The sequence below is a fragment of the Camarhynchus parvulus genome, chromosome 5 (genome assembly GCF_901933205.1).
Source record: "Camarhynchus parvulus chromosome 5, STF_HiC, whole genome shotgun sequence".
NCBI classification, from domain to species: Eukaryota; Metazoa; Chordata; class Aves; order Passeriformes; family Thraupidae; genus Camarhynchus; species Camarhynchus parvulus.
Genome location: NC_044575.1, coordinates 27260602 through 27381353, shown reverse-complemented (window position 1 = coordinate 27381353; position 120752 = coordinate 27260602). Strand labels below are relative to the sequence as shown.

The 120752-nt window shown below is 38.8% G+C and overlaps 1 protein-coding gene across 8 annotated transcripts; it reads left to right on the top strand.

The window, feature by feature from the left end:
- Positions 1 to 18745: 18745 nt before the first annotated feature.
- On the top strand, positions 18746 to 107728 carry PCNX1 (pecanex 1). 8 transcript variants are annotated; one of them, XM_030949964.1, is made up of 36 exons: positions 18746 to 19011; positions 26589 to 26797; positions 32679 to 32784; positions 35434 to 35479; positions 36326 to 36415; positions 38058 to 39758; positions 50136 to 50268; positions 54731 to 54915; positions 61988 to 62078; positions 63744 to 63801; positions 65918 to 66135; positions 67215 to 67368; positions 68104 to 68136; positions 69171 to 69342; positions 72852 to 72962; positions 73431 to 73522; positions 74802 to 74911; positions 76563 to 76668; positions 78417 to 78509; positions 79990 to 80140; positions 81731 to 81872; positions 83219 to 83396; positions 83784 to 83892; positions 84490 to 84619; positions 85668 to 85726; positions 86487 to 86702; positions 87093 to 87346; positions 88300 to 88530; positions 89853 to 89953; positions 91154 to 91304; positions 92984 to 93214; positions 93583 to 93857; positions 95497 to 95738; positions 96777 to 97213; positions 98574 to 98714; positions 102122 to 107728. In XM_030949964.1, exons 1-36 carry the CDS (start codon positions 18859 to 18861, stop codon positions 102260 to 102262), a joined length of 7050 nt encoding a protein of 2349 aa, XP_030805824.1. In that variant the 5' UTR covers positions 18746 to 18858; the 3' UTR covers positions 102263 to 107728. The 8 variants fall into 8 exon arrangements, with proteins under 8 accessions (XP_030805824.1, XP_030805816.1, XP_030805817.1 ...); XM_030949956.1 differs by having other exon boundaries at positions 18765 to 19011; positions 50139 to 50268; XM_030949957.1 differs by having other exon boundaries at positions 18765 to 19011; positions 65933 to 66135.
- The last annotated feature ends 13024 nt before the right edge of the window (positions 107729 to 120752 follow it).

The window sequence follows — 120752 nt, the reverse complement described above, 5'->3', positions numbered from 1 at the left end:
ACCCGGGCCGCCACCCGCCGACCCCGGCTCGGTGTCCCGCCACTGGCCTCCGCGCGCTGGGGCCGGAAACCCGGCAGAGTCTCTGTTTTCTGTTCATGACCCGTCCGAACATAAGCACGGGTGTTAGATGGTTTCTGCACGAGGTTATCGCGGGTGTATCCCTGCTGAATGCCTTTGTTAAAAATTAACAGAATTTACTTCTCGCTCTTGCAACCAGCATGTTGCTGCTCGGTCCTGAACATCCAAATGCCTTCTCCTGGCTGCCAGGGTTTTCACAGCTTGTGGAGACACCAGATCTTGTCAATGGAATTTGTTTGCACTTGGTGATATTACTGGGAGATTTTCTTTGCATTTCATTCCTTTTTTTTTTAAATCTTAATTTGAATTCTAGTGGTAAAACTGGAAATGAAAATTCTCTGTTCATGCTTCATCATAACAAAGCCCACTGACGCCAAATGAGAAGCCCAATACCGTGACCACACCTGAAGTCTTCACGCTTATACATAAAATGCAGGGCTTCATTATTCTTTAATATTTAGTAAATGTAATCACACAATTCTTCTCTGCAAGACAGATTTTTAAAAAATTCTCCTTCCCCAAGTGAGGCCTTTGGTTTGGTTTGTGTACAGAGTAGTTCCTACTAATTCCTAACTTTGTGCGTTGTGGTTTTGTCTATTTATCTATCCTTGCATTAGCATTATGCTGTAGCACCTTTATAGGGAGTCCCAGGGTTTAGGCTTTTAATAGAATGATGAAGATCTTACATGTAACATGCTCTGAGTTAATTCAAAATCCTTATCATTGTCTGTAAAATATTTGACTTTACTTAAATTTACTCTGGGAATACATGTCCTCTCAAGTGAACCTTAGTAACAAGTACCACAGAGAACCCTACTGGGAACTACAATTATTCTATTTTCTCTCTTTTCCCCCAAACTTCAGAGCCTTTATTTATCACAGAAGCCAAACAGACATGGTCTAGAAAGAGCTGGTATATTAGTATCCTTATTTTACAAATAGAGACCAAAACATGTCTAGTTGAGGTCAGAACTGACATTTCACTGTGATGCATGCAAGACTTAGGCATGCTCCAGCACAAGTTTTCAATTGAATTTGTCTAAGAACTGAGCTTTAGGTTTTCTCCTCTCTCTCCACTGCCTCTTGTCAGCAAAGGCAGAACTGAGGATGCATCCTCACCACTACTCCTTTGTTACTTAAGGGTGTGTTTTCATAATTAGTGTAAGCTTATCCAATACTACTCTGTTGCTGAAAGGGACTTTCCTGCCCCCTGTCACATGCTTGACCTGTTTTCCTGATTGCAACTGTAGTGACAGTGTGGCTGTGGAGTCATTTTAGCTCATTCATCTATCTGAAAGCCAAGCCTCTGACTAAAAGCAGCTAGTTTTCAATCAGCTTTTTAGGTTGATCTAACTTGTATTAGGACTATACACACAGACATTAAAGCTAGCACAAGGAAGCAGGGCAGGTGAAAGGGACAGCCCCCTGGCTTTTTCAGGAACATCCCATCTTTCAGTTACCTTGCCTTCATCACAAAGACAAGGGGTAACAAATAGCTATATTCATGGTTTTGGAATTCAAATAATAGATTACTGAGAGGGAATGTGAAAGACTGCTGTTGATGCTCCTACTTAAAGTAATTGCAGTTGCACGCAATAATTTTCTGCAGAAAAAAATTTCAGGCAAGAAATTATAATGCTTTACATTAATACAGCATTTTAAATGTTGTAATATAAAAAATGTGAATGAGATATAAGAAAACATAGGCCTCCTGTCTTTCAGCTGTTTGCCACTTATTTTGATCACTGCTATAAAGCACTGATAGGTTTTAAGTAGAAAGCTATATTACTGATGGTGAAGACTATGATAGGAAAAAAATTGCTACTGTAGAGGCTCAGGTTGCCTGCTGTAGTGACCTGCCAAGACAGAACGCCACCATCTTGTGGAATGCCTTGATATCAAAGTACACAGCTTTGCTTCTCAAAAGACACCTTCTTTTTCTTTTCTTATTTCCCATGATGACATGGTTGTTTCTACAGAAGTGCTGTGACTGCTCAGGAAGCCATTTGTGCCTGGAGTGTCCAGGGAAATACTCTGAAGAGCCATTGTAGGATTTTCCCACTCTCATTGACTTCTCTTGGCACCTTTTACCAGCCATGTCAGAGACTGATTTCTGAATTAAAAGATCTGGCCAGATTGGGTAGGCTGTTCTTAACATCAAGGTAAATAGAACAGTCAGTAAATGTTAAATTCATATTCCAGTAACTGGCAAAAGGTAGATGAAAAGAACATTAAAAACTGTCTGCATGCAGCCTTTGAAAGATGACATTTTAGCATTGGCAAGATACAGACAGATATTTGAAATGGTGCATGCCTTTCTGACGAACATACAGCCCAAATACTACATTGAAAGCTTTTTCTTATGCATTTTCTATTAAGACCACATCTGTTCCCATTATCATTCAGCAGATCTGACTAATGGGAATTAGATTCTAGATATAACAGATCTAGTTCCTAAAGTCTGTGTTTGAATACAGACTCTGCTTCTTAAAGTTTGGACATGGATTTTCTATAATGTGTTTCAAAAGAAGAGTCTAACCTGCAAAATGCAGATGATACTCTGAATTTAGTTCAAACTTTCTTCAAACTGAGAACTTTGAACTAAAGCTTTTAATTCAGACTCATTTTTTTCATCTACATTTTAAAAGTACCAACAAATTCTTAGATGGTAAACAAAAAGGCCAGTCTATTCCCAGTCTTTGTTTTAAGAAGTAATGGAAAGTATTCTGCTTATTCAGTATCATTATTAATACAAATTTAGGATTATGACCTCAGCTTTTGTCCTGTGTTTTCTAGAGGCTTGTGCAGACTACCACTGGACTTAGCAGCTCTATAACTTATTAAAACTTGGCAGTCCACAGTTACAAATCTAACTGGATATCATAAATGTTGGCAGTCTAGGCTCCTAGTATCTGTGTTCTGCAAAAGATAAAAACCAGAATAGTATTAAAAAAACAAAATGAAGAGGAATGTGTTGTCATTGCAAGAGTTCTATTATCATTATAGTGCAAAGGTTCCATATTGCTAGAGTTTCATACCTCCCTGATGTTTCTCTTAGGCAGCTCCTCTAGGCACTAACTCTTCCTTCTTCTCACAGTAGCCAACTGACTCTTTTATAACCAATCCACTCTTTTATAACACTCTTCTTACTGGCTGCAGCTGTGGCCTGTTAAAGTCAGGCCTGTTCCCAATCTCTAATAATTGGCTCAGCTGTGTGGTAAATAGGTATGATTCGTGCTTATAGAATTGAAACAGTTATTAAGAGGGATACAGTAATCAATATTTAGAGATAGTAAAACAGTTAAAAAGTTGAAATGCCAAAAGAAAAGCGAGAGGAGGGGCTCTACACCCCCTTTCCTGCAGATGTTCAGGATAGAAGGAAATAGCAAGAGATAATGGTTACCAAAATTAACAAAAGAAGGAGAAAATCTGGTTGAGTCCCAGGAAAATGCTAATTATAAGAGATTTATTGCTTTGATGCTAAAATATAGTAGAATGTTAGTTTTGGCTTACATTATATTGGCTTGGTGAGCATGCGTAACCCAAAGGTGAACAAAAGGACAAAAGAGGAAGAGGAGAGGCCTTCATCAGGACGACCCCCAAAGACTTGTGCGACCACCAAAACGAGTGATGGAGCATGCGCCGTAAAGGTGGAGACGAGGGCGGAGACGGAAGAGTGATGAATCGAAAATGGGAGGAGATGATATCGACACCTGGCTTATAAGGGGTGAATCTTCACTTGGCAAGCTCGTACGTGAGGTGGCCAGGGTCCAAGAGCCCTGCACTCTGTACCCCGCGGTTATCTTTTGCTTATGCGCTATTATCTGAACCAAATTATCCCTTATTTTAATCAAATTATATTGTCAATATATATTCTCAAAATTATTCAATTAAAATTGCTGCTATCTAAAATATTGTTTGGTTTTTTTATGAAGGGATAATTGGGCAAACATAACAGCTGCAACTCCTTAAGGGGTAAGATTACTTTCTATACTACCTCTATTTTCTTATATTGTATCCCCCTACAGGAATGTCCAGAAAAAAAGGAAAGATTGTGGGCACCATCAAACTACATTGCAGTACTAGAAACATACTGCAATTCCAACTATACCTGCAATGACAGCATGTCTCTACCAGCACAGTAAGAAAGTATAAAAGATTAAGGAAATGCCCCTTGGCACATCTTATTGCAGCTCACTCCTTTTACATCCTGTGGTAATTTATATTGCATGTTAAATTAACGCAGCACTCTCATTTGGCTTTTCTACATTTCAGAGGATATACCACAGATCTGTCCCATGACTATATCCCCATATATAGCCATATATACCACTCTGGAGATGAATCGCACTCCAGTAGCCAGATTTGTTTGATCAATTGCTGATAATTTCTACTCAAACAATGTAAGCTTTACTGACGAACAGATATTTCTATCATTAAAAATTGCCTCTCTACATGGCTGTAAAGCTGGACTGGGTTTTTTCCCCCACTTTAGAACAGTACTGCTTTTCCAACATCACTTTAGTGTAGGTTTGTTCTTGACTTGATGAGGGGGAGAGGGGTAAGCCACTGGCAACAGAAGCTTTATGAACTGTACTGTGCTAGCTAGAAGGCAGGCTGCAAATCTGGGTCTTGAGCATCTGAGTCAGTAGAGAGAGAGCTCTACCCTGCTTCATAAAATATATATGCTAATCTCCCAGATGGCTAAATGTTCTTTCTCCATAAAACAGATGACCTGAAAAAATAAAAGATAAAAACACTGGAGAGTGGGAAGTCTGGGCCAAAATCTGGAAGCTTGCAGTAGATTTTACAGACAGACTTGGATTTTAAATTTAGTTTGGATCTGGTCTCATAACAAAATAGAGCAATGGCTATTATTATAGGTCACAGCATAATTTCACATGCAACATGAATCATTCATACATCTGCATCCCTCTAAGAAAAATATAACAAAGGAACACTTTCAAGTGAGATTTCTGTCTGCACTAGAAGATATATGCCTAACAGAAATAATGGTTAACTTTGGCTTAGTAATGATTAACATTTGCACACTGTGTGTTACCTCAAACCAAGCCACACACACAGCTCTTGTTTGATTAGTCATAGACTGAGTTGCTGCTTCTGTAAGGAATATCAGAACCATGCTGCCACACTGGCAACACTGTGCCACAGTTTCGCAAATATGTGAAACAAATATTTAACTTATTTGCAGAACTATGATTAGCGCAATGCAAATGCTCTCACCAGAGTTCAGGAGAGATACTATAGAAAACTTTTCAGGTTTCTGAAATCTTTATAGGTGCTGATAGCCTTGATCTTTGTTTTCATGTTTCACGTGAAAAATAAAGCAGCAGCAGACTACCCTGCGGTGTCATGGCCAGCATATGGTGCAGCACTCACTCAGAGCACTCTGTACTGCCTCCAGCACCTTGTCTCCCATTCAAGGCCTTCTGCCCATGCAATGACCAAGTCTCCTTGTTTGTGAGGGCAAATGAGATTTTGTTTGGAAATAACAAAACCAAGAAGGAAAACAAGGTATTTTGTTTAGGTTTTAAGTTTGTTAAACAAAGCCTTTGGGACAGTTTTCAGATCACCAGAGCCACCCTTGAATAGCTTCAGAAAGACAACACAAAAAATGAAGCATCTGAATTCAAACCATACACATGCAAGCTTCATTTCTAAACATACAGAAACAAAACATTCATTATATAACAGCATTCATATGCAAATCATAGCCTCATACCCAAATCATCACTCTGCTAAACATGCCATTATAAAGTTATGGACATAGAATAGATAACCTTTTAATTTGGAGTAGCATATCCTTTTGTTGATTGAGGCTGATGTCTCTTTCCCCCTAATTTGTATTTACTGAGTTAACTTACTATTCAGAATAATAAACCTCAATCTAAAATAAGACCAACTAGGTCAGTGCAGTAGTAATTATCATAGAATTATATAATGGCTTGGTTTGGAAGAGACCTTAAAGATACTCATGTTTCAAACCCCTGCCTTTTTCCAACCCCCCTGTCCCCTGTCCCAAGGGTGGGGACATCTTTCACTGGACCAGATGAATCGTGGCCCCATCCAACCTGGTGCTGAACACTTCCAGGGATGGAGCAGCCACAGCTTTCCTGAGCAACCTGTTCCAGTGTCTTACTACCCTCACCTTCCTAGGAAATTCCTACTAAAGAATTTCTTCTTAATATCTAATCTAGACATACCCTTTGTCACTTTAAAGCCATCACCCCTTGTCCTATCACTATTTGCCTTTGTCAATTGACCCTCTACAGCTCTCCTGGAGGGCCCTTTATATACTAGAAGGCTGCAATAATTTCCACCCCCAGCCTTCTCTCAGTCGTCGTTGTAATTGGTTTTTGACACATTGTCATGAGATAACAGGTGACATTTGCCTGCTGTCTCCTTTTATTTACAAACCCAGTTTAAATCCTTAGCATAATTAGTTAGAGGAACCTCTTTTAAAAAGTGGATGACTACTGGAAAATTTTCTGTCTTGATTTCCCCTTACAGTGTCTACTCTCTGCCTGGTGACTAAGCTCAGATATGATGCTGTATCCATTCTATATTTCATAAGGCAACTAGAAAGAGATTTCCTCATACTTACATGAAAATAGACCTAAGTCTGTTTTGATCTTTTAGTTAAGTGTGGGCAGAGAGACACATCATGTTTTTATTGTGATGCTATCTCTCAGTACTGGCAGCCCCTGATCCACAGATACGCAGAGACATGCACTGTGCTGGGATTTCATCTTACAGGCTTGAAGCCAAGTCAAGAACTCTGCCTTTACAATCCAGAATTAACTTGTGTTATTTCTTAACATTATTGTCTTTCTGACATTGGTGGTCTTAATTAGTGGGCTTGGTCATGCATCAAGGCACTGTACAGTTCACTGTACAGCTGAAGCTTTTGTAGGACAAGGGAAACGTGATTCATGGAGTGAGCCTAGACAGTTCAGTCCCGGCCTACAGACTGGTCAGTGTCATTGAGTCTAATTGGTACCTGAGCAGTTTCCAAAATATAACATAAACATAACTACCTTATGAAGGATACATGCCTTCTTCTTTCTCGTGGTGTCGGTATTTCCCCTTCTAATTATGCTCCTAAAAGAGCCGGTAAAAATAAGATTGGTTAGCCTATGAATGACAGATTTTTTGCACGTATCTCTTGCTTGACCATAAGTCTTCTTGCTCCGCTGCCGGTAGGACCTAAAATTCTGCCCGGCGCGGTGGCGGTGAAGCGCCCGGAGCCCTGCGGGGGGCGCCGGGAGCCCGCGGTGCCGCCCGCCGCCCCGCAGCGCCTCCGGCCGCTCCGCGCTCAAAACCAGAGGGATTCTCGGCCGGTCTATTTATGGCCCTGCTGGAGCCTTGCGCTGTTTCCTCAGCGCTCAGAGCTCATTGTTTTTGTTCACTTAGATGAACCAATTGTAGTCTTCATAGGACGCATTTGTTTTCCAGTTCCTCAAACCATTATTACCTTTTTCCTGTTCCTCTTGAGAAAACGGATTTTGACATCCTGCCAGGCTGCATTACTGAATTCCCTTGCCTGTTTCAGGGTGAAATCATGATAAAGGCAAGCGCTTTTACTGAAAGGGAAAAAAAATTGCAGAAAAAAATGTGGAAGAAAACCTTACTGTGGGAAAAAAGCAAGTTGCATAATAGTGAAGAAATGCAGTAGTGTGAGTCATCCCGCTCATGAGCACTTCATCTGGTGAAGTTAGCACTATCCAGGAGGGAATTTGCCAGGCCCTGCTTACATCCCACAACCAGGAAGCCTTGCCAGAGGTACAGCACTGAAAATAGAACTGTCATGCCCTAGCATATATGAGAAGTCATATCACAGTTGTCTTCAGTAGAAGCATCAACTCTCCTTACCTTCATTTTATTACAAATAACATCACCAGGCCCATCTAGGTCCACGAGGTAGTCTGGCAGACTTAGGTCCACAGGCTCCCCTAAACACCCATTTTGTCCTTGGAAGACCCCTTTTTATGGTCCATGCTTCATACTACTCTTATTATATTTTCTCCAGCTTCACCCTCAAACAAGGCCTTTTATGCTCAGAAACGGGTTCAGTTCTCAGAACTGATTTCAGTTCTTCTCTGTTCTCCAGTTTATCCCTTTTAACCTTCTGTGGATTTTAGGGCCGCCATTACAAATCCTAAGAGTGATGTAAGAGTGAGAGGAAAGAAAGAAACATGCATTTTAGATGTAACCTTGTTTCCCTTTCTTAAAAACTCTGCAGAAGGTAAGGCAGGTCAACTTGACTTTTGAATAGTCTTAATTCAATTGTAACTGTACATGCACATCTAGGACTTCTGTCTTTTTCCTCAGCTCTGCTACTGATGGATTCAGAGAATGTGACAGGTGTTCAGGTTTGTACACTCAAAGACTGACTAATTCTCAGCTCACTTCTATCCATTCTATTGTATAGAGAGTGTTAGAAAGAAAGATGGGTCACACACACAATGGCCATTGCTATCTCATTGGTGGGGAAAAGATGAGGTGTTACTATAAAAGACAAGGTTTCAGTAATGAAATCTCTCCTTTTCGTAAGACTACACAAGGCCACACATGCAGAGTGTGCAGCCACTTCCTACTGAATTTCTTTGAAGGTCATTGTAGCTAATTGGATTTGATGGATTTTCTGGAGACATCAGTCCTCTTCCTTCGAAACATTTCTAGCCTGGAGCTGATATTCATCCATCACTCCATTAAACACAGTCCCTCATAATTTCTCTGTTGTATTTATGAGCAAATCTGACCATTTAATCACTTGTCTCAAAATTTGTGATATGATGAGGTACACAGAACCAGGAGATGAAATTAGATAGTGAGAATAGCATCTGACAGAAGCTCCTACCAGGCCTGCCAGCCACACAGAAGTATTTTTGAGAAAGTATGTGTTGTTTAGATCAGTTCTAAGAAGTAAGGCAGAAGGGAGGCCAGTGAAAAGCTGGATAATTATAAGTTCTGAACTCTTTACTTTTAAGATTCAGATCCTAGGCACTTTCTGTATTAAAAGAAAAGCAGAGATAGGTACACTTTTCCTGATGTCAGTAGAAGTAATAGTTATGAATAAAGAGGCTTTTCAATCTAGAACTTTCAAAATTACACTTGAAGCTTTGACTTTAAAAAATTCTAACATGTTTTGCTTGTTTTCCATCACATGTCATTTAAAGATTTACAAGAAAGTATTTAGTTGCATTGCTTACAATCTAACTGTGAAAAAATTCAAAATGTAGTCCAAGGGCCAAATTACTTTATCTACCTGTACTTAATTCTCTTGTTACCACAGTGAAACTGTTTTCCCTATGATTTATGTAATGCTCAATAGTGAATTAAATCTTTGGAACACTTGTTCTACTGCAAAATATATTATTGTGGTTAAAATATTTTTTGTAACAAAACTTCCTCTTTTCATGTCACAGCACATGCTGAAACAATGGCAAAAAGATAAATTACTGCAAAACTAATTTTAGCTGCTGTAAATTTTGTAATGGGTTGTATTAGGGATGCTTTAACAGGATCCCTAATTTCTATAACATTCAGAACACTGTACATAACAGCTATAGGCATATGGATTACAGATTTCTGACACAACCTTCATTGACATTTCTGGTTCTGTAAGCAGCACAAAACAGAGTATAAGTCTCTCCAAAAGGGCTGCTTACTCCACCCTTCCTTTGTTTCAAAGCGGTTTCTGGGGGTTTTTTTTGCCTTTAGAGTTATTTTTAATGTTAGATCATTTCCATTGCTTATCTCCAGAAAAGTGTTTCCAGACCGTTTTGCAGTCACCACTGTTCTGGAAAGGCCTATGAAAAACTGAAGGTTATATGCTTCCCTGGCAGATGTGGTCAGAAATATGCAGAAATATATAGATCTTTCCATGCTGCACATCAATAAAGAATGCACCAAGACTAGTGCTATTAATATGGACAGTGTTCTGGAGCGAAGAACACAGCAGCTGCACAAGGCACCCATGCAAGCGGTGTTGGGAAATACAAGCATCTCTGGATGCCTGAGAATTCCTAAGGATCTGCCATAAGGGATTTACAGGCTGTTCCATGATGGGTGAATTCTCTCATTTCTAAGGAAAAGATCAGGAAGAAATTCTTCAAAGGCTTGCACCTTCTCAGAGAGCATCCTGTGGGTTTTTCCAGAGAAGGGATGGACAAACGAGCAATGTTTGTAGAACACCCTGGCTGAGAGCTGGAATTCACCTACCCATATGTGTTCCCGAGCTTGTATCAGGAGCAGATAATGACCAGCACAGAAATGGTGAAGTTCACAGGTCATTATCTGCTCCTGATACGAGTTAGGGAACACTCATGGGATTAATAGGTATAGGGGAAAGAATATCCTTAGTTTTGTCCCACTGCCTTGTCTCTGAACCAAGAAAAACTCACTTGTCTACCACTGACTCTGCAGAAGCTGTGACAGTTTGTGCAGATGTCATGTTCATGTAAAACCTAACTCTGTTTAATGGATCAGGAGCTCTACGTGCTGGATTTGCCTATGATTTACATCATGACCCAGAGCAGATTATTTGTAACAGTTTTAACATCTGTACAAAGCAATTAAGGATCCCTTCTTTGCAGGTTGCTTTCATCCAGATTAAAAAATATATCCAACATGCATTAGTATCAGTGCCACTTAGCAGACAACTTTGAATTGCAAAGAGTTCATCTATTTCTAAGTCCACTTTTCTTGGCTGCACACAGCTCTCTAATCAATCTGGTGCTACCGTGATACTGCTCATGATGTGTATCATCAGGCTGTACTTGTGTGGCAAAGAATTCTGATGTCAGGCCTCATGGACATAAGGATAAATATAAAAAGAGAAACCCAATCTGATGAGAGAAGAGGCTGAAGACTATCAGGTCATGCAGCTGAAAGAAGATTTGCATGAAAAATGACGCTGTCTGAGAACCTGTGGTGTATCTACACCCGTGCATGAGCACACGGGCCCATAGATGCCGGTACATGTGCTCTTTGTTCACAGGGATTGCCTTATTGGGTTACAGCAGAGAGCTGGCTGAAGACAGAGCCTCTAAGGAGGGACAAGTCAAATGTGTGCAGGTGTTTCTCTATAGCTGTGGGTTTCTGTTGCACTAAGAGCTTCCTCCCACATCAGTTTAACATGGAAAGCTGTTTCTGGAGGTCGGCCAAAACCAGTTACCCATTGAATGGCTGTAACAAATATATTCAGCCAGCACAAGAAGGAGAAGAGCTTTGTTGTTGCTGTTTCCTTGATGAATACTTGTGCCATCTCCAACTGGCTGCCAAAGGCCCTTTCTTTAGAGGCCATATGTCCTCTCTAAGATAAAGTTCTCATCACACCTCCTTCAGGCTTCCATCATTCTGCTGTACTTATGCTTGAATTCATTTAGTTCATGAAGCAATGCAACTGTAGGATGATGGCTTTCTTCAGCTTGTGCTCAAAGAAAACATGGCCTAGGGAAGAAGAAACAATTGTCTAGGACAGCAAATATTACTCACTGGTTAGCTCATATGGATTTTCTTTCTAAATAGCTCTTTAAAGGGTTGCTGAAACACAAGTTATTTTAGTTCTGCCATAAAGTGGGAGTGTTTTGGGGCACCCCCTTCCCCCCCCAATCCCGATTAATAATTTTCACATTCTGAAATCTGTCAACTATTCCTCCAGGCAGTGCCAATTCAAGCAAATACAAAAAGAGTATTCACAACACCTCAGGGCATGATTTAATCTGTTCTACACTAAGCAGGTCTGACCTGCTCAGAATTTTTCTGGAAGACCTCCAGAGAACAGAAAGAAGAGTACAGGAATGGGCAGATCTTGTGAGGCAGCTGAGATTTTTTGCCAATATAAATCATGCAACATCTCTGGGAATTTAAACCTTGGTTGTTTAAAAAATAGCACCGCTTCTTCCGTGATCAACCTGTATTGGCACTGAAGCCCTGTATGACTAGAGATGCTACCTTCCAAAAGGGATTTAAAACTGAGATTCTGCAGTTCTTTTCTCAAATTCAGGTTGTTAACTATGGCCACATTCCATCTCAAGGCAATGAATTACATACTGTTTCCAATAGTTTTGAATGTCAAAATTATTCTTCACACCTCCTACTAAAGCACACAGTCACTGCCATGTTCCACTTCAGACAAGGCTGTATTCAGTGAGGAGTCTTACATACACACTTAGCAAAGGAGTTGAAATCAGACAGAAATAAGAAGTTACTTTTCTAATTATTCAAAATGAACTTAAAATCCAAGAAAGTTCTAGGGAAACTGCTAAGACTTGCAGGACCTCTCAACTAATTTTCCCAAGCAAATCCTTGTAAGAAATGTAATTACATGAAATTGTGACTTATTATGACTTCCACACTCTCACCTAGCAGTGCCACTAGTTATTCCACAGATTTCCATAGCTCCCTGTTGACAAGCCAGGTGTCTTAACACTATTCTCTAAATTCTGCCCACATTTCCTCCTCAGAGTTCCGAATTTTTGCCTCTTTTTAGTACCCTGAAATTGATAGGCATTTAACATATGTTGTAATTCTGCCTCTGGCAGTGTACTTTAAACCAGAACTGTTTCCTAGGCAGGGACTGACCAATACAAAAGGCTGAACTTAGAAAAATGGCTAAGACGAGCCATAACAGAGAGAAAATCCTTCAAAACTGGGGAGATGCTCTTGGGGGCTCATTATCATACTATGGAAGATTTGTATTTCAGACAGAGAGTTTTAACTGCAAAGATCTTAAATTGCAATTTATCCCAGTGACATCATGAATCATTGTTTGGTAGAAATCTCTTACAGTGAGGCACCACTCTGCTGTACTTTAAAGAATGTGGTATAAATGCTGCTAAAATACTGTCAGCTGAGTGTTTGGATATTCTAATTTTAGCCTTGTTTATTATGTTTCATCTCCATGGCATTTTTAGGCAATTCATGTACCAGCAATGCTAGCAAATTCTTCTTTTTCAGAGAGGTCAGTAGGACATTGATGATACTTCTCGTTGTGATTTCTGTATGGACACATTCACACAATTAGGTCCTTTAATGTAAAAGTCCATGATGCCCTTACAATTTTCTTGTAAGAAGCACTAACAGAGCTATTTTTAGGAGGAAAATCCATATTAAAACTCCACTCTTTCTCCAGCAATGGAACTATTAAGCCATTCTGATTGATTTTTCAACCAAGAAGCTGGTTGAAACAAGAAGTTAGGATAGGGAAACTGTGGCCTACGTAGCTGTTAAAAGTGTGGAGCAGAAAGATGCATAAATACAAATTCTAACATTAAATAAAAGGAATGGAATTGAAGATAATATTGTTTGAGTGGCAACTTACAGAAAGCTGATATCAACATGTTGATTAGAATTTGTTTTTATTAGCTGTCACAGGATTTCTTTGTCTGGATCTATTTTAAACAGTTTTCCCCTTTCAGCACTCCCTGATAATAAGAAACTTAAGTAAGTGCTCTTATTCGGAAAGACTCTTGCTTTGGTCTTATTTCGTCTTGAGAAAACCAGAGGGCTCAGACAGTGTACAAACAGAGCTTACACCCGCAAAAGGTGCAGGAGGCAGCTGACATAAACTGCAAGGGCAGGATTAGTAGGACTGTAGACTCCACAGTTTAGCTGTCTGCAGATGAGTAATTAGTATCCTCCACACAGCAGCACCAGTATCTCCTCCTCAGTAGCACTGTGAGGTAATATGAAGAGTTGCATTAGTCATACTGATAACTTTCAAAAAAAATTAAAACAAAAACCCCAAACCAAACCTAAACCTTTTTTCCCCTTTCTTCTATTGTGATGATAAGAATGATGTCCTCCCACAGTGAGAGGGTATAGTTTGGCCTTTCCTAGAAGATGCTGGGAAGGGTGTAGCCTGAAAGCACAGGTGGATCTGAGAGTGTGATTGGTGGTGTGGCTCTCTGCAATAAAGGTGGGTGTGGAGAGTAACCTGATATATAGCTGGGGCTGTTGTATGGGATGTTTGTGGTAAGTCTACTGGCACAGTATGGAGAGGATATCTCCTACTATGGGATCTTCCTGCTAGTAAATCCCTTTCTGGTCTGTACTAAAACAGAATAGGCATATTTTTTGTGTTATTTCTAAAAGTTGTATTCTAGTTGGGAGTCAGGGTAATATATAGGACTAGGTTTTGTGAAGTAATTTCACAGAATTCCATTAAAGTGTAAGGCTGAATCTGGTGTGACTTCTAGAAATGGGGTCTCTGAGAGGATCTGGTTTATGCTTAGAACTTTGTTTAAAACCTGTGCAAATAGTAGTCAGGCTGCCATCAGCTGCTGATATTGTGGCAACATGTTGAGTCCTGTAGTTGCTACAAACCACCCTACTGTAATTAAAAGTTAACCTAGAACAACTTCCTGATAGGCTTTATAAGAAAACTAGCTATTTTACAGTGAAGCTAGGCAAGCAAATATTATTGTAGAATGACTTTCTGCTTTCTCTTACCCTTTGGAAATAAGTTTGCTTCTTAACTCTCATAAAAGATCAGAGACTAAAACACATCACTGCTGTTTATGGCAATGTTTCAAATTCAGCTAAAACATTTTCTAACTTTGTTGCAATTATAGAGAATGGTAGGGGAAAAAAAGTGAAGACATAAAATTACCCAAAGGTTTAATGCCTTAGTAGCAAGTATTCAATTTACTACTGTTTCTTCAGAAACGCAAAAAGTAGGTGCACTTTTCTCCTAGCCTAATCAATTATATACAAAATTGACTTCTGTCTTTTTCTTGTTGGTTTTTTGTTTTGTTTTGGTTTGCATTTTTTGAGCCAAAGTTGTTGCTTTGGATACTGTATGCAATTCACATAGAGTAGTCTATGTCAGCAGGATGCAAAAATTGGGGTTGAAATGCTGGTGCCTCATTACAGATCCTAAGTCAAGAATCAATACGATGACATATATAAAAGTTGGTAGTGAGCCACCAAGGCCTAGCTTGTCAGTCTTCACCTGAGAATAAATACTTTATCCAGCACAGAGACAAGTGCTAGCCCTTAGGTCTATAAAGAGAGTAAATTGGTGCTTTTCTCATTTTCTGCTGACTATGTTATTAGCTGTTCACAGATTGGTATCTTACAGTGATGATTTACTGTAACAAAAATTTCCAAGTCATAAGCATTTTTTCCTGGACACTGATAAGTTTTGTCCAATTTTGGCAAAATATTCTTTTTAATTTTCTGTTTCACTTCTTGTCCTAATTATAAGTTATATTCTCATAAAACAGTAATTCTCTTGATAATTAATTAAAAAATTATAACTTTGGGTATCCCATGAAAGATGTCTGGAGGGAAAGTGTAGAACCTTATTCCCCTGAATGAGAAGATGAGAGATTAATGTACTTCTAATGGTGCAAAGCATGCCGCAATATTATTCTTAGAAATAGCAATGTGTTGAAGCATTTTTGTGACAAGTTTCAGTGTTTTATTACTGTTTTGGATAACTTCCTCTTCTTGCAATAGCATGCATTGGTTGGTCTCCAATCACTTGATTTAATGCCCACTCTCTGTTTTTTCTAGAGCAAACTATTTTTCCTGTACCCATCCTGAAGAGAAACTTTAAGGCTAAAGTAGAGTGCAGATGATTAGCTCCTTATTCGTTGGCATGCACAGATTGAATCTACTGCTTTTACTTTCTATCTAGGTGTTGATTGTTTGCTTCCCCATGAAAGCTAATAATTTCTTTTTTCTTGCTTTGTGAATAATGCCTACAACTGGATTTGTTATCAATTTAACCTTTGGGCATGGATGGCTTTAAAAATATTATTTCCCCCTCCTTGTGTCCTTATAATTTCAGCTTGTCTGTATTTATATAGCTAAACAATGAAATCTCAATTATCCTCTCAAACGTGTGATAATCTCTTCCTTATTTTACTGGTTGCAGACAAGATTTTCCCATGATAACATGCATTTGAACATAGGTTATGCTGTTTTGGATCAGGGTTGAGGCCACAATTTTACTTGTATTTGAGATATATATATATATATATGTATGTATTCATTATGTTTTGTTTCCTCTGTTTATTTTTTGCTTTTAACTTCCACACCCCTGTGCCCCTCCCTCCCCCCACCATCCAATACCCCCCAAGATTTTATGACACCATGGCTGGCCCAATGGTCCAACAGCTTCTGGTGGGGCTGGGGAAACAGCTGGAAACTTCCACAGGATTCTGCCTCTTACACAGGGGCACTGTTTAATATGAATTGTTACTAGGATGCTGAGGCATCTAGTAATCTGTCTAGATTTAAAAGGCTCCTAAACAGGAGCATAACGGTTTCTAAAGCATTTACTGTAGCCTTCAGACATGTTATTAATGAATGTTATCCCTCTTTCCTCCCTTTGTGAAGGTGAACAGCTTTTATGTAACATTGATACAACAGCTGCTGAAAGAACTAACACTTCATAATCCTGATCATCACAGTATCAAAGGATATGTATGGATAACACAATCTAACAAGTACATCTTTTAACAACTGTATTTATAATTTTAGTTTTTAAATGGTATTTTGGCAAATATTGCAGTTGAAACAGTTTTATTTTTTCTGAGCGTACTATAACTGGTGAGGCTTGTCTTACTTGGCTTTAATGCAAAAGGATAAAGGGAATCCCCCCTCTTCATCCATGATAATCCTCTGTAGTTTTTCACTGCTGGTTTTTTCCCTTCCTCCATCTTTATCTCTTTTAATATCTCAATCCTGTTTGACAGAGTGAAAAAACGCTCTTTTGTAAAATACTGCTCCCAGTTTTGTATTTGGAAATGCACTATCCTAAAAGGTTTATTATTTCATACTGGGGAGAAAGCCATTGTGTTTGAGTCTTTGTTTCCATCCCTTCTCCCTACTTTCTCACTGAGGAAACAAAAAATAGATCAAATACATTTGCTTTGAGTCAGTAACTTCTGTCTTCTGGTTTTCCAAGAATAGCCAAATGCTGCCATTGGCTCACTAACTGTCAGGGAGACAGTGGAGACTGAGGAATTAATGCAGCCTCTTGAAAATAACAGCCCAAATGCATGCTCATCATGAGTCACGGCTGAGTGCTTGGGTTATTTCATTCCTGCAGTTTTTCTGCAGTAGAGAGCCAGAGTCACAGAATGGGTCAGGCTGGAAGAGACCCTCATAGTGGGTCATCTGGTCCAACCTCTCTGCTCAATTAGGGACTTCCTAAACACGTGGCAGAGGATTGCATCCAAACATATCTTGAATATTGCCTATCAGGGAGACTCTGCAACCTCTCTGGACAACATGTTCCAGTGTGTGGTGACCTGCACAGTCAAGAAGCTCTTCCTCATGTTCTACTGGAACTTCCTGTGCATTGCTGCTTGTTGCTTCTTGTCCTATTGCTTGACACCTCAGAGAGAAGCCTGGTTCTTTTCTCTGACACTCTCCCTTCACTACTTATGGACAATGATGAAGTCCCCTCTCAGTCATATCTTCTTGAGGCTGAACAGGCCCAGTTGCCTCAGCATTTCCTTGAGAGATGGTCCAGTCCCCCCGTCATCCTTGGTGTCCATAGCATTTGTAGGAAGAGGACCCTTCTTGTCCCTTCTTGAGAGCACTGTCTGAACTCCTTCCCTAATCTGTCCCTTTCTAATTAACATGTGACTTTTGGGATGTGCGTGTTTCAGGGGAAAGCTTGAAAAGCCAGCACTTGATGAAAACTGATGACCTATAAAAACAGGTGAATGTGGAAGTCAAAATTTAAATCTGTGAGAGATCCGTGATGCCCCCATGGTCTGCTGTGTTGTTTTCTCTCTGTAAACTCCAATGGTTGTGGCTTTTCAGGTGTTGCAACCTACAACAAATCCTGTGGTGAGGACAGACATGCCAGGGGCTTGGTGACATGTATTGAGAGTAAAGGGGGGTGGGGGCAGCTCAAGAAATGGTGAGGTTATCTTGCTGTAGGTTTGGAGCCTTAAATGTGTATGCTGGACAAATGTCTTCCTGCCCTGCTGCAAGGAGAAGATGCAGCACTTTGCTAGGAGTCAGGCCCCGGGAGAGGGAAGAAAGGAGTTTTGAAGGGGAAAGGACCTTGGACCAGGCTCCTTAGAGGTGAGCCTGGAGATGGTGTGCTTGAGTCAGGGGCAGTGTCGTAGCCCAGCTGAAGTGCCTTTTGTACTTCACCAATGCCTGCAGCATGTAGGTGTAGGTTGGGCATCAGGAAGAAACAGTTTCTTCACAGAAAGGGCAATTAGACATTGGAACGGGATGCCCAGGGCGGTGGTGGAGCCACCATGCCTGGAGGCCTTCAAGGAAAGACGGGATGCGATAGTGCCACGGTGTGGTCGATACAGTGCTATTTGGTCATAGCTTGGACTCTATGATCTCGGAGTGTTTTCTAACCCAAGTGAAGAATCCCTTTCCGAGGGCCGCCTCCCACGTCCCACAGCACCCTCAGTAGGCAGGAGCCCCGCAGGCCGCCGGGGGCGGGGCCTAGGCGCGGGGCCGAGCCGGGCCGCCAGGGGGCGCTGCGCGGGCCGTGGCGGGCAGCGGGGGCGAGGCTGCGGGCAGGCACGCGCAGGCGCAGCGCTGCCCCCCCGGCGGCGGCGGCGCGCGTCCCCTGCCGCAAGGGCCGCCGGTCCGTCGGCGGCGCGGGGGCGGGCGGGCGGCCCGGGCCCGGACATAAGATGGCGGCGGCGTTGCTGGGGCGGCGGCGGCGGCGGTTGCGGCTGTCGCGGAGCGCGGGCGGTGCGCGGCTCTGCCCGGGCTCGCAGGGCGGATAGAGCGGGGCCGGCGCGGCGGAGCGGGGCCGTCATGGGCTCCCAGGTGCTGCAGATCCTGCGCCAGGGCGTGTGGGCGGCGCTGAGCGGCGGCTGGTACCAGGACCCGCACCAGGGCGCGGGGGTCAACGCGCTGCACCTCTACCTGTGGCTCTTCCTGCTCGGCTTCCCCTTCACCCTGTACATGGTGAGCGCAGCCCCGGCCTCTACCGGGGCTCGGCCGGCCCTGGCGGGGCCCGGAGTGGGGGGAGGGCCGGGAGGGGCCGCCGCGCGCGCGCCCCCTGCCCGCGGCGCGGCCCCGGGAACGGCCCCGGGCCCCTGCGGCCGGGCCCCTGCGCTGGGAGCGGGCCGGACCCCGCCAGCGGGGCTGCGGCGTTTCGGGAGCATCGACCCCTTCCTGGGAATCTGTGGGTGGGCGCTGTCGGGGCGCGGCGGGGCTATAGGCGCTGGCGCTTTGCCTTCGTCTTTCTGTTTACTTTCTTTCAAAATTGGAAATACCTCTGGCAGCTTCCGCTGCTGATGTCCTGGTAGGTCGGTAAAAAGCAGCTTCTACAGGAACTGTCAAGATTTAGCCAGTGTTTCTGGTTGGCAGCAGTTTCAGTTTCTGACTTTTGAGTCTGGTGGGGGGATGTGGTTCCATAACCTAAAAGTTTTTTTTGGCTGTAGTGTGGTGTGTTGGCTGGCAATGTATCTGGATTGTGTGTTATCAACAAGAAGTTCGTCTGGCTTTTTTGTTTGTGTCCAGATTTCAGTGTACTTGGTTTGTGAGAATTCCTGTCCTATATATCTTTGTAACTGGCACTTCAGTCAAAGCTGTTAAAATACTAACCTTTAAACCTAGAAACTTTCTTGACATTTGGACTTGAGAGCACATAGAGAAGCGGTGTGATCAGATACAAGAACAAGGGGCGGTTTCCTGTTGGCCAGTAGTTTTTTCCCTGTGAGAGCTGTGTTTAACTTATGAAATGCTAGTAGTTTACTTTGGATTTTTCAATAGAAGAGTGTGACCATATGTGTGTTTTGACCAGTTTTGTGCATATGAGGTAGAACATCATTTGCAAGATTGCCAGATGCTGTACAACCTAAAGTAGATGCTGCCTTGTGAAAATGTAGTTAGTGAATGAAATGTTGGAGATAAAATCATATGCAAGTGCAGTTGCAGAAATTGAGAGCTCTGAGGTCAGACATTTGCTTTGTTTAAAAGCAATTTGTAAGGTTGCAGTATGAGACACTTCATACTAAGAAAGAGCTAGTGTGGAAAAGGAGGTTACAACTTTATGGTTTTTAATTCATATTGAAGTGTCTTGAAAAAGGCAGCTCTAACGCTTTTTGTTTGAAAACTTCTGGGCTGCTGGCAGGGAAACTAAAGGCTGAGACAAATTGCATTTAAAATTGAAATTGCATGAGAACAGCTAGATAAAACTTTTAACTAAGCAGATACTTTGTATGAGAACTATGAATCTGTATCTCTTGAAAGTTCTACAAAATATGGGAAGGGGAGACACCTTTTGGTTTCGAATATAGCTTTACAATTTTTTTAAATAAATTGACAAATGCAAAATCTGGGCCAGCATTTGACTCTCCTGCTGCTTTTAGAGCAGTAGGTAAGCTTCAGTTACCCACAGAATGGGGTAAACTTCAGTGTTGCTTAAACAAGTTTTCCTGTGTAAAGGGAAAAGACAGCAGCAAGCTGCTTTGGGTTTTGTTGAGGTCAGAGAAATTCTCTTGCTTCATAGCTGTGGACAAGTTAAAGATGCAACAAGTGCCAACTTCCCTGAGAATAAGTAGGGAGATTAGTCACAAGTTAAAGGAGATTGAATCATATTTGGCCGTTTTCCCTCTTTCCACCCTCTACAGTTTAAGTGTTGTCTAGACATAAACTAAACAGGCAGAACTGTGTTGGTCACCTTAGCTCCTTAGCATCTCGTAAGCTCTTTTTCAGAATAAAAAGCAATAAGTGTTGCATTGCTGTAGGATATACATAAATAAGCAGAACTTGCTTTAAAAGTCTTAGGTAATTGTAATCTGAATTCTGAGCATGGCTCACTGGTGTGTAGGAGGGAGTTTCTAAGCTAGCTTCAAGTGACTTGTTGCTGGCAGACAACCATGTGTGTTTAAAAAATCAAGGTATATAGAAAGACTGCTGATAGGTTTTCTATTACTTACAAAACTTCCCCATGTAAAGAATTACAAGATCATAGCATTACTTTTATATATTGGATCAGCAATAACTGTAGTTATTTCCAAGTTGTTTGTAGCAACAAAGACAAAATAAAGAAGTATCCCCTAAGAACTTTGCTTGTAGCTGGCTTTCAACGCATTTAACAGTAGGCTAATCACTTCCCCCCCCCAAATGTTATTTAGCCTCCAGCAGGAATAAAATGCACTAGGATATAGGAATTTGGGGGTACTTACTGCTCTAAGACTTGGTTTAGTGCATCCAACATTGCTTTTTTTTTTTTGTGCATTTGTTTTGTTGCTCTGGTATTTTCAGAATGGAATCTGGTAATGATTGTGGTCAGAAAGTAATGCCATAAATCTTTGTGTTCCTTTGTATGTGTATGCCCGTGCTGTTAGGGTTGATGGATTTAATGTGTGGTACAAACCTACTTAAAAAAACTAACATTAGAATTCAATAACCAGCCTTTCTTCCTTGGTCCCTCATCTGCCTTCTGAGCTTAAGCATGTGCAAGTGAGTGTTGTACCCTGTACAATATATACCTAAATGTACCTATTTTGCCGATCTGGATACTTTTTCTTGTGTATACAGTTAAACTGTTCTTGTTGGAAGTGTGGCAAAATAAATATGTAGATAATGAAGCAACTGGGGTCTAGAGTGAGATATGCCTGCTCTAGGGAAGCAGCTTGAATCTGTGTTCTTGCATTCGTGGCTTGGCAGTACATATAACAAAAATTCTGCTTTCTAGACTAGAGTAAGTGTATCCTGTTTGTGTACTTGTATTCAGTAGCAGACTCAACTGTGCTTGTTGATGCGCCTTTCTATTGTACGAGCTGATCCCTGCTTTTGCTCTAATGCAAAGCTGAAATTGGGAGAAGAAAATGTGCTTTCTATATGGGGAAGCTGTCCAATCACTTTGTAAAATCTAGTGGTAGAGTTGAAAAAATACCCTGAATGCAGAGGCCGATGTGATGCATCACTGTTGCAGGGGGGAGGGGAAAGAGAGGAGGCTGCCAAAGCACTTCCCCTAGTCGGAATGCTGTTTCAGCCCCACCACGTGCGCATGAGGGGGTGAAGTCTTGGCTCTGGCACTTGTGGAATTTTGCCAGTGACTGAAGAGGAGCCAGGACTGTACCTTGCTTGGGGTAATGGGCTCCCATGTACCTACAGAACTTGTCTGTCAAAGTCGAGCTCGTTTAGTCAACAGTTCACTTAATTTCCTGACTTGTGTACATAGTTATAGAAGTAGGTCATATAAATGTAGCTTCATATGGAAATTTTTTCCACTGAAGTTGTTGAAATATGTCCTGTTTCTTAAACTAAGATGTTAAATAATTGAAATTCAATTTGTGATAGCAATTCCTGATATGCCATATTGTTCTAAGACACTTGCAGTCTCTTGGCTGCTCAAGTTTCAGTAGTATTCTTTGAGGTTTTGGTCAAAAACTAGATAATTTGTGACTGAACTTTCTTCCAGATAATGGCAGTTCTAAGGGCTCTGTCCATAAAAAACAATTAAGGACTAAACTATGTCTGTTGTTTCCTGATTCTTCCTCTTTTCCAGTAAAACTGTTTCTATAAAATACTGGGTTCAAAATACTTGTACTTTTAAGTCTTTTTACTAGATGACTTACTTCTTAATGCTTAGGTAATAACACCTTTATGTAGAGATCTGTAATCTGGTTTGATTTTGGAGACTTAGCTGTTAAAAACACTCATAGTAATGCATTTATTTTTTGAAAATAATCTGGAATTTTTGTTACATCTGTGGGGCCTAGCTAAAGCTAGGTAATCAGATTAGGTAGGACCCATACAGTGTTAGTTTCTTCATGAGGATGTTGTACAGCCTGTAATCAATGAAGTTTCCTCTGGTTCCTGGCACATATGTGCTGGAAACATTAAGATACAGGGACTTTTCTGTAGTTTGAATGGAAATATTTTAGTGCTGGAACTGGTGGTGGGAGGTTTTCTGTTTTGACCATTGGAATCTAGGAGTGCTTAAACCTTTTTTTACCTACTCTTGTAGAAAAGGTCTGTTGTGATACAAGTGAGCTAATTTAAGAGCCAGGAGGTTTCAGAAGAGATAGTCCTCCTTGACTATGCTTTCCTGTATCTTACTTTTGTCCACATGTATATCTTGCATTTGTTAAGTTCACTTGAAAGATTTAAATTTGGAAAGTAACTTGTGGGAAAGGTGGTAGAAAATCAGTGTCCTTCCCTCTGCTCCCCATATTTGAGAGAACTACTTAGTTTCCCTTTAAGACTGAGAAATAATTTAGGGGTAGGAGTTTATCTAATAGTTGGGTTTATTCAGTCATTAGATAACTGAAGTTTTCAACAGAACATAATTAAAAGCACACAGTTTTTATATGGTTCTGTGTAGCTCTTTATATTGTACAAGAGCTTCTGTTGTGATGACTGCTGTGGAGTATGTGTTCTTTTGGTGCTAATGCAAGTGAGTAGAGATGCGCAGTAAAAATGGGTGTTCTCTGAAATACTGTTGCAGTTGTAGCCTTGTGGCCAACTGGTGTCAAGTAACAACTCTGGCCTGAGGGGTTTAGTGTGCTGGGCTCAAGTAAAATGCTTTAGTACTTGAAATTATTTTGATTTTCAGATGTCATCTAGTGGGAAATTTGTGTGACTTAGATTTGTATTCCAGTCTTGAAGGTGGTATCACATGGGATGCTGGTGAGAAATGTCTCTCCTCAAATGTGGTAAAATGCTGAGCACAGTTGGAAATGGTAATCTCACTTTAACTTGCTTTGTTTTGTGGGGAGAAGACCCCAAATTTATGTTGAATGCTTCTAAGTTTGGCTTAGAAAAACAGAAGTTGCAAGTGGTTTAGCTTAAACTGCAGTAAATTTCCTCTTGAGGCTGTGCTCTTGACAAGTTGCTGGTACCATGGGTGGCAGTGCTGCACCACAGCATGATACTTGATGTCAAGTGTGTTCATATGGCAGACTAAGCTAGCTAAAATGCCTTCTATTCCCAGAATATATACCCTATTCTGAGATGAAGACCTACTACAAATATAAAGAAGGAAAGGTAGTCAGTTACCTTAGCTTTTTAAACATTTTTCTGCAATCCTGTGAAAACAGGATGTGAGGAAAAAGTTTGAATTCCCTGTTAGATTTGCTGTAAGTTACATGAGGTGTTTTGCCTTTTTTTTTGCTTGTTCTTAAAGCTTTCCTTTGAAAAACCGGAAGTGTAGATTTTGCAAGATAAAGTGGATATACTGTGACCTCACTGCTGACAGAGTAGAGGGGAGAAATTGATGAGCTCTCTAGACAGAAAAGTAGAGGCATGTCTTTTATGGAGTAACTCTAGCTTTTGTTATCTAGTGTTAGTCTGGCTCTTCTGGTAATGCCTCCTGAGCACTGGGCATTATAGAGGAGGCGAAAGTTGAAGCTGTGTGTGATGGGGTAGCAGACTGCCTAGCAGGTACAGGAAGTTCATGCATTTTCCCAAAGTTAACAGGCTGGCCCTTGCCTGCAGGGAACCAACTCTGAAGTTTTTGGAAGTGGAGGCTCCTCATTTCTTGAGGAAACCATTCTAGCATGGCTTCAGGGGTTATAGGGATGCCATATCATTGTGGATCCTGTTTGCTTATTGATGCTGGTTTTAAGTAGCTTGGTTTCCTCTTTCTCCTCCTTAGCTGGTGCCTGGTGAGTGAATCTCTGTTCATCATGATGATGTTCAGCTCAGCATACAAAATGAAACTTGGCAAACTTCAGCTTAGTTTGCCTGGCCTACTTCAAATGTTATATTCAGTGTTGACTTAACTTGTTTTGGAGGAAAAGGTAGGTCTTAATGATGTTTGTCAGACTTGACTTGTTTTGGAGGAATACCTTGCTAGGTTACAAAGAGTCCATCATGGTGATCAAAGTTCCGGGGGCGTCTTGAAGAGTCAGAATGGGAAAATGAGTAGAGAAAAGGAAAAGAAGGCCTCTCTATTCAGCACATATGACCAGGTTGAGTCCTTTAAAATTGTTTGGCTGACTACTGTGGTTAAGTTATACTACTTAAAATCCTTCTAGGATTCAGGCAATAGTTTTAGGTAGGAGATTGTTACATTGCATAACGTTACACTATGTTGTCAGCCAGTCAATTTTGAATAGCTGAAAATGTTTCTCTGCACTGCTTAGAGAGGCATTGCTGTCTTCTACTCTGAGCATTGTTTTGACTATGCAAGATGTTCCTGGGAGTTTATCAATGATGACTCTTCTCTTCCCATGGTCTCTCTAGGGAGATACAAAAATAAGCTGGAATTGTCCTTCAGCCGTGAGGTCTGAAAAGACAGCTCATTTGTTCTATTAATTTACTACATTAATGTTCAAGCTGGATATCAGATGTTTAATTCTGATTGTCATATGTCTGTGTGTATTTTTATATTTTGGAGGAATATCTCCAACTACACTGAACAGGGTAAAGGATAGTGGTGCAGTGAAATGCTTCACAGCCTAAACTTTTGTTGATTTGTAAAGGAAATGGTCAATTTTTGCATGAATACTGAGACTTAATATCTCATTTTGTTTAATCACTGCCTAGGGAAAAGGCAAAATTTAAAAACACAAATAAAGCATGTTTTAGAAGGATGAAGTGAAATCTGAAGTTTAACCAGTACTTCGAACACTTCTCCTAAATAGCTGTCAGGCTGGACTTTGTCAATACCTATTGCTGAAGTGATTGATTTATAAAAGCCTTATTTACCTGTGCAAGAGCTGCATGCATTCCACTCTTAACTTTGAGTGGAATTTTAAATGTTGCATTCAGGACTGAGGGGTTTTTTTAATGTGGCGTCTGGCCGCCTTTCATACAGATGAAAAATTTTTTTCAGAACGTGTGTTGGCTACCTTTCCATGGGCGTGCAATGATCTAGCAGAAATCGTTGCTGCCTGTGGTCTTGCAGGTTGGGTTCTGCTGTGCAGTGTATGAGTCACACATGTGAGCAACCTCTTTATGTATGCAGGTAGGAAACAGTTTGGCTTTTGTGACTGATCAGTGTCTTGTCATGCAGCAGTAGCTGTTGGAAGCTGACAAGTGAAGTCAAAACACCAATGTTTTGTATCTAAGCAGGTTTTCTCCCTTCCAGCCATGCTGTCAAATGTGCATCAAGTTCTTCTGAAATGGACTTGATGCTGTGTACTAGCCCTGAAATAAGATCTCACCCCATGCTTTGTTGGTTTTTTATGTGCTTAAAATCTTCCCTTTTTTTTCTACTCATAACATCATAACAATTAAAAATATTTGTCTCACACATGCTAGCTCTAAATTTCCTAGTCTAGGTCTTCCATTGCAAAAGCATAGAAGGAGAGAGTGAGAGTTGAACTTGGTTCTCAAGCTTCAGTCAAACAAGTTTATTTAGTACAATGCTGTGGTGATTTAGTATCTTTGGTAGTGCAACAGTTTCTTTCTTCTGTGTTGCTAGACTTTTAACATTTTTCACATGAAGAGTGGCTATAGGTGGTGTAACTTTCAGAATTATCATATTTTCTCCATGAAACAAACAGTTAAAATCTAGGGAGTGTTCTTATGGATATGTGACCTTGTGCTCATTAACTTTTTCTTGCTCTTTTTTTTGAAAGGCTCTTCCTTCTTCCATGATGATAGTAGCTGTCTACTGCCCAGTGATAGCAGCTCTCTTTATAGTTTTGAAGATGGTGAATTACCGTTTGCACAGGGCACTGGATGAGGGAGAAATTGTGGAGAGGAATGCCAGTGAGCATATGGACAGAGGTGCAAAAACAGAACAAAGCAGTGTTTCAGCCAAGAGGAAAGACAGCAATGGGCCCAGGTAAGTTGTCTGCTGAATTTTGCGTACTGCTTCAAATGACTAACAGTCCTGTCTTCTTCAGCTGTGTAACTGGAATTGTGATTGAGATTAAACACTAGGGAATATAGATACAGACCTCTGTAGTTCTGAAAGATGGTTTTAAATCTGGTCTTGAAAAGTAGATTTATTTATGTGCTAGGTTTGAAATTATGCATTCACAATAATTTCCTAGTTCCTCCCCAAAGGAGTTCAAGAGCAGTATTGAACATGCTGGAAACAATAGCATGGGAAATGTGAGCTGATTAGGTCACTAAATGTTTAATGACCATAATTAGTACAAGGAATCGAATTTCAGTAGTAGATGTAGTATTAAAAATCTAGCTGTCAAAGACCACATACTGCATGCTAATTCTTTCCTCGCCAGGGGTGTCTGATTGGGTTGCAATTTTAGTGTTGCAAAACCAGGAGTTGGATACAATGCTTGACTTCAGTCATGGTCTTTTCGAGGAGAGTGCTGTCCTGTGAATTTGGAAATCTTGGAATTGTTGTGCTCAGTAATGATGATAATGATTCTGAACTACTGTCAATAGGAGGTGATTCCTTTCCAGACATCTCCTTTGTAGCCATCGTAAAACAATGCCAGAGGTTTTCCTCCTCTAACCAGACTATTTGGAGAAAGAAGAGTAAAAGATGACTCATCAACAAGGCCAGCTTAACCAGTTTGATCAGACCGTGGATGTTATAAGCTCGAATATCAAAGCCTCTGCCTGCTTTAGATAATTTGAGACCATCTTAAAAGTTAAACTGCATGAAATAAATCAACCTTGAATTGTTAGCTTTTAGAGATGGCCTTTCTGTTGTCTCTGAGTTTCCGGTACTAGTAGCCATGAGTAGTTTTGAAAGTGAGATGATTTGTATGCTGTCCTGACTCTTAAAAGATTGTGTGTCTTACTAAGGAAATGTGGTTGAAAGAAGCCTCTTGAGTGTGTTTATTGTGATGCTTTTAAAGAAAGGAAGTGTTCAACTGCTGCTCTTTAAAATGATAAGCCTAGAAGTAAAAGGACATTGCCGTCTATATATGGGGTAGCTCCTCATGGTCCTAGGTCCTTGTGTGTCTTCTCTCAGCTCAGGTATTGTTGGCAAAAATGATGTCTTAGATTCCTCTAAAGCTGATATACAGTAACTTCTTGTATCAATCTTTTATAAACCTGACCTTTTTTCCATGATGTGTTTGGCAACTGAAGCTGCTGATATTAATTGTGACTCTGTTTAGATCACCCTATACCTTACCAACACTATACTGAGGTATTTTGGCAGGCTGCTTCCCTAATTGTATTTTCATGCTTACTCTGCTTAATAAAATTCATGGAAGTAAACTAGTGGTCTGTTCTTCCTCATGCAACCTTGGTGATGCATGTTTTAGGTGTGACCTTTAGGCGTTTTGTCTGAGTTGTTTTTGGTGGGGTTTTTCTTTTTGTTTGGTGTTTTTGCTATGTAGCTTTTGCTTCCAAAACAGGGCCCCAAAGCTGGTAAGGGATTTCTGCTAGTGTTGTGAAGTACTTGCGGTTGTTTCAGTTCTGTTTTGTCTAGGGAGCAGTTGACATGGGACGAGATACTACATTATAAGCATTGTGAGCTCAGAAGTAGAGGTTAGTTTAATGCTGTGTGTCCTGCTTGCCAACTAAAGTTTCATTAACTTTTATATGATCCTTGTTCCCACTTTCAGGTCTCTTAACTAGAACTGGGAACAAGGTCAATGCAGAAATTACGGAGTTACTTTTTGGTAAGTGGGATGTACAGTATACACTAATCTTTGCCTGGAAGCTTACAAGAACTCTGGGGTAGCATTCAAACCAGTAGATGGGATGTAGAATGAGTGTTTAATATTGAGCTGTAACCTCCTTAGTAAGTTAAACTGGAACACTATTAAAAACCCAAACTGATCTGGGAGGAGAATGTGTGTGTAGGGTTTTCTGATTTTTAAACTCTGCTCCCCTAATACAAGGTGGATATAGGGGAGATCTCTGCAGATATACTATCTAAAATATTTGCATAATCAGAATATTAGTTTTGATAGCTTAGGCTACAGCATGTGATACTGAATAAATATGCATATAGTATAGTTTGCAAAGCCATCCTTGAGTTTTTACCCTGCCACATATACAGTCATGGAGAGAACTTTAGATACAAATCTTAGTATATTTATTTGCAGGATTAAGCAGTGGTTGTGTTCAGGATTCTGTTTAGCTTCTAAGAACTGCTGTTCTTTTATTCTGAAGATGTTTATCGTCCAAGTGGTGCTTTCAGGTATCTAACAAATTATAGGCTGTCATTTGTGGGCTTGCTCGAACTGCTCATTTATCTTCAGTTAATTGTGGTTTGTGGATGGGGGTTTCTTTCCATGAAACTTTGGCATGTTTAAGCAAAGAACAACTTACCATTCCTTTAGAAATGCCTTGTTTATTTTTTTGCTTTCCTCTTTCTAAAGCTGAAATTCTTCAGTTAATGTTTTTGAAAGAAAGTCTTAATTTAGAGAAAGGAATGTGAGTTGCTGTTTTCATATTTCAGGTGTTAGTATAGTAATGTTTATGTGAGGTTTCATGAAAGCAAGTGGGGAGGATACAGGCTCCTGGTCTCATAGAAATTTAGAAGCAGTGCAAGCATGATCTTTGTTGGGTATCAGTGGACCCACATAAATAATTTAAAGCACTTAAGTCAATCTTCTTTTGGATATATGAATATAGCTTCTTGTCAGTGGCTGTTGTGGTTCAAAGTATCATAAAGTCTTCATCTGGTGACACTGCTGTTCCTGATCTCCATCAGCACCTGTAATAATGATGCTACATAAATTTCACATGTACTTCTACCAAGTAAAGCTAGTAGCTGGAGAATGTTGCATCTTTGAAATATTTACAGTCTACTTAAATAGGAGCAAATAAAATTTGAAAAAGGTGATCTCTCTCAAAGACTATCGCCTTTGCTATTTATTCTCCTTGCAGTTTTCTGTGGCTGGCAGACATGTTCTTGAGTTTGGAGTTAGTTTTTATTTTTGACTATCATTAGTGACTCAGGCTTGGAAGAAAATTTCTCTTAATACTTGAATCTGTTGTGATCTAGCATTTGCAGTACATGCCGTGGTTCTTATGTATTTTGACAGCAGCCTCCTGACTAGTTACCCTACTCTTTTATTGGACATTAAGGACAGACGATGATTTTCCAAAGAAGATAATAAAACTCTTTCTCTGCTTTGTCCAGAAATCAAATAAACTTATTTCCGATTACCCCTTGAAGTTCTGGTCTGAATGTCAGATTTCTGTAGTCAATCAGCCTAAGTCAGATTTTAAACTTGAATTAATGCAGACTTATGGCCTCTTCATGCTTTTGGTTAGTCTCTGACATGCTGATGAGATATACCTGCAGACAGTAATTTTCCTTCAGAGTTACTAGTAATTAGAAACAGTAGTTTTAATTTGCTTTATGTCATCTTTGAGTGCCTCTTCCACAGCAGTTTCTATTACTGGCTGTAATTTTTTCCATCTTCTTGATTTGTGTTGTAACTTCATGCAGTTATTTTGTTTGCAAACCGTAATGTGTAACACTTGCCTAAGGAATGAAGACAGCAAATTTCTGTGAGAAACAGATGGTAGAATTTCATATCAGGAAGTCCTGGCCGCAGCACTAGTGTCAAGTAGCTCCTAAAGAACTATGGATGTTGCAAAAATCCGGGTACTTAGGCATACAGTGGTCAGTCCTAGAAATCTGTTTCCTGCTTCTTCCTGCAAACTTTATTTGTTGATGTTTGTTACTAGCTTTTGTTCATTCATTTGTGTGTGCTATCACAGAATATAGGAGCTGTGAGTAGAGTGGTGGTGATGGATTTTGTTGTTGCTTATGCTGGTATCTGATGGTTCAGTTTTAGACAAAATTGCTGCCTTCTTTGGCTACATGGTTCTATGCATGAAAGCTTATTTGCAATTACTTACTTTTGTACTTCATAGGACGTACTTTAATCACATGCAGTGTTTCTCAATGAATTATTCAAACAGAAAAGGAATTTCATCTTTTTGTGAAAGGCATTCTTTATTATATCTTCAGTTGACATTGTAATGTGTGCTGAACTTAAACATTGTGAGAATTTTTCAGTTTAGTTTTTAAATTCATGTTATGTCCTTATGTATTCTTAAAATGCTTACAGAAGGAATGCTTTGGCTGAAGCTGGGTGCTGATTCTTTTAAAATTCATTTTCCTTACCTGCCTTAGCAGTAGGTCAGAGAGGGCTCTGTAAACAGCCATCTCCAAGAGTATGCCTGTCTCTTTGTTTAGCTGTAACAAAATGGTGGCTTCTCACTTCTTTTTTTAATTTGCTGGAGTTGGACCATAGTTCTTCTGCTAGCTAATGGCTGGTTGTCTTTTAAGTTAACTTATTTTTACTGAAGGAATATATATATTCCTAACTTCAAACTGTCCTTTTTTTTGTCACCTCTGATGTAGGAAGAATCATGTGCTGCTTTATTATTTAGAGTGATTCCAGAGGTTGTGCCTTTACACCTCTCCAAGATGACAACAGCTTAACATGTCATGCTGCAGGATGAATGTGGCAGGTCTTTTAGTGTGCAGACAGTTTGTTTACAATATCCTTGATTGATGTCCATGTATTTCAGAAACTGTTGGAATCACAGAATATGCTGAGATGAAAGAGACCCCATCAGGATCATCGATTCCAATTCCTGGCCCTGTGCAGGCCACCCTATTAAGTGTTCTTATTGTGTAAGACTTTTCTGTGAGACTAGTTGTCTATTAAGTAAGCCTTGCAGTGTTTCTGTCCATTTCTGTTCCCTTCTTCAGAGGGCCTTTGTCTTTAGTGTATTTGGTCTGACCGGATGAGCATTGTACATGAGTACTTTAAGCAAAATGCTGAAATTTGATTGTTGAGAAGCTGTTGTTCATACCTGGGAAGAAGCAGAGAGGATCAGAGTCAAATTACCCTGCAGATACTTCTGTTTAGGAGTCTCCTGGATCAAGGTGCTTGAAGAGAACTGTAATGGGATAGGAAAAAGTGTGCTTCAGCTGCTTCCTCTTTGCAATTAACAATCAGTGCCGGGTTGGATCCTTGTGTTCTAGTTCTCAACGGACTTCAGACCCCATTGTCCTAATGGATGAATCCAACTTGCTTTTTTCATAAAATATTTGCCTTTGGCAAGCTGAATTCTGTGAAATTACAATTTGATGGTGTTACTCTAGGAAATACTTTCAAACAAATAGTTATTAAACCTGAAAGGGTGAGATCACTAGGATGCAATGATATATATGTTGTACCTCAAGATATTTCTTGGTAGGAGCTGTAAAGTATCTGAAGGGAAGTTATTTTTGAGTAGAAAGATGTGGTTTGCATCCCTGGGAGAAATACTATGGCCCTGTATGTCTCTGCATGTTTAAAAGCTTTCACATGGGGCTTTAGCCATCCTTACTTTTGCTCCCAGATTCAGTCTAAGGAAAGGACCAGGAGTCCTTTCCATGTTTAGAGTTCTATGTAGTATGTTCTTCTAGTGGTGAATTTCTGGGTGTTATGGTTGAACAGCTGATCCAAAAGTAATGTGCACATAAAGACAGAACTTAAAATGTCAGCATTTTGGAATGCCTTATAGGGCCTAAGTCTTCACAGTTTGTGTTGGCTGGTGACAGTGGACTTGGGGAAGCAGTTTCTTTGACAGTGTGTAGAGTGCTCTGGCTCAGACTGAACTTCCTGTGTCAAACAGCCAGTGTTCCTCCGAGATATTGGGATATATTTGAGCCCCTGATTTTTGAGAAGGGAAAATTTGTTTTGAATATGCGCTCAACATAGACAAAATTTTGTTTAACTGGTGGGATAATGTCTTGATTTTTTTTTTAATGTTTCTCTCAGTGACCCTGGTGGAGGGATTGAGATGTCAGAGTTCATACGAGAAGCAACTCCCCCTGTTGGCTGTAGTTCACGCAATTCTTACGCTGGGATAGATCCAAACAACCAGGTAAGAATTAAAGCTACTACAGTTGTTGCTTTAGTGTTGTTGGCTTTGCAGTCCGTAGATAACCTCTTCCTGTTATTTTGCGGGGTTTTTGGGTAATTTATTAAAAAAATTTTGAAAAAATTTCTTTTCTGTATGTAACTGCACTATTAGGAAGGCATTGCATTCTCCCAGCAACGTAGCTTTCAACCCATCTTGTACTTAAATTAGGAATGGCTGGATTTTGAAAGGGAACCTACTGTCACATCAGTAAGTATTCCCTTTTCCTCAGTTAGCTTTCTTCTGATTTAAGAAATCAAAACGGCTGAGAGTATGGTGAGCTAAGTACTAAGAACCCACTGTAGTGGGATTCCCTTGTCCCTTTGGGTAGCTCAAGCTGTATCTTCATGCTGATGTTTTAACTTTGTCTTCCTCCCTTACTTTTGTTTGTTCTGCCATTTAAAGCTTAATCTATAAATTTAAATGCTGTATTTGAGGAAGCTTTTGTTAAGTTATCTTAGAATATTTCCACTGCTGATTATCTCTTGCAGTTGTGAATGGCTTTCTGCAGGTTATTGTTCCTGATAGGTCAGATTTTGGGGTCAAAAAAGTTAGTTTGCTAAAGCATAAAGAAAGATAAACTGCTAGAAATGGAAAGACTAAAACTGTTTAATTTTTGGATGTCCTCTGCAAAATCTTCACTTCCTTGATTGTTCAGCAGGGTTGGGAAGAAAGCAATAAATAGGGAGTCCTGCCAGATGGAAGTGCTGAAGAACATGGCTTTATTACATTTTCATGTAACTTCATTATGCTCTAGTTGCCTTGAATTTCACTGGGGAAGTTACTCTGTTTCCGTATTATGTCTACTAGGTTTGTGTTCAAATTCCATAGTGTTTGATGTGCTGTTCCTTCTGTTTGGCTTGTGACATTTAGCTGGTTGTGGCTAGTTTTGATCAACCCTTCATGACGACAAGTAGATGAACTGGTCATGCTGTACAGTTATGTTGATAATGAACAATGCAGCATCATGGTAAAGACACAGAACCTGTCTTCAAATGACATGGAAGTCCTTGGCATGGTATTGCAATATCATGTTCTTCTAATTAGCTCTCTGAGCAAGCAGTAGATAACAAAGTGCAGTGATATGCTAATGCCGGTGTTTTATCTGAATCATGCTCAGTTATGCAGCATAGATACTCTTAAGAGATTTTCCTTCAAGAGAGAAGGCATTTGCTGATGCAAAGGAATAGGAAGTGATGGTCCATGTAGGAAGATAGAAACATGATGCCCAGACTAGTTATTTGACTGGTCTTTGGAAAAAATATGTTCCAAACATAAGAGTTTTAATATTAAAGCATGTGAAGAAGGTCAAGCTACTGTGAAAGAAAGTATAGTGTTTAGAATGTATTTGTTCTAAGAAAATTAGTATTCATTGGTCCTCTGTGATTGAATGTGCAGCATCAAAAGGGAACATGAGCAGTAAGCATCTGAGTTCTGTTCCGTTTTTCTGTGTGAAATAGCTTTCCTGTGATGATGCATTTGTATTCAGTGACAGCCTTCATCAAAGCATATTATTGAATGGAAAACTGTTGAAACATGACAAAATGAGTAACTAAAAGTGTGTGTGACAATGTTGTGAAGCAAATGTATTAAAAAAGCTCTTAGCTGCTTTTTCAGATTATACATAAAGCCATTGCTCTTCTGTGCTATGGCTGAATAGGATCTGCACGCATCTTCAGGTTACCTGAAATTGCTGTGCTTACAGAAAATAACAAGTAGAATTTTGCTCTTTCCCCCAGAGTAATTTTAACTAGGCATTTTTGGAAAACAGCATCCCAGCAAGTATACATCTGTCAATCAAATGGCCATCATATTTATGTATTATAGGTTCAGATTTTGCCTTTGAGTGCTCTTCCTCTTATTTTATTTCTGAGTGATTTAATTATCTGACACCTGCATTGTTGTATGCTATTTATAGTTGAGAGGTTGTATTGAAAATGTTATTGAAGGTAAGACCAAATTCTCTTTAGCATTTCTGCAAAGTAATCTCCAATGGATTGTAGGATATATTTAGAAAGGTAGATTGCAAACCTAAACGGTGAATTTTTTTTGTATGAGCAGGTGCCATGCCTGCTGATTAGCCATTGAATGTGAAATTAACTGGAAAAATATGTATCTTTTCACATGGGAGCAATTTTTGGATTTAGCTTGGTGTTTATTGTGAACAGATAAGTTTTATACGGAGATGGATAAGTTTTATACTAAGATTGTGTTTTCTTTAAGCATTTTAGACAACCAGAATCATGGCATTAAATGTTAAGTTTTACAACTGCAATTATTACTGTAGCACTGCACTTGTACTTTATTGCCATATTATGTCAGGAGAATTCCTAGATTAGAAACTTTTTAAAATCGGCATAGTAAAGTCTCCATGAACACTGGCTTTTGAATGGAATAGTGCTGTGATGTAGTTGGGTGCTTAATTATATGACTTTTCATCTCTTTGTAGTGGAAACATAGTCAGAATTTTACAGCACTGTGCTGCTGGATGCTTTTGTGGCTTTAAAAACCTCTCCTAGGTGTATAGGCAAATGCATGTGTTGGACTAATAGGAAATAACAGTTGTTTATTTCCTGAAAGTGTACAGCTTTTTACATAATTTGCTGTTTCTAGGTTGGATCTGGGTTATCTCGTCTGGGAACAGCAGCAACCATCAAAGGTGAGATTTTTAGCTAGTTAAATTACCTTGTAGAAGCACTTCAAATCACTGTTGTTTACTGTGTTGTTTCCAAATACTGTCTGCCTTAGTCATCTTGACTTCTTTTGAGTGAAATATAGCATTTACTAGTTGGGGGAAGTCTTCTTTGGACATGCAAATGATATGACCAAAACATAAGGAGAGAATAATCTGGGGCCCATAGTCTACTTCCCATGTAATGACAGCTTTTCCATTTGCCTATAAAATGCAGAGCTAAAGGGTTAGTTGGGGTAGACTTCTCTCTACTATTTTGAGTTCAGTGAAACCAATTACCCTTCTGGTATTGCATATCAATGACTTGATTACTTCTTGTTGTTTGACATTTAGCTGAAGTAATTTCCAGCCCTCGTGAACTCCTCTAAGATGAAAAGATAACAATTTTGCATATGATGAGTATTTTCTTGTAAATTTATCCAGACAATAAATAATAGGGCGAAAAAAAATTGAATGCGAATGTTTGTCACCTTGATTTTGTTTTTCTCCTTGCTTTTCTGACCATTAGAAGTATTTTCTTAGTCTACCCCTCCTTTTTTTATGGACAACTGTGCAAAAAGAAATATTCCAACAGATGCACCTCGAAGGGAAAAAAACCCAATCTTGATTGCCATTGAGTTCTGTGGAAGATAATAGAAATAGAGTAGACAGTACTCATATCTAAAAGAAATCTTGTGTTATTCTAATTGTGTAACTACTGTTACTTACCTATAGATGAAGAAATACAAGCAACAGTCTTTCATGACAATTGAGAATGTAGGTGTATGTGTTAATACTTTGAGCATTAGTACTCTTTTTTCTCAAAACTTGCAGGTGATACTGACACTGCCAAGACCTCTGACGATATCAGTTTGAGTCTTGGCCAGAGTTCTAGCCTATGTAAAGAAGGGAGTGAAGAACAAGGTAAAATTTCTTCTTCTCCATATTTAAACATGGTATTTTGTTACCAAAGTCCCTTTGCTTAATATGCTAAATAAATTCATGCAGTTTACTGATACCCTTTCTCAGAGTCTATCTTGAAGTTCCCTGTTTCCTTTCTTAATTACTCAAGCTTCTGAGAAGCGTAATTTGAATGCTTATAACTTTATTCTTTGACTGTGTGTTCCTTGTTCTGACATCTTCCAGCAGGTAATAAATATTTACTGTCATCTTACTGCTGAAAGATAGCTAACTTAGATTTCTTTAGACAGTATCTCTTAGACTACAGGTACCCTGTGGTTAATGGACTTCATTGTAGATTAATTTGCTTTCCTTATGAGTACAGACAAATGAAATTGTGGCAGGCTTTTCTGAAGTAAATAACCTCATACAGAGCTCTGTGTTCTTAGACCTGTAGGCCACTTCCAAGATCCAAGTTATCAGAGCTTGGTTAATTTAAAATTATTTTTTTCTACTATGTAAGGAACCTGTTAGCTTGTGTTCTGAGACAAAGCAATTTTTTGTTTAGCTTCATTGTCCGGAAAAGACCTGCTCAGACTGACAGAGCATAAAACCAAAGGGAAATCTTTGTTTGCTGATTTTGCTGGTGATTAGGAGGAAGTTAGCTGAGAATACCACCTTCCATTTTTGCCAGTCTATTCACTAGTGGGTGATTAGAAGCATTAGATGGATGATTCAGTCATTACGTGTGTGATTCAATGCAAAAAGTGTGTTTGGAATGGAGCATCACAGGTGGCCATGCTGTTGTAATAGGCATCAGGGTTCTGCGACTTTCAGCTGAGTAATGTAACTGTGAAGTCTCTTGAGTTGCATGCATTCAGATATATTCTGCAGGAATTTAACAACTGTAGAAACTTAACTTGGCCTCCAGATCTGCTATTTTTAGTGACAGTAGCAAAAGGGAAAGTAGCCTGACTTAGTACTGCCTGCAGAGGGACAGTTTTACGGGAGACTGCTTGTGATGGGTAACAGGAATGATTGTTTTAACCAAGAACTAACAGTAAATCTTCATGATTTGCTTTAATAGCAAAAGCACCTTTTTTTTTGTAGAGGTAGTAAAACTCAGTGACTTCATAGGGAGTTTCATTATAGTACAAAAAGACCTGTGACAGTGATTACATCCTTGCTAACTGAACTTACTCAGTATCTGGTAGGAAAGGTGATTTTTGCTGGGTTTTTGATGACTTCAGAGTTAATAGGGTTTACTGTGTTTTCATTAATAACTTTAAATGTATAATACATGTAGGAACCGAAAAGAAAGGCAGGGTACTCTTTTATAATTAAGAAACTTTGGGATATATAAAAATACTACGTCTGAGACACATAAGCAATAGAGGAAGTTGGGAACTTGTCAGAATTGCCTTGTCTTATCAGTTGCTAGGGATAAGCTGGTATTGATGGTTTCTTTTTTTATTAAAAAAAGGCCTGTCAGATTTGCCCAAATGTTATAAAATATTTTTAAATGGTAATGTGACAAATTCATAGTACTTGCAGTTGGATTTTTCAGTTCATTTACTTTGTCTGATATAAACAAACAGTTTCAAAGGAAGTTGTATGACTTACATGAACATTCTACATGACTGTTTTTAAATATGTACTCAAACAGATTTGGCAACTGATCGGAAGCTTTTTCGTCTGGTGTCGAACGACTCATTTGTCTCCATCCAACCTTCATTGTCCTCTGGACAGGATTTGCCAAGGGACAGCGGTGACAAAGTGTGCCTCTCGAACAACCAGCTTGTGGACCAGTCTAAAAACAGTGCATGTGACACAGAAGTAGCTTCGCTGATAACTCTGCATTCTCACTCCTATAGGAAGGATCATAGACCTCGAGGTGTACCAAGGACTTCTAGCTCTGCTGTTGCTTTTCCAGATGCTTCACTAAATGACTTCCCCCTCTATCAGCAAAAACGAGGACTAGATCCTGTCAGTGAGTTAGAAGCTTCCAAACCCCCTTCTGGATCCCGAGAGTCTTTGGGTGGGAACTCTTGCATTTCAGGAGTTTTTCAATTAGATGACATTCTGAAAAGTAGCAGCCCTCAACCATTGACTAAGAGTGGGAAGAGCAAATCCTTGAAAGCAGACAAAAGTATGGACAGTCTGAGAAGCCTGAGTACTAGAAGCAGTGGTTCAACAGAAAGCTACTGCAGCGGGACTGATCGTGACACCAACAGTACCATCAGTAGCTATAAAAGTGAACATACTAGCTCAACACATATAGAAAGTGTATTGTCAGAGCACGAGGAGGAGTCTCCTAGAGAAGAGGAGAAGGATGGTAAGAAAAAAGACTGTGGTGTCGACTCAGAGGATGACAGTAGTTCTACTACTGACAAAAGGACTAGTAGCGAAAGGACTGCTGTGGAAGTGAGTCCTCTGGGTGGTGTTCAAGAGGTAAAGGGTTCTAATGCATCTGATGAGATGCACAACCAGAAAGGTCTTGGTGCCTCTGCTTCAGAAGAGGCCAATAAGAACCCACATGCCAATGAATTGACTACACAAGCTGACAGGCCGCATGGGAAGGCTGCTGAACAAAGAGATGAGCAGAGTGAGAAACTAGCTGTGTTAGTAGATTCAAGAGCTGCTAAAGAAACTAGTGGAAAACAAAAAGAAGGAGATGTCCGACCAAAATCTTCTAGTTTGATACATCGAACAGCCTCTACCCACAAGTCGAGCCGGAGAAGGACAGGAAAAAAGCGGGCTAGTAGTTTTGATTCAAGTCGGCACAGGGAATATGTTTCCTTCCGAGGTGTATCTGGTACTAAACCTCACAGTGCTGTGTTTTGTCACGATGAGGACTCCAGTGATCAAAGTGACTTGAGCAGGACATCAAGCATGCAGTCAGCTCACCAGTTCAGCAGTGATAGCTCTTCCAGCACCACCTCCCATTCATGCCAGTCTCCTGATGGAAAATACAATGCTTTAAAGACCAAATACGTTTCTAAAGACCGTGGGGGTACAGACTCTGAAAATGCTCACAAAACCCACGTAAGCTCTGAAGGAATTAGCAAAAAAAGATCTACACGACGGACTTCTAGCACAAACAGTGCCAAGAATCGTGCCAGAGTGTTAAGCCTGGACAGTGGTACTGTAGCTTGTTTAAATGACCCAAATAGTTTAATGACACCAGGTAACATAAAACAGTTAACCACTTCAAAATCTGATTTGGAAGCCAAAGAAGGAGAGGTGCTAGATGAGCTATCTCTGTTGGGAAGGGCTTCACACTTAGAGTCAGTCACTCGTTCTAGGAATAGCTTACCAAGCCAGGCTACATTTCCTGAAGGGGAAGAGCAAGAATCAGCAAGTGGAGGTAAGTAAATGACCTACCAGAAGTACCTTGTCATATTTTGTTAATGAGTCTGGTATCTATGACTTAAATTAAAAGTATACTTAAGCATCTTCCCTGTTTCTCCACTCTTGCCCAGTAAAACTGAAAAAGTGTTTCCTTCGCAATATCTTGAAAGATCTACTGAAATGGATGTTGAACTCAAACAGGTTTTACAAAATCTCTAACTAGATGTCTTAGGGGTTTGTTATCATCAGTCCTCATTAATTAGAGCTGTATCTTAAAGCTATTATTTGTGATCAAATCAAACCTGCTCCATTATACTGAGTAATACAAACGACTGCAGCCTCTCTGGCATGGCTTGAGGTGATGTCAAAAAATAAAACCAATCCCCAACTCTTACCATGCTGCCTTTAATTGTGGATTCTCAATGGTCTGGTTACTAAGTTGAATTCTCCTAGGGATTTAATTTTTGCTTAGCCTTGCCGTTGCTGGCTAGACAGTCTTGTTTACTTTGGGTTTTTGGGGTTTTTTTTTTGTCTTGATTATGTGAACACAATAACCTTCCAGTGCTGGAGAGGAATGTAGTTTCCTCTTATTTTCCCTAACTATTGTTTTGTTTGGTGTAATGTGAACAATAAACTACCCGGAGTAGCTGTTATTAATACAGATTAGTAGTGGCATTTGAAGCAAAATTTGGAACTCTTAATATTTTTTTGTTTATTGTGTATTATAATGTTTGTTTCTTTTCTTGGTTAACTATATTTACTGCCTTAACTTGGAAGGCTTTTTGTGTCAAGGTAGATAAGTGTCTTTAAAATACATTTTCAGGACAGTATAAGGTTGCTAATTAACTCAGTCTGATTTCTGGAATTTTTAAAGGCCAATACATACCAGATAATCTGGATCTTTACGTCTAGATGGACAAACCCTTCATAAAATTGTATTTTAGATCAAGACAGGTATTTTTAACAAACTGTGGCAAATTTCACTGTTCCTATTATGTAGACTGCCTAAACAAAATATAGTGATTCATCTTAAAAAGGTTTCCAGCCCACAGTGAGATAGGATGTATGACCAATAGTGAGGTTTTCTTTTGGTTTTGTTTGGAGTTTTTCGTGGAGTTGTTTTTGTGGTGTGTCCCACAGTATTAACAAAACAGCTATAAAAATCAGTACAATTAATTTCTGGGGAGTATAAGAAAGCATGCCACACTGAAGTTCAGCTGTGTATTGATTATTGCTGAATTTTGACTGGTTTACAATTAGTTCAGACCTATTTATATGCCTTCACTTTACTGATGTATGCAGATTTGTTTTTTCGTTTTTTTTTAACTTTCTCTGTTCTAGTAACAGATTTTTGCAGTAGCTTTAATAAAAGAGTCAAGATTAACAAGGCCTTAGGAAGAATATGTGTTAAGTGTTTAGCTTCTAGGGTTAGTACTAGAAGAGTAAAGTGGCAGCTCTCCATGTCTACTGAGAGTAATATGACTAATAAAAGGTCTCCCTTATGTATTTACCGTTTTGACTCTATGCTTTCCTTAGCACAAGATTTTATTTCATTCTGTTTTGTGTTGTTACTGCTTAAAGCTATTAAGATTCTCCCTTTATGTGCAAAGGAGGATTAACATAGCTTATGTTTTAGAACATGTCAGACTTTGCATGTGCTTACTACTTGTCAGTAGGCTGAAAGAATTAATGGAAGACAGATGCTGAATATTGTGAAATACTTAAATTGCTCTTTTGAAAAAGTTTGTCTTCCCCACCATTTCATTGAGTGAAATTTCAAAGCAATCTTAAAGGTACAAATCTGTAGCAGCTTAAGCTGGAAAGGCTTGCTGTCATTCTTGCTGACCTGATCCATTTCCGCTTTAAGATTTTACATGATGGTCATTTGAAGTTGTTAGTATTTTTAATAAATGGCAAATATCCAAGCTGTACTTTTCAATGGATTGCAGGCTGTCTTTAAGAAGCAATCTGGAATTGAGTTCTCTGCATCTGCTGACATGATATGGTTAATAACACTAGCTGTATATTGTTTATTCCTACCAAGAGAAAAGGAAGTATTTGCTTTATGATTGTAAGAAATGAATGTCATTCTGCCCCCCCCCCTTTTTTTATTAAAGCAGAACAAAATTATGCCTTAATTTTTTTTTAGCACTGCATAAACATTTATTCAGTCTTGTCTAGCACCAAGGCAGTAATTACATTGCATTTATTTGTTCATGATCAATCTAATTCTTTCATAGTGTCCTTCTTTACTGGTTTTTCTCTTGTGTGGGTTTGTTGGGTAGTTTTCCCCACAATTTATAGCTTATATTACAAGTTTTGTAACATCTGTATCTTTAATTGTGGATTTCTTCTTTAGGCTTACCCACGACTAATATTAATGAGGGAAAATGTTTTAACTGTTTAGAATTGAAGTGCTTTATAGCCAGTATTTCTTACTACTGAGATGTATTCATCTTTTGGGAGGTTTTTAAAGACATACATGTGTAATATAAATACATGTCATGTGTATATGTGTATAGAATTTTTTTTGAGAAAATTAAGAAATTATTTTATGTACTTGTTGCAAATGAATTACAGAATCAACTTGGTTTTGATTTTCATAAGATCAGGGAATATTGGCTGGGTGTGATTTTTAGAAGTAGTCTGCTCCAACCTCTTGCTGAAGGATTATTTTATTATTTTGTATAAATATTTTTAAATGTCTGTGACTACCTATGATAACTTTCTGAAACAAATAATTAACAGATGCACACAGGATAACTAAAAGAGTAATATTAATACCACCACCTTTTTTCCAGTCAGCAGCTTTCAGTTCCTGTTTTTCAAATATTATTTAAATCAGTAAATATGACTTCATTTTATCCTTCAATCTTCAGAGACTAGAACTACGTTCTTGTTCATGTAACTGCTAAAATGTGTATCTAAATGGATATGGTCTTTAATCTCCTACTAAGCAGGATGTTGTACAAACTTGTGCATGTTTCACTTGTGCAGATACAACTTAGTACTTTCATTTCTGTATTATTATGCCAGGAAGTGGTGAATGACTCACTTGCTGTGAGATAGTATGTGCATTTGAATAGAAATTACAGGCAATTTAAATGCAGAGAAACAGCATCTGAAAATTCTGAAATTAAGTGTGTGTGGTGGATATATAATAAAAAAATTGAAGATGTCTTACGGTAGTTATCCTTGTTCAGCTATTCAGACTCCAAAAGTAGCTAGTGAGTTGATGAGTCATGGGTTAGTTGCAGTTGCTCCACTGTATGGTGATATTCTGGAAATACCGTCTTTGCACTGTCCTGTGCCTGGTTTCTGTCACATGTGTGCTGTTTCTGGATTGCTGTTTGTAACCATTTAAAGAACCACCATAATGCTGTATGTAACACAGTGATGCTTTGTAAAACTTGAGCTGGCCTGAAAAGTCGAGTGTTCTCTCCAGTTCTATATTAATTGTAAAAGATGTGCTCTTTAAGTTGCTGCTCTGTTTTACAGCTTGCTGCAATTTAAGGTTAAGTTCTTGAGATACATACCCTTTTGTAGATAAAACTACATGTAGTGTGACGCATTTTTCCTTCTGTACATTGCATAGCAATATTGAAGTAACAGCTCATACTGTTTTCTGTCTTTTGAGGTCTGCAGTACATCTCTACAGGCAGACAAAGTAGGGCTTTGGGAATTTGGGTTAGTCTTGTGTTTCATATGACACATGGAAACCTGTTCACCTCTTCAGTCTGTATTTGTACATATATACTTAGCGTGTCTGCCTGCAATTATTACAGTGCAGTTCTCTGTTACTCAGCCAGCTGCTGGCAACATATTACTTTTCCCTTCTATTTTGATGTTGCACATGTTCTATGTCATTGACTTGCCTGTTTTGCAGAGCTGTTCCATGCTTCTGATGGCTTTAGTTTCTGCTACATTTCCTGCAGATAGAATGAATGAATATAATTACAGAAGATGGGGCTTCTCATCTTGTTTTCTGTGCATCTGCCAGTTCATGCTCAAACTACTAAACCAAACAGTTCTGCATGAGAAGCTGGAGTTTAGAAATGGTAGAAACTGAAAAATGTGTAAAGTTCCTGTGGTCAGGCTGTGTGTATGTTGGCTGTCTCTATTCGTGCATTCAGCAGAAGCATGCTGTAACTGGACCCAGGTAAGCAGATCAGCAGTAGAAAGGGCTCTCATCTTATAAGCATTTTACTGTACTATCACAGCTTTTGTGTGTGAGTTTTACAGAATTCCCTCTGATGCTGGATATCTTGTCATCTCAGTAGAGGTCAGATTGCTACCTTTAAACACTTAAAGATGTAGTCAGTGTTAAAAATTATATTTGAGGCTACTGTAGAATTTTGCAGTTTTTGAACTTACCAATGAAATAACACTTGGAATGCATCTTGCATCTATTAATTGTTAACCACTTCATAGTAAAGCAGAATTTCAGTACGTTTTGTGGAGACTCAATCCTGTGTTTTTTCCCCTATGGATAATACAGAGGCTTTTGTTAGATGACTTTTGCTTGATTTGGGAAGAGTGGTTCCATTTTGTTGACATGTGTTTTTCATGTATTTGCTAAGTATTCATCTCAAACAAGAGTTGAATAGGAATTTTTGGTATTAGATAAAAATGAAGCTGCATCTTCATGCTGGCTTGTAGAGAGGTACCTGGGTTTATTGGTATGCATATATAAGCAAGAAAGTTCTAAAAGCTCTGTCAGCTGTGATGGAATTGCTCACGTTGCTGTAAAATGTAGCTGTGAGATAAAACTCATTCATTTATTGAAGTTGGCCACTAATTAATGTTTGGGGTTTTAAGGCTGTGTAATGCAAACATTACTTTCTTTTGTGTACAATATGCTAACATCGTATACCACATATGCTGGTAACACTGTGTTTTGAAGATTTACAGCATCTTTTCCTTTAGGTGAATAAATCTAAACACAAAGTCAGAACTAACTTTATTAAAGATTAATGTCAATTATGAACATTTGTCTGCTACATGAATATAATACTAGGTATTGATACCCAATACCTGGGATATAGGGTCTGCATTGGGCAGGGGGTCAGATGGGGTTTAGCTTTAGTTCTTTGACCCGAAGTACATCAGCATTATATTCAAGAGGTCTGTGTGAGTAGCCTAATGTTTTTGAAAGTGGAATAATTCAAGTAGGATAATTAAGACCCTTAGTTTTCTCTTTGGCCTTAGTATAAAAATTTTACTGTCAAGCTGGTCTGTAAAAAGTTTTGGTTCAGAATTCAAACCAGATGGTTTTATTGTCCCGGTTTGTTCCCTCCTTGATAGGGTTTTGCTTTTCAGGTTGTTGTAGTGACTGTTTTGACATAATTGTAAATATTTCTTCAGGCTAGTTTCAGACTTTTTTTTATAAATGAAACCACAAAATTGAAGTCGTAGGCTTTACCTTCTTTCCTGAATTGTGTGTTGTTTTTTTTCTGCACTATTTTCTCGCAAAAGTTTGTAACTTGGAGATATCATGCTATTCTTCATTGTTTCTCCTTTGCTGCACACATCTCTGTTCTTCAGAAATAGTCATTAGTGATGTTTTTCATTAAATATCCACAGTAAGTTACAGTACTCTGAGTCAATATTTTTATTTTTTTATCAGAGAAGTAGAAGTAACCCCTTCAGCTGTAAGTTTTATTAAGGTGCATAATAACATGGTGATTAACAACTGCATACTGAAGATATGGACTGAACAGACTGCTGCTTTCTACTTGGGTATCTTCCAAGTATGTTTTTAATGTAGTGTTAGGTCATGTGAAAATAAACTATAAATGTCTCAACCATGAGGAGAACAGTAGTGCTAACCCATAAATGCATGTGAAGTACATCTTAGCTTTCGAACACAAATGAGATATAGATACTCAGTAGAGAAGAACAGCATTTCAGCTGTTTGTTTTGGCAAAATACATTCTGTCTTTGAAGAATTTCATTGCTTACTTGCAGTTGCAAATTTCATTGCTTATGTGAGTACATGAGCCATAAACTATTCATTCCAGCTCTTGCTGAGAACATGTAGGCTTAGTAATTAGTGGCTGAAAGTAGATGTGTTTCCCATTTGATAGGATGAGAAAGGGCATGTCCAAGCATCACTCAGGTTCCTTGCATACCTTTAACCATGCTTAACCTGACTAATGTTCAAAACCATCTAGGCTTTAAGTGATGGGGGAGGTGTGTTGTGTTTTTTAGCTGTGGGATTTTTTTTCCTTTTTTTCCTGAGAAGAGTGAGGGAGACTTTCTGCTGTGGTAGTTTTTTTCCTTGCTTGCTTTCTAGTTAGAATTATTGCAATTTTTATTCCAAGAACTTTATGGTTTTCCACATGGATACTTACTTCACCCTTGTATTACTTCACCACATCTTTCCAGGAATCTTCTTATGAAAAATTTTTCTGTATTTCAGAATTTATCTAAGGCACTGGGTTTAGCGTTTTTTTTGTAGAAAAATGAAATGGTCTTATTGATGCAATAAAATTCTGTCGATTCTGCTTTTTCATGTTGTGCTACTTAAGCTTCTCTCTTATAAATTTTGGTTAAAAGCAAGATGTTGCAAATGTTTTGGCTTACTTTTATGTAAATGTTCCTGTTTAAAGGAAAATATTTGTACTTTGTTTCTTAAAGCTAGGTGTCATACTACAGTTGCATGGTTGTAGAGTAAAACTGTGAGTCTTCAGGTTCTGTTTAAAACTTAGTAAAACTACAGAAGTGAGCATAAAAAGGTTAAATATAAAGCATCTTTCCAAGTGTCTGATGACAAAATGATATCCTCATGATGTTTTAAGCCTGTAGCTGTTTCCAGTCAGAAATGTTAAACAAGTTAATTTTAATGCAACTGCATGCAAACACATTCATTAGCAGATACAAGTGTCATTATTTCTTCTTTGAAAAGAGTTGTATTATATTTGGAAATAGGCATGTGAGGGGTTACATTTGCTACAAGGTTGTCACTAGGTCTCCACTTCTTATTTTATTGATCTCTGGGGTGTAGGTTTATATTTTTAATTTGTGCACCTTGAACTTCAAACATGATTTTTGTGTTCTTGAGGGTAGATAGTGCTGGGGACTCATATCCAAATGACAGCATGCAGAGATGTTCATTGAATTCAAGCATTCAATGCTTGAATTTCTTGATATTAAGTGCAGTGATTCAGCATAGAAGCATAGAATAAAAAAACATAGAATAAAACAACATAGAGCACCTTTTAACAAACATTCTGTAAGCTGGAAACCTTGTCTTCCTCTACTGATGAAACTGAAGTAAGGATGAACTTTAGAGGTATTACCTGTATTGTCTCTTCCTGTTACATCTAGATTTTGTACATGACTGGTTGTTGGATCTTTAATTTCTGGAGTCTAGGCTAAGTTGTAAGCAGTATTGGAGAAGTGTATGTGAGATCATAAATATTAAAGCTTAATTATACTGAAATGTGATAGAACTGCTCTCAGATCATGGTAGAAGGTAAGATAGGAACTTTGTCTTACTTCCTACTGGTGAACTCACAAGCAGTTGCCCTGCTCCTTCTCATTAAAGGCAAGTAGAAACACTAATAATACAAATTAACATAAAGAGCTTTCCATACTGGTATGTGTACATTTTAAATTGTATGTCTTCTGTGAAATTATATTAAAAACAACAAGTCACTGAAAAGTTTTGGGAAAGACTGAGCAAACCCAAGGGGCTAATACAATAAACTAAACCACACCACAGCCCCTCTTGTTTTCCTTTTCAACCAAAAGCAAACTTTGAGCAATTTAGCTTTCCACACTTTATGCTAATCCTCTCTTCTCAGCTAGCCTTTTTTTAAACTCCTTTGGTCATGTTTTCTACATGCCACTTCTTACAGTGTTGTGTAATGTTAGCAGACTTGGAGCTTGTTGGTCTGAGCAGCCCTGCAGTCTTTTCAAAAGAACTTGCAGGCTTGTGTAGTGACCCTGAATGGCACTACCTGCATTCAGGAAGAATGTGTATAAAAGATGCATTGAACAAAAGTTTCAAGATGATAAATCAAGAATCTCGTGGGAAAACAGATAGAAAGCTACACCAAAATCTACTTGGACTTTTAAAACTTAAAATGAAATAATAAATGGTTAGAAAATGCCAAAGCTGTTTGCCTCTACAGCTTTGAATTGAATCCCCAACTATGTATTAGGTTTTTTTATTTTCTTTTTTTCTTATCTTCAAGCATGTTTATATAGCTAGTTTCCTCACAGGACACTGCCTCTGTTAGTTCTTGAGACTTGCTTTAGTATTAAATTGGAACTATATAGGGAGGACCTATTGTGTTTTCATAGTCCTTGTTTCAGTTATTGCAGAACAGGACAGGTATCTGTCAGTGTTAAGTAGGCTGCCTTAAAGAATTACACTTGAATGCTGCTTTTGCTAAGTAGTTACAAGTAGCAATTAAGATACAATGCTGATGTTGACCATCTTAATGGTAATTCAGATATTTACATTTCAGTTAAGACTGCTCACTGTTCCTTTATTTTGTGATGCTTAACTGTGGTCTGATTACCAGAATTGCTTTTGCATCTGAACTCAGTGGAAGCTATGTTGTAAATATGAATTTTTATATGTTGATGTGTATCCTAGAAAAAAATGAGCTTTATAAATTGTAATACAAAATTAATGGGCGGTTTTGACCTTGTGTGTCAGGGATCAGTCTGTCTTATTTAGTGTGGTTCACTTTATACTTCAAGTGTGAGAGCTGCAAAGAAATGCTTAAAGAAATTAGGCAGTGTATTAAAATAAAGCAGAAGATTAAACCACACAAGGAACTTCTTGCTGAAATACGCTGAAAAGGTAGTATAATCTATTGATGCTTAGAATTGTAAAAACACTTGTGGAGGAATGAGGAGAGAATGAACAAACCCCTGTTTTTTCTGAAAGTACAGGAAGGACTGAATTAGCGTTGCCCTTAACATCTATAGGTTTGGTAATGAAATCCTTGTAGCTTGAATGTTGGTGTTAAAGTAAATCTCTTTATGTAGCTTATTTTGTTTTAAAGCAAGATATAAATTGAAGTTTTAGACAGAGAATTAAATTGGTAACCTGAGGTTCATGTGTGAATTAAACTCTTGTTTCAGCCTTTATTGCTTGAGCTATGGCAGTAGCACACAACAGTAGTAGGTTGCTATAGGTTGTTGTTCCCTGTAGACCAGCATTAGAGTCTTTGCTGCTAAGTGTTGAAAGCTTAATGGCAGAAGTGTTGTAACTTGAAGTGGGCTGAAGTGCATATGGGCTGCTCTGCCTGTAGTATTCCTGCCATTACTCTCTGTGGGTTTTTTGGTTTTTTTTTTGTAAGGGGGAGAGGGGGTGTTTGTTTTTTCTTTGTTGGACACAATTCTTGGTTTTCTCAGTCTAGTAACAGGCTTCTTGGCCACCAAGTTGTGACTTCCCTGTCAAGACTGTGATTTTCCTCTTGCACTGACATCATGTCAATTTTTTTTTCTCCTCCACTTGCCTGCCAAACCCTATTTTTTTTCTGTGGCCCATTCATTTGAGCTCTTTAGTGCTCTGCATTCAAATTGACTAGGAGCTTCCTTGGCTTAGGAGGAAGACTTCTCAGATTGTAGACACACCATGAAGCAGTCCAAATCTGAAATTGTTTAGATTGTAGAGGTTAAGGAGCACAGGTGTTTTTTGGGGGATAACGTGTGGATAAATATTTTAATCCCTTGAGTACATAGAAACTGTTTTTTATGATGTTGCTTTATAAATTTGAACCAAACCTTTTGTTTGGGAACCTGAAATAACAAAACCATCAGTCCTGAAAAATAAGTTACTGTCTTACTTATTCTCAACCTCCTGCCTCTGTAAATTCTATTGTAATGAGTCTAGAAGGAGCAACTTGTATCCCTTGATGCTTATGAGAAAGAAAAGCTACTCTTGTTTTGTCTCCTGAAAGAGTTGTGATGAGGTTAACTTTAACTCTGCCTATTTGGCAGAAGTTAAAAAATTGAGAAGATTATGGTGAGAAGTGGTAGACAACTTTGCTAGGTAGTTCTTCAGGCTTCTCCTTAATGATCTGTTCAGTGAGACAGAGGGGGAGATCAGGCGTCTCTTCCTGCCATGCGTAAACTGAAAAGATCTGGGATATCCAACCTCTTTTGCAGCCTAGCTATTTGGATCTGGGGTTAAAAAAACATAAGCTGTATATTCAAGAACACTCCCCCAGTCACCCCGGTTTTTGCTAATAACTGTGTTGTGATCCTGTCTCGAGGCAGCTTGTTTGAATAGTTAGGACATAAGCTACTTGTGTTGTTGTGAGTCAAGTTCGTTAACTTGGGGAGGGTCAGAGGGAAGAAAGGAGTCTTAAGTTACTGTTGACGTAACTAGGATGGGTTCGTATTTGACCTAAAGTCTGTCTTGATGCAGCAGCACAAGCCAGCGAGGAGACTGTCACATTTCGCCGTGAACGCAGCACATTTAGGCGTCAGGCAGTACGACGCCGGCACAATGCAGGGAGTAACCCTACCCCTCCTACATTGCTCATCGGATCACCCCTCAGGTAGGGTATCTAAATGTTCCACCATATTTAGCATGCATGCAGCAGACCACTTCCCCACACCCACCAGTGTTGCCAGAAAAGCACTTTTTACTTCCTTCCCCACCATAACCTCCTTGAGCTGTCACTGCATGTCACTGTGGGCTTGTTGAATTGTGCATGTATATGTGGCACTATTTTAAAAATGGTCAGGATAGTCAGTCTCTAACATGTTATAGCTGTTTTCAGATTGATATAAAAATTAACTAATGCTAACAAACTTAGCCTCAGTGGTTCTAATCAAAAAACTTTTGAAACTTTTAGAAAACCTTTACTTTCAATCAAGAAGAAACCCAAGAAAATAGTATCAGCACTCCCCATTTTGGTTTTCATCTCTTGAATAATGTAGGCATTAGGGACTAATGCAATCTACATTTGTAGATTGTGAGAGATAAGCAAAATGACACCCCTTTTATAAAGAACTAAATACATACTCCAAAAGAGACTCCAAATCTAAAATACAGGTAAACCTTTGTGAAGATCTTGCATCTTTTTACAGCAAAAGAGGAATATTGAAGTGAACAAATGCTCAGTATTGCTTAGTATGAAATCTAATTGTGTGGCACTTTGCATGCCTTGGCAATGTTTAAAATGTACTGTGTACATATGTCTGAGGAGTCCCCCAGCCTTTACTGGCCCCTATGTTTACAAGGCTGAGCCTAGTGATTTGTTACATACAACAGCTGTTTGATCAATCAGCCTGAACAGTAGAAACAGCAGCCACAATAAGTTTTTACACATGTGTTTTAAGTCTTCCAATTTCTTGGTTTTTTATGGAATTGGAGAATTTGGTGAGGAGAATGTGGCCTATAGAAGAAGGAACAGTATCCTATAAGTATTGAAGTAATTCTTCCTTCAGTTACATGATAAATATGTAGGAGTAATTGTATATTTTATATATTCTTAATGATCTTCCTTCGTATGCTAAACTGTTTGGGGAATATTTATGTAATTTTTTGAACTAGGAAAACCTGTAGAAACGGAACAAATAAAAAGAAAATACCTTACAATAGAGGATGGCAGAGGAATTGTGCCATCTTTGTCACACCACTAAAACATTCGAGGACTACTTTTGCAAATTTTTCTCGGGCAGGGGGAGTGTAAGAATGGTTCCTAGAAATCTAACAGATGAAGGATTGATTTCTGTCATATCAAGGACTGAAACTAGTTAGGTGTGGTTTTAGTGGCTAGTGCACTATGAAGTAGTAATCATGTAATTTTAGATTTTCCTTTGTTAGGCTTTTGGTCTTGCTTGAATGTAGGGTGTTCAACTTCAAGCTAGAGATTTACTTTATAGTGAAGGATGATAAAACTTTGTCTTCTTTCAGATGGCTTTTGCTTTATCTGGTTGCGTTCACTTGCCTCTGAGTTTGTTTTTTTTTTTTTGTAAAGGAGGGCAGTTCAGCTTTGTGTATTGAAGCATAAGAGGCTGTGCAGACTAATGAAAGCTCCTTAACTGTGTATTAATTAGAAAACAGTGTTTTCTTTCTTGTAGGTATAGAGTAAGGAAAAGACTCTGTTTTAAACTGTGGTTGACAGTGGCCTTATTTCCACGTGCTAGTGCAGTCATTAAGGTTCCCATGGCTTAAGCTTGACTTCAGTGAGAGACTATGAAGTAACTTTGTGAATCATGAATTTCATGTTGTGAAGTGGGAGTGTCTCTTTAATCAGACAAGATGTCCAAGGGTAAAAAAGCAGATTAAACATTCTAGCCTTGTATTTCCTCTAAGCATCTTCATTATCTAAATTTGTTCTATTTTAAGTTAAAAGCCACCCAGAACTGTTCACTGTACTTTCTCTAACATAATGGCATACATTATCAAAAATGCTTTATAATATCAACATAGTCAGAACTGAATACTTATTGAGGGTAATTTATTCAAAGTACTTTTCATGATGCTAAATGACTGTCCCTTGGAGTGGAGTTAAATTGCTAACCAAACACCAAAGTGCTTTTATATTTGTTTGACACAAATTCCATTTGAGCTGTCAACGGTGGAATGTATCTGGAAAAAAATATGTATTAATGTTCTAATTCCTAGGTGAACAGTCTAAAAATACCCTTTCCTTTACATGAGTAGCTTAATTTTAGTGTAAATTCTGTGTTACTAGAAAGAGGAAACCCTTAAGAAATATTTAATTAAATCATGCCTAAGGAGCAAATGTGAAGAAATATAGAGACATTTTAAGGCAGTTACCACTGAGAAGTCTTCAAAATATCGCAGCAATTGTACTGACATCACACCTGTGTGCTGTTGGTGAGCTGCCCCAGTCTAGTTTCTGATATTGCTAATCCATGACTTCAGATATTAAACTTATAAGAGTATTAAATTTACTAATCTTTAGTTGCCCTGATGTTATGTGTTTCTTATTCTTGCCAGCAAAACTTTAATCTTCTAACTCTAATCATAAAATTGGATGTTGGGGGAATGTTCCCTAGGACCTGTTGAGTTAAACCTGATTTCTTTTTTAATTTGCTGTGCATGATTGCAATTACTTTTCACTTCCTCTGTGAAATAATTAGTAAAAGAGACAATGGCATTATGTATGTGCGTCTTTGGCAATGGTAGACAAGTTAAACCTGGTCTAGTAAATTCTGTTGGTTGGATGCTAAGTTAGACACAAGATTATTTTGCCTGGTAACCTAAAAAAACAAACCCAAAATGCACCATAAAACACCATCCACCCCTGCTTTTGTCCTGTCTAAATGTCAATAGTGTTTTGGGCACTTCAAAAATAAATGTTCATTGGTGTGCCATGTAGTCAATGGTGTATGCATGTGTGTAAGTGACTATATGAAGCAGAATTTTACTCTTGTAATAATCAGGAGAGAATAAGCCAGAGTTTTTTTGCAATTGGTTGACATTGATACTTTGGTGGGATTTTTTAATTGTGACAGATGTGGATAACTATTCACAGGGCAGCTGTGTACATATCTCTTGAGATGTACCTGCTGTTTATGGGAAAGCAGTATTGTTTTGCACTGGTTTGGTTTTGCTTAAGGAAGGCAGTGAAAGTTGGCACATCCGTGAACTTCCTTAGGGCTTCTGTTGCTGCACAGCTCACTGAAAGCTTTGTGTACTGCAGCAAAACACTGAATTTAAATTTCAGATTAAAATGTTAGAACACAGTAAATAATGAGTTGCAGTTCTTTTCTTCCTGAGCTGTGTGCATGTCTGCATTATTTTGCATGAGCTTTTCTTAACACCTATTCTTACATCCATGTTTTGTTTTCCAGTGATGCTCTAACAAAAGAACTGAAAAGTAGATGATGTAGAAAATACTGTTAAAAGCAAGTACATCAGATATAACCCTTCAACTCTTAGTAAGATCTTGTTTTTTTAGTTGCCTCATTTGCCAACTCCAGTGGCATGCTGTAAATAGTGCTAAAACCAACAGGTGATACATACTGTTTTTCAAAAAGAGAGTGTTTAAGCTATTTTCCAGTCTTTAAAATACAAAATCTAAGATAATGTGTCAGCTAATGTAACTTCTTTAAATCCACAAAATGAAGGATAATAAAACCAGTGCTCTTGCAAAGATGGTGTGATGTCAACTGTAAACATAATGTAGTCTGACACTGTCATACCCGATATTAAACAAGCTATTAAAACAATCTAGCTTTTGTTAATAGTTTTATAAAGTTAATTTTGCAATTGAAGTCTGTGAAGAGAATTAACATTTTTAAACATTGTCTTCTCATTGCTATGAGAAATGTACAAATTTCTCTGAAAGCCAGGTTGACTTTTAAAACCTTTGTTTTGGTGAGTAATAAAGCTTTTGCTGTAACTTCAAAATAACTTCAAAATCAACTTTAGTTTTGCCAATTAATAACTTTATATAGAGAGTCTTAATATGTTCAAAATAATTCTGAATCCAGATGTATTACTTCAGTTATTTACAAGATCTGTGTTATCCTGTGGCTATTAACAAAGCTTAAAGATGTTTTCTAGTTAGTATGAATTAATAAGAAAGGTAATATGACTAAGAAAAAAGCCCTAAACAGCTATCAGGTCACACTTGAATAAGCAAAAAATGATTGCGAGAAGACTGGAATAGTAAGTAGTAAATATAGGTGATACCTCAGGTTAATCTGTAGTTAAACTAACTGGCAGTAATTTGCTTTTTCACCCACAAATTAAGACGCAAAGAATATACCTGTTGGGTGACTTGGGGAGATCTTAGAAAGCAATACTACTTCTAAGAAGTTAACAGGAGCACTATCTCTAGATTACTGCCTCAACTAGGGCCTAAATACTCTGTTACATAGAATGTAGGAGTTACTTTAACCCTAACTGTTGACTACTTAATGCTACTATTTAAAAAACAGTTTTCCTCTTTAAACTGGAAAATCTTGTTTTGCTTCACTTCTGGCTCGTTTGCACTTCTTCCTGGTAATGTGTCCCCAATGCGTGTTTTCTCGTAGCCTTCAAGATGGTCAGCAAGGCCAGCAGTGCTCCTCCCAGGTCAGAGTGCAGTCCTGCCCCCCTTCCCAGGCAGCTGTGCCCGGCGCTAGCGCCTCCTTGCTGGTGAGAAATGGGAGTGTCCACTTAGAAGCATCACATGCCGCTGCATCTGCTGTAGGCGGTAGCAGTTTGCACGATGAACTTGGTATGCAGGCCTTATGTAACCTTGGTGACATGGAAGTGTTAATACAGCAGATTTATTGGTAATAATGCACTGAAAATCGGCTAATCTGAGCGTTGTTTCTGAATCTTGTAGGCGTGTTTCTAGGAAGAACTAAGAGCTATTTTGCTATATTGAGCTATATTGCTCAATCACTTTTCCAGGCAGTTTCTCTAACAAATGTGTGATGGGAAATAAGGAGTCATAGATACTAGTAATGATGGTGTTGAGAGCTTTCTTGATTTGAACAATGTAACGCAAGTAATAAATCTTTCCTATGGTCCTGCAGGCAGTTGAACAGAGATGGAGACTTTGGGGATCTTCTGGTTCCTGAAAAAAACTAACTTGTTATGGCTCCTAAGAATTCTTGATCTTACCTTTTTTAGATAAGTTGTTTAGCTGCTGTTCAAAGGAAAGAAATACTTATGTAAATGAATGCTTTGTTTTGAATGTACACCTTCATTTAGGAGCTTGGTACTGCAAGTAAATCTGGACTCTTCTTATATCAAATGTCATCATTTTATGGAGCTTTATAGTGTCTTCTTAGTTCTTCATGGTCCATTTTAAGTGGTATTCTTGATTATTGACTTCTTAATTAACTTCTATGCAGCTAATAAAATTGCTATGAAGAAGTTAAGGCAGTCTTAATAAATGACTGATCTGCCACATAGTGCAGGGGCTGGTTTGGAAAAGTTCCTGGCAGGGATCTTTGCAGCTATCTATACATGGCCTGAATTACTTATGACTTCATCATTAATACGTAACTCTTCCCTGAATTATTAAAATGGGCATCTTGAGCACTGACAATGGATAGTGATGGAATTTTGAGCAGCTGTCATCTCTAATACCCTAAAAGTACAGGTTTGATCAGAACACTGACCAAACATGTGTTTCAGACCTTTGTGTAATCCAGGACTAAAAGATAAGTAAGTTGTCTCTTACCCCACTAGAGGGGAAGACTCCATGAATTGAGAGTCTATGGTAACCCTTTAAATGTGAGTTTGACTGAGTCTTCATTCTTCTGCATCATCTAGTGCATTATAAGGAAAAATGGAATATAAGCAAAACTGGAAGCCACCTTTACCTACTCTGAGATGTTTTATAAGACTTAACTACAAATGTAATAAATACACTTGATCTAGTTATCTAATAATTTTTGTTGAAGATTCTGCTGCTTTACTGTTTTTTAGATAGAATTGTTATTGTTTCAATCTCAGTGCTTGTCTCTCAACTATGAAAGCTTGTTACGTGAAACCCATTTTTTAATTTAATTTGGACTCCTATTTCATATTTGAAATATAACTCTGAAATTGTTATACTGGTTATCTGTCCAAGTGTAATGTTGAGGTATATTCTTGAGGCCACCATTATTTCAAGGATTTGGTTCATCTTACCCAAAAAAACACCGTTGGGTTCTGTAGAATTTGTCATTTAATATGCAATCTAGGTCTGGGTTATTTAGGAGATTGTATTATTTGCTCTTTCAGAAATCAAAGTAGATCATATATAAAATTCAGCATTGCATTCAGACTCTCTAAAAAGGCATATTCATTGTATTTTTTTGTGCATTGGAGTCTTCAGAAATTAATGAGATTCAATTCTTCTGAAACTTTACCTGTACTGTGCTTTTATGGGACATCACATTCTCTTTGGGAGGCACAAAACTTCTGGGATCTGCTAGATAGGAATCTGATGTATAACAGGGATTTTTTCCTGTTTTGAGACTCTGAGCATCTAGTTTAGAATCCTTTGAGAGAAAGGAGCTATTATAGGCAGGATCTTGTGTTATTTTGGGAAAATCAAATTTTCTAGTTTGTGTAGCAGGTTTTGTGGAACTGGTGCTATCTTTTGTTAAGAATAAAATAGTTGGCAAAATGGTGCAAGCTTTCGTGTGTGTGATCCCTTTATCAGTCTTGACAAGAAAGTATCTTTCCTTATAAGTGGTATGTGGTTAGTTTGTTTGGGGGCTTTTGTTGGATTGTTTGTTTTTTTTAACCCTCAGTCAGGGATGAAGTAACACTATTTTTGTCTTTCCATTGAGTCTAAGGCTCTTGGTTTTGCTATGTTATCCCAAAATACCTTACAGTGAAAGATGACTCTGTAGTTTGTCTATGGTTTGGGTTGGGAGAAGGTTGTAGTTTGATTTTCCCATGATCAGCATCAGAATAAAAATTAAAGCGATGAAGGAGCTGTGACCAGTTCTTTGTTGCTGTGGAAATAATTGTGACTGTCCAGGGCAAAAAAAACATAGTGCCTGGGGAAACACATGGAAACAAAACCTGGTTTACTCCAACTGGAAATATCTGTGACAAACATACATGGGGTTATATATCTCTGTACAGTGTATAGAATAGTTTATTTTCTTAATTCAAATCCTCTTGGAAAGGCAAACAGGGCACGTATTCATTTACTGTAAAAGCCCTCACGTATAGGGCTCATATTTTCCTTTACCAGTGCACTATCTGCTTCTACATTTTTTCTGTTTGTGTTGATGTCAAGCTGCAGCACTTAACAAGACACACAATTTTTGGTTTTGTTTACTTTAAAGTTTCTTGTCTGTTAATTTGATTCTGGTGGCTTATTTTACCAAGGCAGAGCCTCACTGTATTATACCTGACCCACACCCAGTCTGGTGATGATACAGTTATCTTTAACTGGGCACTGCCCTGGGAGTAAGGCAAGAGATGCTTTGAGGGATTGTCTTCAGTCTTCCAGGTTCAAAGTAAGAAGATTTTTATCAGTTATACTGTTGGAAACTTGAGGGGGAAAGGAACTTGAAAGGATGGAAGAGGATCTTGGTGTGGAGTGCTAAACATGAAGTAAATCATAGAAGGAATGCAGGATGGAAAGAAAAGGTGGCATACTAAATGCCATGATTATAGGCAGGATTAATATAATACAAATCTCAAAAGCAACAAAACATGTGAACATGTGCCATGACTGAAGTGAGTGACAGTTTTCAGAGCAGAGTGTGGCAGTACTGATTCTTTTTGTTCTGATAGCTGATTGTGTAGACAGGTAGATGGGATTTTTCAGCCCTTGCAGTGAAGATTGATTAAATTAAAATCAGATTTTGTCAAGTAGTTAAGAATCCAAGTACTGAGTTAGTAGAACAGATGCCCAGTGTCTGAAGTTGGGGTGAGATAACAGACTCTTGTCCTTGGCCAGATGTTTTTTTTAAATTGCTTTTGTGCTTAAAGAGGACTGCTCATCTAGAGCTTTACAAGACAATTATGGCGGTATGGTGGATCTCTGGTTGTATTGTTTATACAACAAGCAATAATCTTTCAGATGTAAATATTTTAATTTATGAAGGCAGTTGAATGGTTTTGAACATCAAAACTTCTATGTAAAGATAGACATATACACTGGTTACTTATTAGATTGAAACCAATTTAGAAGCAGTCACTCAGTACCTTCTGATAATTCAGTAGATCCATTTATTTGGGATGGATGTGGGAGCATGTTCAAAGGTCCATATGGAAAATACATATTCACTTCCCATTATTCCTATGGAAAATATTCATGTTGTAGTCTGGAATTTGGGGTAATAGGTAAGTTGCTCTTTTGACAAACTTCATATAGGAACAAAAAATGACCTACTTTGAAGTGTTCTAACTGAAAACATGTACGCCTTCATACCATAGCTAACGGTACAATTTTGACCTTTGGAAATAAAGCTCCTAGCAGTCTACCAAGAAGTCAAATTCTGATGACTTTGCTTTTGCTAACTAGGATTTTAAAAATACTGGCTGAAGCAGTAGACAAATATATCTTGATCTAATGATGATGTAATTTCATCATGTCAGTAAGCATTTGCATGTGACCTAGGCTGAGCAGTTTGAAAGTTTTGGATGTAAAACTGGGAAGCACACTGGAGATAACTTAGCTGAGGAAACCATCAGAGCAACATTTTAGTTATATCCTGAGCCACTTAAGTCTTCCAGGTTTTGTCTGTGTAAGCTCATCAGCCTGTTGCTGTTGTCTGTTGATGCCGTTAACTGTGGGAATATGAGTTTATACAGTGTGAACTGTTACATGGTTGTCTCTGGATGTGGTGATGAGATATTTTGGTCTTTTGGAACAAGGAAACTTGCTTCAAAGGACACACATTTATCTTCTCTCCATGTCAGAATGAAGATGTATTTTGGATTTGTGTGCTTGAGTATCACAATGTCTTGGTTTGTTATTGTAACCTGGTCAAAATAGAATATTTTTGGGTGACTTTAATTTGTTAAGAACTTACAGGTCTCTTTTTTTTGTGTGTTTGTGTGCAGAGAAGTTAGACATTTATGTTGAGCGGGCAGACATGCTACTGATCATATTTCTTGATTTGCAACATTATCTTTGGAGCTTCCCATTTGTTCACAGCTTGATAAAACCACAGGCTTTCGAGAGAGAAAATATGTTCTTAAGCTTATTCAATGTGGTGCTGTTCCAAGTATCCCATGGAGAATGCTGTGAGAGACAGGAATGGGAAAGAGTCACTAGAGTAAATAAAAATGCTAGCTCTGTCCATATGTATTGAATCTTGAGTATTGAAATTCTTCATTAGAATTTATGTACTGTGAGGAAGCTGTTCTTGTCTCAGAGAGTTTGAAAATTAAGGATTTTGGAGCCTATTTTATTATCTCTAGTCAGACTTTGGAGTTTGTGTCACCAACAGCAATGAACAGTCCCTGTCAAATTTTCTACTGAGATGAGTTGAGGCTTTTCTGAAAAATCTTTTTATTTAAACCAACCAACCAAAAAACCCCAACAGAATGACAACAACAAAACCAAAGTAAATCAAAAACAGCAAAAGAAAAAGAAAAAAAGGGGGCAGAAAAATTTTTGTATTAATGAGAAGCTGTGCTGTGCTTGCCAGGGAGCTAACTTTCAATGGAAACCTCTTTAAATAGGTGGATGAATTGCAAGCATGACATATCCTGAGTCCATTTTGTAGTTTGTGTATAAGCAATAGGAATTAAGTGTTCTGTTTGTTTGCAACCTCTGTTAATCTGTTTTGTTATATCCCACTGCAGCAGTGCAGTACTTACAACAGCAATATAAATGCTGCAAATTTTGGTAGATTCACAGATAAGTTGGGTGACAGGGAACTGTAGATGTGAAAAAGTGTAATGGTTCAGTAAACTTCTGCTGAAATAAATATCTGATGTGTTTTCCTCAGTCCAAGGGAAGGAGAAATTGTATGTCCAAGTAGTATATTCTAACTTCTGTGACTAGAATTTCATTAAGTTAAGAATTAAAAAGTTTAATTTCCTGGATCTCTATTCAGTAATGCAAAACCATGAAGAATTTAACCCAAACTTCCTTTTTTTTAAGGGCTGCTTGCCCCGATTTTTCTATAATAATTAATGCACATTTTTGTCCTGAATAGAGCCTGAAATGTATTTGTATTGTCCAGTATCTCCATGTTTGCTCCTGAAACTCTTTTACTGACACAGTTAATAAATATACCTTTGTAACCAAAGGTTTTTATTAGTTGTGGGAAGCTTCCCCATGTTATCTAGTTAAAATTTTAAGCTTCAGTATTAACTGTGTATTACACACTGCATTGAAAGCCAAAAGATAATCAGCTAAAGCACTTCATTAAAATCTTATCCAATGAGGAAAAAGCCCTAACAAGTGAGCTTTGTACTTAGGCCTGTGGCAGATGTAATTCAATATCGGGAGAGAGCTGTTGTGCATGCTGTTTGTGCCTCCTGAGCTATGTAGAGGACTGTCTTGTCACAATGGTGGCTCTGAGCACAGCTGTGGTATTTCCCTGGTTGAAGTGCTCCTGAGGGTAGAAAGCTTTATGAAGATATTTGCAATATACCAGTTCTTTTTCTTTGTTTCACTGGTTTTAAGCATCTAGTTTGAGGGATTTAACCTGCTAAGATTCAAATTCTGAATCAAATGTAAATATCTGTGGGTCTGATAGAAGCTGCTGCAGGATTATATTGTGTTAAAAAAACGTTCAAAATCCACGGTATTAGCAGGTTGTGCTCTCACAGAAATGGAAAAGATTGGAAGTTCTGATTTTGTTAGGTATTTCTGGGGACTTCTTGGTATCTTGTATCAGCAGAAGGAAAAGCTGCAAGACATACAGCTGAAACGTGTATACAGTTTTTCTTCACATGCTCCCAAGTGGGATTTTTTCCTTTTGTTTATATAAGCTAATATTGGAATATTGCATGTTTTGCATCATGACTTAAGGGTTTTAAGCTAGAAGAGGTGGAAAAATTGGCAGATATTTCATACGAGACCAGTTTCAAAATCAGGTTCCCTGCACTCAGAGCTGAAATATATTGAACCTGGCCTTCAGGGAAAATTACAATGCTTATCTCTCTGATCAGGCCTGTGTTGGGAGGTGGGTGCTGTGAAAACATATTTGAGTAAGGTAATTTATCATTTGAGTTACAATCTTTGGCTACTTTTTAAAATTATGTATTTGAGAAGTGCAAATGGTTTACCTAAGAAGTTAGTTTGCAATCCTTTGTTCTTACACTGGCTTGTAGAATAAATCCCTTCTGTACATTCCTTTTAAGTTTCCTGAGTTATGAAGCATCTCTGGCCACTTCTTTGAGTCTCTGTGTTTCTTTTCAAATAGACATGAGTGTTTCAAAAGAATTTTATTCGGATACTTGTGTTATTGCTGCTGTAGCTAAATGTTCTTAGATGCTGATAGTGAATGATTTACTGATGGTTCATTTGGGGGTGGCAAAGGACTGAAGTTGGTCACGGCAAATTTTTCATGTGGTTAGTCTCTAAGAGGAAAAAGAGGCTTACACTGTCCTTCTGTTGTGTTAATGATGGCATCTTGTTAATACAAACTCTTTAATTCAGTACTGCAGTTACAATATATATGTTATGTAAAATGGTACAAAAGACAGCTGTGTAGCTAATGTCTGCCGTGGTGACATATTCATGAGTAATCACGTTTTGTATTTTGACACTGATGTAAATTCAGATGTCTGAATTGATCTCTATACTAAGTTAATGAATAGAAGCTGCTGCCAGTGGGATGAAACATGAGGAAATTTTGACCTGCTTTTGACCTTTTCTTTAATAGGTAAGTTCAGTTCTACGCTCTACGAGACAGGGGGCTGCGACATGTCACTTGTGAACTTTGAGCCAGCTGCAAGAAGAGCATCCAACATCTGGTGTGTGTGAAGGCCAGTCAAGAGTGATGATTCTTGTCTTACTGCGATTCAATATTTTATTTTCATTTTAAAAGGTTATTTAGTATGGACTACAAAAAATCAATTCAATCTATTAAGCATATACTTTTACTTTTGTGACTCAAGTGATTTTTACTACAAGATAACATTACCTTAAATATTTATCTCAGAAAATGAGTACTACTATTAGCTTAAGCAGTACACTTCCAAACTGAGAACTTGACAAATGCATTTTTTGTTGGCTTATAGAACTCTTTGTTAGAGAATTTAACCCATTTTTGAGAAAGTTAGGTGGCTGTTGACCATAATGGCTATTGAACTTCTAGTTGTGAAGCCATTGTAAACTGATAAATTTATTCTCAAGTTCATGGATGGCATCAAACAGTAAATGGAAGTGTTAACATGCCTGAGATTAAAATTTGACTTGCAGCTGAAATAGCCAGCTACATACTGGAAAGTTCATCTGCTGTTGGAAAGATGCCCTTTCTTTCTCTGAAGGGATAGGAGGCAGAGGAAAGAAAAGCAACCCAAAACCTCCTGTGGCTTCCCACCTGCCCCCAGTCCACTTCACTATGTAGAATTGCTCTGAAGCTATTGCACCATGCTGAATGCTGTAATTCCTACCCACATGTAGGTGGAATAGCTCTTGGAATTATGGAGTAATGAATATAAAACATCCCATCTTCAAATCTTTCTTGTGACAGTATGCAAGTGCCTTTTGTAGAATTGAACTTTGACAAAAAGTTCTGGATTCCTTCCACAAAGCTGCCAATCCTTGCCTCTACTGCTTGCATGTTCCAGATGCAATGGCTTTGCTGATAGCTGCTGTTGTGAAGTTGAATGTGCTAATGGAAGGAACAAACTGGCCACTTCAGATAATCAGATCTCGGCTGTAGAGAATACTTGAGTTTGAGTGAAGTAAAGTTGATAACAAAGAATGTTTTTATCTTAAGGCAAGGAACTGAAGGAAAGTTGCATAAATTTGATACAAGTCTTACAACCATGTGATTTACATGGAAAACAAACATCCAAAAGCTATCCAAAATTGGGGAAAAAAGCAGTGGTTGGATATGGACTCTCATACAGTAAGAGAAATTTCTCTTCATCTCTAATGAATGGAAATTGCAAAGTAATTTTGCTCTTCTTACCAGAGGTTTAAGTTTTTAAAAAGCAGTTTAAGTAGCTCACTTTACTTGTGCTAAGTATGTGCTATTTTTGGCCGTCTTGGGATCTTGATAAAAACAGTATAGAATTATGCGAAACTGCATGTGAACACCTAGAGGCCTCTGAACTTCTTTAGAGATGTGATTGATGTATCTTTACAAATCCGTAACTAACAGCTTATAAAATTTCTGTTTTTCAAGAATAATGGCTATCACTGTAGTTTTTTTAAGATGATGTAGGGACTGGGTGTTGAGAATATGTAAATGTACGATTAAAGAATCTCCTGGCTTACTACAGCTGTGGAATGTACCACAATACGTGAGATTAAGTGGCTACTTGCATTTATAGTAAGTGACTGAAGGAAAAAGATATTTAGATAAAATTCACAAGGTATCAAAATCAATTTGGGACACTAGAAAATTAGAGTGACCTGATGAAATAAAATGTAGTTTATAATCTGAAGTATTTTCCCTGTTCTTATAGTGACACGGACTCTCACGTATCGAGTTCTACCTCAGTTCGCTTTTATCCACATGATCTAGTAAGTTTTTCTTACTTATTTTTAAAGCATGCAAAGAATCAGAAGACTATCCAACTTTATAGCACTGATTAATCTTTCTGTGTGGTACTTCACTGTTCTTAAGAAAGAATTTTGTCTGAATTAATGAAGAGAAAGTTTTTAGTATTGTAGTGCCTTCATATATACATAGAAATTAATCTTCCTGCATAGCACTTTTAACCTTAGTTGGTTTCCTCTGATCTAAAAATTAGTGATTTAAAAACACTCATAGAAATTGTTCTGAGATACTTTGTAAAAGTTTCCAAAGATGTGTACAATTTAGACAGTTTTCTTTCTGTGCGTTACTGAGGTTAGCAGGCAGCAGAAAGACTAAATATAGTATTTTGACCAAAAGAAACTTCACTTGAGTAATTTCCCTGAAAGGAATTTAGAAATCTGTCATTGGAGTCTGCTGTACAAAATATAAATTTGTATGTGAGAAGTGGCTGGCAAAACAAGGCAGAAGTTTACACTGTTTCATACTGCAAATAGCTTTATAATTCCTTAGTTTTATGATTTGGAAGCTTTTGCACTATTGTCAAATCCAGCCATACCTGTGCTCTTAATTCTGGTCATATATTATGTTCTGAAAACAGTGCAAATGGGCATGATTCTTAAGCTGGCAAGCCAAAGAGAAGTCTGTTGAAGTACCTAATATATAATCAAGAGGGAAAATGAAATACAGTCTCTTGCAGAGGAGCAAGAGACCTCCATTTGCCTGACCATGCTTTTGATCAAGAACGTGCTTTTTAAACTTGGTGTCTGCTAGAGGAACTTGCTTTGCTTTTCACAGTCCCCCTCAAACATGTAGCCTTTAGAAAGGCTAAGAGGCTGCATTACCTCTTCTCTGCTTTTGATTTGCCATTGTAGTCCCATTGGAGGGAATGGTTCTGTTTTAAGGAAATTTGTGACTGTAAAAGCTCAGCCCATGCACCTAAATGGAAATTTCCACTGAAATTTATTATTAGTGCCATGAATGTTATGCTGATTCTACCTTTTAAGAAATGAAGCTTTTAAAAAATTGTCAAAAAAGGATCTGTTTTCTGACACAGCTTGCCTTAAATAGTATGGTTTGTGTTTTTAAATGCCTTTAGAAAGGGAGTGTTCCTGCTTGTTTTTTCATTAGTATTTTTCTAGGAAGGAGAAGCTGGCTAAGCATAGTTAAGTACACTGATGATTTAAGTAGTGATGACAAAAATTTTATAAATCAAGACAATGAATGTTAAACTTAGATGATTGTAGGGAAAAAGCCCCTCTAAACACTAAACCTGTAGTTTTGACACTTGAAGGTGGCATGAGTATTGAAGTTTTACTCTTTGCCTTATGCATTGTGAAGCTTTTTCATTAAAGAACATTTTAACAATTATAATGCCTAAGAATAAAGGGCAGTACATCAAGATGTTTCTTGGCCTGTTAGAAACTGAGTTAGACTATATAATATGTACTATAGTGTCTTAGCATTGAGTACTCTCCTTTAGTATCTTTCATGGTTGTTAGTATTACTGTGATTTTCATGAGAACTCTAAACAAACTACAAAATAAGTAATAATCAGTCGTAAATAGTACTTGACTGTTTAGGACAGAGCTTTTTCTTTGGTTCATTTCTGAGTGTATTCTGGATTCAATGAGTTTGAGTTTGACTACTGGTGCATGAGTATGTTGCTTTGTCATGCAGAAAGAACCATTCAGCATGGATTTACATGCAGATTAGCTGACTATAAGAAATGTGTTGTAATTTATTTAAATTAATAATTGGATTCTTTTAGTAGTGTATGTTGTCCATGTATCAGTTTACATGTCTTCAAATTTGAAGTTTTCAGAGTAAATGGGATAATGTGCTTGGAAGATGCGTTCATTTGAAATAAGGCATATGCTGAAATGCCAAAGAGTTGTTTTATGCAAACTGTTATTGCTACTAGTCCTATTCATGTGCTGTGATAAGGACAGAAAAAGTAAGTAGAAGCCTGTGACAGTGCTTAACATGTAATTCCTCAAAAATGAGACTAAAGAGTTCTAGCAATATTCTTCAATGCAATTTTCAGTATATGTACAGTGATTTGATATAAGGGAGTTTTTGTTAATACTAACTTTCTTTTAGCTTTCTCTTCCTCAGATCAGGTTGAACAGGCTGCTAACAATGGATACAGATCTGTTGGAGCAGCAAGATATTGACCTGAGCCCTGACCTTCAGGACCACATGCAGCCTCAAGAGGAAGCAGCTCAAAAAGTCAAGCAGTACTATCGCTTTTGGATCCTGCCTAAACTTTGGATTAGCATCAATTTTGATAGATTAACTCTTCTGGCTTTATTTGATAGGTGAGATCCTTGTATGTTGCCAGACCTCAGAAAGCAAAGATGAAAACAGTTACTAAACTGTAATATAGATAAAACTGTCCTTAAAGAATTATACTTATTTACTGTACTCCGAAAAATTAAAGAATAATATTGAATGTAGTTTTTCTAAAATAATGGAGGCTACTTTCATTTTCTTCTGTAGCAATCAAAGAAGAAAAAAGGAAAGCAACCCCCACTTTGCCTGCGTGGGGCAATAATGTATTTGAATGATCAAATAGAAAGATTCATTGCCAATCTTTAAAGCTAGAGTATAGCCTTCTCCAAAAATTAAAGGGTCTACAACCTGGCACACACTTAGTCTTTTGGTAAACAGAAAGAATTTGCGTGCTGTTCCAGAGCATTTTTTCCAAGAGTCATTTAATACTGTGACTTCTTGTCACTGTACATTTACCTAGAAGAATAAAATGAAGGTGGTCCTCCAGTTACCAGCTTTTGGAATATGTTGAGTATTTATATTTTGGTAATGAATCTCCTTGAAATAAACAGGATAGTAGTGATTCTGTCCGGGGAGGAATACTCATAACTCTGTTCCGAAAGACTAGCAATATCATAGGGAATTATCTGTATTCCGCTTGGCATATCTTACTCAAGCAAGAGTATTTTTAGTTTCATCGTTAGAAAATCATGAATGACAGATTATATACACAGGTAAGTTATCATACTTGTGTTTTTTCTTAGGCTTATTATCATCTTGGATGGGCTTTGAGTATAGATTTACATTACAGACCGTGCTTCTGGTGGAACATTTGATTAATTTCTAAAATTATCTTCTGAAGTTATCTTCTGCTGTTTAAAGTAAAATTCCATAAGATACTAAGATAATGACTGCTTTCAGCTGTCATTGAAATCCTGGTAGCTCCTAGCTTTGCTAAAGGACAGTGTGCTAGTAGACTATGGAAGTTCAAATTTATTCTTAACTACTTTGCTACCAGTATCATAACTCCTGTTATTTTTGACTGTGACTGCTCCTTTGCAGATTTTTCTAGACATAGTTAGCTTTAAATTCCTTTTTTTCTTTTTTTTCTCTCCCTTTAAAACAGGAATCGTGAGATCCTTGAAAACGTATTAGCTGTCATCCTAGCTATTCTAGTTGCATTTCTGGGCTCTGTACTTCTTATAGAGGGCTTTTTCAAGGATATTTGGGTCTTCCAGTTTTGCCTGGTAATAGCCAGTTGCCAGTACTCACTGTTGAAGGTACTTGAATTTCTCTTTACTTTCTGCAAGCAATAGATATAAATCCATTTGGGTGTTGCAGGTTAGTTAGGGCTTTAAGGAAAAATGTGCATGCTTATAATTTAGAAAGTAATGAGTAAACTTGGCCTCATGGGAAGTTTGATAGATGGTAATGCAAGGTCACGTCACTAGAATAGTTCCACATATGCTTGTTAAACAATCCTTTATTTATTGTTCTCATGCATTCTTTGGTGCATGAAGAGGAGCACATTCTTACATGTTGAACTACAAACTGAACTTGAAGTTTTATTGGTTTGGGTTTTAATTTTCTGTAGTCTCTACGCCTCAGAACATTCATAGGAGGCAATTATATCTAAACATATTTTTAATCAGATAATTAGTTTTTGTTAGACTGATAATGGTTTACTGTAATCTAAGAATGATTATTTTTTGATTTAACTATTAGGATGGAAGTTAGATTTAAAATTAAAGTTCCTAATGCTGTTGAAAAACAGAAGTTCTGAAAATAAGAGACTTGGGGATTTTTTTAGAATTTTGTTTATAGACATCTACTCTTTAAGTAGATTGAATGGTTTAAAACATTGTGCTATTTAAAGGCTGTGATGTGGCTTGACAATGTACAATTGTACAATTAATTGTAGATGTTGTTAAAAGAACTTCAACCAAGAGGATGTGTGTAGGTGAACACACTTATCTGTAGTTTGGGTAACTTTCCTCTTTCTCTTTTGGTTTCAGAGCGTTCAGCCAGATTCTTCTTCCCCCCGACATGTAAGTCATGGGCATGTGCCACTGTACTAACCCTGCAGATGCAGAACTTCCACAGAGAATTGATCATTTAGGTTTGATTTTTCTAGCATTTCTCCTATGTTCCTTCTTACAAGGCGTAAAAGTCTTGTAGTTGTCATAGTGTGTGAGAAGGGACCTGCCTTACTCTTTGTATTTAGCAAATCACCTCCTCCTTCCTGAGCCTAGCTTATGCTAGGGGGCCATGTCATAATAAGGTTTTTGAAGAGTCTTTATTATTCTAGCAATTATACTGAGAAGTATTCTTAATGTTGTAATTTGCTCTGCTGGTATGATCTGACACAGCTTTGATGTTCTGTTTTAGTGGTGTAGATCATTCAGTTGTCCTAGTGTGCACACTGCTTTATTTTTTCACTCTAATGTTCACTAGAGCATTGCAAACTCAGCTTATTAATGTTTGAGCATGGAAATGTTAACGTTCTAGTATTGAACAATATGTTTATATTCTGTTGTGCATCTGCTGGATTGCCAAGAGAGAGCATTACCTCTGTGTCCTAGATAAGGTGTTTAAGAGCATTATTCCTCTGCAGCAAGTCATTAATTTTGTGTAAGAAGTTGTATTTTGATAAACACCAATAGAGATTCTTTCCCCCCGTGCAGCAGAAGCAGTATCTAAGTAATAAGTTTAATCCCTTTTTCCTTAAAATTGATTTATTCTCAGTTGCTTACAAAGCCTAGTCAGAGCTTCTCTAGCATTTAGTACTGCAAGCAACATAGTATAAAATATAGCTGAGACTAAGGGTATATATAGCTTAGTCTAACTTAATGTAACTGTTGTGTCTTTGTTATATCAAAGCCACAAAAAGCACAGACTGGCATTGTTGCAAGGCAATGCTTTAAGGATTTTATGAAGAAAACTTTAGGATGCGGTGAAGTCACAGTCTATTAGTTGATGACCAGTGATTAATTTTGATTCTGAAGGTATCTGTAGCAGAAAAGTTACTTTATCCACTATTAATGAACAAATGTTGGTGTTTTTGTGGTTTCTTTTTAAACAGGGTCACAATCGTATCATAGCCTATAGTAGGCCTGTATATTTCTGTTTGTGTTGTGGTCTGATTTGGCTGTTGGATTATGGCAGCAGAAACATATCTACAACAAGGTTCAGGTTGTATGGAATGGCTTTCACCAACCCATTGCTGCTGCTGTCAGCCAGGGACTTAGTTATAGGTGAGTGGCTTTTTCATGGATTTGAATTGTTTATTTTACAACAGTAGAACTTTAGGGGAACGTTTTCCCCTTCTGTAGCTTTGCTGTAACAAATGGCAGAGATGCCCTCCACTAAAGTTGTTCATTATCTAATATCTTAGCCCTTATCCTTGAACTTGCTTATCTAACTTGAACCTGCATACACTGCCCTTTGCTAGGACCTAGCTGCTCGGTAGTTAAAAAAATATTTTGATTTGTACTCTTTCACACTCTCTGGAGGGGCTTGTGGCAAATGAATAGGAGTTCTCTTAAGTCAGGTTATTTGTATTTAGCAATTGGGCAGAACAATACAGACACAATTTTTAAAAACATTATATACAGGTAAAGTCTTATTTAATGTGCTTCTTCTTGGAACAGGCCTATCAGCAATACCAAAAATACAATTTTTGAGCTGCATTTCCATTTTGAGGTAATCTCATTGTTTTCTGAGCAGCACAGTGCATTCAGAATACTGATAACATTTAACTCCGTTACCCTCCTAAACCTAATGCAGAAAACAGACAATGTAAACCCCAAAACAAGAACCCTTTCCCCTGTTATGAAAATAATAACAGCCCTGTAGTCTCAAGCAGAGCCCATAGAAATGAGAGAGAGACATAAACATTTGAAGACCATCTTATCATGGGAACTTTGCTCCACTAAAGCAATGCACAAACTTATTTGGGTGATCTTCTGTGGATCCCTGCTTCAGGTGGAGTAAGAAAATCTGTAAGAACTAATCTAAACTGAATGCAGTTGCTTTTCAGTTATATCAAAATACCTGTTTGTGAAAGACTACAACAGTTAAATGTTACGTCTGCATGCCCCCAGACAGTCTTCTGTCCAAGAAAAATGAAAACTTGGTCTCAGTGTGGGTTTTTAAAATTTTTAATTTATTAATAAGAATTACTGACTCAAGCATTTTGGGTATTAGTTTTATTACTTGATTTTAGAAACATCCTGTATTTTATGCCTCATACTGCTTCCCCCTTCAGTTTTCTCTGCCAATAACTCTGGGTTTAAACGCCCAGAGGGAAAATGTCTAAGCTGCATATTTATGAACACAAATTGTCCAGACATTTTCAAAGGTGCTTTTTGAGCAAATTCTTTGGTTCCCTTCATGTACTGGCATACTTGATTCTGTATCAGTAATAAAAAAAGAAGATATAGAAGATACTTTCATGATACAAAACTAGCTTCATTTCTCTTGATAATGCTCGATCAGTTTTGGAAGTATTTTCTTCCCTTTTCTGCCATGTGGAGTCATTGCCATAGTGTACACCCATATCCCCATATGGTAATACATAAATATACATGGAGGTGGTGTGTCCTCCTGTGAAAGTGAGCTACTTTTTAAAAGTACTGAAGAGTGAGTCTTACCAGTTTTAAAAGATATGGTGGCATTTTCACCAGGCCATGTCCATCTTGGCATTAGCTTTTAAAACTTCTTAGTTCAGGAGTTCTAAGTGTGTTTTGATCCTTATATTTTACTGTTCTTCTGGGGTGTCTTGTAGCATCATATGTGGTTTATATTTCTTAGCAGTTCTTCCAATTAAAAATCAGATTACTAGAACAGCTTATTCTACTTTAAAAAAAAACCAAAACCAGAATAACAAAACAACTCCCTCAACAATAAAATACCCAAACCAAAACCTCAAAAACCAACATGGTAAAACACCCAACAAAAAAAACCACCCCACTAACCTGCACTGCACATCCCACCCACGCCCCACATCGTACACCTGCCCTTGGAGCAGCTCTTATGTTGCTGAAGCACTGTTTCACAATGCTTTGTGTGTGCTGCAGACTGGGTTGGCTGCTAGCAAACATACTTTGTTAGGTAAAAATCTCAGCTGCCTTTTTTCCTGTTTCCAGGCAAAGCTACTGGAAGAAACATGTACAGCGCGAGGTGAACTTTGTATTTAGATAATATAAGTCTTGTCTCCTTGCCAACAGACAAGTGAGGACTAGTATAAATGCTTTCTTTTGTGTCCCACATATTGCACTTGATCAATTGCTCTAAATCTACTCCACATTTATAATAATTATTTTATCTTTTCACCTAGTTGGTCACTGTTAGAAAACAAGGATGTTACATATTGTAAAAGCATCATAAATACTGGCTTTTTGTTGGACTAGTCTTTAAAAATTGCGTATTCCCAGATCTGTGTAGTAATTTTGTTTCCAATGGGCCCAAGGTAGTTTGACTTACAGACTTTTGGGAAACAACTTTTTAACCTGTCAGTGACAGAACACTGTATTTTCCCTCTATGTTGGCTTTCTTGAGTAATGATTTGAAATAGAGATTTGACTTGAGAAGTCTAATAAAGTATTTTCTTCAGGTATTGAAGAGCTGGTCTGTAGTTGTATATTTCCTAATTAGTGTCAGTAAAAATACAGGATTCAGTGTTTTTCACCAGCTTGCAACCTGCATGTTTTGAATTATATTGTTGTTTAGCATTGCTATGGAGTAGGGAAAAAATCAGATTCTCATTATCTATCTCACTGTAGATATTTCTCATGTGATGTCCTTCAGTGTCCAACTATTCTGTGCATTTAAAATTAGAAAATTAAATTTGAGACTTGTGGTGCTTTACAAGATACTTTAAAGTCTGTTTCTTCTTTTGGTCACTGAAGCTACAAGTCAATAAGATCATAGAAAAACCTCCCTTAACTGCCAGATTGTGTCTGTTAGGGTTATTTTTGTTATTGTTCCTTCTATCTTTAAGAACTTAGAACTTAAAACTTTTAATTTGCTGTTGCATGTGAATTAGATCTGAACTACTATATCTGAACATGCGTAGAAGATTATTTCTGCATCTTCTATTCTTTAGAATGGAAAAAAATATATGTACAGGTGGAGGCATAAGCCTTTTCTGTATTGAAATTAGGTGGCATTAATTTATCTTTGTGTTCTGAAATCCTGTAATTTGCAGGTGTTTTCATGATTCCTACAGTTGTCTGTTCTTGTTAAAAAACCCAAACAAATAGAAAACTCAGTCATTTAGGATTAGAATGTTCAGAAGTGGTGTGGGAAAATGAGTTGAATTGTCAGATACTATTAGTAGCAGAAAGCCTGGAGGTGGGGTGCTTAGCCTCCTTTATGTCAGAGTGGCTGCAACTCCAGACAGGCAGTTAGGCTCGGATAAGTCTCACTTACAATGAGTGAAAACTTACAAGTCTCATCTGTAAACACTCCTGGCTGATGTTTGCTAAATAAAAATGGAAAGCCTGAATTGGCTTGTGTCCATGTCTACAGCAATTAAAAGGAAAGTACTATTGATTTGTATGACCTCTGTATTTAGTCAGTTCTGAGCCATTGAAGTGGGACTTTACATAATGTATATTTTCCTTAGAAATTTATAATAGAAATATTTCAGTGATGTTGAGTTAAAATGGGGTGTGTGACACCATAGAATTTGAACTGAAAAATATCTTACCATGCTGGTTTTTTTGTATTCACCACTTTTTCACCTTTTGTTTTTTTGTAGTGTTTACACTGTGTTTCCCTATAGTATTCTTCATTGGTCTCCTGCCTCAGGTGAATACATTTGTGATGTATCTCTGTGAACAGCTGGACATTCATGTCTTTGGTGGCAATGGTGAGTGTTGTGTTTTTTCAGTGGCAAAAGTATGAGATGTGGAGCAGCCAAGATCAGTATGTTAGTTTAAAAATTTAGTAGTTACACTGTTTTTATTCCTACCCTCTAAACATAGAATACTTTGATTGTGTTTTTAAAAAGCCTGAAAGTCTTCTGATTGATTATTGAGAAATAGAATTACTGTTCTAGTAAGTCTGTCACTTCTTCCTCAATTGGTTTCTATTGCAGTTAACTATTCCCATGGTAAAGCTGTTCAATAACTAAGGAGGTTTAAAAAGCCACATAAAATGCTCTCAATAAAAATTACTTGTAGGGGAAAATACAAGTAGCAGCTCTGGTTTGAATTGTCTTTTTTTTCCATCAGAGGAAATTAGGGGGCTGATGAAGTAAACAAACTGAAGTATTTTGTATTCTAACTTCAGACCGTAATAATGTTTTTTCTTTTCTTTTCATTTGTATGATACTCAGCTACCACAAGCCTGCTTGCAGCACTTTACAGTTTTATCTGTAGTATTGTGGCAGTAGCATTGTTGTATGGACTGTGCTATGGTGCCCTGAAGGTGAGAAAAAATTTATGCACAGTAAATCTATTTTGGGGTTTGCTCTCTGCTTCCTTCTGTATTAAGTATCTAAAGTATGCAACTACTTAACTAGAAATACTGGTTTGATTTACTAGGGTTTTATTCTTGCTCAGCTGTGAAGTCAGTAGAGGAGATGCAATGCAGGAACAAAGCAGATTTTTTGCTTTTAAAAGGTGTGTGATTTGTGCCTGCTCTGATGGGCTTTTTTTATTGAAAACACATGACATTTACCATCATTTCCATTCTACATCAATTCTTGAAAATATCACGCAAGTGACTTGTTTCTAGCAGAGTCTGCATATAGTTGTATGTTAACCTCTCAAAGTGGCACGTGTATTTTTTTTTCCTGGTGCTGCAGAAGTGAAATAATTGTGTTTTCTAATTAATATTTATTTGAGAAGAAACCAAGAAATAGTTTTTAGTGTCAGAGTGAAGCTATTTGCCTATCTGAAGGGGAGAGTTAAAGAGTTAGCTGGCCAAGGAACACACATACACGCCCCCATACCCACCCTGTTTTCCTTGCTTGAAATGTTGTTTGAAAACAGTAGGAGTGTGATGCTGGTTCTGTTTATTAATTTCAGGTGTTTGTCAATAACCAGACATGCTCAGTTTACAATGAATTGTAACGTGTGTGGGTCCTACTCAGAGTTGGGTGGCTTTTCCACTTTATCATAGAGAGTAGAAAGTTCCTAGAGGGGTTACTCCCATGATACTCTCACCTGCAGGACATCGTTAGCTTTCTGTGAATTTGTGCACTTGTCTCATTAGCCTTTGGTAAACACATCCATTTAAGACAAACAAGCTTTAGCAAGGAATAACTCTTTCATCTTTGTAGATCTGGTGCAGATCAGGAAAACACAAATAAAGCTGCTGTTTAATCTGCATTCAGCACATTAGGAAAAATAAATCTTGAGTCAAATATATGTAACGTTCAAAATTTAGAAGTGACTAAATACAGCTCTTAATAGCCTGTGGTCTCAAGGAATGCAGAAAATGCTTCATAAGGGTTATGAGAAATAATGACTATTTAATGATTAAGATGGTGTAGATTTGAGGGATGTACACTGTGCTAGAGGTTCTGATCTATAGTTAGACATAGGTAAAGATGGAACAATATTTTTGTACAAAAAGCCCTGGCTTATTTTTGTGGAGTTGTAGTTAATTTCTCCATTCTCTGTGATACACATAATTCTTGTGTGTCAGGCAAAGTGGTGTGTATTTTGTCTCCTTTTTATTAACATTTTGTTTCTGTCTCCAGGATTCCTGGGATGGGCAGCATATTCCCGTTCTCTTCTCCATATTTTGTGGTTTGTTAGTGGCAATATCGTATCATCTCAGCAGACAAAGCAGTGACCCTTCTGTACTTTTGTAAGTGACTCAGTTTGTATCTCTTCCCCAATAAGGAAGTAAGTTGCAAGGAAAAACTTCAAATCATGTTATTATTCAGTAGTGTTTGAACTTGTACTCGCCAGCACGAGTCAAAAATAGTATATCCTTGGTTCAATGGTTAGAAAATCTCAGAGTTTGCATCTAGTTCCTTCTCTAGCAATGACCTTTTTTGTGACTTCTGCTAAATCACTTACATGCCAAAATCTGATTTATTTGCCTGCTGATGTTCTCCAAAATGTCGGTCAGGTGCCATCTTTTTGCTGCTGGGTTTGTTGGGAATAACACATATGCCCTTTTCGTGTTTAAAGAGGTGCTCCAGGCACTGGTTTAAGCTGAAGTCCACAGGGGGACTTCTTGAATACTTTCACTTCATTTGTTGATGTTTTCTTATATTGAATGTGTGCTCCATGCACTTGTTCAAATAATTATGCTAAATTATAAGGATACATTTCTGTGATGAGTATTCCCATATAGGATAAGGAAACAGGTATTCATGTTATTCTGTGCTGGAGTAGAGATCTGATGCTGAGGGTGTTTGATTCAGTTAATAATGATATATGTAAAACAAAATAGTTCCAGTAGGAGAAACACCCCCCCAGAACAGCCAATGAAAAAGCTCAGCCACATACCTAGGTGAGGCAGAGCTTGAACTTGGATTTAAATGTAGCTGTAATGTTGGGTGAATTTGATAAATATTGGCTTGGGGTAGATAGTGAAGGACCTCCTCTGTGAAAAACAAAACTAATGATTCATGAATGTTTACACCAGAGGAAATTTCTTATCTGTGGGTTGACTACTAAACCTTGTCCAATTACTCTTAGTTCAGTTGATATGAGGTTCTTTTCCCTGGATACTTGTTCTTTTGTTCCTTCCAAAAACTAAAGCCTGGATGGTCATGTTTGACTGTGGTACAGTTAAGCATTGTAATACATTGCAATATGTAATTTCCTTTGAAGATCTACGGCTCATTCTGTAGTGATTTTCCTGTCCATAAAATGAAATAATATTTCTGCACTAAGTAGGATGTTGTAAAAAAAATCACACTGAGAGGTTGTGAGACAGCTTGTTAAGACTAGTAACATTGCACGTGGGCTTCTAAAAGCTTAGGTGTAAGGTTTTGGAGCTTCAGTATCAGCAAGGCATGCTAAGAATTTAGAAGTTTGATCAGCGTGGCTAATTCATTAATTAAACAGGCTAGAATAGGTTTCTTTTGTTGTTGCTGTTGAATTAAACCAAAGAATTCATGGTTTTTAAATGGCATTGCCAAATAGGCTACTTCCAAATTTTGCACATTTCTGTTCAGTTATTCATGAGTTGAAGTTTTGTTTCATGAGTGCTAAATTTCACTTAAAATTGTTTTTGTTCAATTAATCCTGTGTTGCTAGTAGAGAAACTGCAGTTTGAACATCTGGCTGCTGCTCTTTAATAGTCACTGTTCTGTACAGCAGAGAACTGATTCTTTTATAAAGTTGACATATGTGTAAATTAGCTCAACTATGTGAAAGCACTGATGTGCCAAAATTAATTTTTTGTGGTCAATGTGTAATAGAAATTCTGACTTTGTTATTATTATAAAACCACACAGAACAATACATGCTTTTCAGTGGGATTTTTTTGTCATTCTTTTAAGCTCTTTAGTGCAATCAAAATTTTTTCCTAATTCTGAAGACAAAAACCCTGAAGATCCTCTGTCTGAAGTAAAAGATCCTTTACCTGAGAAGCTTAGAAATTCTGTGGTAAGTAGGCTTTTTTATTATCTTTTGAATTCCATTTAAGCATTTACTTTGTGTTGGTTTATATAGCGTCCGTCCAGATCTTGCTTAGATCACACTTGTCACCTAGCAAGGTACTAATTGGAATGGATATCACAGCATTTCAGTCTGCAGCTGGACTCATGTGCTACCCCCAGGAGTGTAATGCTGATATTGCAATTTTAAGTTATTTAAAAGCAGAGGGAGTTGGAATTCCCTGGTGTGGATTCAGTGAAGTATCACTGAGGATCATCTTTTATCACATGGATAATAATAGATGATGCTTGCTTTTGTGTAGAAGTTAGTGGGAAAGAGTTAATGGTGGCAAAACTATATTAACTCAGTGTTTCTAATAATTGTGAGGAAGAGCTTTGTGCTTGCTGCTCCAGAAGTAGAAATTAAAAATTGAAAGTATTTTGGGGCTTTTTGTGGTTTGTTTGGGTGGTCTAAGTTGTTTTGTTGTTTACTTTCTTTGGAAGCAGATGTAACCTTTCCATTTACTTTAAAAACTGCTTTGAATTTTTAGTGCAAATGCACTCTAAATATTTATGGAAGTAGTAATATTTAAACATTATTCTTTTTGACACAATGTAGCAATAAGTAAGAGACTTAAGAAGCTTACTATGTTTAACTTGTACCAAAGAAAGTTGAGTATGCATTTAGCTTTGTGTAGGGCTGAGCTTTAGGCTGAGCTCTATAGCTGGGTTTTTCATAATACAGCAGTTAGAAGCATGATGAGGTGCAGTGTGTGGAAACTGCAAATAAATATTTAGAGCAGAGAAACTGCAATTCTTTTAACTTTTGGCAGGAAGGAGTTACCATAGGAGCTGCAAGCTCCTCTTTAGCTCTCGAACTGTGGTGTTAGTCTCCAAGGAGGCAGAGGAGCTGAGGATTTTGATAGTCTTTCTTACTGTGGTTTTTAAAATCAGGACAACTGATTTTAAAAAAAGCAAGTTGTAGCCCGAGAAGTTAAGGCTTTGCAGCAATAATTGCTGTGTGTAATTATTTGTCCAATTTTGGAGTAGATAATCCTTTAATGATTTTCTTGGCTGTAAATATTGATGCTGTTTTTACAGAGTGGGAACAAGCTACACTTGGGGCCCTAAGTACGCATTGCCCCCTTGTGGCTGCGGCTGGCATTACTGGTCTTGAGGCGGGACTTGCCCGTTAGCAATGGCTTGTTTTCATTGTTTGGGAGTAATGGAAAATTCAGACTCGTTCCTCGGGGTCATTCCAAAGCTATCCTGTACCCTTCTACAAAGAAGGCAGAAAAGGGTTAAAGAGCCCGGTTGTTTGGTAACTTGGCCTCAGCAGCACTCTTCCAGGGCTCTTAACTGCCCTGTAGTCTAAGCACTTCTTAGATCATAAAGAGGAAATTTGATTGTCCCTTCCAGTGCTTTCATCAGGGGACCCTTGCACCACCTCACAGTCCAGGATTAGAGAAAATATTTGATATATTGATTTGTCCTGCCCCACCATGAGTCTTTCATTTAGCTGAACTGATGCTCTTAGCTGTAAGATTTGTCTTGTGAAATTTCACATAACTTCAGTGGAAGTAGTTAACACTAGCATAATTTTAAAAATCTTTAATCAGTTTCAGTGTTACTGCATTTGTGTATTAAGAAGGTATTGAAATGTTGCACTCTATCTTGAGGATAGTTTCTAACTTTAATGATTCTAACAGGTCAGTCAAAGCTGGTATTTTCTAAAATTATTTTATTTTGACTCCACAGAGTGAACGATTGCAGTCTGACCTGATAGTGTGTATAGTGATTGGTGTCCTCTATTTTGCAATTCATGTCAGTACAGTATTTACAGTTTTACAGGTAAGATGTTACCTCGTGTCTTCAATTTGCCTTCTGTATGTGGTGTGATATAAAGTGTATTCTGGTCGTTCACTGAGTCTTCTGTGTAATTTTAGCTGGTATTTAAACATATAGCATAATAAGTACGTGACTGACTGAAGGTCTTCACTTTTATGTGCTCAAAAGATCATCTTCCTTAGCCCTTTCCTAGTTTCTTCCTATGTTTTAGATTTTTATTATAGCCTCTGATACAAAACACCCTCTTATGAGTCATCAATCTCAAATAGTGTCAGAATTGTTTTGAAATAAGGAAAAATGAAACTTTAAAACAGTGTTTAAAATGTTTTGTGCTCAAAGTCTGAGAGGCTGAACCTTGACTCAGCAGTTCCATGCTGGCATGGCTCTTTGTAGACTGTAGTGTAGGGCAGTATGCCTTTATTGGAATGATTATTTATAGGACTTTAAAGATCATTTGAGTTTAAAGTTTTTGACTTGTCATTGTAGCTAGTGCTTGGATACTTTTAATGTTTATCTGTGGCTCTTGATGATAATGGCATGGGACTAGATCCTGTGCTTCAGTTTAAGTAAAGCGTTTCCCTCAAGAGCTGCAGTTACTGAGTTTCTTATTTTGGTATTCCTATTATTGCCTAGCTGATGAATAGCCTTATGTAAGGCAAATGAAAATTTCTGGCATGTATTTTAGAGTACATGCTGCCGAAAGTAAGAAACTAATTTTTAAAAGCATATGCATTTAGGTAATTTCACGTCTTCATGGTGAAGTGCATTACTTAAGCACATGTACTTGTGCTTTCTGAGGAAAATATCCCTTCTATTATTGCATGGCTGGATTTCAGCACTCCACCTGAATGTTGCTTTCCCCCGTGTTTGAGAGACTGGGCTGTATGCTCTTCACCAGTTGTATATTTCAGTAGGCTTGGGCTTCACAGAATTCACAAAGAGCTTATGACAAGATAATGCAATCCTAGTTTTGCAATTATCTAGACTTATGTAGAAATTTAGAGAAATTTTTAATGTGTAGAAAGCATTGTTGTGAAATCCAACCATCATCCCTTGTTAATTTTACAGTATTTTGTGACTTCTGTGGAAGGGATTGGTCTTGTGGGGGGCTTCTTACCTTCTCAAGTGAATGTGAAACTAATGATTTGCTTGTACCTCCTTTTATCTAGCAGATGGAAATGTAAATTGGGTTCAGCCTTTAGAGAATAATACCTTTATAAAATGCATATGGGTCAGAAGCAATGGACTGTGAAAAAAGATTGGTGTACTATTTTTACTTGAAAGTACATTTCAGCTTAGTGAAAAATTGTTAGATATGAAGGTTTTTTTTCTCACAGGGTTTCTTGTTTTATCTTAAAGTTGGTAGTATAGTTTCTCATGAAGAGATGCATTAGTATTGCAGGAGCATCTGCTCATGCTGGAAAATACACTAGCAATGTTTTTCATAAAAGACAGATCTTAATTTCTTCAATTTTTTTTTTAGCCTATTTTAAGTTATGTTCTCTATGCATTGGTGGGTACGGTGGGCTTTGTGACCCATTATGTTCTGCCTCAACTCCGAAAGCAGCTTCCTTGGCATTGCTTTTCTCACCCGCTGCTGAAAACCAAGGAATACCATCAGTTTGAAGTCCGGAGTAAGTATTGTCTGTAACACTTCCTTCAACTTGCTGTAGCTGCTGACCAACTTGTGTTACCTATTGATTTACTTCATCTCTTTACTCTTCTCACCACTGGAATTTCATTACATTTGGTCTATAAATGTATTTGTTTCTCAGTTCCTCATGCTTTGATTCCATGACATTTTATCTATCTCTTAACTGATGATGGTAATATGAGTGTTAACATTATCTCAGAGCAGTTCCATTAAAACATAGTCTTCAAAATCGTGAGTGGCGAAGTTTGTTCTTGTGATTGCCTCAATAATTTTTCATAAAGATTGAGTGTGTTTCACTATGTATTTCCTCAACATATTAAGTTTTCAGATGTTTTAGAGGATTAGCTGAGGTGGGTGCTGGTGGAGACTTCATCCTGGCACTTATTTGGTTTTTAATAGTATTGTTAACATGTTTAACAACAGAAAATAGTGAGTGGTCAACTGATAGATGAAGACACCAAGGGACCAGTCTTACAACTTGATCTGCATAGATATGTGCTTGCAGCTTAACATGTTAGCATTAGGCTAAAGCCTGTGTTCTCATGGAATTTTTCCCCAGAGATGCAAAAAAGATGAGGTTACACTGCTTATTAGTTTTCCAGAATGGATAAATGTTGTGGTTGATTGTGGGGATTTCACTATTGGAATGTTTTTATTGTTAACAGCAGACTTAAGAAACTCCTGTCTAAACTGCCTTGGACAAAACTGAAACTATTTTGGTTTTTCTTTTCAAATAATTGTCAAAACAAGAGAGCATTCTGCTCCTGAAAGGAGCAGAGAATTATCAGAATTGATTCACAAACTTTCTACCTTTGTAGCAGCCATTCAGTGTGGTCTTTTCATTGATGTCTAACTTGTGGGATTTTTTTTCCCAGTGATTGCATGTAAAGATGGATAAATATGAATAGTAATTGTAGTATGATGTCAGACTTTTATCTGGAAGAAGTGAAAAGTGCAACTAAATGCATTAAGTCTTTAATCTCTAAAACTAGAAAAGCTACAGTTGTTGCCCTTTATGTAGGCATCAATGTTTACCACAACTTCTGACATTAAATCTTCTAGCCTATATTGTAGAACAATTTTTTTATCTTAATTTGCAGTCATTTGAAACACACCTTACAATTCTTGTAGAAGTTTAAAAGTAGTTGCTCAAGTGACAGACATTTGTGTTGGCAGGTTACATAGGCTCTTCTGTAGAGCTGTAAATCAGGAATCCTTCAAATGGAATAGGGTTGAAAAACATCCTTTTGTGTGAGATAAAAGGCATAATTTCAAACAGCTTCATCAATAGCAATGTTGAAATTATTGAAGAGGTGGAACCCAGTTTGTTTCCTTCTGCGTACAGTAAGCAAGTAGCTTGCCAACTGTTCTGTTGTTGTGTGAACCGTGCAAAAATTCTACTGCAGCTGCTGACAGGAACTTCTCTTTATTTTGCTTAAATAAACTACCAAGGTCCATTGTAAGAAAACAGTTATTCCAAGTTGATTAAATGAAGAGTCTTTATTTTATAACCAGGTGTTTTTGATTTGACAGTGCCATCTGATTTTTTCTTTTTAATATATCTTGACAGATGCTGCGCATGTTATGTGGTTTGAGAAACTTCACATTTGGCTCCTTTTTGTAGAGAAGAATGTTATCTATCCACTGATAGTCCTCAATGAGCTTAGTAGCAGCGCTAAGAATATTGCTAGTCCAAAGAAACTGGATACTGAGTAAGTAGAAAAGGCTATTAAGTAATCTTGAGTATGTCTGCTGTGGTGGGAAATTAAATAGTGACTTCTGGCATCAATGGGAAGACAGAACACCGTAATGGTATTGTCTTAAGAGTAAGGCAAGGAATAAATAAAGCTTTTCTTTATTTGAAAGCCTGTATAAAGCTGACTTAAACTGATTGGAGTATTACACTGTTAAACAGGACACTCCTGCAAAGATAAATCATTCAACTCCTAGCATATACTGTGAAGATGGCAGGTTGTGGAATTACCTAGTACTGTGATAAGTTTGCTTGTTGAGCTACAGAGTCTATAATATGATTATCCAGATGGCAAGTTCAAGATAGTGTTGATACGTTCTGGTAGTTTATCAAGTGTAAATTTCAGACTTGCTCTCTGAGTTGGTGTGCCAGTGTGCTGCCCCTCTGCACCTTTCTTCACTCATCAAGGAATTCCCCAGGCTTCCTAGCCCCTAAGTATAATCCATATCCAGATGGAATTGCACACTGCTTCTTAAATTGAATCTTAGTTATAATCCCTTGAGCAGTGTATCTGACTGTCTTAGCAAATGATAGCTCAATAATAAGCCCTGCATTTTTTGCCTCCAAGAAACAGTAACCAGGTGTCTTTTTTGGATTTGAAATTCTATTCTTAGTAATAAAAGAGTATAAATAGTGAAACTAATCAGAAAATATTTTGGGAGGCAAGTTGTTAGATTCATTTTGTGGGGTGGTGTGTGTCTTTTTTGGCTTTCTTAATTTTAATCCTTGCATCTAGTAAGTTCTTGCTTTGAGCTCATTATCATAGTCACTATGGGACCTTTGGGAGGAACATTGCCATTATGTTCTTTAACTTCTTTTTTTAATAACCCTTTGATATGTCAGTTGCTATGTCTGAAAAAATTGCTGTTCCCTCTGTAGAAATTAGAGCAGTATAGTCATGCAGGAAATGATAATCCAATGTTCATTAACATCCTCTTGATGATTAATCTAGCATTTTAGTATTCATAACCTAAATTAAAGACCAGGTTTTTCTTCAGACCACAAGGATATTTCATCTCCTAATATTTTTTCTTTTTTAGTGGCATGCTTAGAAATAATCTTGAACATTGATTGGCTTGAGAGTACTGATGAAAAGATTTAGATAGTAACCTTTTTTTTTTAGATAAAATCAGATGTTATCTTTAAAAAACCAGCAAATTATTAACGCCCTTTGCCCACAATTCCAAAAGCAAACCCAAATCAAAGTTTGAAGAGATTGATATTACATAACAGCATAGCTTAAGTGATCTTTAAACCCCTTTCAGATAACAGGTAATAACTGTTTTTTGTGACTTCCTTACACAGGTTGGGTGCTTTAATGATCACAATAGCTGGCTTGAAGTTACTGCGTTCATCATTCAGTAGCCCAACGTGCCAGTATGTCACTGTTATTTTCACAGTGCTCTTCTTTACTTTTGATTACAAAAGTTTTACTGAGACCATGCTGCTAGATCTCTTCTTCATGTCCATACTCTTCAGCAAGGTAACTTTTCACTCTGTTTTGAGGTGTTTCAGTTCATCCAAAGGGGAAAACAGATGGATAGTCCTATCTGATAGGTATTCTTGCAGATTCTCAGTCTTTTGTACTGTAATAGATATGCTGTAAGGCAGCTAAGACTTCTTTTTCCCAAAGCATTTCTGTTGGCTTGAGAAACCATATGTAAGTTTCTAAACATCGCCTGAGTTTGTATGTAGAACTAGGAAGTGCATCTTATGTTACTTTTATAACGACATCCTTTTTCAAAGTCTCAAAGCTTCTGGTAGATCAGTAAGAACTCTAGGATGACCAGTAAATTCCTCAGGATGCAAGGCATGTTGATTGTTAGTGAAAATACTGAATTGTTTTTCTCTTTTTTTTTCCCCCCTGTAGCTTTGGGAACTCTTTTATAAATTGAGATTTGTATATACCTACATTGCTCCCTGGCAGATCACATGGGGGTCTGCCTTCCACGCTTTTGCCCAGCCCTTTGCTGTGCCACGTATCCTTTGAAAATGCAAACCTTCTTCTGAAGTTGTCTATTTATAATTCTGAGTACTGCATTGTAATGGATTCTGTGTTATGGGGTAAAACTGATGAAAGAGCAGGTTTGTCTAGTGAGTATTTACAAAGAAGCTGTGCACACTTTCTGCCTTGTTACAATGCTGTGAATTATATGGTAATGGTAGGAATAGCATCCTGATGTAAAAAAACACATGGGCCAGAAGTAATTCTGAAAATCACATTACTTCCTTTTGATAGTCATTCGCTTTTACAGGAGTCATTATGGTTTTAGTCCTTGAGTTTTGCATTTTAAACTTCTGTAAGCTGGTTTGAATGGCATGTTGAGTTAGTATTTTCAACTGAATTTTTGGGAATGACTGTCATGTCTAGTGCCAGATTTCCATCTGTTTCTGTTTTTAAAAACAAAAAGGATCCCCTTAGTGCTGGAAATGCTGCAAACGTCTTTGCTGCATAGAAATTCATAGAGATCTTGTTTTGCTCTTCATTAGTGTTGCTGTCTGTATTGAACACAATCACAGAAGCTAAAAAAAAAAGTAGTTGTTGCCTTGCTTTCCTTAATTCTCTTATCCTACAGATTCTGCCATGTTGTTTGTCCAAGCAGTTGTGTCAGCTTTCTTCTCTACTCCACTGAATCCTTTTCTGGGAAGTGCAATATTCATCACTTCATATGCCAGGCCTGTCAAATTCTGGGAAAGAGACTACAAGTAGGTGAAACAATAAAGTTTTAAATAATTTGTTTTTAATGGACTAGGTATGTCTTAAATGTTGGTTTGGGGCATTTTTGGTTGTTTTTTTTTTTTTTTAACTTGTGAATTTCTGTTATTGTTTTTCCCCAGAGAAAACTAGTGTAAAGCACTGAAAGTTTTCACTTAACTTGTTTCTGAAATACTGTAGCAGCTGTTTTTTACACTAGGATCATTTGCTTCAGCTGCTTAAGTAATGTCTACATAGTGGTATGCCATCCTGATATTTTAAACATTAAATTTATGGTATTGTGAAGTGCAATTTTAATCAAAAAGTGAGTTTATGTATAAAAAGTTTTGGGGGACCAGTTCATAGGTGTATTTTAGCTGTGTTATTGTTCTTCTCACAGCAAAACTGGCTGAACTTAATACAAAAATATTTCAAAGTAATTGGTTTTTTTTGTTCAAGGTGGGATCAGTAGTAAAAGAATCTTCAGGTCAGATTATGTTTCGTTTTGTTTTATTTCTCTTACGCTATCAGCAATAGACAACTTAATCAGACCAATAAAATATTATATAAACAGAATAGGGCAAGTTGAACGGATATTTCTGGTATTTCCCTTCTAACATTAGAACAGTTTAAATGCAATGTTCCAAATCTTAGATTAGATCATTATAGTTGTAATTTCAGATAATGAAAGAACTGTCTAAAAATTAATCTTTCACTAAAGTCTACTGAAATGTTAGCTGGGCTGATTTAATTGTCTTAATTTATTCTCACATCTAAAACTTTGATACCTAAGAAAATGTATGCACTTTTATCTAAAGTGCAAGATTATTCTATTGCTGTTTACTGTGGACAAACTTTATTAGGCATTATAATGCTATCATACACAAAAATACTTTTGCATATGAGAAGAGCAGAAAATATGCATCTAAAATTATTTTAAAATAACTTTTTGAAACTATTTGATTTGGAATATTGAACACTATATTATTAGTTTCTTTGCCTAGACATTGTTGCAGTAATGTATTTTGCATTAAGTATGTTTTATTTTATTCTTTTCAGCACAAAACGTGTGGATCATTCAAATACTAGACTGGCTTCGCAGCTGGATCGGAATCCGGGTAGCTCTCCTAGATGGATTTTGATAGCTGGTTTGGAGTTTTTGGGGGGTTGGTTTTTTTTGGGGGGGAGTGGCATTTGGGAAGTGGGTTGGTGGGTTTCTTTTTTTTTTAGAGGTGAGTTTTCTTCTAGTTCCTTTTTTTTCCAAATGTAAATGGCTTTTTATTGGATTTTTATAGGATTCATGATCACTTTGCCCTCTGATCTTGTCCAACCATGTCCAACAGCTGTCGCTCTGTCTACTGTTAGTTTTTCTTCTGTCATCTCTCTTGCTTTATTCTTTAGGCTGTCCCATAAGTTTTTTGATTTCACTCTTAGGTTTGTGTTTACCTTTTTATTTATAATTGTAGCAGGCATTAAACTGTTTTGCTTTTTATTCTTCAGTAATTTTAAAAGTACCAAGTATTGTTTGAGGGTGTCTCATTGTCATGGTAATGAGTACAACAGACATCACTGAGATATGTCTGTGCTCCATTTGCTTTTGCACTTTATTATCTTGAATAGGTTGATGGGAGATGCATGAATGGAACTGAAGGAATAATTTGGGAAATGGAGGAGTGACTAAGAAAAAATTTGGTTCAAAATACAAATGTCATTTGGGATTCATTTGGAGTAGTTGTCTCTTAAAAAGGGGAAAGTGAGGGATAGAATATGACCTTGAAACCATATTGTGGTTAAGAATAAGATAGGATTCAATGTGAAGTAAATCAAGCTTGCTGTTTTTCTGCAGTTTCAGATAACCTAAATCCAATCTTCCTGCAGGTTCAGATGATAACAACCTGAATTCTATCTTCTATGAGCATTTAACCCGTTCCCTTCAGCACAGCTTATGTGGAGACTTGTTGTTGGGCCGCTGGGGAAACTACAGTACTGGGGACTGCTTCATCCTAGCCTCTGACTACCTCAATGCACTAGTACACCTTATAGAGATAGGAAATGGCTTAGTCACCTTCCAGCTGAGGGGGCTTGAATTCAGAGGTGAGTGTATTAGATGTCCTTAGCTGTCTGCACTATAAAAAGTAGGCTTCTGCTTTAGAAACTGAAGTTATTTTCAGTTCTATCCCGTTAATAAATTGCTTTGAAAATGGCCTGCAGGGCCTCTTGATGCTCCTGTCACTTGACGCTAAGTCCCTCTTTCCATTTTAATGCAACATGGCTATTTGTTAGTGAAACCTAACTAAAATGGGATCCCAGAGTGATAAATTAAGCTATCTAAATCCTTTGTGTTTGTTGGTGGATAGTTCACTTAGTGTTAAAAGAATTTAATTGGAAATAGGTTGAATTTTCAAGTCTTCCAAACACAAGTTCACATTAAAGCAATCATGTAAAGCATTCAACTCTTTCTTCTTTCCTCTGTTTTCTCCTAAGGAACTTACTGTCAGCAACGAGAAGTAGAGGCCATCACTGAAGGTGTAGAGGAAGATGAAGGTTTTTGTTGCTGTGAACCAGGCCACCTTCCTCACATGCTCTCCTTTAATGCAGCCTTTGGGCAGCGTTGGCTGGCTTGGGAAGTGCTTGTAACAAAGTATGTTCTGGAGGGTTACAGCATCACTGACAACAGCGCAGCTTCCATGCTCCAAGTCTTTGATCTCCGGAAAATTCTCACCACCTACTATGTGAAGGTGTGGTTTGGCTCAGTGCAGCCCGTGGTGAGGGCTGGCTGGGCTACATTTGGGAACTGCTCAATGTCTTGAACCCATAATGTCTGTCTCGTGAGGATCATGGGATGAGGTGATAATTACAGATGTATGAACACCACCTGCAAAGGAGGACACTTTCTTGTACTCATGGTGACTCAGTAGTCTGGCACATGAGCAAGACAATGACCCTGTATTCCAGATCAGAGAGAGGCCACCTCCTAGGTGAAGCTGGAATAGGAACTTTAAAACTGTTACCCAAATAAAATAGCTCTGTTGTAAAAGAAAAGTTGGTTAGTTTGTTTCTTTAGAGAAAGCCAAGCTGCTTTGGTCTTCATAAGCTGTCCAAACCTATCTTTGGTTCTTAAAAAAAAGAAACAAGCCCTCTCTTCCAATTCTAAGATGACTGTAACCTCAGATCCTTTTAGGTAATCACTAATAAAGATCTTTCATAACCTACTCTTTCTGAGAGATGAAAATTTTCAGGTTAATGTATTTCCAAGATACTTACTCACACATGCACACAAGTTGTTCCCTAGCACAGGGGTCTTGAATTGTTTAGTGTTTTAGCTTTTTAAAAAAATTCAGAATTCTTTAGAAATTCTGTATCTAAGCCTCTGTGTTAACTAAATAAAATTTTCTATGTATTTGTTTTCTGCAAAACTTACAGTGAGGATCCTATCCCATACTTTTTTTCCTTTCCTTATTCCTTCAGCGTCAGCTTCAAAAATCCTGACAGTCTTTGAAAAATACTCCTATACACCACCTGTATTATGTTTTCTATGCAAATCTGTTGTACCTGTGAGCAATATCAATGCTACCATGTATCACTTCTGTTCATTTTCTCCAAAAAATTTCAAATAAGTTGAAACATTGAGATGGACGGGGTTTTTTTAGATTGCAGTATTGACTCATATTTTTAACTGCTACTGTTTCAGGGAATCATCTATTATGTCACAACCTCCCCCAAGCTAGAGGAATGGTTAGCTAACGAGACAATGCAGGAGGGCCTGCGGCTGTGCACAGACCGCAATTACGTGGATGTAGACCCAACATTTAACCCCAATATTGATGAGGATTATGACCACCGTCTGGCAGGGATCTCACGAGAGAGCTTCTGTATGATATATTTGAACTGGATAGAATATTGCTGTTCTCGAAGAGAAAAGGTAAGGATGTTGTCACTTTTTTCCTGTTGGTTTGACTTACAGATGGGTTTCATGCTGATTTTTAAAAGTATGTATAATTAAAGTATTTTGATTGAAATTATTTTGATCTTCCAGTTCTGAGATGTGAATTTAATAGATTCTGTAAGTAGTGTACCGTTTAACCAGTTCATTAATGAATTTTATTTGCCAGCTCAAATCAACCAGTTGAATCTTAGACATTTATCTACATGCAGAGTGGTATGTCTGCAGAATTGATGTTTCATACTTAGATATCAGTGCTCACAAATCAACCCCAACTTAAACAAAAAAAACTCCAAAACAAAAATCCCTAAAACCCAAGATACCTATTTCCAGCTTAGACTTCTTCTTTCTCAGAGATCCCATAATACCATTTCCTTGGACCACTGGAATTGTTGGCTTGTGTAAACAATCATCCTACATTGAATCTTCTTTCCACAATCCTTCCACCTTTTAAGTAGGAGTGTTAGTATGTTTGTAGAAAAATGCCTTGACTTTTTACTGTTTACAAAATAACTGTGTCAAATTAGCTTTGCCTTTGACATAAGCAGAAATTGATTGAGATTAAAGGGACAGGAATATAATTAGAATTTACATGTTTAATGAGGGACCCAAGACTTAAGGGTTCAGTTTTGCTTTGGAGGTAAAAGATCACTTAAAACCTGTTTTAACGGGGGTAACACTTGGTGTCCTGTGGTCAAAGGACAAACAACAGCCAAAGAAAATTATTTCCCTCCAAGAAATGAATATGAAATATTTTGTATATGTATTGAAAATCAGGTTTAATCACTTTGATTGAATGATGCCATTTGCTAGGGCATTATATACCGTGTCTATACTACCGGCCTTGAACTGAGGGCAAGTCTCGCCTAACCCCTTGACTAAACCTGTAGTCTGTTGGGTGAAGTTGTCAGGTAAATCAGGCTTAAATACTCATAACAGTGATAATCCTCTGTATTCACAGAAAATATTTTTGTCTAAACCCTATAATTTAGCTAATCAGCAGTTTGCCTACAAGATACACACCATGAGGAATGTAGCATGCATCTCTTTAGCTTACAATTTCTTATTTCAAATAATCATATATGTGTGTTCACCTTTACAAGTCTTCTTAAATACTTGTAAAACTCTTTGCTCAGACTTTAAATCAGAATTGTTTTTTAAGAGTGACTGCTGTGGTACATACATACACTTGAGAACTGCTATGTTTGGGTCTTTTTTACTTCTTCTGGCAGAATCTTCCTTTTCAGTGGCCATTTCTTTTTTCCATTCACCTAACTTATTTTTTCTTTTGTTATTACAAGCCACTGGATTCAAGTAAAGACTCACCCCTAGTGACACTGTGTTATGGACTGTGTGTTCTGGGGCGGAGAGCATTGGGAACAGCTTCTCATCATATGTCTAGGTAATAAAATGTTGTTGCTGTAAGTTTCCTGTCCTCAAAATCCCTGAGTTCTTGGATTAGGTTTTAGATTAGTATCTTTTCATAGAAGAAATACATAATTAATGCCATCTTGCCTTAAACTGGGCAAATGTGCTATGTAACTTCATTACAGCAACCACTGAAATGTAACTATAGAAGAGCAAATTTGGCAGGACTTGCAGCTAAGCGTATTGTTTTATTGAACTAATTCAAGATGGGACTTCTGGTATGGGTAAAAACTGGCTATAACCAATTTAGAACTGTCTGAGATCTAAAAGTATACTCCATTTCCTGTATCAACTAGATGCCCTATATGGAAGTTGGGGGGAAAAGAGGAAAGTGTCTTGAAATGAAAAACTGATATGTCTTGGTAGATGTTAGATGAGACCATTGTGGTAAATACCACAGTTTAGGCAACTGTGGCAAGCAATTGTGTTTTGTACAAATCTTCAGCTCAAATCTGTTGTCATATGGCAACTTTCTTGCAGACTGACAGCCTCAATTTTAGAAAGCAAATGTAAAATACAGCTATAAGGTTCGGGAAATCACAAGGTGATGGCTTAAAAAGAAACATAATTGGATGTAGAAGCTATTGGTCAGGTGGATGCTGACTATAAAACCTGTTCTACTTCAGTTTCAGGGCAGCTGTTGATTAATTCCTCTAAGTACCAGCCAATTGCTTCCTGAAGGTTGTGTATATATGGATTTGCAAGATTCATCAAAGCATATATGATTCTTCACTCTTAAGTTAGCTTAGTAATTGAAAACAGTTTCTTCAAAGCATGAAAAGCGAACAACATTTTTCTTTTGTAATAAAGCATGGACAACTGAACTTGGATATCCTCTTTAATTGGCCTGTTGTGTTATATACCCTGGAAAGTTTTGCCATTAAAATTTTCAGAATTAAATCAGGCACTCTTCATGATATTTGTTTGCTTTAGTCCATGTAAATAGTCTGTTGCATGTATAGTTTGTTCATTACCTGTTCAGTGCAGGTAGGCGTCCAATGTACCAAATTTTTTTACACACACATCTTTTCCCTGTCTTATTCTGTGGCTTACCTTGGTAGAGAAGAATTGTGTGCCTTTCTGTACAGCTCAGTAGTTTCTTTTCAGTGATGATAACTGTGGATATGTACTTCTGTTAATATTTGGGTTGTTTTCATTTTTTCCCCCTCAACAGTAACCTGGAATCCTTCTTGTATGGCCTGCATGCCCTATTTAAGGGTGACTTCCGTATATCTTCAATTAGAGATGAATGGATCTTTGCTGACATGGAATTACTGAGGAAAGTAGTGGTACCTGGAATACGGATGTCACTGAAGCTACACCAAGTGAGAGATTACGCAGAAAGATGTGTCCAGTTTTTTATTTTTGTGCATTTTTTCTTTTAAAAATTAGTGGCTGGGAGAAAGAAAAAAGAGGATGAGAATAAAAGGATTGTGATAGAAATTGACTACTGAAAACGAGGGACTATTATGTCTTGTCCTTTGATTTATTACAGCTTTTTTGGAAGGTGATACAGAGGAAAAGGGAATGCTATTTATGCTCAGAGCTTGAAAATTACATTAACTGTAGATCAGAGAACATGTCAAGCCCTGTTTCATACCTATCTAGAGATTTCCCTTATGAACAGGTTCTCTGATATTTTCCCCTCTTCCTTCCCTACACATAGGTAATTGGTTTAAAAGGTTATGCGTTCAAAGCTGCATAGTCCTCTCCTCCAGTGGGAGTTGTTTTTCTTGTTCTTTTAAGTTTGAAGTGTTGTAATCACAGGTTTCAGGTGAGAATGAGAAGGTTGCTTTTCCATAAGCTGAAATTAGAGTTTGTCTTTGTAGTGAAGTGTGGGTGAAGATTCTCAAATTCTGTCCAGTGCATGTATTAACTCAGCAAGTACAAGAGAACATATATTTAGTGATAAGCACTCTGTAAGGGGGAGAGAAGTGTTGGTACTCAGGAAGAATAGATTGCTTGAAAATCATAATAAGTAAACAAATCTTAGTTGCAGTTTAAAAATTAATGATAAAGGTTTCTTTTTTTGCCTTCATTGCCATCTGGAATCTCCAAAAACTAGCAGTGATTGAATTAACTTATTCATGTAACACCAGCTTTCTGAATCTAGGAGAACGTGTGTAATAGGAGTACATACAGCAAAGCAGAATAATTACCAAATGATTGTTGAAACTAGCAGTAGTACCACTTCAACAACTCTCTAAGTGTTCTCAGAGGGTTGCTGTGCAAAATGGGTTTGATTGAAGTCAAAGAATGAAGAGAGAGAAAAGCAGGTCAAAATAACAGTGAAAAAATAAATTATTCTGTTAATCTGTGAAAGATTATTTAATTCACTTGCAGTGCATCAACATACCCAGGCTTCAGTCAGTGTGGAAATTTAGCTATTAACCATAATCCTTTTTTAGTCAGAAAGTAATGTTACTCAATACTGAAATGAACTTGCAGGTTTTGTGTTTTGTTTGTGTGGTGTTTTGCAGTTTTTTATTGGCAGTAATGTAAGTTGTCTTGATGCTGAAGAAGTTTGTCATCAAGTACTAATGTGAACTTTTTAATAGTAAATATTGTTTTTCTTCTTATTGCTATTTTCATATAGTACAGTCTTGGTGAATAATCAGTGCTTTACTTAAGAGCATTTTACAGTTGGAGGCTTACGAATAAGAAGAGAAGCTAAAACTAAAAAGCTTCTCCCAACAGTATAAATACATATAAATCTAGTGTAAAATTCATCTAGAAATTTACTTGAATCAGTGATAGGCAGGTCCTTCCCATCATTTTGGTTTTAAGTTGAAAAAGAAGTAAATACAAACAAACAGAACCAATCTGTTGTAAAAGAAGTCATCTTTAACAGTGTTCTTAAGTAGGTATTTGATGTTGATGATGGCTAACTTTGTGTTATGCTCTGGTCATTTGAAAAGTTGGAGGTGTGAAATGTTCTGTTTTTATATGTAGTTATATCTGAAATGTTAATCATAGCTCAATTAACATGTATTATTGGAAACAGGATCACTTCACTTCTCCAGATGAATATGATGATCCTTCTGTCCTTTATGAAGCTATAACAACTCATGAAGAAAATCTAGTTATAGCACATGAAGGGGACCCTGCTTGGCGAAGTGCAGTTCTTTCCAATTCTCCGTCCCTTCTTGCTCTGCGCCACGTGATGGATGATGGCACCAATGAATATAAAATCATTATGCTCAATAAGCGCTATCTCAGTTTCAGGGTCATTAAGGTAAGCTTTGTGTACGTTTCACAGTGTGACAGCAAGTTGGGGTGTATTTTAGTAACTATACCAAACTGCTGCCTCAACTGAAATCTTTACTGTTTTATTATTAATAGGGCTGGTTCTTCTCATATAGTGCAAGTATTGTATCAGAAAATCAGTTCCTTCTCACTTATTTCTTATCCCATCCTTAAATTTGTTTGTGCTCACTGTTGCAGCCTGTGCCCCTAAATGCAGCCTGTAAAAGACCTGTATGTGCTGGCAGTTCTGCAGTGCAATACTGCATGTGCTCAGGAAGGCTTTGGTATAACACAGCAGTCACCACATACTCTCATTGCTTCACTTTCTGACACAGCTTCTCTTCTTGGCTTTTGCAGGTCAATAAGGAGTGTGTACGTGGCCTGTGGGCAGGACAACAGCAGGAGCTTGTCTTCCTGCGTAATCGTAATCCAGAAAGAGGAAGTATCCAAAATGCTAAACAAGCTCTGAGGAACATGATCAACTCTTCTTGTGACCAGCCAATTGGATACCCAATCTATGTCTCACCTTTGACTACTTCCTATTCAGATAGTCATGAACAGCTAAAGGACATTCTTGGGGGAGCCATCAGCTTAGGAAACATCAGAAACTTCATAGTGTCTACATGGCACAGGTAAGCCATGTAGAATGGGGTTCTCGTTAGTGTGTGTTCATGCTCTCATGCCATTAACTAGTCTTGCACAGGCCCAACACAGCATAATTTATAATATTCAATCACATTAAAATAAATAAACCTTGACTCTTATTTTAGGCACATTATTAACATATGGCAACTGCTTTGGTACAGGATTAATCTCCAAGGCTGAGTAATATACCACAAACTATGTAAATGAGAGCTCAGAGGAAAGAAGACAAAGTCTAGATGCAGGAACTGCAATTTCAGATCTAGTGTTAGATTTGATAATGAGAGACAATGCAACTTCTGTACTGTGTTTTTTCAGTATGATGGCTTTTGCAGTCTCTAATACCATCTTTACAGAATCAGGACTGTTTGGTAGGGTCCCTGTCTGGCAGATATTTAGTATGAGAGTGCCTATATTAATGTTTTAGAGCATTCTCATCCATAGTTATGCAAGCTTTAGCTGTTGTTCAAAATCTCACAAGTGCTTATATGTTATATGATGCTGTATGTTAGTGCCAGAAGAAGTAACTGGAATGATATAATTGTTTCCCCACATGACCCCTGGGTAATCCAGTACAAACTCTTGCTGTGCTGTGTTTTATAGGCCATGAGAACTTTTACTGCCCTTCTGGCCCTCTATGACTGTGGCTCCAAAAGCAACAGTGGCAGCTATGTGCCATTCAGAATTGTGCATCCCAGTTCTTAGTAGTTCCAGGAGCTTGTGCTGTGGTCTGAACAGTCCTGTAGCTGTTCTGATGGTTGTATTTATCTTAGACATGTACAGCATATCAGAACAGAACATGCTGCTTCACCCAGAGTGCCAAAAATGCCACATTTACTGCAGTCTGTGATATTTGTCTCCTATTGCCGTCAGCTTGTCCAGCTTGGTAGAATAACAGGTGAAAGCATGACACACGACAGTATTTGAATCCAAGGTTTATGCTTCAGGATTCTGTGTCCCGGGACAAAAAAATTGGAAAGGAGTGCTCAGTGTACTTGAGTGTGGCAGAAAAGAAAAATGAAAGTAGGAATTGAAGGGAGGAGGAAATATGCTGTGGTGTTTGTATCCTTTTGAAGCTTATTAGTGTAAACGATGTGGTGAAAAAACTGTGTGGTTATGTATGCTGGAAAATGGTGGCTGACCTACTGTCCAAGTGTTCAGTATGTGCTTCAAACAATTGTGAGTGCTTTACTGAAGATAACAGACAGCAAGTACATTAAAGATCCAGGAAACATTTTCCTTGCTAGTCTGTGTAGACAAAGATTTTGCAGTGTAGCAGTTATACATGACTAGTGTGTTAAGTTGCATAAGTTTTACTAAATTGTTCCAAAATAACCAGGATGTACTATGAGCATTTGAGTTGGAATTTTATCACTTTATTGGATTTCAGAGGTGGAATAATTTTTAAAAAGCTAATGTTATTGAATAGCTGTCGTGAAAAAAATTGCAATCTCTTAGAAAGCAGTGTTTATATTTGCAAAGCATATTCTCAGAAAATAAAGTCAGGTTTTAACTGATTTTAGGAAGTGCTGTGGATTGTGCTGATCCTTTTGCATGTCATGAAGCATTTCTTAGAATACTAATGATTAGGAGGTGTGCATTAATGTATCACTTGCATTTTGTTTCCAGACTAAGGAAAGGCTGTGGAGCTGGCTGCAATAGTGGTGGAAATATTGAAGATTCAGATGCTGGAGGTGGAGCTTCTTGCACAAGTAACAATGCAACTATCAATGAGTCACAGAGCAGCATGTCACAAGGAGGAGGGAATGCAACTACAGGGCAGGGACCTGGAGCAGTACAGCACCCTCCTGTGGCAGCTCATCCCACAGCTTTTCCTGCAGCTCATCCACCAACTCATCCCTCCACTCTGGGTAAAGTTGAAACAAAGAGACAACTTCATACAAATTCGGTCCTATAGCTAGAACAGGCCTTTCAGCTCTTTGGCCTAAGTTAAAAGAAAAAGCAAACTAAAGTGATGTGATTTTATGTTGTGCTAAGAGCTGCTGGATTCATCTCAAACTACAATACTGTTTTATGCAATACAAGGTTCCTAAACAGATCTGATAAATAGGGGTATAGTTGTGCTGACAAGTAGATTAAATAACTTTTTAAAACAGGTTTCTACAGACTGGATATTTCACTTCTGATGTTTCCAAATGCTGAACTCATCATTTTTGGGAATGTTTATATTTCTTATTTATACAGTGAAACAAATTCTCTTATTTGCACAGTATTCTAACTGAATCTATCCAAGGGTCCATAGTGATCTGTAGTTAAGGAGGTGACAAACACTAAAGCTGAGAAAGTCTTTCAAACATTGCCTTTACTCACAAAGAAAATACAGATGTGTGGAGTTGTATGAACATAATTAGGTCTCCCAGCTGAGGAGAGTTATCTGCAAATATTTAGTATAGGAGAAACAATTACACCAATGCTCATGAACTGCAATTTGTTTTTAGCTTCAAGTGTATTAAATTTGAACTTGTTTTAAAATAGCTTTTGTTCTAATGAATTTTCTGACCCAAGCTTTGAATGTGTAATCAAGGATATTATTTTAAAACATGGGCATCTGTACCTCTCTTATTGCCTCAAGTATGGCCAACTGAAGTGCTAATATTAAGTAAGAAATTGTTCGTGCAGAAAGTGCAAGACTGAAGCATTTTTCAAGATACTTGTCTGATAGGGATTGTGAATTGAACAGAATATGAAATTCTGAGATAAGCTGAATGGAATGTATTGAAATGTTCTGCTATGTGAGATGCAGCAGAGATCTTCTGCAATACATCTGTTTCAGATGATGTTAGACCAATCAGTTTTGTGTATCTGTGCACTAAAACATTTGTGTTGGCAATCTATTGTGTGTGGGAGGCTTTATCAAACTTTCCTGATTGTGTATCCTTTACTTTTAGGCACCAGTCACAGCTCCCACTCTGTGCAGTCCAGCCTTGTCAGACATTCCCCTGCCCGTGCCTCAGTCGCTAGCCATTCATCCTACTGCTACGGCAGCCGTCATTCATCTCTTCGCACATCCACAGCGGGCTTTGTGCCTTGCCGGCGCTCTTCCACCAGTCAGATATCCCTTCGCAACCTCCCCTCATCCATCCAGTCCCGCCTGTCTATGGTCAACCAAATGGAACCTACTGGCCAGACTGGGGTCAGCATGCAGCATGGACTGCCCTCTTCTAGCAGCTCCAGCCAAAGCATCCCAGCCTGTAAACAGCATGCCCTTGTGGGCTTTCTAGGGACAGAAGGAGGGAGTAATGCAGCTGAAACTCAGTCAGGTGGCAGTGCAAGCCCTGCAAACCAAATGCAAGCCAAAAAGGATGACGTTATTTACAGAATCCAGGTGAATAGTCTAGAAGAACAAGTTAACTTATGTTTCCACATGCTTTTATTAGTTGCTCCTTTGTATGTTGTTGAAATTGCTACTTACAAATACATGTTGTAGAACATCTGGTATACAGTTTCTGTGCAGTTATGTTTGGAGAATTAATGTAAAGAAAAGGTTTTCTGGACAAGCAGCCTTCCTGTATGTTCCTTGTTTACATTTTTTTTTTTTTTTCTTTGTAGTGCAGCTCTGAGAATGTCAGTGGAACTCAGTTCCACTTCATATTTAGTTTACCTTTTATGCATTACAGCATGTAAAGCTAAACAGCTTCATTTGCAGGATAGAAAGTTTTTTTTTAAAGCCAAGTAGATTTTCTGCAAAACTATGTGTAAAATACTTGCTTTCACTTTCATATGTATTTATTCTTTGGTTATATCCACTTCAGGGTTTACTGAGCAGCAAACAATTCACTATTGACTAAGTTAATCATGGCAGCCTGACTTGTTTTGTAAAAATCCAGGATTATTTATTCTTGCTTTCTTAGCTCTTATTAGCCCCACATACATGTCTTTGGCACTATACTAGTGGGAAACATCAAGAAGTCTATTTAAAGCTTAGATCATAATAAACATGATTTCATTGCTGATACCACCTCAGTTTAAGTAATCCTTAGTAAATTGCGTCATAGTGGGCAAAGTTAAATTAATTTTTCAGATCTGTGCTTAATAGCTTTTGTTTGCAGGCAAGGGCCCTTTTATGAAGCTGCTTACTAATCCTCTGTGTGAGGAGGATAAAGTGGCTATGTGCCCTTGGATAGTGGACATTATGAAGTTCTCTCTGTCCTTACATAGGAAGAATTTTTCAGGAGTTTTCTCCTGCTTGCCCTGTGGAAAGGCCAGTTTACTTCAAAACATGGGGTGGGTCTCAACTAACCATGCTAGTAGATAAATACTTCTTCTACCTAACAATGAATTCCCCAAGTTTCTTAAGATATTCTGTAAGAAGTAATGAGCCTATTGTAACAGCTCATCATCACTTAACTTTTCCCTGCTACTAGACTGTGTGCTGCCAATGCTTTTGTTGTGCCAGCTCCCCAGTCCTGCCATGAGCTAGTATAACTGAAAGAGGTGGGGAATGGAACCAGAGCTGTTGCTTCAGTGAACTGGCATATTCACCATATTCAGTGGTGTCTGAAACCACAGCATCATTTCCAAATTCAGTGCTGTTTGGGCTTGGAGAGCCTGGAGCTCAAGTTTCCAACCTTGAAATTGGTCAGAAATCAATTTCAGTGGGTTAAAGTCAATTATCTGGAATTATGCAAAAGGTTTCTTTTAAATTTTGGCTGAACTAACAGTCGAAACTCAATTCCTACTTATAGTTAATGGATCCCAGTCAAGTACTGGAAGGGATCAACGTGTCAAAAAGGAAAGAGCTGCAGTGGCCAGATGAGGTGATACGGCTAAAAGCTGGAAGAAACAGCTGGAAAGACTGGAGTCCTCAGGAAGGCATGGAAGGCCATGTAAGTTTTGCTTGGAAGTTGGCAAGCTAACCTTAAAAAAGGCAGTGACTTGATTCTGTGGCAGTCTGCCTATATGTCAATGAAAAGATTGATGTAGTAGATAAATTAGATCAGCAGCTGTCCTCAAAGTCACTATTACTGGAAGAGCAGGTCTAGAATCCTAATTTGAGGCAGAGAACTATTTCTGCAAATCTGTGCAGAAGATAGGATGATGTTTCAAATGTTGTAAGCCACCACTCCTTCCTTGCCTTCTTTCAGTTTGTCATGATCTTTCAGGCATTCCTCTCATTCATCCAACATTCATTTTCTTTTCTTTAAACTGTCAATCCCTGAACAAATTTACTAACAAGTCCTTAATTGAAAGATAAACAGTATTTGATTTTAAATTATTCTGATCAAAATAGAGCCAAATGAGATAGTCTTTAGATGTCGCTTTATTATATAATAGATACTTTATGGTAGGTGTTTACTTTCCTTTAAGAAGATAAGCTGTACTAACTAAAACTTGTGAAATCCCATGACTTGAAATTTTGTCTCTCTTTTCTGTATGGATGTTACATCTGCAGTTTACAAAAATAGACTGCTTTGGCTAGAAAACTTATCTCCCAATTTAGGCTCCTTTTATGAGCAGAAAAACCCAGTGTGGTCTTTGAAACCTTTTGATTTTTACTGAGATGTACTTTTTTTTTTAAGAACTTGATGTCTGTAGAGATGCTCCAGTATTCTCTTGGTGATAGAGGGAAGAGTCACTGACATAGGCTACAATTGTTTTTCAATACAACTGTATTTTCATTTGCAATAGATCTGTTTTGAAGAAATTTCTTTGCTTACCTCAGTTGGAGGCATTATTTATAAATTGTTTTTAGGGATAGATTTTGCCATTTGAAAGTCCACGTAACTGTGGATGTATGTGCAAACTTCAGGTAAGAAATGGAGCTATGCCAGTAACACAGTGTGCACTGCATCTACCTGGCCATTGTATCTACATGAAGAAAAGGCCCTGGAAACACAATTATTCATGGAAGCAATCTACCAGATTTGACAATCCAATCTTAGGACAGTAGAGTTACATTGTAGGTAACACCTGTTAGTAGAATGCTGTTGCAAATGTTCTCAGTTATCTTGGGTTTAGACATACTGATGCAGATCAAGAATGTGGTAAAGATGGTGAATGTAAAGGATTATATTGAAACATGTCCTCTTGCCTGGTGTTGCTGGGCAATTTTTTTTCTGGAGTTTGTGAGTGTGTTTTGTGAAGTGCAGCATGCTGCATGTACATGTACAATGATGCTGTAGAAAGATTAAAACGAGGATTTAAAGGTTAGAGTAAGCTGTTGTTCTGAATGCTTCTCATCTATTTTTGGTACAGCATATAGACAGGTTTTTTTAGAAGACCATCTTTTAACCCAACAAGAAAGGGAGGAAAGCACCAGATTATCCTGTGTGTGATTAGGAGGAAAGGATTTAACTTGATGACACTGCCTGCTTCAGCTGCCTGTGGTTAAACATACTAGTATCAGTAAAGCTCTTAGGACAATCTTCCTTTTCTCATCCTGTGGCTGTGGTCCTTTCTTCAAATAGACAGAAATTATTCTTACCTGCTGAGTTGCTGCTCATTAAGCAGTTTACCTTATGTCTGCTCTCAGTATGAAGTTCAGCACTCGGTAGTTTAAAACTTTGCTGCTACATAGAAAAAGCATTTTTCCTAATTTAGTCTACCTTGCTAAGTATGCAGTGCAATGTATGGTTAAGGAAGAAAGACATTATAAGGTTTCTTCAAAGAAATTACATTTAGCAGTCCTCTTTGGAATGTAGCTATTTTTTCTGGTTTTGAGAGGGTATGCCCAGCATTATCTTTCTATGATGCATGATACTGGGGTGTAGAAGAACCCTTTTCCTCCAAGAGATTCTTACCACATCTTGACTACCTAGTGACAGCATTTTGCATGTACCAAATAAATGCCAGTGATTATAGAAAAGATGGTAAAACTGAGTGTGGCAATATGGCAGTGATGAGTTTTAATCTGTGTACAACTTTTTGCAGATACACAGCTTTTAAGGAGCCATGATATTGATGCGTGTAGCAATCTCAAAGGCACCAGAGTTAACTTGGGCAACAAGAATGTAGTACTTGGGACTTCATTGGAGAACTTCTTATTGTGTCTGGGGACAGGATATTCCTGTTCTCATTCCATACAGCAGCATAAAAATTATAGGGACACTCTTTGAAGGCAGACTTGAATAGACACTTAAATATCACACTGTTACTTCAGAGGAACTAAAGATGCTGTGTTTCCCTGGCTGAACTGCTCTCCCTATACCTATGCAGCATAGATCTCATGCAATGGACAAAGCTAAATATCCTTCACCCAGTGTTAAGAGAAATTGCCAGCTATGTATAATAAAGATTAAGTGAGTCTCTTGGATTTGATTTTGGAAGACTGTGGTTTTCTGTCACTTTTCCCCTTTTATATCTTTAGGACTCTTGAAAACTTTACTGCTGTGGAATTTGTAAAAATTAGTTTTACTTGCTTTTTGACTTACTTTGTCTTGAATTAAGGGTTCTTTTCCCACAATTGGGAAATTTGAGATAATTCTGTTTCTATGAAGCTGATGGTACTTTTACCCATGCTAATGGAGCATCCTTATGGTTCCTTTGGGGCACCCAGAAGTTAAGAGTGTGTTTTTAAGGAGGCAGATAAATAGAGACATACAAGGTATGAAAAAGGGACCTTCAGGCAGTCAGTATCAGGGAAGATCCTTGGAAGTAGCAGATCAAAGTACTTGAGTTCTGTAGATCCAAGGAAGTATGATACAATAATTTGTAGCACTGTTTCTGAACCCGTTCTTTGTAATATTTTTAATTTAAAATTATCTTTGAATAGCTTGGTTTAGAAGATCAACCTTGAATTCACAGTGCATAGGTAACAACATCATGGCAAGAGCTTTAACTTGCAAGAGACATAGTTTACACCTGACTCCCGGTGAGCTGCAGTTCTGTGCTGCACAGCACTGAGCTGTTTTAAGATTATTACAAACTGAGCATCAAAATATCCCAAATCTCTGTGTGCCCTTTTTATAGTTGCTACTCCCTTTGGATGAACTGTTTGGTTTTGATTTGGGTCAAGTTGTTCCTACTCAAATCTAAATCAGACTGGCTGCTGTCATGGTTGTAAAAGATCTAACTGTGATTTTAAGAAGCAGATCTTCAGCAAGACTTCAATGTGCAGCTTATCTGTGGGTATGCTGTCATTGAAAATGTGCAGCTAAGTCATATAGCACCTGTATTTTTGCTGCTTTGGCCCTGTAAGGGCCTTCAGTTATCATAAGCCACAACTTTGATAAGACAGCTCTCCCTGTGGAGCTTACAGTTTATTATACTTTGATTTTTTTTTTTTTCCTCCCAGGTGATTCACCGCTGGGTGCCTTGCAGCAGAGATCCAAGTAGTCGGTCACATATAGATAAAACCATCCTGCTGGTTCAAATTGAAGATAAATATGTTGCTGTTGTTGAAACTGGAGTCCTTGAACTTGGGGCTGAAGTGTAAATCTCTTTGAGACTGAAACTTCCCCTTCTCCAATGATTCAGAAGAGAGAGGGGTCCAGAAGAAGCAGCTCCCAGGACACGAAACTTTGGTCCGGTTGTAGGAAAGGACTTGAAACACAGATTTGTCTAAGTCCCTTCCCCCAAATAAACAAGTGTAAGAAATTTTTTTAAGTTGTTAGCTGCTGAAGAAACACTTGCATGAAGGATAGTTTTGTTGAGACATATCTTTTGTTTATAAATTTTGTTATGCATTGCATAATGCTTTAAATCAACAAACTTTTCAGTTCTAAGATCAGAGCACCTCATATTTTTCTAATTGTTTTGCCAAAAATTGCCGTGTCTTGTCACAGAGTGTGTGGAATTCATCCACCTTATTTTAATGAAATTGACTACAAACCTTCAGTTTGGTGAAACAGTGTAAGGGTTTCAGGTGTGGCAAGAAGAGACTGAACAGATGTATAGATTCTTATTCCTTATGAGCTAAACATTAATGAGAACTGCACTAATTTTTTTACAGCAATGCACTAAAAACAACCCTGAGATTGCTGAGAACATTTATTTATATATATAAATATAAGTATATAAAAATACCATTATTTAAATTGCCTTTGGGATTAATCCCCTCCCTCTCCATATACATGTTGATGGTAAGGGCTGTGCCATGGGTTTGGTTCTATGTTCTGTATTTCGTACAAGTGCATTTGCTGCATCCTCTTCACAATAAATGGTAAAATAACAAATGTGTAGAAAAGCACCTGAGTATCCCTGTGCTACATCAGACTTTATTGTGGTGGCAGTGGTACCTCAAGCCTGTACAACACATCTAGCTTTTAAGAGGGCCCCAATATGACTTTCCATCTGTCTTCCCTTCACTAGCCATGGCTACTTTGCTTCTTTACACCCAGAGCTGGCTGTGTTGTTGGCTCTTTTCTGGCAAACACAGTGGTTTTATTTTGTAGTGGGAGGTGCAGGTCCATGATTACTTCACAGATGCTTGAAGGGTTTTTTTTTATTCTATCCAACTTAAAAAGAAAAACAGTAACAACTTCCCAAACAAAACGAAAAAGGAACCCAACAAAACTTGACTTCTGCTTTCAATGATCTTTTATAGAAGGCACAGCCCTAAACTTGTATCACTTTTACCACCTTGCCTTTTCTTTCCCTTTAGTCTTCATTCTTTTCTATGACTTGAATTTTATTTTCTGTGATTATATATTCTATGTAAGTGTAATTTGAGTATTTATAACTGTGAAGTTGAATTATTCATGTTACATATCTTAGGTTTTATTGTATTTTTTTAAAAGTGTGTATTCAGGGAAACAAGTAACTCAGAACTATCATGGGAGTGTGAGAGGGAAACTGGTTTGTTCTTGACTTGCAGTTCCTATGACTCGCTTTTCTTAATCCGTAAGAAAGAAATGTACCTGTTGTGATTGTTTCCTGTTTCTGACCTGTAATTATATAGGTCTCTGTGGGGAATTTGCATACAGTTCTAGCTTTTGGGAGCAGCCATCTTCTTCCCAGTCACCTCCACTTCTTTATATGTGTTGTAATTAGAAGAGACTTCTGATATACCACAGAGGTTATTATAATTAGTTCTCTGACTTTAGAGAAACATTGTCCATTATGTACCTAATGCAAGAGTGAAATTATATGGCATAAGAAAAAAGGAAGAAACGGCTACCTAAGAAACACTGGTATTCCAGCTCAAGTCACTGTATGCATCTGGCCATGAAAGGGTAAGTCTGTGTGCCTGGTAGCTACTCAGTTCCAGCTTCTGTTCCCAGTGAATGATACTGGGACCTTGCTTGCATCATTGACTATGCAAACTTGTCCTCGAAATGCTGTGCATCTTAAAGTTGCATATTACTTTTCACTTTATTCATACATGGTCCCATTTAATCATGGTATAAATGCACAGATCTGCCACCCTTGAAACTATGTAGAACAGCAAAATTACTTATCATACGTATCACGTTATAGAGTAGTTGAATTAATCTCCTGCATGTATGAAATGTACTACAGAAGATGAAACTTCTGTAGTGGTCTGGTAATGCTGCTATCAGGAATGAAGAAAATGTGTTGGTTTTGAATTGAAGGCCTTTTAGTGAAGATTTTATTCTATGTCCTTCTCTTCAGGTAAATACTCTTAATTAATTGATACCTTTAATTAATTAATACAGGTTTTCTGTATCACTAGGAACATTGCTTCATTCAAAAGGGAGAAGTTTGTTTGAAAATAAGGCCCTATTTGACATTAGTTGCACAGAGTTGGGGTTTTTTTTCCCTTGGACTGAAGCCTTGAGGTAAACAAATGACTGAAAACCAAAATATATAGGTTAGATTTTTTTGCCTTTTTTTTTTTTTTAAGCTGACTGAAAGAACTTTCAGTATGTTAACCCTGACTGAACAATCTCTCGCTCGCTTTTGGGCAAGGTAAGGACAATGTCCATTGCTGGTAAAAGATGTGATAGGAATTAATGGCTTGTTAATGTAAAAATTTTAGTGCATATGTGTATCTGCCTGGAATTGGATTGGCAAACAGCAGATAGGGAAAGAGAGAGACTTTTTTTTAAGGGCAAAGAGAATTAATGAATATTTCTATTTTTTATAAAACATAAGGCTTTTGATATGTTGACTTCAGGAGATGGATTTTAATGTGCACAGCTAACAGGTTAACATTTCCTTTCAGGTACTCGGCTAACATCTTTTGTGAAGCCATTCACATAGTGCTCATACCTATTCCAGATCTGCTCAACAGAAGCCACCTAGTTGAGATTTCACTCTTCCATAAGACTTTGGAAAATTAACTCTAAAGATTTTCCTGTACTTATTAAGATTGATACGATTTTATGTTGGCTTGTACAGAGTTTATCTTTGGTTTCTACTGTGCAAGCAACACAAATGTTTTTCTTCTTTTGTGTCACTGTGCAAGTGACACAAAAATGTTTTTCTTCTAACTCGGAATCACACAGAATTAACTAGGTTGAAAATGACCTTTGAGGTCAGAGAGTCCAACCTATGATTGAACACCACTTTGTCAACTACTAGACCACGGTGCATACAAAGTGCCACATCCAGTCTTTTAAGTACCTCCAGGGATGGTGACTCTACCACCTCCCTGGCCAGCCCATTGCAATGCCCAGTCACTCTTTCTGTGAAGAATTTCTTTCTAATGCCCAGCCTAAACTTCCCCTGGCACAGCTTAAGACTGGGTCTTATTGTCCTGGCACTGGTTACCTGGGAGAAGAGATCAATCCCCACCTGGCTACACCCTCCTTTCAGGGAGTTGAGAGTGGTAGGGTTTCCCCTGCACCTGCTCTTCTCCAGGCTGCACAACCCCAGCTTCCTCAGCCTCCTTGTAGGATTTGTACTCCAGACCCTTCACCAGCCTTGTTGCTCTTGTTTGGATGCATTTAAGCATCTCAATGTCCTTCCTAAATTGGGGGGCCCAGAACAGGACACAGCACTCAAGGTGGGACCTAATCTTCCTGACTGTAGGGGGATGATCTCAACCCTGGTCCTGCTGGCCACACTGGCCAGGATACCATTGGCCTTCTTGGCCATGTGGGCACACCTCCCCCCAGGATAGACCTGTCTGTGGAAACCTCTGTTCTAGATAGAAGTTATTTCATCTTTTATTTTCTTGGCCTTTGTCTTGATGTGTAATATTTTTCTGCTGTTGTAAGGATGGAAAAGATGGATATTTTCAAATTAGTCCTGTCAGTCCAAATTGAACCTTACCATAGAGCAGAATTTTTTAGATCTTTCTAGACTTTTATGAAAACCCTTACAGATGTTTGCTTTTACTCTGTCCCCTTGCATTGTAATATTCTCTTGCCATAAGAACATTCCAGTTAAGTCCTACTGTTGTAGCTTCCAGGTAGAGTCCAATCTATTTTCTTTCTTAGATTTCTTTGGAGGTTGAATCTGTGTGTACATATGTAAGGACTTCTCCCTAAAACATTCAGTTGCAGAAAAGGACTTGAAAACCCCATTTAGCAGATAATGTCATTAGTAAAAATGGCTACTACATGATGTTTTAAAACCTTTTCTCATTTCACTTCTCTGTGAGATGTTTTAAAATGTTCTGATTAAAAAAAACCAAAAACCTAGAACTGTGTATGTGGCACCACTGATGACACCTAGACTTCTGTGCTACTTGCAATGGATGATACTAGTGCTGGATTCTGGAAATCTCTCTCATGATCCAGCATGTGTGGAATGGTTTCAGAGTTTGGGGAAGATGATGGTGATGATTATTTCTTGAGGTAATTCCATGTAGGGTGGATGGTCCTACAGCCACTTTGCATGGGACATCTGGCATGTTTCTGAGTGGTGATGTCAGTTTTCCAGTCAGGAGTCGTCACCAGTCATTCCTCATCCCATGGTCAGAATGCCTTTGGGAACTGAAGAACTCTTTGAGAAGCCTGGATGACTGGTGAGATGAAGACATGGCACAGGTCTGTGCCTTTGGCAAGAGGCTATAAAGCTTTGTCTGGTTTGGGGCAAGGGGGGAAGAGATGCCCTATGATTGATTCAGCCTTCTCTGATAATGCACACACCACCATGCAACCTAGGAGTAGATAACAAAGACACTGCTTTAAAGACCTTTCTCAATTACAGAACTCTCAATTCACAAAATGGAGCTGGATAAATTGCATTTCTTACCATTAACAATATTATTCAACTTATATTGGATTTGGGGTTGTACCACCACAGGTTTTATGTACTTAATTTTATTAAGGAATTTTATACCTATTATATAGGCATCTATTCTTTTCTTGTCTGGCTTGTTATTTGATATTCTAATGCAGTACATTCAGTGGCGCTGGACTCTTTCAGAAATTATACTGGTAATTCCTGGTGCCTTAGTAAAAAAGTGGGTACATAACACCTTGGTGGAAGGTAAAGCATGTGACTTGTTTCACCCCAGCATGATATGCATATTTCTAAAAAGGTGATTAAGATGGCTGCCCCAAAAGATTTTGGGAGTATACCTACATCACTTGGTCATGAACATTTGAATATGAGCAATTTTTATGTCTTCTGGTATGTACAGTTTGGATAGATAAGCCCAGTACACTTAGGTGATAACTTTGAGAAATGGCAATCAAATAGCTGGATATGTAACTTCTTACACAGGTGCCGTTGAAAGCCTGACAATAGCTGCTGGTTAGGAAATGGAGAGGGGAGTAGAGCATAAACAAGAGGATGGCTTTGGTTTTTAATGGACAATGAAAATATATATTGCCTCTACCAGCAAAAGGTTACCTTGCCAGGGATAGGGATATATGTACCTGCGTGTCTGTGAGCGTGTATGTGTCTGCGTGTGTTATTGGAAACAGCCTGTAAATATTGTAGCTGTTTAAAATGGAAAAGGCAGAGAGTTTTTTTGCAACCTGTTGCAGCAAAAGGACAGTATTGACAGTGGAGAAACACTGAGAAATAAAAGAACCTTTTTTCACTTGTTGTCATTTATTGCACGATTACATTCTCTTAAGATGTCATTTTCACAAATTCCCTATAAGGACTGTTTTAAGTTTATTCAAACAATCTTCTAATGGAGGATTCTCTTGTTTAAAAATTGTCTTTTGTAGCTATGCAAAGAATAACCTTACCTATTGCTGTTTTGCTGCCAGCATCATCCCCGTTTTCATGCTTTTGCATAACTAAGTGCCACATGCCCTCTCTTTTACAGTTAAAATGTTTTATCTTTGTTGAAGCATTTTCTCTATCAGTTATTTCCCTTCTCTTGAATGTTTTTCAAAGGCCAGAACACTCTTTGTACTGTCTTTGTCCTCAGTAATTTTTCATTCATCATACTGTGCTGGGAAACACCTTACCTAGTGGTTTAATCAGTCATTTCTAATTTTCTGCCATCCTGGATCTGATAGCCAAGTGTGGCATTGGGTGGAGTCCCCCTGATGACTGTATTTACATGAAACACTTTTTGATACAGTGATGCTAGTTTAAAAATAGTCAGCTGCTGTCTGTCCATTCTTTCAAATAGTTCACACTTGTACAGAGACAACATTATCTTGCACCTTACAGTTTAAAAGATCACTTCTAACATAAACAATGGTGATTGGAGAACTCTGTGTCTTTAAAGATTGGATGTTTCTTTGTATAAAACCAAAACAAACATCTGCAACTTCTGCTTGTCTGTGACACTTGACCAGTAGCTGAATGAGAGAGAAGAACATAAATAGAGCAAGTGTTCCTAAGGAAAAACAACTTGTATTTTTTAATGTGAGTAAGTGAGTCTCAGTGAAAAGATCAGAAGTTCTGTAACTGCTGTGTTTTTAAGAGGCAGCTGAGCTTTCAGCTGACAATATCAAAAAAGGAGGAGCAGCACTTCCAGACTGCTGTAGGGCTGGCAAAGGACAAGATTGTTGCTGTAAGTCCACCATTTCTTGCTGTTGGTGTCAGCAGACAGCCTGCAACTGGTAAAAATTGGGCAACTGGAGCCCTGGTTAGTGGTTGGAGGCTATTTCTTAGGGTAGTTTGGCCTGAGAGAAATCCAGTTCACTTACTCCAAGCCACTGTATCCCTGTGAGCCTATCAAGGACCTCGGAGCGGTGTCTTTGCTTCTACAACAGGCACCTGGTCTGGGTGGCTGGAATGCGTATTGCATGGCTTCCTTGTATTGCCAAAGATGGTCCTCTATCCTATTTTTACCCGGACTTTCTATGACCCATAATTCTCGTGTAGAAAGATGGTGCTTGGGTAGTGACACTATATAGGTCTCCTTTGGTTGAATCAGTTTATGTGGATTTTCCTCTGTTCATCAGGACATGGTTTGCGTTTCTCTCCGAGCTCTTGGGGCAGAACACCGTGTCTTGGTAGAGCGCTGCTGCTGGGGAGGCCGTGCCGTGTCCCGGGGGGCTGTGCCGTGTCCCGGGGGTTGTGCCGTGCCGCGGAAACCGGCCCGGCCTGGTCACGGAGGGGCAGCCGCGGCCGGCAGGAGGCGCCGGAGGCCGGCGGGCTCGGTGTGAGGGAGAGGGGCCGGCGGGCGCCGTGGGAGCCGTTCCTGCCTTTCCGGCCGCTCCTCTGCTCCGGCCTGGCCTTGGGGTTGTGCTCCCAAAGATGCCGCTTCAATTCCCCCCCTCAGCGCAGCATCCATCTGTTCCCGCTAAAGCGACCGGTGAGTCTGCGCTGCTGGGCCGCCCCGGGAGCCTGTGCAGCCCCGTGTCCTTCCCTCTGCGCAGGAGGCAGCGATGGATGAATGAATTTGTCTGTTTGATTTTTTTTCTTTTGCGCTATTTCATAATGTCTATTAAGATATCACAAAGAAAGGAAGACACCCACCCACCTAATTATTTTCTTTCACGTCAGTGATCCCATGACCGGGAGGTAAGAAGAGGGGAACAAATAGCAAGAAAAAGGAAGACAAAGATATTGGGGAAAACACAGATCAGGAAAGAGAAAGACCACTTTTGACTCTCCAGAAGCTGAAGGAAATGGAGGAGACAGACCTAATATAATTTTTCAGCCTCTTTCTAGTAATCACCCTATGTCAAAGTGAACCAGAGGTGAATTCCTCAAAAGTGCAACTTAATTTTTATTGTAATTCTGATTTAGCAGATATCAGTCTTAGAAACTACTAAAAAAAATCATAACGGGCACCTTTCTTTTACTCAGTGTATTGTATATGTTATGGTGCATTGTCACACTCAGGTAAAATTACAAATTACACCTTGGTTTAAAGGGCACAGTGTTCTTACCCCTTTGTGATGCTGGGAATTAAATAGCTGCTGGTTCCACATGTGGTTCTTAAGAATGCATGTCTAAATCCTGCAACCCAAATAAGTATCCATACTGCAACTGCGGTAGAAATGTCAGCTGATGAGGCTCTGAGTAGCCTCTCCTGCTTGTTTGGATCCCACATCCATTCTGCTGTGGCAGGCATTACACGATGGCTCAGAGCAGTGTACCGTGACCTTGCACAGCATTCAGTGTCTCTTTTTTACTTCAGCTGTGGAAACAAATGCTTGGGACCTGGGCACTTGTGAAGCTCTCCTGCGAACCTACCTGTGTTGTCTGATACAGGTGCCAGAAAAGGCAGGCAGGAGATTGTTGCCCGGAAGTCAATGCTGTCTTTGTAGAAAACAATTTTTACCTTGCTAGTGGAGCACATTTCACATGTCCCAGCAGTGGCTGTCAGGGACAGAGAGACCTTAGTGATGTTCCCCAGCAACAGGAACTGTTCCAGCCCTCCTCCTTTTCTCATCGTGGGAATATCAGAGGTTTGGAACAGACCAGCTCCCCCTCCCTACACTGTCATTGCTGTGGTACATTAACTTTTTCTCTCTTGTACTGTTTGTGTTTGCCAGCACCTGGAGCAGTCAGCCCTCTGTGCTCCCTGACTTTCTCTGAGGGAGAAAGCCAGTGCCCTTTGCATCCTCTGTCTTTGCTGGCACATTTGCAAGTTCTGCCCATCACTCAGAGGTGTGGAAAGCGAAACTGGTAGCTTGTCCCTCTGCAGGCAACAAGAAAACAGCTGTCTCTGGGAGAAGCAGTGCTTAGATATATTTAGGGCAATTATATACCATAGCTTCATGCTTCTTGTCATCCCTATTTTTTGCTACTAATGGAGAGTTTAGGTCCATCAGTGTTGTGTACATCTACAGTGAGACCGGGCTTGTTTCATCCCCTTGATCTGCAAAGGCCTCCCTCCCAAGCTCTCTTTCCCAGCCGTGTTAGAGTCTGGAGCTTCTATTTCTTACCTTCTCAGGATCTTTCTGATGAGTAACGAGATAACCTCCTTGCTGCACCCTGGTTTTAGTGCTCTTCACTTACCTTTGCCTAAGGCTTGGCAACCTCTGGGTGGTAGCTTCCTGCAGCACTCTTGTCTTTTGTCACTGAATCTATGAAAATTATGCTTGGCTGTGGCCTGGGTGATCTGCTTTCCTGGTACCTTACATGAGTTTCAAAAAAAAAAAAAAATTTGGAAAATGCCTCGTACTTCAAGGTAGGTTAGTTGCTGTCAGGGAAGTACCTGGGTAAGGTACAGCTCACTGCCATCTGGGGAGCCTGCTGCTGTCCCACGCCACTGCTGCACATGCTGTATGCACCTCCCCCCGGACCCCTCTGCTTGGCCTGCCTATAACACACTTGACCACAGTGCCTGCCAGCCCATTTTCCTGCTGCCAGCTCACAGGGAACCATGTCTGAGGTCTGAGACATCCTTGTTTTTCAGTTTGGCATGATGCAGAGTGCATCACGATCAAGAAAGCCAGCGCCCGTGAGAAGAGACAGCCCTAACATCATATGAAAGCGTCTCTGCTGGTGATATTTGAGTCAAGTGGGCACCCTGTGCATGGGCAGGTCTTCCATCTGTTGTGTCGGTCCTCCAGCCAGGGTAAGGATTAGATGCCACCTGAGAGCTTGCACCAGGATAACTTAACTTGTACTGGTTGGACCTGTGTGGGGTAGCATCATAGAATGGCTTGGCTTGGAAAGGACTTTCACAGATTAGCAAATCCAACACCTCTTCCACAAGGCCGGGTTGCTCAGAACTCTGTCCAGCCTGGCACTTAACAGTGTCAGGGATGGGGCATCTGCCACTTCTCTAGGCAACCTGTTCCCACCCTCACCACCCTCATCATAAAGAATTTTTTCCTAATATCAAATCCAAACCTATTGTTCTTTAGCTTAAAATTGCTGCTCTTCCTCCATTCACTAGGGGCCTTGTTAAAATGTCTCTGTCTTTCTCATAAGCCCCTTAATACAATGAAAGATGAAATACCTGCTGGGTGTGAGAAATCAGGGGCTCGAGACATCAGAAACAGCAAAGCTGATCATCAACTAAGCCTGATTTCAAACAACCAAGTGGGACCCACCTGAGGGGTGATTCAGTGAAATGAAAGCCCTGTACATCTCTGCCTGAGCCTTGCCACCACCTCAGCCTTGCTGCTGTAGCCCCTTGGAGCCCTGGGTGTGTGCTGGATGATCGCTGTGAGCACCCAGCCGCTGCACGGCCTCGCCTGGTGCGGTGTGGCACGTCAGGAGAGCTGCGAGCGCGCGATGAGCGCTGCGAGTGACCCGTGGAATGAGTAATTAATTGGCTGGGAGCGTGGCATTGCCTGTGGTTGTGTTTGTCTGTGCGTGCTGTTACACTGCTCAGCTCCCTGACTATTTTCAACACAATTGATTTCCATTATGGAAAACGCCTTCCCTGAAGGAGACGGCAGCCGTGATGTGTGGTGGCGCAGCAGAGCTGGGCTTCATCTTGGGCACGAAACACACTATGTAAATACATATCAGTGTCAAGTCTGGCGGAAGTGGTGCTTTTTCCACTGTTGTTCTAAGCCCAAAAACCCATGCTCACCCTTTTCTGTGGCCAAGGAAGTGTCAGCACCAGGGGGAAAAGGAGGGAGGGGAACAGCCCCTTGCTTCTCTCATCCCTGGTTATTCCAGCTCCTCAGGGGTGGGAGCAGATGGGCCCCCCTGAGCTCATTGTCACCTTCTTCCATGCCTGGTACCCCCACTGCAGGAATGGGAGTAAATGCTGTGGTGCTACCCCTGTGAGCCCTTGGTGTGGTCATGTCTGGAAAACTGTATGGGGAATATTCTCCAGCTGCCAGCTCAGGTTTTGGAGGCACACCATGACTTACTGCTAAGATATTCTCTTTTTTATTAAGTATTTAGCAGTGGCTGTTCTAGAGATTAGTGGAGAATGACAGGGAAAGAAAACCCAAATCCCACAGATGACTTTTACAGTCAGGTTTGGTGTACCAGTACTCCTACACCCGCTTTTCTTTCCCAACAGGAGCTAAATTGCACAGCCTTATGTAAGCAGCTATATAAAGAGTGCCTTGAAGGAAGCCTAAAATGCTGCCTAGCTCCCACCACTGGCACCCTCACTGCCAGCACCTCCTTTCCTCCTCCATGTGGGTGGACTGCCCATGGCCCAGCTGCCCCCGCAAAGGGACCTGCAGCCTGAGTGCTGCTGCTTAAAGATGGCCAAAGTGCCATCTCCATGCGTGATGTGCCCAAGGTGCATCTGTCCCTGTCTGTGCCTTGGGAAACTGCCTCTAGCTCTAGTTTGTCACAGGCTGAGGTGTTTCCATGGTCAGGGGTGGGGGTTTGGAGGACAAGGACAGGAAGTTTACGCACACCATGAAAAGCATAATCGGGACAGTGTGTTCAAGCTGGGAGCCTTTGCTTGCCCAGCTGCAGAAAACATTTGGGGCAGGACAATCATTCAGCCTTTTGGTTTGTCTCTTGGACCTTTCAGAGTAGTGCAGGGGCAGTCCTGGGTTTGCTAAAGTGTTCCCAGGACCTACTGTTCTGCATAAGTGTGTGCATATGTATATGTACAGACACTCCAGAAGTGAAGGCTGCCTTACAGAGCTGTGACCTGGGATGTCTGCAGCAAACCAGGCATCACACAGAGATTTAGGCACAAAGCACGTGGGTTGCATAAGCAGGAAGCTGGAAGAAAATTATAGCTGTAACTCAGTGTTCCCGCCTGAGCCCAGCTTTCCCAGCCTGAGGATTTGCTACAGGGCGCTCACACGTTCACTGAAACTGCCTTTTCCTTTTCATCCTGAAGAGGTTTTGCAAACAATGCCTGGGGACAAGCATGGCTTTACCAGGTTTCTCTCTCTTTCATAAACATGCAGATGGCTCACCTTTCCTAAACTGTTCTCTAAATGTTTTCCTGCAGCTCTAAAAGACATTTGGGAGGATGGGAAAGGCAGCAGTGAAGGGAGCTGTGCCTTCATTGTGTAGATAATTCCAAAACAGTCAAGTAAAACACATAACTGTGCAAGAAAAGCTTAAAATATGAATTCTAACTCAGCTGGTAGCTGCTGTAGCAGGGGCCAGGAATGCTGTGGGAGAACATGCCTTTGCAGAGGTTGAAGCTGAGCAGCAAGGCATAGGGTGCAGGATTGCTGTCAAAACTCTGCTGCTATGGTGACTTTTGGTTAATTTTAATTGTTTCCACCTCCCCTTTTGTGCCTTGTCATAGATGGAAACAGTTTTATCGACCTCATGAGAGAGAAGTGTTGTGGGAGGCAATTCACATATATGTGTGTGTGTATATATACATTGTACTTTAAGATTTTTCTAATACTGATGTAGATGGAGGCTTCAGATTTTTCTCATTTTTGGGGGGAGGCAGGATTTATGAATTAACTCAGTAAACACTGAGCTAGAAGCCCACCAGCAAAGCAGCCTAGCTCCATGAACATGTCCAAAGAAAATCCAAACTGCAGTAGTTGCATCTTTCCCTACAGTAGCAGAGCCACAGCTCTGAGGTGGAGGCCTCTTTGCAGCCCATGCACTTCACAGGGGTCAGGAGAAAAGCCTTTGGAGTGATTTAATCATCCCATGTGCCAGCATAAGTCAGGTTGCTTGTGACATGGCTGGAGACAGGAAAAGGGTTTTCTGTGAGAAATACCTGCCCAGGGAAAGGGGAGATACTTAGGCTGTTCTCACCACAGGAGCACTGCCTCATGAACTCTTTGCTCTGGACCTCCTTCCCTGTATCACAGTTTCTCATTTTTTCCTTCTCCTCCCTTATTGTACTTTGCCATAGGCTACATTCAGCACACAACTCTGTTTTTTTAATGTTTGTACAGCTCCTTAGACAATATGGCCTTTGAACATTTACGGTAACATGATTATTTTAGGGCCTTGACAGCTGTTCAGATTTCCTTTATAGTATTGTTTAGATCCTTTTTGTTTAAATGTGAAAGTACTGCTGATGCAGGCCGTGCTGGCAATGCAGACTCAAGCTAGTTTATTTCAATATGTATGCGATTTCTCCCTCTGCGATACGGGAACCTTCCTGAAGTAGAAATGAGTCATTACTCCTCCATAAACCCACTGCAGACAGTCCCCTCCACTGGCAGCAGCTCAGAGCCATCTCCCTGTTATGCCACTTGCAAAGAAATGGCTGTATGTGTGTGTGTCTCTGTTTTTCTTCCTCTCCCCCCACTGCCCCTGGCTTTCCACAGTAATTGCCATTCTCCTCCATTCCCACAAGTACAGGGAGAGCTACAGGAAATTATATTGCTAATTAAGCTATAGAAGAGAATACAAAAGTCCTAAACTATAAATACTCCATCTGTATTAAAAACTAGTGACATGTATTGTCCTTGCTGGTTGGAAGGCAGTGCAGCCAAGGAGCCAGGCAGAGACTTTGGGAGCAGGCAGTACAGGCAGCATGCCCTCAGAGAGCCTCTGACTGCTGCCCCCAGACTCAAGTTGCAGCATCACTGCAGCAAGAAGTCAGGATCACAAGCAAAGCCACGATTCCTTGTTATCCAGCTTTTCTAAATACGAGCTGCACCAATGTACAGGTGATGCCTGTCAGGATTTTTATAGTGCCAGGCTTAAAGCAGCAGTTTTCCAGCAGCAGTGTAGTCCTTGGTGATGGGATGAAGCTGGAAGGTCGCTCGCAGCCTCTGCAGCGGCCCCCCCAGCGAAGGCACGTGCTGGTGCATTAGTGCACCCCAGCCCCCTGGGCCCCCGCACATCTGGAGCTGCTGCATATGCCTGGAGCATCGCCCAGGGCACAGCCTGCTGGTGCCTGTAGCGGCTGCCTGGTGCCCAACTCATCCACTCCCAGTGCCTGCAGGTCCTGCCCGGCTGGTGGGGCTGTGGGGCCTTCCAGAAGGACAATTCCTCAGGGCAAGGGTGTGGGACAGGTGCCTTGCTGGGTGCCATTCATTGCCTCTGAAGACCCACTTTCTGCCTGGCACTGTCATGCACGATGTGCCTGCACGAATCTGTAATTCCTGTCATCGGCCGATTTCCTGTCCCTAAATCCTGGACTTGTGCAGAGGTGTTAAAACCACTTTGTGTTACTCGGTGCTGAGGCAAGTGGCTGAAGAGGGAGAGCAGCCACTGGGAATGGTGCCTTCTACTACTGCACCCACAGGCTGCACCCTGGCTATGAGTTTTTCTTTACAACCAAACCAAGTTAGGTTTGGAATAATTCACACTTTTTTTGTTTTGATGGAATTTAAGATGTTCCTATTCTTCACAGGCAAGAGATTTAAGAAAAATACCAAATATTCAGAAAAAAAAAAAAAAACAATGAACCTTGATACTCAGTGATGCTGTATTTGCATAAAACTCATATTTTCCAGATCATGGAAATAGGAACAGGAGCAGAGATCTGATCCACAGAAGTACTTACATGATACTACTGATCACTACAAGTGTTTCAGTTCAAAGTCTCAGGGCCCAAGACCTGTGCCAAGATGCTAGTTGGAACATGTGCAGAAATTCATATCCATTAACCAGAGCTACAGGAGGTGCTGGCAGCACTCCTTGGCCCTAAAGTGGTGCAGGCAGCACAAGATCAATTAGCTAAAACACCCGATTGTTTATCAAAGGGGGGCATGGTGATGCACCCTCATATAAACTTGTGCACAACTGGGCATTGGTTTGGTTTTGTAAATCATTTTTTGAGACAGTTTCTCATAGTAAAACCAAAATTACATTAAGAGCTACATGCAAAAGGACATATTTCCTAGTGGAAGATTCAAGCACTTATAAAGTTGTGGTTTCCTCCTCAACTTTGACAGTCAATGGCTGTTTGCTACAATGGTGGTTCATTACTTAATTATATGTCTCTTGGGCCCATGTTTCTTGCCTTACATGCTTCATGTTGTGCAGTGAATGAAACAAAGTTTTGGACAGCTCATTCTGCCTAGATAATGAGGCAGGTGTCCTGCAGGACAATAATGCCATAAACAGCTTTATTGTTATTTGTGTATGCCAATAAGCCAGATCAATGTTTTAAGCAGGTTTCATCTCACCTCTTTTAGCATCAAATGGAAATTTGCACCTTGGAGCCAATGTGATCCAACAGCTCTCTGCTCCCACTGCTATGGCTCCCAGTCAAGGGGTCCTCTTGTCCCAGTTTCTGTTCCGGCTGCCAGGGCTAGTGTCAGTGCAGGGAGGGTAAAGTAGGACTTCTCTCCTTGGCAGCAAGCTGTTAGAGCAATGCAAGCCATAAATAATATCAACCACCCTTTCTAAGGAGCAAGCACATTGCCCCAGGAAAAGCGCTCTCAGTTCTTAATTAACTGCCCAAGCTACAACACACAAACTCTCTTCTGCACAAAATGAAGTGCCTGCAGAATGGACTGCCCTGCTTACCGTGGCCTTTTCTGGGTGAGAGAATTGCTTACCCACAGGGCTTCTATGTGCAGTCCTGAGGCAGCAGGATAGACACTCACTGGCACTGATGAAGAGCAGAAAAACCTGCTCACCAGGCAGCTGTTTTTCCCTGAATGCCCCCTCCCTCCCCAAGTAAGTGACAGCTACAGAAGGCTTTCAAAACCCAAACCTTCTGGAGAAAGTCGAGTGACTGCATTGAATAGTGCAGGCTCTTTCCCAGTGACAATAGAGGAACCCATCTTCCCCCACACACCACAGGCACCAGCATGTTTTTTCTGGGTAGCAGTAGCTGGTTATCTGGTTACCCAATGAAGCTCAGAGCTCAGCATGAGCCACTAGATTGCTGCAGTGAGCAGTGATCTGTAGTTCTGTAGGGTTCCTCTGCAGTCAGTGGTGGGAGACAAGCAGAGCTAAGTCATAGAATCACAGAATAGTTTGGGTTAGAAGAGACCTTTAAAGGTCATCTAGTCCAGCAGCCCTGCAATAAGCAGGAATATCAACTAGATCAGATTGCTCAGAGACCTGTCCAACCTGACTGAATATTTCCAGGGATAGGACATCTACCATGTCTCTGGGCAACCTCTTCCAGTGTCTTACCACTCTCTCTGTAAAAAAACTTCTTTGTTGCATCTAGCCTAAATCTACCCTCCTTTGGTTTAAAGCCATTAGTCCTTCCTATTGGTACAGGCTTTAGTATAGAGTGTGTCACCATCTTTTTCATAAGCCCCGTTGAAGCACTGAAAGGCCACAGTGAGGTCTCCCTAGAGCCTTGTCTTCTCCAGGCTTTTCTCACAGGAAAAGTTCTCCACCCCTTTGATAATTGTGTCCCTCTTCTGAAACTATTGCAACAAGTCCTTGTCCTTCCTGTGCTGAGAGCCCCAGAGCTGGATGCAGCACTGCGGGTGGGGTATTCACCACACTGCAGCACCTCAATGTCTTTCTTGTTGGGAGGGGCCCAGAACTCAATGCAGGATTTGAGATGCAGCCTGACTGGTGCTAAGTACAGGAGGAGATCACTGCCCTGGTCATACTGGACACACTATTGTCCATTATGTCCGGCTTTTCTTCCACCAGCACCCCAACATCCTCCTCTACAGGGCTGCTCTCCAACCCTTCAACCCCAGCCTGTATTGATGCTGGGGGTTCCCCCAGTCCAAGTGCAGGACTTTGCACTTAACCTTATTATTCAGCCTTATTGAACCTCATGAGGTTGACAGGGGCCCATCTTGAGCTCATCCAGGTCCCTCTGAATGGCATCCTTCCCCTCAGGCATCATCCTCTTTACCTTCCCACAGATGCAATTTAGTTGAATATGCATTTGCTGAGCCCTGTTGTACTTTGCTGCCATGACCCTTTAGCACTTTTGGAATAGAACCAATATTTCCTTAGTGTAGTGCTGTAACATACTTACCCTTTTTTATTTGATGGCTTGTTAATGAGTTTTAACTAAGCTGAATATCAGAAGGATGGGTGTTCAGTGTCATGACAGCCTCCGTGCTCAAGGTGCCTTCACTTTCAGTACAAGCCATTCTTCCAATTTCTCTCTTTGAGAAGCACCCAGCTGTGCTGTGGAAGTATGAACAAACCCTCACCTGACCCATGCAATTCTGCTTTGATAGACTGAGCTTGTTAACTACTTCCCTGCTTTTCTTTGTATATCTTAGAAAAATGATGGTCTCCTACAGAACCAGATGTGCTTTCTGAGGGTAGGGAAACATCCTCTCTAAAGCAAATGCTGTAGATGCTGGAGGGAAAACTAGAGGCTTCCTAATGCAATTGTTAAAGCTTTCTCCTCTCTCTGAAGCAGCAGAGCACCAGTAGCTCAAACCTCAACCCACCGTGAGCTCAATGACCATGAGCTCAATGCTGAACATAAAGCATCTGAACATGAGCAACTTCATCAGTCAGAGCCTTGCCCAGCAGTTCTCTGCAATCCAGTTGGAGGCACCCACCTGCATCTTGACAGTCATCGGCAGGTTGGAGGCAGGGAGATGAGAATGGTTCCCATGACCATCTCCAAACTCTGATTCTCTTGGAGAAGGGGCTTTTGGCTGCTGGGTAACACAGCTGGTCTTGCAAGGCACATGGTGTTAGTCCAGGCTGGATAGCTGTCAGGACTGGATTCTACATGTTGTCTGTGCACTGAGACATCACATTTTTAATGATACAGTTAGAGATGTTTTAGGGTTTTTTTTCCCCATTAGATCTTTGTTTCATTGGGAGTCCCACTAGACATACACTAGGAGAAAGAATTATGGCACCACAGAAAGCTGTCAGTTCATTCCTGTGCGATTTTCAGATGCATACACCTCTGTAAACTAAGCTGTGTCAGCAATGCTGCATCTGCATACATACCTATATGTGCATACATTTTGCATAAAGTGCTTATATCACAAGGCAAAGGATGGAAAAAATGTGCTTCTTGTGCATGAGGATGCTTGTACTGTTCTGCTGATGGAGAAAGATTTGCATGAGTTTGGACATGCAGTTGTATTAGGATTTGTAAATCATTTATATGCATTTTGTCAATTTAAGCTAAATACTATATCTAATACCTTATAGGTGAAGTCATTAGGCTTCATAAAGCTAACTCAAACATGATATAAGCATAATGGAAGCTGTTCATCAAAAGACTAAGGACTGTTCCCTCAGACTAGGCTATATATGAGACTTATGCAAGCATGCATTTGTTTCATTTGATGGGAAGATTTAAACCTATTCAAATGTCCAGGGTCTTTTAAATGGTATTTTATCCTTGTCATGTTTTGTACTAAAACAAAATGCCAGTGAGTAAGAAAAACAGAGGCCATGTGGGCATGTCAGGTACAAACGTCTCCAATGAGTCTGTATGTCAGTCTGAGTGTGATAGGTTTTTCTTTCCCTTGCTCCAAGGTGACAGCTTCTTTGGAAAATTGGGCTAACGACTTCCGTGTGGATAAATGCTGAAGGTGTCATTTCACAGCTGTGCTCTCCTGAAAGCTGAGGTTGGAAAGGGATGATTTATTTCCACCTGTAAAATTCATAGGTTTGCTAACTGAGATTGTGCTTCCTCTCACTGGTGACTGAAATACTTATGCCACTTGTGGGTGACCTAATGATGTAACCACATATACCTGTGTGATTCATATCTCAAATCATACAAAAATCCTTTCAAAAACCCCAAAGAGTAACATGTCAGGCTGATAGTGCAGGTCTCTTACAGAGACACTTGCCAAGGGTTAGATCAAATGCTGGTGACATTTTCTGATAAATTGATGTTTACAACATGTTAATACCAAGAAAAAAGGAAAGCATTTGGCAATAAATCTTTTGGGAAAGGACGTGGCACAAGTAGACAGGAAGGG

Bases quoted from the DNA above. Each gene is read 5' to 3' on its own strand.
- PCNX1 (XM_030949964.1), top strand. From the start codon at position 18,859: ATGGGCTCCCAGGTGCTGCAGATCCTGCGCCAGGGCGTGTGGGCGGCG. The intron at 67,369-68,103 runs GTACTTGAATTT...TTTTGGTTTCAG, and splicing joins GCCAGTACTCACTGTTGAAG to AGCGTTCAGCCAGATTCTTC. The intron at 93,858-95,496 runs GTAAGCCATGTA...TTTTGTTTCCAG, and splicing joins ATAGTGTCTACATGGCACAG to ACTAAGGAAAGGCTGTGGAG.